Consider the following 123,066-nt stretch of genomic DNA (forward strand, 5'->3'; position numbering starts at 1 on the left):
AAGTTCTGGTTGTGTTAATAAACACTCACCTGGTATTCTCTACAGTAAGATGGTGGTCCACATAAATTAGGTTTAAGGTGCTTGCACAAGCATCCTGTATTAGCTTTCATGCCCAAAGTGAATATTCATACTGATTTTTAAAATCCATTAGTCACCCCAAATAATTTCACATCTAGGAAAAAAAGCTGAGGAACTCAGCAGTGAGGCATCCAATCTGAGTGATGTTAAGTGGACAATTTCTTCCTCTTTGATTCATTAGTTACCTGCTTGCAGAATTCTTATCATGGGTACTTGAACATATAGGAATAGGGGACCAGTGAAAAAAGGAAAAATTATTAGAGGCTTGGGAGGCTTGAAAAGTGAGGCTGTCAGCAAAGAGACGTTGCAATAGAAGTAATCAGGAGATACATGGAACAAATACCAAATAAATAATGGTCAGTACTTAAAGGGTTAGCAGCATGATTGCATGGGTGTTGAATGTAGGTAAGCAAGGTTGGGGAAAGAATTTGGGTCCTGGAGCAGCTTTTTCATGCTATGTTGTTGCTCAGAGGCAGTGCTGGGGGAGTCCCTGTTCCTTCCAAGCTCTGCTAGAGAGCTGACTAATAAAGTGTTTGCTACACAGGCACAAGGGAAACGAAACTAGAACTTGCAAACGATCACATTTGCATTGGAAGCTTTGGTAATAATAATAATAATAATAATTTTAATAAAGTGAACAATATTTCCCAGCTGTAACATGTATTCTTAAGGAGGTTCTAGAAAAACATGTTGGTATGAAATGATTCAACACTGGATTCCCAACCTGTGAGGGTGTTCCTATCAGTTGTTGATAACTAGCATCAGAAATATGTTTTTATCAGCTAGCCACTAAATCCCATCTTCTCTTTCTCCTCTTTTGGGTGTGTGTTCATGAGGTTTGACTAACCTTGGTAAATAATGCAAGGTAAAATTTTAGTGTTTGGTTTCATGACAAGCAGAGGGGAGAAGCTGTGGTTGGAGTTAGTCTGAAGTAAATTCCTACCACAGCTGAAAGAGTTTTCAAATGAGGTAAGCAGCCAAGCACAGACTGATTAAGCTCCTTATTTGAAACACAGGTCTTTCATCTCTGATCAGTCTACTTCTGCTAGTCTTGTACAGCAATAATCATCTCTTCTTTTGTTACTTTGATGGCCCTGAACTTGTTTTGAGCATTTCCATGATATCTTTTGCCTGTAGAGTTACTTCTTGCCTTCAAGATTTCAAACACCTAATTTCTTATGTTGCTTGGGTACTTCCTTCATTTCTTAGACATCTCTGTTTACTTAAAGAGAAGAGAGGTTCCAGCTTTCATGTGTTACCCAGATGAATGAGGACCTGACTATGGAGTAAAATACTTCAGCTGGATTCTGTTAGTGGCCTTGTATAGGTATATACAGATGCTGAAATGAGAGTACATTTCTGCTAACTTCACAGGGCAGGTGTTCAGAGCTTCTTCTCTAATGCAAGTGACTATATTAATGGCAGGGGACTGAAGACCTGGCCATTGTCTAGCTGAAAAATTCTTCTGCTGATAGTGACCTAAGGCATAAGACAGATTAAAAGACTAGATCCATTGCTGGCCAGGGATGAAATTGCATTATTTTCAGGTGTATATCAGGTATGGAAAACTTAGTAAATTTAGCACTTTCTTAATTTTCTTTTTTAAAAATAAATATATGCCAGATAGCAGAAATGGAACTGATGTTGTCCTATGGCGTCTTGTGATGGGCAATTGGTGGTCATGCATAATTTCACATGTGGATTTCTAAGAACAAGATGTATGGCTGTATCTTAGAGAGCAGGGCCTGAGCAGGTTATTTAAACCAGCATAATGGGGAAAGAAGGAACATTTAGATGAAGGAGATAAGGCAGTGGCAATCTGAAGACTTATGTCCTTGACAGGGCTAGCTGGAAGATTACGATACCTTTCTGGAAATAATTCCTTTAGGAAAATTGTTTAATTTTTTTTTTTTTTTCAGTCTTGTAGTTGTTTTGAAATTTTCAGGATGAGAAAAAGCAGTTTGTAACATTCCAAAATTTTAATTTTTTTTTTAAACAGGGGATTTCTGGGTTCTCCCTTTACTCCTTAGCACTTGACAATGGTTTAAAGGTGCGAAATGCTAGCATCCCTTAATTTTGTTCAAAGTTAAAAAGAGAAATGAAGAATGTCTGCACCTTTATTCTAAATGGAAAAAGTGGGAGGACAGCAAGACAGAATTGGAAGTTAATTTTTGTTTTTATCTTTTTGCTAAGTTCTTAAAATTTACTGATGGAAGAATCCAAAGACTAGCGAACTCCTCGCTAAGAAGAGACCAAAGTCTAGTCCTTGAGTACAATCCTTTGGACGTTGGAGTAATTTGAATTTTCCATTACTTCTGACTGGGCTGAGGCTTAAACTGGCACAAAGGGGCAGGAGTGGTAAGCTGGCCTGGCCTTGATTTGTCCATTTGTTTAATAAAATGCTAAAGAGGCATTGGGAACATACAGCAGATTCAGGACTTGCTGATTCCTATTTCCCACTGGGAGAGTCCTTCTTACTTTGGAGGCTCTCCTTATGGAGCTGCCAGCCCAGAATTGTCCTGTATCTAATGGAGGAGGAATGAGAAGAGCTAAAATGGAGTCAAACAATTGAATAGCTGACTACAGCAAAGACATGTAGAAATGAGTTTGATCCTGCAGACTAAGTATTAATATTTTTTGTCCAACCCAAGAATATGATTAAAATGGTGAGATCTCTATGAAGTCCTCTGGAAAATTTGATGAACAAGTTGTGAGGCTAATCAGCCATGTTGTGAGAAGGAAATTATGCAATTTACTAAAACCTCAGGAGACTTGGGTAAATTTACTGATAGCTCCTTGCCCCTACAAGACCAAATAAAGCCACAGCATGTTGTCAAATCCTTGAAATCTGTCTTTTCCACTGAAAATGGAAATCAGCCCTAAGTACAAGCGTAGTGATTAGTCAGGGACGTAAAATCTGTTTTCTCAGAGTGGCTGGGTCAAGCAGGTTCTGTATTTCATCACAGAGGCAGGACGGGATCTAACCTGGATCTGACCCATAACAGTTACTAAAAGTTTGCTCTAGACGTACTGCAAGCAAGACTGAATAACAGTAGTAAATGAACATATGTCATAAGTGAAGCTAAGCTGTATTTATATTTTCCACTCTAAAAAGTGAAAAAGAAAAAAAAAAGGTGGTGGCAGTGGAAAGCAATTCAGTATTTATAGAATTCATCCATGTGAACAACAGATGCAGCTAGTATTTCAGTTGGTGCTATAATAATTGATGACTTTATGTGGGGGTACATTATTATATACCTCATTTCCAAATTACCTAGCTTATTCAAACAAATCTTTCCAAAATGTATCAATTAGATTAGCTCAGTGCATCAATCAGCAGCATTCAAGATTGTGCTGACTTCAGTTTTTGTGGTGTCTTCTTTGCAGTATTGTTGCTCTTATAAAAATTGTTTCTGTGGTCCTTTCAGATTTCCAAAGTCGGCTGCATCCAAATTCTTCTAGCAGTGGACATTTTGGGTAGCTAGGGATAACTATTTCCAAAACCACATTTAATTTATTTATTACCTCATCCCAGAACTTATTTTACCCTAGGGCACAACCAAAACATATGTAACTAATTATCCTGAGAATGTCCACAGCTCCAGTAGATTTTTTTTTTTTAATCCTGCTATTTTTCATTCTTTCTGGTGTCCGTTAAGTCCTACAGAGACATTTCTGCTGGATAAATTCAGCTTTGAGTTCCATGTGCAAATTCATTTATGTTTCAGAATATTCTGTTTCATCTTTTGCCGTTCAAGTAATAATCTAGATCTTGGTCCACGAACTCTTAAGCCTCTGTCAAACATTTCAGGGATATCAAAAAAGAAAGTCACAAAATGAAGGCACCAAGGCCCAGATTTAGTCAGTTTAAGTTCCACTAACGTCCCCATGCCTGGTGATTCCTCTTGGCTACACATGGCTGAAGATGCAGGGCCAGCCAGAAGGAAACATTAGGCAAGAGGAATAAATTGGAATTTAGCCAATACAAATCAGATCTCGTGTCTCTGATTTTGATTAAAAAAACAAACCACAAAACCTCTGAATTCTTCAGAATAGAAAGCTGTCTTATGAGCCTGAAGTTTGCTTAAATGCAGCTATTTTCACTGTCTTCCTTCCAAAAGAGGGGAAGAATAAATACAAAATACTGCAGTGGAGTCATAGGAGGAATAAAGTCAGGCCATTCTGACTAGAAATCTTTTTGTTTGAATTTCTCTGATGTTTGATGTTCTGTGATGTCCTGAGTGAGTCCTGATTCTAGGACTGTGATAAGTAGTGTTTTAAAAAAAAAACAACAAAAACCAAAACCAAAAATACCCCAACAACAAAAACCTATAGTAGAGTTTGGAGAAACTTTCAGGCAGATGGGTGCTAAATCTCTCTCAGATATACAGATTTTCTGTTCTTCGTTGCCACAGAATAGACTCTTCAAACTTGCTCATGGGAGTCAGGAGAGTTGCACATTAAAAGTATGCTGGCCCCAGTTCAATGCAGTGTAAAGAACCAAACCTGTTCAGTCTAAATATTAGAAGCAGCTTAATTCTCACGGAAAGGAGTTCTACCTATGCTAATTTATCAGGAAGCCTGGTAAATTAGCCTGAAGCAGCCATCACCAGACTGTCTAAAAATCGGATGTGCATAATGTAGAGAAGGTACTAAGCACTTTCAAGTCTCATTTACTTTGCTGAAGACGTGGGAGCTCAATGCATTTCATATTCAGGCTCTTGACTAAAGGTAAAATTCTAGCATCAGTGAAAGCAATGGCAAAGCTCCCCTGAATTCAGTGAGGCAAGATTAGCCTGACTGGGCTGATAAAGGACAGGTACTTCTTCAACACAAGAGCAGTTTCACTGCAGCATTCAGTGTACCTGACAACAGAAGATGACTCTACAGCTGAAACGTATGTAGTTCCTGGTCGCATTGCCATGTAGGAGCGAGTTCTCATTGGCACCGTTTGTTTTTATCCTGTAAACAAGGGGATTTAATATCTGCCACTTTATATTTGTAAACTCCCCTCATAATTTTTGCATAACTATAAAAAGGAATAATTTAGATGCCTGCTTTTTTTAATTAGTCAAATGGCAACAGTATGCTAGGTTCCATAAAAGACTTACAAGTCAGCGTGCCTCCAGAAATATTACTCTCCCAGACAAACATAGCAAAAGCAGGTTTAATGGAAGACATAGAAAAAAAGAGCTGCTCCAGATTTCTTAACTAATTTTGATGCTGAGTTTCCACTTACTGTGTTTGCTGGACTTTGGGGGGACAATTGTCTTTGGGAATGTGAACTACATTTGAGAGATTTTATACAGAAACGTATCCTGCATGGTCTTTCTCTGTGTGTGCGTGTCATTTATTTTACTTGTTGTCCATTGAAGCTAATGAGCCTATCCACAAGAGTAAACATAAGATGATAAAAATTCCCCCGTTCAGACCCTAACTCACATCTCAAGATGTGTGACCAAATGTCGGACATTCCACTCAGAAGTCCAGATGAGCTCATCTCAGATAACTCACTGTGTTTCCATCTGGTTCAGATTTGAAGAAAACTATTTAGCTGGAAGAAGAAAAATACATTTTGTATCATTTTAATGCTGAACAGATTTAGTGACATACTTGCTTATTTAATCTACAGCATTGGAGAGTCTAATGAACTGAGTAAGATACATATCTTGGCTCCAGTTCTGTTCTAAGATGCACCAGAGAAGCCCCAATTGACTTAAATGGAACAGCATCTTTGTTAATGAGTGCAAAATGTATTCTGATGGAAAAAAGTGTACAAGCATGATATGAGTGTAAGTATTTCAAACTATTGGAAATTACTTAACAGTTCATCTGCATTTATGTCTTGTGTGTGTTTTTTTAGAGAAACAATACTGTTTAGTCAATAAAATAGTCTGGGTTTTTTCAGCTGAGGAATTTAAGCATGTAACTCCCACTCCCAATAGCTGGAGAAATAATAGGTATGTGAATCTTCCAAATTCTGATGGGAGAGTGAAATCCAGTGTTATGCTGCACATCACATGCTGCCGTTGTGTGTGCCAGACAGTTTACCTTTGATATAATACAGCCCGGGCCTGGGGGATGCCAAGCACCTATTAAAGAGCTCATGGCCATCTGCTACGTTTCAGGAAAATGGGTTTTCTCAGGATGGTCCAAATATGCTTCCTTTCAGTTGTACTGAAAACACAGAGGGACAATTGACATAAAAAATAGGTCTCCCCATAACCCAACTTTTATAGGGAAATTTGCAGCTTCTGGTGACCTTATCTGGAGAAACTACCAGATAGCAGCAAATGCCATAATCCTGCTTAAACTGGCATTGCCATTGGAATAAAAAATCTTGTTCTGTCCGTCTCCAGCTGCTCATTCATTCCCAGTTCTGCTCCATCCTTTTTTCCTGTTGCACATGCTTGGGAGTCCTCATGGTGAACAAGATCAAGGGAGAAGCTCAGCTAAAGCTATCCTGTTGTTTGTGTGGGAAGGAACCATATAGACAAGAGATAAAGGTGGGAAAAGGAAGTATGAACTGGATCAAGGGTGAGATCCATATTTTTAGTGGCAGTTCCGTTTTATGCTGGTTAAACTATGTCACAGTACACTTGAGGGTAGGTTTTCAGTTCTCAGAGGTGAACGGGCTACTTTGCCAGTTCAGCTACAGTAAGAACTCATTTTATTGTCTCTGGCCCAAGCTTCACCTATAGCTCAGTTGTTTGCAATTTTTTTTTTATTTTCCATGCTAAGTAATGCATATGAAACCCTGCAAGTAAAACTGCAGAGGAATACAAGGCTTCAGAAAAAAGCGAGTCTAATTTTTGTTTATGAGTTGGGTTGGTTGTACAGTTCAGTTTTCTTAAATGTTTTGCTGTCAATTTATTTTTGTACAGTTGTGTTGTTGTCAAGGTTGTGGGATAAAAGACTTGATTCTTAAGCGTTGAGACTGGAGTGCTGTTTTCAGCGCAACTGATGAAAGAAAAAATTAGAGGGCTGCTTCTTTTCAAAAAAGATTATACAATAATGAATTGTACAGAGAACATTATTTGGGCATTCAACTATAAAACATTAGGAGTCTTTTGAAAAATCTTTTTTTGACAGAAAATGTCATTTTGTTGCAACATTCAAACACTGAAATGTCAGCTCACCAAAATTTGGCAAAATAGCTTCTCCAGATGATATATGGAGGGAAGGAGAGATCAAGCTAAGAGAAAGGCCTTGGCTTTCTCCCAGGTGTGGAAAACCAATTCTCCAACCCCAGTTGGGATAGTGAAAGCTCTCCAGAGGGCTCTCACCCTTTCCTGGGGAGTGCAGCCACTATGAACCTTCTCTGAGGGCTTTGTCACAGAGTTGTTCTTTGTTTTCACAGGAAAGGTCACGGATTGCATTCGCATGCTGTCCTGGTTTCGGCTGGGATAGAGTTAATTTTCTTCTTAGTAGCTGGTACAGTGCTGTGTTTTGGATTTAGTGTGAGAATAATGTTGATAACACACTGATGTTTTAGTTGTTGCTAAGTAGCGCTTATCCTAAGTTAAGGATTTTTAAGTTTCCCATGCTCTGCCAGCAAGCAGGTGTGCAAGAAGCTGGGAGGGAGCATAGCCAGGGCAGCTGACCCGAACTAGCCAAAGGGGTATTCCATACCATGGAACGTCATGCCCAGTATATAAACAGGGGGGAGTTGGCCCGGGGGGGTGGATCGCTGCTCGGGCATCGGTCAGCGGGTGGTGAGCAACTGCATTGTGCATCACTTGTCTTTTCTTGGGTGTTATTTCTCTCTTTTTTTGTTATATTCCTTTTCATTACAATTATTATTATATTTTTATTATTATTAGTTAGTATTATATTTTATTTCACTTTAGTTATTAAACTGCTCTTATCTCAACCCACGAGTTTTACTTTTTTTTCCCGATTCTCCTCCCCATCCCACTGGGAGGGAGGAGGGGTGACTGGCTGCGTGGTGCTTAGTTGCTGGCTGGGGTTAAACCACGACACATGCATACAGAAACAAATTTTGAAACTAGACGTAGTTTAATGAAACAGAATTCCAATTTTCCAGTCAGCCTTCCTTGCTATGCTTTGTCATCAGCTGAACTCAATGAAAAAGGAAGTAAAAAGTAGCATTCTGTAAAAAGAAACAGACTCAAGGGAACATATTTGAAACAGGTATAAATGCCAAATTTCCATTGCCATAAAATGATTAAGGAGAAGAACTTAGTGGCTGAGAAGTTCTGTCCCCTTCATCATGGACAATCTGAAGGTAGGAAATTTTCTTATAAAGATGCCAGAGCATTTAACTGCCTCTCTGAATACCATATTAAGGCTGAAGCGTGCATTGTGCCATGTGCACTGATTATAGCAATGGCACAAACAGGCAGCCAATAAAGAAGGCAGAAGCAGAGGAGGAACATCTGCTCTGAGTTCTTTTCAATGAAACTATTGGGCATAGAGATTCCCAGATGTTAACTTGATCTTCTCTTTTACGGCATGCTGACAGTTAGTCACCATTAATAATCGCTTGGACATTTTTGGAGACCTGGGCAAAGTAGGGAAGGGAGTTAACCCTCCTTCTTTTTCCCTTTCCATTTAGCTGCAGCAAGTTCTTGTGAAGATTCCTTCACTCCCTTGTTCTGAATCTTTTACGGTGTTAACTGTCCATTTGGTAGAACAGAAAAAAGGTGATTTTGTTATTCTTACTTAAAACTGACTCCTAGATTCTTGAGGACAACACAAGACAAAAAAACTTAAGAGGAGAAGGAGAACAGGACAGCAAAACAGCAGCAGACTTCTTTTCTCATTCTATTTCTTCCAAGCTTGCTGCTAGAGAAAGAAAAAAAGTAGCAGAAAGCCTTATCAGCCACTCTGAGACCTGGCAAATTTACACTAGGGTTGGGCTGTCAAAGGCAGCGCTCTCGGTTATCTTGCTGGTTGCAGGATGGCAGCAGTGTTGCAAAAGAAACAGTTAAGGACAGACTGGCTAAACAGATGGCAAGAATAGAGAAAGATTAACTGAACTGGAGAAGGAAAAGGAGATAGCAGGGAGAGGCTGGGAACAGGAACCTGAGCCCCACATGCTGGATATCATTCAGAAGTTAACAGAAGCTAGTAGAAATGGGGTTATCTTTTGGATCCTTCCCAGCAACTCTTGTCTGCCCATGTCATCTCTTAGCATTAGGAGAATTAAGGTCCAACAATGCCATAAAGAACCCTCAAGTCCCAGCAGACGGTGGGCATTTTGTGCCATGAAGGTAAATCTCACTCCTTTCAGCCCTCTTGGCATCACATTATGGACGCAAAAGGGCAATAAGCAAAAAAAGATTATCCTTTTGTTGTTTGCCAAGTAAGCCAAATTTCCTGCTCATCAGTTTTGGGCCATTCCTCTCATTTCTCAGATGTAATCTCACCCAGCACTTCATTCAGCAAGCATTTTTCTCTGAACTTCTTAAGCCTTTTTGTCTATAATCTTTCCTGACTTTATAAACTCTTCTATATAATAGGCAGAGGGAGACTTTTGTTATTTGGACATTGACATGTCCGTGCAACATATCTGGTTAGTTTTGGATTAGTGGTTTTGGTCCAGTGACTTAGACACTATTAGTTTCCTTTAAAAATAAATAAACTATTATTTTATACGGATTTTTTCATTGTCTTCTAAAAAATCTGGTATTGTCTGCTATCAGAAAGGGTCACTGAACGCTGATACTCTAGCAGTCCTAGGACTTCTGGGATAGTGGACTGCCAGTTTCTAAAGGTGTATTCCTCTTACACATTTGCCTTGCGAAATATCTTGAGACCATCTGATGGAAATCACTGTGGAAGTGTCATTGTGCTATGTGCCTGTCTCCTTAAAGATTCGTAATAAACAGAACTAACTTAAGGATACATTCAGACAGTAGTCTCAACAGAATCAGTTATAAGATGCTAGCTATGCCCTAGGCAGTGCATCCAGTATTCACAGAAGTGATCGTGCAGTAGCACAGGGTTCAGCCTTGGCACCAGGAACCGCCTGGGACCCTGGCTAAAAGCCATGCAGTTGGGTCCTTGGCCTTCACATTGGCCTTACTCTCTGAAGGAAAGCTAGCATGGGCACACCAAGTCTTGCAGCAACCATTTCTTCCTACTGTCACGTACAAAGGGAGTAAGAAATGAGAACATTATGCAAAGAACACTGCAGGGAACACTAAGCAAAAAGTGTTCTACAGTTGGAAAAATGTCATCATCGGATTTCCTCTTTTTGCTTCTGTAAATTGCAGCAGTAGGAGAAGGGGGGAAGAGAGACAGAGGGAAGCGGGCTTATGGCCAAATTTTTATTAGTCATTTAAATGGTAGTCCAAACGTAGACTAGAAAGTCTTCTGTTAAGAAATGTTTTTTTTCAAAGTTGTCTCAAGTTCTTCAAAGTTTAATGCTGGGTTTTATTACACTGTTTGCCTCAGTAACACAATCAACTCTGAAATGGAAATAGTCACCATCTCGTGCATATTACCACTTCATGGTGCAAAGTACTACCCTGTTACAAACGACATTTCATTCCGACAGTCAGAAAACTAGTATTTTGCAAGCCGCACATTTTTTAGTTCACCTAGTGTTCCATGTAGCTGATGGAGAAGCTACCATAAAAAATGGCCCAAAGAAAGACAGATAAGGAGATGGAAGGAAAAGCCAGTAGTCCTTTCATATTTAGTTTTACATGCTAGAACTTCAAGCATTCAGGGTCCTGTGACTCTGAGTCATGCCTGTGTTCTCCGAGATATGTTGGCATCCCTCCGCTTCTCTGCATCATTCTCCAGTTCAGTTACTCATATTAAATCACATTTCAAAAACCCACTTTCTTCCTCCACTGAGTACTACCATGTGTACCGCTAATAAAACCTAATTAGTATGGCTGCAATGCCAGGAGGTGGGTCTCATGACCGGAACATGAGCATCTGTGGCAGCAGCTTGGTCTGGGCAGGTGGAGTGGGGTGAGGAGGTGCTGCACATTGTGGTGAGCACAGCCCGGTCTGCTAGCGCTGAAGAGGTCTTGTGAGCACCAAGCCTTACCTACACACACGGCTCACATCTGCGAAATTCTGAAAGAGGAACCAGTGACTACCTTTTACCGACCACCTGGTCATTTTATGCAACTGCCTGAGACATCTATTTGGTAGTATTAAGAAGAAGAAAAAAAATCTTGTGTGACTTCGATTTGGATTTGCTAGGTATCTAATGCTGAACTCTAAAAGAGACTCTAAAAATAAGAACCAACTTTTAAATACAGAAAGCCTTGCATCCGGGGGGGATGACTTAAAACAGGAACTCAGCCTAACAGAGGAAGAGGAATGCTTTATGATTTTGTTACCTTATGCAATAGGAATACAGCATGAAACGATTGAAGGAAAAGAGCAAGCCAGTTCTCTAAAGCCTAAAGCAGTTCTAGGCATAGTTACTTAGGAACAGAAACTTAACATGAGAACTGTTAATGAAAATTGGGAACTGTTCAAGGATCTGCTGCTGCTTTGTCCATGCACAGCATAAGGGAGAAGTAAATGGAAACAAGACTAAGTTACAAGTCAACATATACAGGTGATAAATGGCAGTCAAAAGAATAAATGGACTGTTTAGAGACAGTTGTGTCTTGTGTTCGCAATGGAGCAGGAATACATGTTCTCTCAGCTGGACAGCAAATAGTGTCACACTGTGCCATTAGCTACCTCGTGCACGACTGCGTAAATGCCTTCAGCACAGCATGCTGCTCCCTGGAACTGAAGCACAAGTCTGACACATGCTGAGCATATGGGAGGAAATCTTTGAAAACTAGATTTCAGTTCAACAGGCCTGATTACCTCAAGGCATATTTACTGCCCTGTCACTGCAAGATACCTATGTATCTAACTAGCTAGATCACTTACCACCTTTCTGCTCTCTTTTCTTTCACCAGTAAAGGTGAAATGGAAGGAGAGCAAGGGAAAAAAACACAAACCAGAAAAAAACCGAGAACCCAAAAACTGTTGCAGAAGGGAGATTATTTTGAAATGTTTTCTATGAAAATATTAACAGTTTTCCCTGGCTCTAGTGAGTGCATGCTACAGACCTGCTACGTTCTGGTGCTTCCTACACCATTCAGGTTGCAGCCAAGGGGAAGTACGGGAGGCTTTTTTCACTTGCGGGTTTTTTGACAGGATCGTTTAGTCTTCATCTTTTTATTTCCATTAGAACTTCACACGGAGCAAACCTTAATATTTCCAAGCACCTCCTTAGTAACTAACACTTACTTAAAATAGAAAAATCTCAACATTGACCTCATTGCTTGTTCTCTGCCCTCCAAATCTCCCAATGATATAGAGGATTCTAAGAAAAGGAAGCGGGATGTGCAGGCACGGTCCAAGAGAGGGATCAGCTCTATGAAGACCTGAATCCAGGAAGGAGGCTGAGCAAATGAAGGTCCAGCAGAGGAGCTGTCTCTCAGCTGCTGCTGTATCCATGCTGTTGTGAACACCACTTTTTCTCTCGTTGCAACAAAGCTCTAATAACAGTACTATCTGACTTCCACTTTTTGTGTTTTCTTTGGAGAGAAAAACTGCCAAAAGGAAATTCTTTTGCCTATGGCCAAGTAATGTTATTCAAAATTCCTGTGTTACACGGGGGTTTCTAAAATCCCTTTGGAATCTCCCTTGTGCAGTGTTTCTGTACAAACACAGCATGGCACTATGTTAAATCACCACGGTTGAATGATCTCTGCAATCCATGACATAAGGAAAATAGATTGATCATATGGATTGAATCACAATAGATAGGAAAGAATAATACAGAATATATCTTCTTTAATTAGGAAATCTTTCTGTCTCAGGTACTCAAAAAGTGAAGTTAATTCATGTAAACATTTTACATCTGGGCAGACTTAAAAATGCATCAGCACAGAATATTTTAAAGTTGCAGCTTCCTAGGGGAAATTCAATAATTTTTCAGGGCCAAACACTGAAGCCAACAGGATTTTCCTCTGTAGAATCAGAATAAAACAAAACAGCCCCCATCTCTCCCCTTGACTATTGACGACAGGCACCAGAGCTCCACAAAGGAAAACAGAAAATGAGAGCTAATGAATTTTGAAGTGAACTTGCCAAGTTACAATACTGTCTTCATTTAAGTCTCTTCTAAGGATTTTTCCAAGGTATTCACAGGAAATAAATAGCTTATGAAAACAGCAGTATAATTTCAGTGGAACCATTGACATACCCAGGAGCCCAAGTCAAAGCTTTTTCATGTGAGTGAGAGTCTCCATAGCCATTGACAGAACAGCACACATTTCATCAGTTTGGGGATTAGTTTGGCAAACAGATGTGGGTACAGTTGCTTGCTCTGCTCTGACTTCCTCTGAAAGTCTTCAGGACTTTTAGGATGATCCATTCAGTTCCTTTGGGTACCTTTCCGTGCATGGATGACCACGCCTACTCTGAACCTTTTAATACCAAGATAATTTCTAAAGCCAAGTTTCAGATACTAAAAGATAGTCCCTGAATGAGCAATCCTGATTTCTGGAAGCAGGATAATCTCATTAGCAAGGCACAGGTTGCTTTCCAGCAGGGCTGACTGGCCAAGCAACCACGGCTGTTGTTTTCCCAGTGTCTGCTTTGCCGCTGCATGATTAGGTTGGGTAGATTTATGTTGTGTAAAATGAAAGCAGTAATAGCCTCCTCCTGCCTTGCACACATGTAAAGGGGAAAATGTTAGAAGACAGAAAAGCATGTGGGTGTTTCTTGTAAAGGGTACTAGACCTGTCTACTATCTCAGATCTCTCTTTCTGACAACTTTGTGAATTTTGAACCTGATCAATGCCAACTGGCCATGTGATTTCTTAATTTTATCCACAGTCCTGCTTTTACCCTGTTTCCCTCCTATTAGTCACATCCATGTTTGGAGGGTGCAACAGCCCAGAGGGATGGTGAGAAACAGGAGAGACAGAGTTATCACAGAGGTGATGCTGGGGCTCTGTGAGTTACAGAAGGCCTCAAATGCAGTGGAAAGCCGGCTGGGTCAGCAGCTTCCCAGCCACTTCCTTTTTCTGCTGCTACCGCAGCAGGATATGAGGTGGGAGGCACCCGATGTTAAGACCTATCCTGAAACTCACATGACTCTCCCTTGACCACTTAATATGTTTCTGTTGGTAGATCGTACTGGCAATGCCACTCGAAGTAGTCATGCTAGACGGAAGGATGTCATTGAGTAGCCTGCTCAGTTAGAAGATTGGATACACGTAATGATTGGTTTTGTGTATGAACAAAGAAATATGCTGTCCTGCAAGGTAAGGAGAAAGAAGCTTTCTGAGGCTGTTAAAAGTGCAGGCAAAACTCCTCTCTGTATCCCCTCTCCCCTTGCGTGGGTACGATGTCTCACACATAATATATGTTCCACATGTTACTGACTCATTTTCCTTCTCTTACTAAGATCACTTTTAAAGAAAAATTTCAGTCTTTAAAAGCACGTCCCTGCCCTTTTATATTTAACAAAAGTAAACAACTTCTCTAAAATCTGTCTAAATTTCTCTGCAGTGGGTTTGTGGAGGTTATATCACAGATCTAACAGTCATAGCGAAAGAGGAATATGACCTGCTCCATATATGAACCAGGAAGTCTACTCTTTTATGTAGAGTTAGTGAATTTCAGATGAAAGATCTGAATAACTTCCTTTTTCCACTTCAAGCTAAAAATAACAGAGCCCAGCCCAAAAGCCAAAGGGATGCAGAGGGATGGGGATAAAGTAGGAGACTGTCAATCCTGTGGCTCAGGAGGTCAAAGCGCTGCAAGAACATCACATACCAATACTGTAAATCAGACCCAACGAAAGTCTCCCAAGTGCTTATCATACTATTCAAACATACTCTTAAACCTTTCTGCAGTATTACTCTGCCTCTGTCCCACTTCGTATTAGCTCTTTTAGCAACACATTTTCCAGAAAAGAGGACTTGCTGTAAGAATTGTTAATTAAATGATCTCTTCCTGGTGCTATAAAGAAGCAGAACTATGTCATTTTTATTGAAGTCAGTTTCATTTTGCCTGCCCTTCATGCCTAGTTTTGAGAGACCTCATATTGGAAGGTGAAGAGTCTGTGTTTTTAATCCGTATTTCTAGCTATTTTCTCTCTGTGAGCCGTATGGCTACAGTTTTGGGCCTCTAAACAGAGTCTGCATGTCTCTCTGGATATGTTTAAATTGTACACCAGGTATATGCTGTGAAGCACCTCAAGGTAGCTGTTTTCTAGTTGTTCGCTTCAAGTATGTGGCTGAAGTGTGACTTGGCTCCCACCTCCCCATGAGTCCCTCGCAGGAGCTGCTGGGGAGACAGCATCCAAATCTCACTGAACTGCGACCTGCGTGTGTGGCTGTGTGGGTCGACATGCCTTTTGCATGGCTGGGGAATCTATGTCTCATATTTGTGGGCCTTTGATGAGGATCTCAAAGATGACTGATAATCTCATTGATTATTCTCTGCCTTTTAGCAGGAGGGTGGAGCTAAGTGGTGGAATTCAGTATGTAAAACACCAACCTGAGAAGACAAGCAATTGAGTTGGCTAAGAGTTTCTGTAGCTGGCATTGCTTCAACAGCTTCTAGAATAGTGCAGTTCTTGTTTTTACCATTCAAGAACGATCCAAAAAAATTGGAGAGAACTCAGAGGATCCACAGCAATGGTTAAGAACTGGAGGACCTACAAAGACTCAGGAGCTCAACCTATGTATTAGGTAGGTGATAAAGTTAGGGGAGAGTCTGCAAGTCATGCTCATTGAGGAAGAAACAATTTGATGATAAAGGGCTTTCCGATCCAATAAACAAAAGTGGAAGACCTAGAAGCTGTGATCTGAGGCCTCCCCTAAAAGCCTAACAGAAAAGAAAGTCTTTCCCAACAGCTCCACTCCAGTCCAACTGAGATGGTCGTGGAGGGTGCTGTTCCTTCTGCTGAATCCAGTGCAGGCACTGCCTCCAGCAAGACAAGCTGTGGCCATGGCCCTGATTTGGCCTCAGTGGCGATGACACACTATTGCATCAAATGCACTGTGCATTAGAGAAGAAGCCAGGCAGGATAATGGCTATATAGCTGCCAGGTCACCTGTGAATTGCTAGGGATCCTTAACAAGTCTGGATTGATTTTAGTATCATGGACTGGGCCTGGTAAAGCAGTCTTTTTAACATGTATTAGGGTTGAGCAAACAAGGGCAAAAGAAGTAAGGACTAAAAAGGAAAACAAATTTAATTTTGGCCCTTGGAGAAAGTTTTTTTGTTTGTTTGTTTTGTTTTCATTTTTGGGTGCTCTGATCATTGAATTTGGCAACCTAGGGTCAGAGGCAGAGCCATGGAAATACCATGATACAGCTTGCTCCCACAGATGTCTGACAAATTCTGGAGCAATAAGGAAATTATTTCTGCTCTCATCATAATTCAGAAGCACCATTTCAGGTAAAAGAGGGTTAGAGAATTTCAGATCTCTAGCCAAACCTAGAGCAAAATGCTAAAGAATTTTCTATGACATACCACTTCAAACTGATAACAGATCCTGCCATCAAAACTAGCATTGATCAAAACTCAGGCAGCAGACTCCCAATGACTGCAGGAGGTGCTGGACTTATAAAACTAGCTGAAATTTTTCTTGTAAAGAAAAAGGGCCACTAACTTGTAGAACATTTTCTCTCCTTTTCTTGAAATTATTAGACTTGGTGATGAAAAACTTACATTTAACTGAGTGTACACTGGACAGGATTTCTGGAATAATGAAAGAACTTTTAGAGAATGGAAAAAGATATCACAAAATCTTTAAAGGAACTCTGTAACAGCAGCTCTAGTGATGCATCACTTCACTCTGGTTGTCCTAATGTAGGGTAAAGCAGGCTTCCAAAATTATATTCTCTATATCAAGGGAAAACTAAGCAAAACCAGGTGCAGAATATTTATTGCCATTGAATTTTCTCCATTGGTTTATGGAAGAGTAACATTTAACTCTTGGAATCCAATTCCAACACGTAATTAAATCCCACCTGAAATCCACCTCTTGCCTAAACTGACTGACATGTTCATACCTCCGTGCTACCTGCATTCCTCTATTGAATAAAATAATACTGATGTGCAGCTGGAATGTTTGTTTGTTTGTCAAACACTTTTGAATTCTTTAAGGAAAAAGTTGCTCAATGAAAATTATAAAGGCAGCTAGACATACAGTGCACAAATTCCTCAGATTTAGTTTGACACAAACCTAGCTTATTAATAAAATAGTCACACAGAACTATTGTATCATCATGATAGTGGGGAAAAAGATAAAATCTATGGAATGAATATGTCACTTCATAGGTTATTATAAGTGCAATAGTTTACTGTAAGTGCAAGACCCTTAAATTATTATGGATTAATATCTTTAACATAAACTTAATTTTTATAATGTGATTCATAACCCATTTTCATTAGCAATAATTTACAACAGTAAAAAACTTGAAACAGCACATTTTTCCCTAAAAATAAACTTGATGCTAAAGTGAAAGTGAAGATATTTAATATAGGACAGCTAATATATAGAAAAGTTTTCTATATATATCTTCAAAAAGTATATATTACTTTGTACATCCTTAGTAGTAGGGGCGGTTTTGTCTCCTTTGTATTGCCTTAAGAAAGAATTAATTTGGATGTTAAAAATCAAGAAAATATCCTTGGTTCTGAGTAGAAGAGGGTAAGGGACGATTCCCAGACATCATAAATACATTAATTATAATTTTTTATATATCTATATATAAAATCAAGGGCAAAAAGTAATGACCAGAGAGGACCACAAACAACGTATTTAGCCATTATTAGAGGAAAATCAGAAATAATGCAGAAAATCTAGAAATGTTCAGTAAGCAGTTTTGTTCTTTTCTAGGGGAGGGGGAATGCAATACTGTATTGACACAATCTGTTCACGAAATGCTTTCCACTACAGCAGTTTTCAAGGCATCTCTATTCAACATACAGAAATGGGAGCTTTTTGCTGCTCGTTTATCCCACCTGTCTTGGACTCCTCTCTCAGGACAGACTAAATCACTTTCTGAAAGCGCCTAAAGACAGAGGAGATGAATTCCATCCTCTGGGTCAAAGAACATGAATTTCTGTTGTAAAGTGCTGTTCCTCATCAGGGCACAATAAAAAAAAAACTTGAAAAGGCTAGTCAGCCACAGGATGCAGTCAGAGGAACAAAGTGACCTGAATGCAAAAAGGGACAAGTAATCTTAGGATGAATCAGGTGAGGGAAGTTCTTTTTTAAAATGGGAAAATATTAATGCTATTTGCCAAGACTATTGGTAAGATGTTATCTGGAAACTCTGTTCACTCATGTTTGAGGATTCAAACGTGCATGGATAGAGCAGGCACCTGGGTGAAATGGGGAAAATTGCTCTTGTAGAGCAGGCATGAAGGAGCTTGTCTTGTTTATCACAGAAAAAGAAAGGCTGGGATGCGATATGATTGCTTTCTGGAAATACATCAGAGGGCTGAGCACCACGAGAGGAGAAAGATATGTGAACTAACAGCATATACAGGAAATGGAAGATCGGTACGTAGATAGATAGATGTATAGATAGATAGATAGTCACATTCAAAGTGACTCTTTCCTGTAGCAGTCGTATCAGAGGCTCAAACAGTTGGAAGCTGAAACGAGAAAAATTCAAATCAAGACAAGATGAAAATTTTAATTGTGATGGTAATTATAGCAATTTATCAGTTTGCAGTAGATTCTGTCTCAGTGGAAACTTTGAAATGAGAATGGCACATTTGCTCTAAAAGATATATTTTTGTTCATTCATAGTGCTGCTCTTGAATCAGGAACTGATTCATGGAAATCATACGGCTCTTATTTTGCTGCGTGTCAACTAGATAATTCCCATAGTGCCTAAAACCTTGTTGCTATCACTCTACTCATTTACTTTACAGCTCTTTTTAAATTGCAAGAACAATGTAAATCAGACTCAATGGAAAGAAAAATTGCGTCCTATGCTTTAGCACTTCTGTGAAACAAAAATCCATCGTTTTATCTGTCTTTAATCAGTCTTTTTGAATGATTTTATTTCATACATGGTGATAGCTCAGCAGAAGGCTGTTGTTAGCTCACAATAATAGATTATATTCCAGTATTTTTTGTGCAGCTTCCTTTGCTGAGGAGGCCAGCCTCTAGGTTAACTTCTGGAAGTAACTTTGGAAACTAATTTTCAGGCAATGCTCCAAGAAAAAGAGGCACATGTTGAGGAACTGACATAACTTTTTAACACCACAACCAGCATACTTCTTCAGGCAAACACAGCCAAAATAAGTTGCCAAAATCAATATTGATCTAGTCCTTCATCCAATCAACAAATGCCATTGTTTATAAGATATAACTTTTCTTGGTTAAAGTTCAAAGCTAAACGCCAAGGATTTTCAAAACTATTAAAAGGAGAGGATTTAGGTTTCCAGAAACTCTGGCTTGCTCTCAGCCTCAGTGGGTATTCTGAGCCATCAGAAATTATCCGAAGAACCTCCGCAGTTTTTATATAGAACCTAATGGTGAAATGACAGCAAAGAAAATGTGAGTGTGTGCACACGTGCATGTGTGTGTGTGATACGTGTACACAAAAATGTACTTTACAAATCTTATATCAAAAAATGGTACTTCAGATTTTTCTGGATCACTGAAATTTAGTTTGAGACTAAGAAAAGAGAATTATGCAGCATGATTAAATGAAATTTGCAGGATCTCCTGTGTGTTGATGAAATGTCTGCTCTTCCAATCCAGCAAAATAAAAATTGTGTTGGGTTCAAAATTCCATCAGCTTGGGTTTTATATTCGTAAATCCATTGAATCATTGCATAGGCATGAGATTTATTTAACCTTGTCCTTAAAATGTTTCTTTAACAGAACCTGTCAAATATTCCTGAATTTTCCATGGTAATAATATGTCCAGAACTACACAAACCCAGAAGACGAAATGCAAATGTTTATCTCTCTTAGCAAGAGATTTTCACAATTCCAGTCAAGGATTATATTCCAGAATCTGGGCTTCATTTTGTGAGACACCCTATAGGAGCTTTAGATAACATGTAGACAGGTAGGCATATGGCAAAAAGCCAAGTTTTCAACTAATTTTCAGCAGCCTCAATAAGTGGGAGCTGCACTTTTGAAAGTTTTGAGTAATAACCTGTGTTCTAAATAGCACTGTCAAGGTGTTCTTTAAATATTACTGCATACTGCTATCTAGCTTTGGCAGGCCATTTAGGTGATGATGAAGCCTCTTGCTTAGATATTGAATAGCAAAATTGGGTTTATTTTCATAGCCTTTAAATTCCTGGAGCCATAGTGTAGGCTGATTTTTAACAGGTTTATATGGTACACTGAGGCTGCTGCTTTGCTTTTTCCTTAGATTTAGGATTTTTGGTTTCCTAGCTTGAGGGTGAAGTGGTTGGAACTGATTATAATTTCCAGTATTAACTCCTAAAAAACCCCGTATGTGCCTATTTGCTAAGAATTCTGGTTATTCATTGTGCTGAGTAAAGATAGTGCTGCCTTCTCACTTTTACCGTTTCAGTGGCCCAGGACAGTCTCTAAAGCATCGTAGCAGTTCCTCTTTGTCCCTCCACATACTTAAAGTTTCTGTCTTGTGACACAACAGACAGCAGTGGCTTAAATTCCCCCTTACTGAGTGTGTTATATGGTAATCCTGGATGCGACAGAGGACTGTGCCATTTTCTTACTGTCTTCTTAAAACTCAGAGGTATGTTTTTGTAAACAGGAATGCCTCTGATTATGACAAAATGAATGCAAATTGCATTAGTTTCACTTAGCTTTTTTGACGTATTCTCCCTAAAAAATAATGTGGTGGATTATATAGTCTGGTATCTGGTAATCAGGCTGTAAGATGAAAAACCTAGCATATTACAGAGTGGGAATTTGGTACAAAAATACAAAAAGAGTATTATCTTTTTAGGTATTCTGTGAGTCCTTCAAGTCTTCTTCTATGCAGAAAAAATAAGAATTTGTGCTGTTTACTGATGAACACTCATAGAGGATAGGTCTAATTCTTCCAGAAATTGTGCATTATTGCGGTCTTAAGCTACGCCATGCTTTAACGTTTGGGTTTCATAGTTCTAGCATAGACTCTGTGGTAGGACACACATTTCATGCAGCTAGTGTCACAATTTACAAAAAAAACCCAAACCCAAAGCCCAAAACATTTTCTCAAAGAAACCCCCTTGTCTGTAGGTGCTGGGTTATTATCAAACTAACGTTTAAGTGTAGCTTCAAAATGAGCATCCCACTTGGATGTTAGCAGGCAGAGAAATACCTACTTCCCCCTAGTCTTTACCTGCAGGTCAATCATCTTTTCTTTATTAGGAGTAACTTGTTCTGGGTTTAGGGCAAGCAAAGATAAGGACCTCTTCCTCCACCTCACCAGCTGAGCCAGCCCTCCATCCAACAACACAGGCACTTTCTATCAACCTCAGCCCAGAACTCTGCCTGATCCCACAAAATCAGGAGTAGGGTGTAGTACCATGAAAAGCTCCCAGCAGCACCTTGGGTACACCACCACCAGGCATTCAATGGGGAAGGGACAGATGGGAGTGCAAGCTCCTACTCTGAACTGGTCAGAAGGGGCGTTTCACAGCAGGAGAGAGCTCTTACGGCCAGCTTGGTTGATAGCCGGCAGTCCAGTCTGCTGCTGCGGTTACATATACTGCCTTGCAGATTGAATGGTTTGCATTGTGGTGACCTCATCCAGAAGTTTCACATGCTTGAAAGCGATGAGGAGATGCTGCTGTCATTTTTCAGCCCTTACGGTTGTAAGGTGCTATAAGCCAGTTGGACCTGTGGGACCTGGGAAGCCGTGGTGGACTGGGTACATACCAGAGCATGGCTACACTTACCAGGGGAGGAGTTTCACATTTATCTGCTAATAACCTATTATGAGTTTTGTCTACCTGTTCTTATTTGATTCAGGGTTTTTTAAAGGGCTTCTACCTGAATGCTTCACTGTGATGAATGTCACTGTGATTTATAAGACTGCATTGGGTTCATTTGTTCAGCATTTTAGGATCAACTGTGTCTGTACAGCAAAACCAGAAAACCCTACCCTCCTCAGCCTCTGCTTTTCTGAAAATCTTTCTGGGTCTTGCTTAAAAGTAGGTGCACTGTTTACATTTTTTCTCCTTTCAGATACAGAAGGCCATTCTGGAGTGGACATCCAATGATATATGTTGTTTTCAGGGAGATGTTTAAAAATATTTGAAATCTATTGCCAGTAAATATTCATAATATTCCCTGCAGAAAAGCTTGTTCGCAGAAGTTGCCATAGGTGACATGGAAGTTCAGGAATGATAAATGTTGCTTTTTGCTGACGATTTCACATTTTCTTCTTGCTGCTGACATTTAGACAAAGTTTTCTGCTGACATTAGAAAAAAAATTATTTTCCCTGTCCAGACGTTCCTGGCCAAAACATCACTTTTCTGCTTGCTTTTACATTCTTAAGTTCCCAGTTGTCCTAAACGAATTCTTTTTTATTGATCTAATGATTACTAGGTTCAAATTCTCCCTGATTTTTCTTTCACTTTATGCCTTATATCTGTAGCTGTAGTAGGAAAGCTCAGCTGTTTCATTTTAATACTTTTAGTAATCTTCCTTTCTGTCTGCCTAGCCACACAATAACTTTCACTTGACTTTAGGGTAGTTAATGGCAGGTGGCTGCACAAATTCATATGGGTTTTTTCCCGTCTCTTCCGCAATCTGAATTAGCGATACTTTCCTTCACACACAATTCTTGAAAGTGCATCTACCCCATCTGTTTGGTGCCTTTGTTTATGTGTTGTTTTACAGCAATATGGTTGCAATTTCTTCGCCACTCTTACATTATCAGGCGTCTCTATTTCCCTGATCACATCTAGCATTGTCCATCCTCTTGAGTTCTGGGCTTGGCTTCTCTTTTAACATCATACATAATGTTCCTCAGTTCTGTACAAAGCCAACTCGGACCAAAACTTAAGTTTGCAATGGCCACAAATGAATATATTTTGAAATGGCCTTACTTTCTAGAACTAACATTCAGTACAAGCCTTATTGGTTCCAGATTTGCACAGATTTTTAAACACTGCTAATTCAAAACTTTTGAATTTACTTTTGTAACACTCAGACAATTAAAAGCAGGCTCGACAACAATGAACAAATCTGGGACTTGTTATGACACCATTGTTGTTGTAACAGTTCTGGCTGTTTGTATTTTGAAGTGAGAAAATTGAAAGTTATTCTGAACAAAACCAATGCTTGTGAATGCTAAACTTTTAAACTCAATTTCACTGCCTTTGGTTTTTCTACCATGGAAAAACACATTCCTAAAAAAACACCATGACAAAAAAAATCAGTTCTTGAGTGTCATTATCTGGCTGCCAATCAATAAGTAAGCAAGAAGGGCACAAGTCTGCAATAACACAGGAAAAGGAAAACAAAACATGCAGGCCAAATCCTAGCAGATCTGAAAAATTAAACCAGTCTTACCTCAAAAGCCAAAACAGTTGGGGAGAGGCAATGAAAACATTCTGCAGAAAAGCCTACTGCACCTTTGTAAGTTGGAAAGATTTGTTCCATCTCTTGCTGCCAAGGGAGAGGGAAGAGAGGACACGGAGAGTTTTGCAGGAAACACAGGCTTGTGCAGGGCTTTTGATACTCTTCTTGTTTATCACTTAAAAGGACAGGAACCTGTGCACAGCTGTTCCTGACGAGCAAATCTCTTACGGTGGTAATACAGACCAAGAAAAATATCTTGGTTTGGGTTTGTACCTTCATTCCCTGAAGAAAAGCCACAGCACGGACACCTGCTGGTTGCTGTTTTCTGGGGTTCTGGATTCCTTGGATCTGCACCACTAAAATAACACTTTGCCTGTGGAGCCAGATTGCCCATTTCCATGCTTGTACCTTTGCAAATTCAGATGCAGCCGGTACCAGTAGAATTGCTTTGCAGTAAGAGGACCCACACTACACTTTCTGTCCTGCTATTCCAAACACTCTGTACTGATGATACAGCGATGGGAGGCGTCATATATAATGAAGATACACTTGCCAAGAAAATTAAAATATTAAAGAGGAAGAGAAAATAACACAGTCTCCTAATTTTTAGCCCCATCGTCTCACAGTGCCAAATACCATTCTGCCATACCATACTGTTCTCTTCTAGCTTAACACACAAAAGAAATAATATTCTACCATGTCTTGTTTACAGCCTTGAAGATTTAAATATCTGCAGGGTTAAAGGCCCTATTCCTGAAGGCTTGATTGGAGGCAAAATAGAGAGCTGAAAGCACACACAGCGTGTTGAAGGTATATTACATAAGAGACTCTTTTCCCTCCCTCACAAAATTCCTTTTAATATAAAAAGAATGACAGTTTCTAGCAGAAAGCAGCCATCCAAAAACTTCCTCGTTTTGCTTTTCTGTTCATGCCACTCCTAGTACCCACAAGAACGAAGCAATGGAAATGAGAATTGGTTCAGCTTCATGGAGGTATAATACTTGATACACTACCTTCCAGTTAAAAACTTGACACCTTGCATTAGGTGACAGAGAGGACTATATAAATAACAGGAAGTTTCCTGCTAAAGCAGCAAGCTATTTTAAATTTTTTTCAGAAGCCCTGCAGAGAGATATGGTAGTTACAAAGCAGTGATGCTTTGCTCTGTTTTTCCTACTCATCTGACCCAGCACAATGGCTGCAGGGGCTTCCTGGTTTGGAAACCGTAGCATCCCAGAATCATCTAAAAATATACATTGTTAACTGCAGAAGGTAGATAAAACCAGTACTAAAACTAAGGCAATGCTAGATGTTCAGGCAAATGTCAGCTTTGGAGCCCTCTAAAACTCCATTTAGGTGTATCCTTAAATGACGGTGTAATCCCAAGCTCAGGCAGGTACCACTGGGAACGTGCTTTCCTTCTCAACACAATTCTATATTGTTCAGCTGCAGGAGCACAGGAAGTTTAAGAATTAGGAAGCTATAAACTTTTCCTAATGCGTCGACATTAACCTTTTTTTTTTTTCATGAGCGATTAGGTGCTTGTTCATCAGCCTTAAAGGGGATATTTTACAAAACAACCCACAAAGGAGAGCATTAAAAATTCCCGGGCACAGACTTTAGCAGAGTTGAAGAGGGAGCAAAATTTACTTTTCTCAATTTCCCGTTCTTGTTCAGCTTTATTCAGCATCTTTGTTCAGTGTAAAGAATATGGAAAACCAAAGAACTTGGCTATGATCCCTTCATGGGATGAACTTTCTCAAATTTTAAACATAAAGAAGATGGACCTTGTCAGCAGAGCTCTACCTTTCCCTCTGTTAGGGTAACTGCTACATTTTGAGGGAGTCTCACCATTGAATCTATTAAATCTTTCTTGGGCTTTAAATAGCAACATTTACACTGGAGGTGGCCAAATCCCAGAGTATCTGAAGGGATGAAATTTTGGCATTTTGAAATTTGTTTATGTGCAGACTAGAGGGGAAAAAAGCCTGCGAAATTTCCCATTGAGCAGGCAAAGTGAAAAAAAAATTCTGGAAATCCCAACACACATAATTTCCAGAATGAAAGGTGCTCTTTAGGGATCACAGCAGCAGTTTTGAGAAAGCGGCTGCTAGTCAGGGTAAGCAGTAGTGAAATCAACAGGAATCATGTCAGCATCTGCCATGGCTTTGAGACTCCAGGTGGACTTGGGGAGCCTAGAAAGCCAGCTGGACTGGGAGCCTGGAAACCCTGGGACCCTCGGCCCAGGTCAATCTGAATTAGCAATGAACCTCTGCAGCCTCGTCGATGGCAGGACGCCCGGCAGGCAGGCAAATTTTGGCTTGATCCGGGGTTGCAAGCTGACTGCTATAGAGATTGAGGCCAAAATAAAGTTAAAGCTGGAGCTTCCAAGGCTTCCTTGCTCTTAGCTCGAGTAGGATCCCAAAATCTCCCCAGCCCCTGGCCCCAGGACTGCTTGTGCAGAGGGCTGTTCTGGAGCTGTGGAGTCTAGGACCACAGGCTCCTAGACAGAAGCCTCACGGCAATGCCACTGCAGCCCACCACGACCAGGAGAGAGCACTTCAGGTTTGACAGATTTGTAGAAAAATTTTGTAACTTTTTTTTTTCTTAAACCAGCGAGCTGACCTCTGAACCAATGCTTCCATCCTGGACACAGGGATGTGATATGTAAGAGGAAAATACAAATGCCTCAGACTGAACAAAGACTGTATCATAATTTTAGAGTTAGTAACTGTATCCTTAAAATGCCAGAAGAGGCATTTGCTGTCATGCCATCAATCCTATGGCTTTTAACCCTACAAAATAGGATAAAAACTCTTCCTACTCATCTTAATTATGTCTCTGAGGCCAAGACTGGGATTTTCTTTCTAATAACTGGGTCATAACACATTAACAACTATCTATACATCGTGTCAGCTGGAAGTGAACTAGTAGAAGGACAACAGTGTAAGAACTTGCCTGAACCAGAAACCTCAATGGGTCATTTTGCCTTTGACTTTACTACCACTATAATTAATTTTTTTTTTCAATGTCAGTGTTCAAAGGACCCAATTAAAGCAGGTCTGCATTTTGACCTGGGAACTGAGTACAAACTGAAGAGTGATTGTACTCCTGAATCTAAACTGCGAAGTAAGTTGGTGCACAACACATCTAGTTTTTTAAGATGATACAGCTGTATCCTTACAGTGAGACAATGAAAGCTGTATATCAAAAACATTATGAAACATCACACTGAAATACAGCGATTCAATTTAAGACCCAGATTGGCATAAATAGAAAACAGATGCTAAAACTGCATTCTTGTGGCTCTTGGTTGAAGGCTAAGCCAGTACTCTTATCTCTGAAAGTAGCCAATATCAGTTTCTCTGAAGGTATAATACTCTACTGCTTCTAATTTCATACTTCTGTAAATAGGAGAAATTTTGTCTTCACCAAGCTAGTGATCAGCCTGTGAAGCAGGACTGGTGCTTCTAGAGTCTCTGCCCAGCTGGTAGTGTAGCAGTGGAGGCAGATGCAAAGGCATTACAGAACGTTACATCCATCAGTTTATTGACTCATCTTTATTCCTTTGGTACGGTATATGAACAAATACGCAAGAAACATTGCCCCAACAAACAGAACAAATAATTAGTAGGCAAGAGGAAGAGCTGAAGTTCACATGCAATCATAGTTCCTTTTTCCCCCCTTTCCAGATGATACATTTTTTTAAACATGGACCAAGCTCATTATTCACATGCAGCATGAACCCCACACTGTAGTCTCTCTCTCTCCTTCCCCGTATGCCTATAAAGCACAAAGTGGTGGGAAAATACTGTGGCTGCTTCTTACTGATTACTGTACATTTTTGTGATAAAATGTTTTGCGGGACTATCAGGATGAACTCCAGCTGACTGCTTTCAGTCCAGCAATATTCCATATAGCCAGGAACTAACCCTTGAAGCATTTCCTTCTTTCCTTGAGCTCTGCAGTGAGGAACACTGGCTAGTTATCTGTACATCTTGAGTGCTTCTCTGTATTTCTTTAAAGCAAGACAAAGAGGCATTCAATAGGAATTTGTCTGTATTATATAGCTTCTACTTCTGTTTTTGCCATTACCACGTATCAGCTCTGTTTTTGTTCCCTAGCCAAGTTCTTTTCATATTTTCCAGATCATTCAAGTGCCTGCACCCAGTGCCCCAACAAGGTTTAATGAACAAGTCAGTATTACTTTTTAAGAAAGCAATTATTTTTGATTCATCTCTTTTCAGATCTGTAAGGGAAACAGTGAATTAAATAAACTAATGGAATGGAGTTCTTGCTGCCCCTACCATGTGCTGGCTCTGAGCCAGAGCCTGTCTAACATTTGCAGGAGTCCTGAGTGTGAAAGGAAGGTAGACGATGGCTTTTCTGTAAAATGATTAACAGTGTTGGTCCACTTTCACTCTTCTCATGGAAAGAAGTCAGACAGTTCTTGCAAAAGAGCTAAACTCAAAAATATTCCTGGTCAGCCTGCAACAGGGAACCAGGATATCCTCAGCCAGAATTAGCTCATCCAACCTTTCCCCCTACTCCCAAACGTGTAAAAAGTTCATAGACGGGGGTATGTTTGGGAGTCTGGCACCAATGATTGTTGCCATCTGAAGTAGCTCAGATCAGGATTAGCTCTTTTGGATGAAGATCTGGGCACCAAAGTCCATTTATTTCAAGGTTGTTTTCTTTTCCACATCTGTTGGTCTGGAATACCTCCAGATATGAAATTTCTGCATGCCAATGTCCTACCATTGTCAGTCTTCAGGAGAAAACATCTTTGTCCCTCACAAGAAAAACACAGCAGAAGCTGGTGGTTTCCACCAAGTTCTGACTGAATAGCATCATTTTTTTGGTCTCCTTTTCAGCTACGGTTTTCATCATCTCTCTGACATCTCAGCCTACAAGTATAACTTTGTTTTTCCTGTATCATTGACAACGTTTTATGTCTTGTATCGGTGTACTGGAGCATGTGACCTAACAGCCAGAATCTCTGACATAACTGTATCTCTAGTGGCCGTGGAGGGCAGAGGGAAGTAGTGTATGCTGTAACCTGGAGGCAACTTCAGCATCTAACAGGTGCTCTTTGGTCTTCCCTTATCTAGGGATGACACAGTAAAACTAGGATCCCAGCATTAGTCTCCTCAGTGTATCATCTCATTTAGATGTCAAAAGCAGATAGCTCTTGTCACTTTTCTACGTGCTTACAATAACAGAAAATAATCCTTGTGTTTTGGTTTTACATCTGGAATCTGACGCTGGACATGAAGTGAATTTATCACTGCCCTATTTCCACTGCAGCATTGCAACTGCCATCCTTGTGCTCCTGATGACTAAGATGTCAAAAGAAATGCTGATGCTAATAACACTGCATCTTCTCACACAGAATTTGTGCTAGAGCTCTCTATCACTGTGATTTCTTGCACTTGAACTTCCCTTTTTTTTTTTCTCTCTGGATGGTGCTAGTATGAATGTCTAATACTTATGCTGACATTAAAGTGTACATTTTATTCTTGCTTATGTTGTATCTCTTCAGGCAGATTTAATATTAAGGCTGTTATTGGAAAATGAGTCAGCACTTTCAAAAACTGCAGTCTTGAGTCCCTAAATGCATGAGAACCTTATGAGAACAGTTTTGTATTGATAGTCAAGGACTGCCGAAGCTTGGGCCTGGACTAGCTGGGATTGTAGTACTTGACATGCTGATGTAAATTTGCAGCTTTTCTTTCACCCTAATAAAGTTTCCAGTATTGCCTGTACATGTGAATGGGCACAGATCAGATCTGTGTTGTACAGATTTAAACACATTTGAGAGAATTTGAGTTAGACTCTAATTAAACTTGCTTTGGTATCTATTCCCTCTCATATTTTGTTTTCAGAAAAGCCATGAGCTCCTCTGGCTTAGCTGGCCAAGGAAACATTCTCTCTGCTACAGGCAATCCTTAGATGTAGGCAGGTGGAGTCCCAGTCCTCCAGTGCTCATCCTTTTTAGCCCCATCACAGAGCTTGATCTGAAGATGAGAAACATGCCTAGGTCCTAAGCTTTATCTTCCTCTTTTGGCATTGATTTCTATTTGCATCACAAGTACCTGACTTCATTATCATTAAAAGGCCTTTATCACACAGAACCGCGATTGCAGCTCCAAGCAGCATTGGATATTTTGAACTTGTATAAAGCATAGTATCTTACCACACCTTCCACTTTCTGTCTGGAAGCATCTCCCGGCGTTGCCTGCTTTGGTTGTAAGGCCAGGAGCCATTGCAAGTATTCCTCTGGACTGCTTGTAATGGAGATAAAAGAACGATGCAGCAACTTTCTAGGAAGGGGGTTTTTTTAAATGAAAACAAAGCCTATTGACTGGAAATGATCTAAATGTGATTCTAGCCGCTGCCAGGTCTCTTGGCAGCGTGAGCTGCCAGCTTTCCTTTCCTGTTTTTTTTTCCCTCTGATAACATATGTAAACAATCAGTAGTACACATCGGAAGGTTTTTCTTAGGCTTACGTAAGACGTGCAGCATAAAGCACACACACGATATGGGATGGCGAAATCTACTCCATCAGAGGTAGGACTCGTTCTGTCATAGGGCAAATTTGCATTTGCAGGACAGAAAAACAGCATGATGGTAATGGAACTATTTGCAATTCGGGGAAACAGATGCTGAGGACAGGGTCAGATGATTGCAAGCCTCTGCCCAAGGCACAGCGTGACATGAAGATTGCGTGGTGCTGGCTTCTCTCACCGATCCCATGGTTCATTCCCATTTGCCCCTCATAGGCTGACAGAGGCCAAGAGGTCATTACTGCAAAAGGCAAGGTTTTGAAGGGTTTAATAGGGTCTTCACATTTTTCTCCTCCTGGCACATGGAGTCATTCAATAAAGTTGTCAGGGAGCCCTGAAGCTACTGAACACTACTGAACTTCATGATGCAGATCAGCATTGCTCACAGCTATTGTTTCAGACTGCGCATGCAGGCATCAGTATGGGCATCAATATTTCTTCAGAGAGACTTATTTTTAAATGAAAACTGAGACTGTGATACAATCAAATTAATCTCAGGAGGTTTTCGCTCTAAACTATTAAAAGAAATTTAAAATGTATACTGGCAGGTAGGTCTTTCCCACCTTCTCATCTTAAATCCTCCATCAGTTCTACACACACTCTTAACTTGGCTGAAGTCCTTTAAACGTCTTTGTGCTTGCCAGACTAGCTATTTGGAGCAGGGAAGGAACATGATATAAAAAGACAGAAGAGACTGTAGAAATTACTGGTGAAAAACACAAAAGAATAAAGAGTTGTAAAAATATGGGCGAAAGGACACCCCAAATCCTCTCCTTCTGACATGAAATCTCAGGAATCGGGGGACAATGAAACTTGGGTTGGGTAATTAAACCTTCTGCCCTGTAAGCTCTGATTTGGGAGGCTCCAGGGTAGTCCTGGAACTTACCAGGTTTGATCACTGAAAGACTTCACTGGCATCAGAGAGTGCGAACAAAAATACGTTGTGTTGCCTTTTTTGTTTTCTCCACCAATGTGAACAACACAGAATTATGTCTGTCAGAGTGTCCTTAGACACTGACCTGGTGAATATCCTTGATCTTAAAGGAATTGCGAATGATGCTATCAAATGAATCCCTGGTTCAAACAGCTGATCCTTAGTTATCTTGAGCATTATTTAAACAGAAGTGAACAATACCATTTTGACACAGTAGGAAGTTCATTAGTATCCAGATAATTCTCACTCACTGAATTATTAAGCAGAAAAATATGTTGCATTATTAAATGTCATTTGCCAGAATATTTGACACTGTGATGTTGGATAGAGAGCAAGGTGAGTACATGGCAAAGTGATATGCAAGTCGTAAGTCACGGACAACATGTACTGTCCCTATACCAAGGAAGTAGTGTATAAGTCATCCACCGCTTCATCCTCCCAGCACTTCTGTATTGCAGACTGGAAAGCAGAGGTATAAAGAGGCTTGAGCACCCAAAAGAACATGCAACGTGTGTTCTTCTCTCCAAGGAGCTTTGAAAATATTTTCCCCACTAGCTGCAGAGCACACCTACTTTGGAGTTGACTGTAGGCAGCAGTAGATGTGATGTCCACAAGGCCATGCTGCCCCATATTCAAGTCCACTTTTGCTGGTCACTATATCTTTATTGCAAATCGTAAAGCCAGGCTATCCACATGCACACCTTCACTCCTGTCTTACAACCTAGCAAGCAGTCAGATTTCTCCTGCTTGTTCTTGATGGCCTGCTCTACTCCATAAGGTAAGAACAAGCAAAAGTCACTAAAAGCTGGGCTGTTTTTATTTCATTTCTTCAGACTGACTCATACTCTCCAATCCCTTGTCCTTAGGGAAGATACAAGGAAATGATGTAATTCTTTTTTTGTTTTTTTTTCATGCTTTGGACTTTTTCTTTTGGCATCATCTGCACTGGGCCTGTTTTTTAATTAATCTGTACGGACTGTGCTAAAGTAAAAGCCTGCACTGTCCGTCTCTGTGTACTGACTTGTAATAGGGATGTAATGGTTGAGGATAAGAAGTACTGATCTCCGTGACTTACCAGGTGACCCATTAACAATTACTCAGGAGTTCTGCAAGCTTTCTTCAGAGATCAAATTTAAAAAGGCTGACCAAATTTAAACTTTAAAAGCCTGATAAAATTAAAAAAAAAAAAATCTGTTTGAGAGATGCAGTTGTTATGAATCCTGCAGCTCTAAACGTGTTCTAAACCAGGGGTGGAAGGGAAGATACTTTACATTTTTGTGTTCAGTTGAAAGAAGAAAATCAGAAACACCTAGGAGATGTTCAAAATCTGGATGCCGGTTTTATAAACAGCTCCTGGTGTTTTATCAGACTGAACTGAGACCTTATCTCTGAACAGCCCTATGGACCACCTCTAGTCCAGATTAAAAACTAAATCTGAAGCTATCTGTAGTGCCTGACTATGAGGAAAATTTTGGTTTTGCAAAAATTAGGTGGAAAACTTTACAAAAATATCTTCTGATCAGGAAACAAATACACTTGTGTTGTTCTAGGACCAGAACTAGAAAGGGAGATAAGGTGCGCTGAGGCAGAGGATGCCCAGGAGGTGGAAAATGTAGATTTGAGTCCTCTCAGACTCAGAAAGGAGCTGAGCATGGCTGTCTGAAAGTTTCCTAAACTAGAATGACATTTCAAGGCATAAGTGCAAAAGACGTTCTAGAAGCAGGTTTTAATTAGCGTGTGACGGGCCAGAAGTTTGGAGCCACAGCTGACTGACAACGTTGTAGCTCCCCAGGGAGCAGCATCTCCCAGCTCTCTGGGCAAACAGCCTCCCATCTGGGGACAGGAAAATTACAGTCTGGGACACTATCCTCAAAATATTATTGGCGGGAATCTGGATCAAATTGGATACTGCACAAAAGTGGATGGCAGCCTTTTACAAAGAGAAATCTTTCCTGCTCCTGCCGCTCATACCAAACTCAGCCCTTATGAGAGCCCCGCTGTCGTTGCACTGAAGCTGGTGTATTGGTCAGGTCTCGACGGCAATAAGCTGCAAGTTGACAGACACAGCTCTGAATACGTGCAAATGCACAACCGCAGGTGCCAAAGGAGCCTCCAGGTCAGAATAAGGAGGCTCTCAGTGAGCTCGAGCACGTCCATGGCAGCAGAGCGCGTTTGCCTGAATTTCCTGTGGTGCCCACGGTTTTAGGTGCCATCATTCCCTTTGGCAGCTAGCAAAGCAATCTGGAAGGCAGATTGTGGGTCTAATCTGCGGTACAAACATGGGTGCTCTCTATTAAGCTTAAACAGAAGCTGAACTGAAGTTCTAACAGCACATACTATGAACTTTAAGACATAATTGCTATTTTAAGTGACCAAATCCCTTCATGGATCAGACCCCAGTGGAAGAAATTCAAGAGTATTAGAGCAAAGCCAATAGAGTACACTACTGTAGGAATTCTCTTTTTTAGCAGTCAGATGCTTTTTCACTATTCACTTTACATTCCTTTCTATTTGCTTTCTGGAAACATGCATTCACTCAAGATGTGCCTGATCATTTGTTGAGAACAAATGCAAAAATCATATACATAGGAATTAACTGAAACTAGATTTTGTACTCGTACCAGCAGCTGCACTAGAAACTTGCCTGAGCTCTGGCAATCCAGCCAAGGAACTGAAATTACACAAATGAATGTGACTAATCAAAATTAAAACATTCAGTGCAAAAAGTTAGCCAGCAGTAGTAAACGAAATTCAGAGCAGCATTTTAAGAGCAAAGTAATGATTCATTCAAATAAATAAACTAGAAATCAGAAAGGTAAATTGTCAAGTGTTGAACTCTTTCTTCTGCTCTTCAAAGCATTAACAGTCCTTTGCTCAGGTGGGAAACTTCAAATAGTAATGACTTGACAAAAGCTGAAAATCATTGACAAAGTTAGAATTAGCATTCAGGAGTTCTGACTTCTGATCTCATGATCAATACATCGGTGTACTATATGGTATCTGCATTTCTAATGTTACTTGTAATCACCTCTGGTAGAGGGGAGTAAGAACAAATGAAAGCTAAGACTTCAGATCTGATTCTTTGCAGGTTTTGACTGATGCTTTTGGTTAAGTTTTTCCTTGAGAAGTGTAGAAGCAGAAGACAGAGGTTGCTTTTCATGGAGCTTTAGAATGTATCAACTTGCTTTTCAACATTAACTATCAAAATAAGTGAGTTGGAAAGAAAATGTTCTCTTTTGTTCAGATGCTGAAATATATTTATGTGCTGTACTCATTGCTTAAAACATAAGTGAAAAGAGAAGTCTATGATACAAGCTGAGATATGAAAGAGAAAGGTTGATCCTAGCAGCAAACCCAAACTTTTAATGTGGGTGAAGTTTTAAATATCAGCTGCTTAAAGATTCCAACTGTCATCATTTTGAGTTACTACATCTGTGTCCTTTTCCCTGCAGACTGCCCAAAGTTTGTCAGCTAGGGGAAGCTATCAGTATTGTGGGTTTTTCCAACTGAGAAGACAGAAAGGACTTATTCATTTATTTTAATATCCAACATTTAAGTGAATGAATTTTCAAGCACATTGCTTTAAATGAAGCCTACACAATTCCAGACTTTTGTTTTCCTTCACCCTTCATACATTCTCATGAAATCCCATGCAGAGCAGGACCTTCTTCAATCACAATTAGTGTCTTGTCCTGATTTGGCAAACCCATCACTTTCTCTTTTTTTGAGAATTGGAGTAAAACTTCCTCAATTTACATCGCAGTTATTTCATCACGCAGCTTGGAAACCAGTTTTTCATATTGTTTATGTGAGAACCACAATTGTTATCACTTGATAAAATAAAATCTGCTCTTCTGAGTTGCACGTAAAGTACATACGTAAGGATTTCTCTGCTTACATAATGATACGGTGTAGCTGGCTTTGGTCTTTGCATCATTAAAAACAGAGAACTTACCAGAGGTTGCTGGCCAGAAAAGTATACAAGCAGATATATGAGTATTACCATACAAAATTGCCAGGTTTGCATTAGAAAAATATGCAGTGTCTTCCCAAAGCCACAAAAATATATATGGTTGCCTATACATTAGCATTTTGGTTTTGAGCAGTAATGCAGTTTTGAAACAAATCCCATCCCCTGACCATCCCCATTTACTGCACGTTGGTTCGGTTCACAAAGCAGTTTTGGTGCACAGAAGCGCTGAATTCCCTTCGCAGGGAACTAACCCAGAAGCTCTGCCCAGTGCACATGAAATGCACTCCAGCCTCCAACGGGGACATAAGAGTCCAAACCAACCAGTGGGCCTTTGGGCAGCTGTAAACCACTTGCATGGTGAGAAGAGCCAATCCAAGGGATCAAGTTAAAGGTAGCCTGACGTTCAAATCCTTGAAGTGCTTGTTATGAACATGCTGATTCTCAGCACTAACTACTTCAATATGGTGATCTATTTCTGTTATGATGAATTACTCATTAATGTAGTCATAGCCAGCCCATGAGACATACCCAAAAAAGAAAAAAAAAATCCCTAAAAGTATCAAATAGGTTTTCGCAAAATATTTTGAGAGGTATCTCTATATGTTTGTTTATCGTGCTGGTAGTTCCTCTACAGCCCTTGCTATAACCTCCTCCTATGACATAAAAAGCACAGCTAAGATTTTACAGATGAAGCAAGATACCTTTGCTTTAAGTTAACTTATGGATGCTTTAAGTTAACAGATGGAAAAATCCTGAAATGGTAAAATTGAAAATATGGTATCAATTTTGGTCTACTATACGTGAACCGAACAGATGAAATAATAAACACCATCTCATTCTTAAACTACTATACAATGGGGGATTTCTGATGAGATAGACGTGATGGTGGTCTCATTTTACAACTGCTAAAGCATCTGTAGGCTCTTTCAAAATTATAACACACAGCAACTCACTAGCAAAAATATCACAAGAAAATCAGTTCCATTCTACACTGCCTACTATTCCTACAGAGAAAGACAAAATGACCACTGATCTAAAAACTGGGGATTGTGTAGATGCCATGGGTCATGCTCAAATTAAGATTGCTTTGGAGAAACAGATTATTTTTTTGACCTAAGCAGTAACTACTTTACAGGAGTAATTTCTCAAGCCTGAAAGTACCTGCCAACTTAACAGAGCAAATGGAAGCATTTTATTTTAAACCTGAATCATAACTAAGAATTTTTTTAGAAGGCTTTATTAACTTCAAAACTCCTGTCATCAGGACAGGAGCATTCCTTTGGCTAAAAAGAAAAACTCTTTTAAGATGATGACAGCAGGATGCTCAAAAGCAAATGCAGGTAAATTGAGCTTACTCACTTCCAACCTGGGCAATACAGAATTTACCCCCTTCTCGGTTCCTGGCTGATATTGCCTCTTGAAACTAACAACAGCATTTCTATTCTTCCATCTCAATTTTTATGGTGCACTTCTCTGACCTTTCAGAAAGTACCAAGAATTCCCAGAAAATCTGTAGACGTTAGTGCTCTCTCCCAAGCAATATTCTCTTTTGCATGTCTACTTTACCGAGTTATTCCCAATAAGAGCAGCTATCTGGAGTGAAACTGTTGGTGCTGAAGACCCTGTGTTCACCCTGTATATGTTTCAGTGGATTTTAATTTGAAGTAGCTCAAGCTGGACCCGTGACTGAAAGGCCATGAGCCATGTGCGGACATTTGGGGAGCTCCTTCCAGTTTAGTTGCTTCATAACAAAATTGAGCTCTTGCACCCCCAGACCGCCCTTCACCCTGAACAAACACCGCAAGCGGGGACAGCTGCCAGATTACGAAAACGTACCGCAGGCACATCCCCTGAGCTCTTGGATGCCCCTCTTAGATGTGCCACCACACGGCCAAGCAGACAGTGGTAAAAAAAAAATAAAACCTAGCCATGCTGCTTCCGTCTGAGCTATTGGTTATACCCTGGCTTCCACTCTGCAATGCGTTCTCTTAGCCGATGCAATGAAGTACAAGGGAAAGGAGAAAATGAGCCAGCTCCATGGCTGTGTTTCGGACAGCATTTGTTTTCTCTCCCGGTTGATGTGAGCAACAGTAAGACACACCGTCCTCCTGGCTTCCAGGGCTCTGTAACTCTTTCTGCTTCTCTCTGAAACGGAGGGTGAGGATATGAACTGTCCTGTTCGCAGCGCCACATGGTCCCCAGTGTGGGACCTGGTGTCGTCCAGTTGCTCTGTACTTCATAATGGTCTTTGTGAAAATGGGGGACTAAAGTAAGTGTGCCTGTATCTCAGAGAGGCGGTGAGAGAGAACATCAGTAAAGTCTTACTTTGTTTTCTTGAGTCTTGTTATCGCAACTATATTCTTTGATAAAGCAGTGCAGAGGTGTCCAATATGACAACGATTCATTTTTATCACCCCTTTTGCAGTGATTAGCATGTTTTTCTTTTGATTTTTGTCCTCCTGCCTTCGGCTTGCTCCCTCATTCCCATTTAATTCTCCCCCGCCCCTCTTTTCTCCCCCTTCCTTGTTTTGTCTCCCTCAGGTTCTTTCATTGTCACATTGTGCTCCTTCAAATGCCGCACACATTTTGTCAATGGAGCCTCTGTAGTGGCTGGAAACCGAGAAGACCCTGTACTGCTGCTTGCCAGGCAGCAGGGGACCAGGGTTTTCTCAGTTTCCAGCTGCTTTTGAAGCAGCACTGATTGGTTTCTCTCGCTGCTGCAGAAAAGGCTGGCACACGGGAGCAACAAATTCAGCATGTCCTTCTGGCCTGTTTTCAATAGATCCACAAGTGCCAGAACGGAGATGGGGAGCAATTTGATGCTGTCTGCTCAGCCATCCCTCTCTCTATTTACTGAAGCAACAGTCTCTCCCTTTGCCTTTCTACCCCTTTTTCCTTCACTTCTTCTGTGATTTCTCTCTCTGCCACATCTCTTTCCAGTCTACTACTCCAGCTGAGCCAGAGTTTCTGTAGGACCTTAAAGACAACATTTTTCTCTTGTGCTACTTTTGCAGCAGTATTTAAGCTGAGCAAGCACAGTTCTGTCGCTCAGTGAGGTGCTACTCAGCCATTAACATGGTGTAATGGCTTAAAAGGTGCAAGTAAAACAGAGTAATGATGTCAGCTGCTTTTGTAATCAACATAAAGGACAAAACAAAAGTTTACTAAAAGTTGATTAAAGCAAGACAACCCTTTCAATAATCCTTTCAGAAAACTTCTATAACAACGAAAAGTAACACCATAAACAATGGGAACAAATATATTTAAATATTAAAAGCTTTGAATATCTTTTTCTCCCTCCTGAAGTTTTAAGCATCTCCAATACACTTGGGGACCCTCCTTTATTATATGCTTAGGAAACACCACTGCAAAGACTTATTCAATCAGGCAAATTCAAGCGGCTAAAATACAATGCTATAAGTGGGTAGAGCAAGCAGTGAGAAGGGATGGAGGACAAAAGCAACAGAAGTCCACAATAACTGTATGCGTGCCCTAGGCCAGCTGCAAATCACTAAAATATTGCTTTCATAAAGCTACATAATTGTATTTTATGAATCCATTATTTCCTAATGGTCATTTATCTGGCCATTAGACATTAGAAACTGGCAGACATTACTGCAGAAGCAATTCAGAGAAAAGATTTGGAAGAAGATAGTGGATTTGTAAATGAGTTCAAGGCAGATAGGTTAAGAAACAGCATATAAGTGGTTTGGGGGTAAAAATCAGGCCAAGGCTCCACCAGGCAGTAAATCCAAAGTCACAGCAGCTAATCCCAGATCAAAAATTTCACTGCCTCTTGATGCAATGTACTCAACTGGTACAGCTTAAGGTAATAGATTAAATTTGTTCAAAAAGGCAAAACCTTGCCTCTGTGCAATTTGGGTTTGATCAGATACCACTTTTTCTCCCATAGCTGTCATTGAGGCAGCATAAAGAATAAAGCTGGCATAAACAGCCATTATGTGTATGTATTATGTGCTCTGGCTGATTCAACATACATTTCACTGTGCCTGATCTGGACTGAATTTGTACTGCCCAGAGATTTGGTAACTTGCAGAACTGGTCTTTATAAAAACGTATCTACAGCCTCAGAGATAAAGGGTGATGTTGATGAAGTAGAGAGGCAATATAAAAAGTAAAACTGTTATTCTGGCCTAGATTTTCCCAACAGTTCATCTCCCGCTTAAGTACCTAAACAAAAAGTTTCCAGTGCAGACCTTGGATGCTGTGTGGTTTCAACATTAGACTCCTAAGCTGTATGTCTAACTGGATACCCACTGGGCCGGACGCTATATAAATTCATTTCATCTAGGCAATTAAGAAAAATAAACTGAACTCTTTTGTTCACACAATGACAGATATACAAGATAGAAGTTAAGAATATGGTTTATCCAGGGCACCATTTCTTTTATGTATGCCACAATATGGTTGAGGAGGGGGGAGTATTCCACCAACAAGAGCATGGTTTAGCAGGAACATGCCATAGAATGAGAGTACCAACATGGTTGTTCAATTGCTCATTCAGTAAAAGCTTTATTTTTATCAGAAAAGTTATGTTATTAGGCAGAATGTATCTGTTCTCATGTTCTACATTTGTTAGTAAACACAGGACTTGTAAAATATCTCCTGAATACTGAAGTCCCTTATTTATCTGCAGAACACATGAAACCAGTCCTAAATTTCCCCAGCATTATGTGAAGAATATGTCTGAACTCTGTCTAAAAGGATGACTGAGAAACCCAGTCTATTCCCCATGCTAATCTAGTCACTGGCTGCTAGAATAAAGCCTCCAACACAGGTGCAAGCAAGCACCAAAAGGGATGATTTCCACGATGTAGCACCTGTCTATTGTGGACTAGACACACAGGACAACACACCACTTCTCTTGGACTACTGATGGGAATGACTTTCAGTCCCTACACATTTGGGCCAGATTTACATCAATTACCTACAGGTTAAAGGCTCTTTATCCTTTCATTTTATTACTAGCGTCCTGACAGAGCCACTCTGCCAGCTTTCCATCCCCTGCCTTCCCCTCTCCAAAATTAGAGACATCAAGTTATTTACACTTCGCATACATTTTAATATGTATCTAAACTGTACATTGACTACTCTTCTGCAACTTTTTCCTTCAAACTCAGTTCCACAGTACTAGATTGCTAAAAAAAAAAATCCTTCTTTTAGTTCTGATCTGACACTGAAAGGCTGCCTAATTGCAGTACGAACCTGTTCAGTTCAGCTCCGTGCCGAATGGCTCAGGGCAAGTGCCCTCCAAGTACAAATATGTAACTGAGCCGGGTGATGTTTTCCAAAGGAACACGCAAAGGCTGCTCCGCATGCCCCCGCAGGCTCCAGAACCAGCTCTGCGGCTCTGGCAGCTGGGGTGTCCTGGTGCCAGAAAGGCCGGGGAGGTGGAGTCGAAGGCATGTGGATGCAGCTACCTGGAGGTCTCCTCTTCCATATTATGTTTCAGGCAAAGCATCCGAGAAGGCTGTCAAACATTACACGGACTGGAGAGGCTTTATGCAAAAATGCCCAGAGTGGAGCTTAGTAAAAAGCAACTGAGGATAGGACCTAACAAGATTGGGTTTGCTTGTGCCAAAACCACTAATTATCAGATGAAATGTTAAAGATTATGTATGTGGTAGTGCTGTGACAGGCACTGCAGCTATGTGAGGCAGGGAGTACAGCAGTCCTTCATGTGTTTTTGCTAGTACCGCATGGTTTCTAGTTATTTGGCAATGAGCCTCACTTAAAAAATGTTCTGGGTCCAGCTCCACCTGCCCTTTTCATAGCTTTCCAGGGCTGCTGCCCATTCCTCTCACCCCATGCTGGCACTGCTGGCTGTTTTAACAGTGCTGATGCTCAGACCAAACTAATAAACTCAGTTGAATACTGCTGAGTTTGTCCCGAGCAATGCAGATGTCTCTGCACTGAGCTCCATTGCTCCCCTGCTTCCATTTTGATGCAGCACTGAAACACTGGACTTTTAGCCCTGCAGCAAGATAGCCCAGATCAAAAAGAAAAGTTGTGCTTTACCTCTGTGCCTTAATGTACAGCAAGGAGACCCACCTCCAGTTCTAGGCACCAAAGGTGTCACGTCTGCGTGTGTATGTTCAGCCAAGGGTGCAGGACAGCACTAAGTGAAAGGTTTGCAATACCCTGCAGTAACGCCTGATGTGTCACACTGGTGTTGTTGAAGCAGCCGTTTTTAGCAGAAGAAATGAATTACTCACTAGTTGTTTTTTGGGCCGAAGAGATGCTAAAACTGCTCAATCGGTTTCAACATCACAGTGACACACTTGTACTCGTCCTGTTTCCAGGAACTGTTCAGTTTACGTCAGTCAGGGCTCTCTGCACCTCGCTCCAGCACATGGCATAAGCCCTGTAAAAAGAGATACGCACACACAAGCTGGGGTAAGTGGTAGAGATCATCTTGCTGCTGTTACAGAATAATATATCCAAGTGTTTAACATTTATCGTCAAAGCTTTTCCCATTTAACTATTTTCTACAGAGGACTTTGTAAATAGGAAAAGGGGAAACATAGAGACACAGGCACCCTTTTAGCGATGCTACGTCAATTACAAATACAATGATCACTAGGTTTGGGCTTATTGGTGACAGTTTTTCTTCCCTTCAATTTGTGTTACGGCCTAAAATCACAAAGCTGTGATCCCCAAGAACCTCCTTTGTAATGCATATAAAGTTTCGTTGTGCCCCTTTGTTCCCAATGTGACGGAGCATTGTGGTGCCTGTGTCCAGGGAGCAGGTTTGCTTTATTGTTCTTGTAAATATGTACTGCTGGGCGCAGCTCGGTGGAAGGCATTGAGTTTGTGCATGACTGACGCCGACCCGGACAACTGCTCTGACCCCCAGCAGATGGTGGTGCAGGGACTGCAATGATCTGGAAGTAATAGCATGTGCCATTTCTTTTTGTTTGGAACAGACAGCCAGACCCTGCGTTTCCCTCCCCTGCGCAGCAACAGCTGTATATACAGTACAAACTGGCGAAACCCTAACTGTCACTCCAGTCTTGCTCCTCTGCCATTAATCAGAAAACCTTGGGCGCTGAGATTTCATCAAGATTAAACACTGTATGAACACCACATGGCTCTTTCCAGCGTTAATAAAATTGTGTGCATTGGGGCATAGATCAGTTGCTTTCCTAGAAAAAAGTGAGTAAGAGTTAAAGATATCCACCACCCCCAATAGTAGAGCGGTAGTGGTGGATTTGCTGGGTTTTTTAACCTCTACCCAGAAAAACCCAGGGTATGGGAGTCAGTATTAACTGAGTATTTTAACTTTTAGACTACAAATAGCCTCTACTATAGCTTTAATAAGTTTTCATTGTCATTTGTATTTGTTTTTATCAGGGACCAAAATAAGTGTTTGTTTTGAAAGGAAGGTATAAAATGGGTGAAAGTCCACAAGTGATGTTTTTTTCCAAGGCCATGGGAGATTTATTGCTTCAGAATGATAGCGGAACAGTTGGTATTTGTTTTTGTAAGTGAGAGGCCAGATTTTTTATAATTCATTGTATATGGGGCATCTCATCAGAGGTCAAAAGTGACAAATAATAGCACGTTGGAGTTAATAATCATCCACTGTATGTTTGGCCTGTGTTGCCAACGGCCATAAAATTGTCCTGACGGTCCAGAAGGGAACTTCCTTGGGATGGATGGAATAACTGCACCCTGCCCCTCCTCTCCCAGCCCCAGCCGAGATGGCTATCAAAGAAAGGGGCTGAAAACCAGCTGCGCTCTAAACATTGTATTTCTGGCTGCAATAATGCTTCTGCAAGGCTTTCAGCAGGCAGGTCAAAGAAAGGCAGACTTGCAATGCTTGAAATGAGGAACAAAGGTAGGGCAGGAGTACTGGCAAGGAAATGCATTTCATTTTCCACAGAACTGCTTTAGACTTTCTCCCCACTCTATACTGGCATAAACGCCTCTTGAGGATTTCGCACAAAAGACCCTCAACCTATAAGCCCACGTCCAAATTGCCAGGCCATTTCTCTGAGACAGCCGGCACCTTTACGTGGTTTAATTCAGAGCAGTCTCCCTCTGTCTGTGCAGAGGAAACCTGTCCTAGGTTTGCCCCTCTCAAACTCCCCACGTTAATGAAATATTCCTGGGGGTACCCAAAGTCTCCCAGGTTGCAGCATCGCGACGTTGCTATCAGGTTACAGTCAGTCTCTGCCGCTGGGCCGTTGGCTGAGATGCATATTTCTCATTATCTTTCACTTAGAAATTTCATCCTAGACTTGAGAAATGACCTCGTAAAGTTTGCTGAGACCAGCTTCAGTTTTGACAAGCCCCCATGTTCTGAAGAAAAAACAATGTTAGAAAATCCCCATTCGCCTCCAGTGTAAAACCACCTTGTATTCATCACCCATCAGGGTTGGGTCAAGGGAAAAATGTTTGAATTTCTCTTTATATGACTTCTAATGGAAATTATTGTTCAGTCTGAATTCCTTCCAGACTTTCCTGATCTTGTTTCTAGTCGCACTACCTCAAACGACAAACGCTTAAACAGAAGTAGCTTTACTTTCTTGACTAATCCCATTAGCTTTAATGAGTCTAATCGCATGAGTAAAATTATGCATGTGCTTAGCTCTTGGCAAGGTCAGTGCCAGTAATGAGCAGAAAAACAAACTGATAATGAAGCCATGAGTAATAAGAATGGCTGGATATCTGGATTTCTAGAAAAAAGATACAGCTGTCTGGAACATTAAAAATGAAACACCACTTGTTAAGATTAAAGAAGAGAGAGTGAATTCTGAACCGAGACTGACAATAAATAAAATTATACAGAAATTCTTAAATTAATTAGCATCCATGACATGTTGTAAGTTACCTCCAAAACAGCTATAAGCTTATGACCTTAGTTATGACTCATCTGTTCATCCATTCATTTATACAAAGCTCATCAATATGATATCCAAGCACTAATGAACTTTAGCATTAAAAGGTCACATGTAATCCCCTAAAAGGAAAAAATTCAAAAGATTATTTTATTCACCAGTATCAGCCACCCTGGATCTGAGCAATGAAATATTCTCAGGCAATTTGTATGGAATTTATTTTCATTAATTACTGTCAGAAATAGTCTTTCTTTTTTCAGGATGAGGATTATGGAAAATGGGCTACACAACAGCAGAGGTTCAAAATGAGAGCGGTATGAAAGTTAGACTAAGTCCACAACAACTAGAATTTGTGCAACTGTTCTTGACAAAAGAAATAATTCAAATAGATATTAACATGGCAGTATTACAAGATAATTAATTTTTAGGATTACATGTTCTTTGACCATGCCTTTGGACTACTTTAAAAAAATCTTCTGTTTCAGGAGTGCATAACTTCCTCAATGTTTTAAATAAACGAACAGCCCCAAACCAAGTATTATCTTCATAGCCTGAGGCCATGGACAGTCTCTGTAAGCCACTAAACGCACAAAATTAGTTTAACTTCTTCATACAGGACCAGCACGAGGCTTAACCGTCACTAAATTCTCCAAACAGTGTTTACGTGGTACCTAGCTTTATACTCGTTGTGAAGCAATTAATTTCCTAACTTCTCTCTCTAGCCATAACTGGGAAAATTCCTGTGTGCACGTATTTGTATGTAGAATTACAGGTTAAGGATTTCTGTCTACGTTTCCTCCCATTCGACATCACAGCATGTGGTTATGACTGGGACCTAGACTTTCCTACTACATAGTAAAATGGGCTGGTTTATAAGGTCAAATAGGTTTTTAGTGGTAGTTTTATCAAGGGGTTATGTGCAGTTTGTGGTTTTCTTTTAGAGTAGGCTGCTGAGCTCTTTTTTTGTACCTTGTTATAGTTAGTATGAAATTCCCTTAAGCACTATATCCAGCAGAAAAATGTGTATAATCAAGAGTGTGGGTTTCTGTCGTGTTTTGTTGAACCAAATGAGTTTTCATTCTTTGGGGGCTTTTCCAAAAACACATTTTACTTGCAGGTAAAGGTGAAGGATGTCAGCATACATTTTATCAAAGAGCCTCATGAATGGGAGAGTGGACTAGCAGAAAAAATCAGCTCTAACTCAGTCACCGAATTACAGGCTTGGGTGTGAGCACGTCTCTGGCAGTGTAGATGGTAAACTAATATACATTATGAAAACAACAGAACTGTGACAGCACCTCTGGTTAAATAGTTTTTCTGCACAAAGACAGCTGTTTTCACATTGGTTCAGAACTGCAGCTTTGCAAATTCAATTTGTATTTATATATGAATAAAATCGATGAAACATCTGGAGCCATATAATAATCTTTAAATCTTCCTTTCGCTTTGTTAATTATTTGTGATAATTCACAGTCTAACTGACTAGTTCAATCTCTCCTGTCCTCTTGATTTCTAGTGGGATGCAACTAATTTCCTTTGGTGTACTCTGCTCAAAGTCAGTTTTACAGGGAGCAGACAGACTGAAAAGGAGCTGTATCTTCTCTAGCATGTTTTGGAAGCAGGGAGATTTTTACAGTGTTTATCCTGCTGTACTCCTTGTCAATAATGACTTTGTAATCCTGCGTACTGCAGTTTAATCTTAGAACTGGTTTGGTGGGTACACACACTAACCATGGCATGAGGTCAGGGCAGCGTGGGAGCCATGCTCCCGGCAGCACCAAGGTGGGGCCCGGTGAACATCCACTCCGCTGGTGTCTGTGGTTGTGACCGCTGGGGTGCAGGAGCTGGAGGTACCTGGTGGGTGGTGGGCAGGCTCGCCAGCCTCCAGGACATTTTACTCTCCAGCTGATTCACAGGTTCACTGCAGTCTCGTGGTACCTGCAGGGGCACCCTGAGGATGGGGAGGCTGATGGCACCAGCCACCGCTGCAGGCAGCACCGCTGCAGAAGAGGGCTGTGTGTGGAGAGCAGGGCTAAGGGAATAACCCGGTGCCGCACGTAACTGCTGGACAGGCACCATGTGCATGAGTGGAGAGGAGTGCTGTGTAAGAGAGGTTCAGAGATGGACAGCCGTTTCTTTGAAGAGCTCAGTAAAACTAAGGGGAAGAGAGATGCAGGATACTTTACACGCAAACAGAAAGAAAACTTCACCTAATGGAAAATAACTGAAGATACTTTTCTGGGGTAGGGTAAGGAGCAAAATTTAATACAATGCAATGTGTCTCAACTGTGTTCTAGAAAAGTATTTAAAAATAAAAAGTTACAGAAGTCAGTCATCAAGCTGTTCACACTGTTAACCTACATAACCACATGATGTTATTACTGTTAACCTCATCTTCCCTCCCACTCTTCCTTCCTATTGTTTGCTATACTCACTTCTTGCATCTTGCCTTTACATTATAAAAACACTCTGTGAAGGGACTGTACTTGTGTGCAAGGCACACCAGAGTGAGGCCCAAGCCCGACTGTAGCTTTTGGCAACTACCACACTAAGGCACACTTACACCTTAACTGGCATAAAGATGCAGATTCAGATTTTTCTTTGCGCTACCGTCCTCTCTGAGATTACGACACAGAAGTGAAAACTATTTAACAACGCTTCTGCTGCAGATTGCTAACTAGCCTATCCTTTATCCCTATCATCCTCAAGACAATGTTGCAAATCCTCTGAGCTGTGAACAATAGCTTCCATTTCAAACAGCAGAGGCACTTCTGACATCAAGCTGTCCAGCCACCAGCTGAGGCGATAACTTTTGTTGGCATATACACCGAAGTTCAGATGTGAGATAAGTTCTGTGGGCAACTGCCTGTTTCTTTCCTAGACACGCGGTTAAACCACATTGTACATCCTGTGCTTATAAAATTCCAGCAGGGTTGTATCACAGTACCTACTACTAGAATGTGTGATTTACACCATCAGATACAAACTGCAACACCTTGAGATAAACCTGCTGCTTATAATGAAGATTCAGATAACTGTGTGGTTCTAGTACCTACCATGCTTTTTAAGGTCACTGGATTTTATAAATAGCTAGCATGTTACAAGACACACTACGAGTTATTTTTTTATAAAAAGACACTCAGCTGGGAAGCGGACTCTTGTCCCCTTGTGTGTCTCTTTCTTACATGCTTGTGCTAAGCACATAAAAGACATGGGGTGCTTCTACACAAATGGGTGCAGGTCTGTTGTCTTCTCATCTTTCTCCAAGCCAGCAAGGTGGTAGGCAGTTGCCAAACGAGAAGCCAGCCAGCATGTTAGCTAGTGCTGTGCCCAAAGGAATGAGCTTAGGGGAAGCCCAGAGCCAAGCCTGAGCTGGAGAAAGTTTGGTCTGGACTGGTCAAACAAGCTGTTCAGATCTTCAGCCTGGTTATCACAGCTTGCATCCAGTGCTCCCTGCTCCCATCTGCCCTTCTGCTCCAGAGCTGGGCTGCTCGAGCGCCGCTGGCCAGCAGCTCCTTCAGTACCACCGGTGAGACAAAACTCCAGGCCAAAGGCCTCCTCCTCGTCCACATAGAGGGCCTGATCCCAAATGACTCTGTGGGGTCTTGCTAGGCTCCCTGTCTTTTCTTCTCTTTCCACCTGAAGTAAGATCCTGAGAGGACAGAGGAACGTTATGAATTCCCAGATGAAGCTGCTGGCATCCACTCAGCACAAACATGCAGACCTGGCTCTGTCTGCATCTGCACGTGTCGGTGAATCCAAAGAAGCAGGAGGTGGTCCTGTCCCCCAGTTTACAAGAGAAAGTAAACTGGATTTCCTTCTTTAACAGCCTTCCATTTTCGAAGGCGGCTAATGATTCTGAGCACCCAGCTGGAGTCACCCAGCAGAGCATCTGCTTGGAAGAAGAGTGAAGCCCAACACTCGTTGAAATCACGTCCTTCAAAGGCACCTCCAAGCCGTGCTTCTCCAAATCCTCTCTGAAGCAACAGGCCTGATTCAGAACCCTTCCACCAACCTCAGCAGGGCTTAAATCAAAAAGTCAAACTACCAATTTGCATAGCAAACACAAAATTTTAAATGGTGCAAACCTTGTATTTAAATTTGGTTTTCTACCTCAGCTCTGGAAGCGTTTACATTCATTACAGACCAGAAAGCGGGGCCTAGTTCCCCGAGGTACTAGATGCTTTCAGTTTCCAATAAAGTCAACAGGAATTGCTCACACTCTACTATGTGAAATACAAACTTTTAGCAGCAAGAAGAAAATTCAATGCATGAACAATATTAAAAAACCCTCTGTGGTTTTATTATCTTTCCTTCCAACGGCTACTCACACAATTTCAGGCTATTGTTTTTGATTTGAATAGTATTCCTGTCCTTTTGAACTACAGATTGTTTATAATCAAAAAGAAAAAAAAAAAATTCAATGGATATTTGTTTTATAATGTACCTCTGTCAGTGATGGAAAGGACTACAATCATTTCTGTAATTATTAATTCTTTGAAATTATATACCTGCTCCAGTATCCAATTAATCTGGTTATTAATCAAAATGCCTTCTTTGTAAAATATTAAAAGAGTCTAGACACTGCAGATTATTGTGTGCTATATTTTTAGATTTTCCAGTTTGATTCAAAACACACTAAAAGAGGGGCCCCAGAAAATGACCATCTAGAGACAGTCCATGGCAAATATCCAGGAACCGTTCTTAATGGAACGGAGCTAGCACGAGCTGAGATCATTCTTTAGCCTTGGGGGGGAAAGGAAAAAAAAAAAAGAGAGAGAAGATGTTTTTAGGAAGAGATTTCCAAAGGGATTATGAGTTGCTCTTTGCAAACAATACAGAGGATTTCCAGTATGCATTGTGCTTTTGCCGAGAACTGTGCCTATGAGGGAGCCAATCAAAGTCCTTTCATACCTAATGAGGAGGGGGAAATCATGATGGGGAAAGTCCCTTAATGATAGCAAACAATAGCTGTTTGTACAGTGAGTAGAATTACAGCAAACTTTGTTGCCAAGCGATCTCTTAAAACATGATTTTACTCATCTGACACATTATTCATTGAACTAGTATTAGCAGCGGAGAGCGTGTGTGGGAGAGAAACCCAAAATCACATTCACGGGATTACTGAAATGTTATCTTTTTCCCTAATTTGGGAGACAGCAGAGGTACGGAGGTGAAGTACTAAAAATGATGTGGTTTTTGGAATCTCAGCGGATCCTTAAATCAATGTTGCATTTCTGCTTGAAGTTAGATTGACATGTTATACTGAAGACACAGAAGAAGTTGAATGGACAGGACAGAATCCTTGATGTTAAAAGGATTAATTTTCAAACATGGTCTTCTAATGGATGATCAGACCCTCACCTTGAAACAGTAATGTTGTTAAATGAACCCAAAATTGGGGTCTTCTTTTTTTGTTATGTCAAAACGTTGGAGGACATCCAGGTATTTCGTTTTGCAGATACCTTCTGTTCCCACGCCTATATTCAGCAGTCTATCTGAGAGGTCACCACAACGTTCGCTCTACTGCTTGGAGTCTTAGCAGACTCCACAATTTTTGTTTGCTCAACAAACGTATCTTACACATTTTGTTTACAGATGACAACAAAATTATGAAAACAGGCTTTTCATTTAAAACTGATTTTTCAAAAAAGTGATGTAACATTTCTGTGTAAGAAATCTAATAGATCTTTCTAATAGCTGCACCTCTAGATCCCAACCTCCTACTGTTAGTTTTTATTCACTATTTGGAAAAGAATTTCTTTTCCACATCCCACTGGTTTCCAAGCCCTGTATGAATTAATTGTTAAACTCAGTAAATAGGAATGAAAAAGCGTTTAGTCTGTACCACCTGACAGAGCCACCAAAAGCGATGATACAGGTCACCTCCAGTCAGTGGGTTCTGACTTCCTTTACAGCTCTGGTAGGAAACCCAAGCTGCTCAACAGTTATCAACTTGGGTTTGTTTTTGAATGATTTAAATGATTCGGACAGAGCAGGCATGTCACTTATCGACGAAACTTCCACAAAAGCTCCGGTCTGAACTCCCGAGAGCACATCCATTGTATACCGGGGAAAAAAATTCCGTCTTCCTAGCACACCCCAATGCCTACCCCGCTCCCCCTGCCGCTGGCTGAAGGCCCCGTGTCCCTGCTGACAGGGCCGCGGCGGGTCGGAGACCCCGCGGGGCCCAGCCGGCGCGGGCAGGGAAAGCCACGACGCCGCGGCCCACGCCAGGCCCCCACAACGCGGCGGGACGCGACGCGCCGGGGCGGCGGCGGGGCAGCCCGGGGCCCGCCAGGCCGCGCATGTGCCGGGCCCACCGACAGCACGAGGCGGGCGGCCCCACGCGCGCTTCCCGCGGCGGGGGGAGGAGGAAGCGGCGGCCGCCGCGAGTTGCCCTCGCCGGCCCTCCCGGCCGATCCCGCGAGCGCCCCGTCCCCGCGCGCTGGCAGCCACCTCTCCCCTCCCTCCTCGCCCCGAATGGTTTCTCCCCCGCCACCGCCCCCCGCGCTGGTCAGTCCCTCCCCGCCGGCGGGGGAACGCGCAGGAGTGAGACGCGCGAGCGGGCAGAGGGAATCCCTCGGTTTCCCCCCCCCCCCGCCTCCCCGCCGCGCGCTCTGCTCTCGCGAGAGCTGCCCCGCTCTCCGCTCTCCCGCCGGCCGGCGGGGCCCCGCTCTCGCGAGAGCGGCGCGGTTCCCACGCCTCGGCTGTTGTGTCTGAGGGGAGAGCCCAGGCGCTGAGTGGGCGGTGCGCGCCGCCCCGCGCGTGTCTCACGGGCCCGCGCACGCGCGCTCCGGGCCCGGGGAGGGGGGCGCTCTCGCGAGAGTAGGAGTTTTGGCGAGAGTTTGTGGAAGATGGCGCCTGTTGTGACAGGGTAAGTGCGGGGGGTTCGCGGCGCCGCGCCGGGAGTCGGCTGTTTCTGGGGGTGCCGGGGCGCCGCCTGCTCGGCTCCCGCCCGTCGGCGCCTCTGCCGCCGCTCTGGGGAAGGGAGGGCTGCCTGTCGGACGGCCCGGGGGCAGGCCCCGAGACGCAAACCCCGGGGGGCTGGGATCCCCCCCGGGTGGGCACACGGGAGGAGGCCCCCCGCGCCCCGGGTGACGGGCCGCGAGCGGCCGGGCTCTCCGGCGGCCTCCCGGCGCGGAGGTCCCGGCAGGGCTGGGCGCTTCCTTTGCTTCGCGTCTCTCCGGCACGGGCACACCGGTCGGGACTCCGTGCAGGGTCAGTGCTCATCCCGGCTGCTCCGGAGGGGGTCCCTCTCTGAGGGCTTCCTAGAGAGCAGCGGAGCCCAGCGGGGAGGGGACCCAGGGCTGGCACAGGCCGTTCCCCCTTCTCTGTCGCCCCGGCTCGTCCTGCCACAGGAGGGGGACTCCCGGGCCCCCTCGGCCACAGACCGGGAGCCCTCGGACAAAGGCTTTTGCTCCTGTGGTTAGGAGAAGTTGAGCGCAGCGTTCCTGCTCTGCCTCAGCCCCCCTCGCACGGCGGGGGCCGGCTAGAGGCCCCCGGCCCGGCCCGGGGAGCGGAGCGGAGCGGCTCTGTCACTGTCGCGCGCTGCGGCGGAGCGCTCTCGGTCGCGCCGAGTGCGGTCAGGCTTTCCACCCCTGCTGGCAGGACACCCGTTCGCTCAGGCGGGGGGGACTGAGGTTCCCTTTCTCTCCTCCCTGCACACCGTTCCCAGGGCTTTGTTGAGTTGTAGCTGCCTTCCTGCTAATATTGCATTGCAGCGAAGGGTAGCAGCCTCCCCGCCCCACTAAGCCACGCTGGATCATAATGAATGATAGTTGCCATCCCTTTCAACCACACTGGGTAGTACTTAATCATGGCTAGCCAGCTGCAGCGTGTGTCACTGTAATAAGTGACACCCTCTTAGCCACCTACAGCTGATGAATAATAACAAATCCACTGCTGGTGTACAGTACGCAATCTCACCTGCAGTGTTACATTGCATATTGCCATCCTCACCACATCTTGAATTCTGCTGCTTATTGTAAGTGCCGTGTCCTTAATTTTGGACTACGCTGAGCACGTGTGACCTCCCTCTCTGTGTTGAGGGAAGGGGCAGTCAAGAGAAGAACAGGCCGTTTCTGTGCTCCACCTGTTTGTTCCAAATGAAGTCTTGACTGGTGAAAGTACTGCTGTGTCTTTCTAAAACGTGGCCCTTATTTTATGATTTCACAGTGTGTCTGTGACCTTCTGTCTTCCCTGTGGGATTACATTGTCTACAGCATTGGCTCTGTGGTTAGAGAGCAACAGCCTGCTTGGGGGTGGGGTGGAGTTGGTGGTTGATGCTTTTGTTCTCATGGAGAAGGTAGCATTATGGTATTTTGTTGTTTTGTTTGGCTGCAGTAGTGTTTCCAATTCCTCACTCTTGTTTGTTGAAAACTAAATCGAAGCTTTTGCTTGATTTCTCTCCTGATAAAGGCATCTTGCGGCTCATACACATTTTCCCAATTAAATGTTCTTTAGGGAAGCTGGTCTTGTTTGTTATGGTTCCTGGAGTGTACTATTTTAGAGGTTAGAGTTGAAAGAAGGGAACAAATGCTTTTAAACTTTGCTATAAGTATTAGTCTGTGCTCTAGTTAGCGATTAAGTTTTTCCACGTTTCTGTTAGTTTACTCATCTGAATATTTGGGCTCTGTTTCCTTTTCTTTAGTGATTATTACAGGTTTGTCAGAAGTGTTCTCATGTTTGTGACGTTACTTTTATCCTTCTCCGAGATCTGTTAAAATGTTGACAATAACAACTGTAGATTTTTTTTTTTAAATAAATGATCAAATAATTTGAACATTAGGAAAAATAGCATTTTAGCAAGAGTGAAAAAAATTGTGTGTAGTTTAGGATTTTAATGCTAAATTTATTGTTCAAAACCTGTAAGTCGAATAATGCTCTGAAAAAGTAGTCTTGTTTTCTTATTGTTAAATATTTTTAGTGTTGGTAAAATGAGGTCTGTTAACTTTGGTTAATGTTATAGTTAGATTACATTAAGGAGCCTGATTTTTTTTATTATATGACCTGGTTTTGGAGTGCGGCTCTGATGCTGAGTTGCCTGTGTTTATTAGGATTAAAAATTGGTGATACTCCAGTAGCTGATTTTTTTTTTTTCAAAATAGTCAGTAAAGGCAGTTTTCTTTCTAGACTGTTCTGTAAAAGCTGACTTGCACAGGAAAAAAGTGCTTGAAATTAAAAAGCTATAACTGAAGAATGTAGTACCCAAATACCACATTGTATTTTAATGGGCAGCTTGCAGTTCTTATGGGTGCGCAAACTTTGAGATAAAGCATATGGCTTTTCTGCAGTCAGTATAAGCTGAACGTAAAAACACAGATTTTTTTCCTGTGAAAACTGTATACCTAAGCCTAAATGATGGTACATAGGTTTATGCTGTGTTGGAATGGAATAGTAGGAATTTACTGCAGTAATTCCGGGGGGCAGTCAGAGTACATTACCAGTTTCTTGTTTGCAGCATGTCTGCTACTTGCATCACAAGGAACACTTTGATCAAAATTGCTCGTATGTACAGTATGACTGCACCTAAATTGCACAGTGGCAGAACTAGATATAATGAGAAAGTACACAGAAACATGAAACAAGTAACTGAAAATATATTACTATTTGAACTATTATTTAAAATGAAGTGGATAATTTATGGCTGGGATAATAGGATAGTATTTTGGGGCTTTGTGGAGTATTTTTGGTTTTGCTTGTGAATGATTTAGGGAAACTCATAATTTTAAGTTGACAAAATTAAAGAAAATGTTATTTAATTAGAGAAGCACATTTTGAGTGCAAAACACTTTGTTTTAAATAATTACTGATATTACAGAAATACCTGTAGGCCTCAATTAGTTTGAAAATTGCTGTGCTAGGCCTAATATAACCGTATGACAGAGAGAATTTCTAATCTTAAGAACTTAATTTTGTGTCATTTTAAAATGATGTAAAATATGGAATGGTGTCTTCTCTGTAGCCTGGGACAACCTGATCTTTAAAATACTAGAAAATAATGCAAGAAGCCATTGCAAAAAAACCCTTGCAAAGATTCCTATACCAGCAAACAAGTGAACAAAGTTGAGAAAGGGTAGATAAAAATGATAAATGCTAGGCATTGGTTTGAGTACTTGATTACCAGTGAAAACCTGTGTAATAGCAGTATACAAGATAGTATTTGGATTATTTTTCAAACAGATTGAGAAGCCTTGAAAAAGACAAAATTAACTGAGTGGGCTTATCACTGGTATGATGTTTTCCATAGGCACTGTAAAGTAGAAAATTGTTTTAGTAACACTTTTCTAAGTATCAGACTATTTAAGTTATGTGTCTGAATTAGTCATCCCAAAGTTCTGTGGTTAAGAGGTGTTTCCTGACCCAGGATACTTAATGATTTAAGGGTAAGGGAAGACACATCAGATCTGTGATGACACAGGAGAATGTTTGGCATCAGTGTAGTGAATTTTAGTGTAGTGGTCTAGGTGTGCCAGCCATCTGGTCGTTTTGTTTGTTTGTTTGTTTTTAATGAGAACTATGGAAAAACTTGTAGGAGGTTTTTGAAAGAAGAAGGTACTGCTTTGTGGAGCTCTCCCAACCATGAGGGCAACAGAAGAGAAGTTCAGAGATGAAAACAGTAACAGTTATCGAAACTTTAACCTCATCTACATCCTGATTAGTAATTTTAGGATGAGGACATTGACCAGTATGGGTCTCGAAGTAGAGAGTGAAGTGGATGCTGCTCAAGAGATGGAGGGAGGGGAGACTTGTGTGATCTGACCTTAGGCTAAAAAAGCTATCTAGAGAGGAATGTTCAGAATAAATAGAACAGGGTCAACTCTGGATTTTGAAAGATGAAGAAGGATGCTTCAGATGTGAACTGCTGTGGTCACAGGATAAAACTTAAGCTACTAAAGGCATATCTTAGCGATGTGGTGGGCATTGCCAGGATCTCAAAACCAGGTTATTTTTAGGACCTATAGAGAACCATGGTTTGAGGGCTGATGCTTAGTTAAGAGCCCTGAAAGTTAATGACTTGCAGTAGTGGAAAGAAGAGTGAAGCAATGATGGGAGTAAGACCTGTGTTTTGTCTATGCTGAGACTGAGCTGATAGTGAGGCATCTGTACAGAGGGAGATGCAAGCTGAGGTGTTAGCTTGGACAAACACAGGAGGTACGAAGCAGAAAGTATGTTTCTGATTAATGGCAGGGAGTAAATAGTTGAATTTGAATCCTGGCCTTGGATAAACTGAAGGAGAATGGAAAGGGATGCAAGACAGAAACCTATTAAATGATTCATAAAATAGTACAGGTGAATGAGGAGGCTCCTTCAGGAGGATACACTGAAAGAACAATTAGAATGATAAGGGATGAATCAGGAGGGCAACCATGCCAAGAAAGCCAGGGAGAATATTTCCGGGAAAGAAGCATTGCTAGTAGTCTTGTGTGATTGACAGGTCTAGAAACATAAGAATTACATATTGATTGTGAGCCTCATCATAGGGTTAGGCTGGAAGAGAGGTTAGTGAGAATGGTTTCAGTGAAGCTCAAGGAGTAGAAACAGGATTATATAGACTACGGGAGCAGAATTCAAGGATGGGATCTTCAGGCTACAGTTTTTACTGTCACTGGAGGTTTAAACATAGTGCTTATTAAGATTTGAGTAACAGCATAACTACGGCTATTGTTTTGTGTATATGCACATGATGAGTGTTAAAGGTTGGGAAAAACTAGTTTACAATCAAATGAGTAGATGGTTTTGTGTGACTAACGTTTAAATCATTATCAAGGAGCATGTCAGTGTCTTAAGTCTGGCTATTGGGAAATCTTTGTGAGCACTGTGTTCTTGAAGGAGTCTTCTGAGATGCTTGCAAATATTCTTTTAGCCTCTTGTAGTTTCAGTAGGAGTAATTTTATGAACTCAAGCTTTTGGTTTGGATTTTATTTGCTTTCTTTGTTTATTCATTGTATTAAGTAGCTCTTTGTCGTTTCTGACTTATTCTGGTTGATATACAGCACAGAGAAACTTTGAAAATAATCTTTTTATAGCTTGATTTCTCCAGAAATAATCTGTAGACTGTTTTATTAGGCATAATATGTGTGTGTTTTTTACTGCTAGTTAAAAGGCAATATCCTTTGCCAATATCTCTTTGCAGAGATAACTCTCTTTTAAGTATGCTGTTCCGTACTATGAATTGCATAAATGATCATGGGTTTGTGAATGAGAGAGAGAGTTTCTTTCCTCTGACTTGCTAATTTCTACTTTTCAGTAATAATTCATTCTAGGGTTGTTTTTCATTATTTTGAATTTAAGCAATCTCTATATTTAAAAAGAATGCTAAAGTAGCCTATAGCTACTTATAAAGTCTTCCTGAAAGACCTGTGGTGCCTTCATGGGCAAAGATTTTGAAAAAAGGTTTTATAGTTAGTAACTCATTTTTGGTGAAGAGTACAGTTAAGGTTCAGTACATACCTGTTCTACACTATGTTTGTTTTTTGATAAAATTGAAGAGAGAAATTGTAATTTTAGATTTGTAAAATACGTATTTAATACAAACAAGTATTCTATCTTATGCAATATACTTGAATCTCTATTGGGAATGAAGAATGTACTTTATGCAAAATATTAGTTTCACATTTGGAGAGCAAATCATGTCAACAGAATTTTAAAGTTTCAGGACATCTTTTCTGTGTTTGTGATACTTGCCACCCTAAATTCTTTGGATGTTAATTGCAAGCACATTATTAACTGACCTATATGGCACTGTAACGTGCTGAATCACTGCCTCCCAAGAGCATTTCACAGGCAAGGTGTACTTCTAAGTGGATTTTTTAATTTATTTACATTGTTGCAGTATTTTAAAAAATTGAGCAATTGTAGTGTCTGGCTGCTTTTAAAGAGTTGCTTATTTTTTCCTGTATATTTAGGTGAAGAAGGGAAAAAGGTAAACGTAACTAGCTGTATTGTCAGATGAAATCTTAATTCTGTTGACAAAACTGGATATGCCTTTTAAATCTGTAGTATCTCAAGGCATGTTTATAATTATAGGTGTAAAATTATATTCTTGATCTTACTGAACTTTCATTATTTTTATGTGGGAATGCTTATAATGTTCTAATGTTGTACACTTTTCATACTTGAACGTAATTGCAATAATTAATAATTAAGATTATATGAGGCAAGGAAATAATATGGAATTGTGGTTATCTCTTTCCAATGTAAAAACTCAGAAAAGGAAACAGCCGATAAATTTCTTTGAAGAGAAAATTATTAATAGAAAGTAGCAATTTCCATATCATTATATTCTTACCAAGTCGTGGAAAAGTAAGCGCTAAACTTAGAGTTTGACATTATCTCATTTCCTGGGGTTCTACTTATGTTGTGGTGCTCTTTACTCATAATTCGCATGTGCGTGTGTGTATTGTGGTTGCTACCTTTTTTTAAAAAAAAATGTTAAGTACCCTTTACAACCTAAAGAAACTTTCTTTCATTGCTTGTTTCTATGTGACATTATAGGCCACTTTTCAGAGCCTATGTATACTATTTAAAATAATTTTTTTTCCTGAAAAATACTTCATACTCTTTGACTGGAGTTTAGTTAGCCAGATAGTGATGTATGGCCATGTATCTTCATGCTCTTTTGCTTGTAAATGCATAAATTACATATTTGCAGTGGTAAACTTTTTTACCAAGAAAGGAAAGAAGGTAGAGATTTCAGTATGTACAGTGTGAGAAATGTCTTGATTAAGGTCACAGTTTTACATCCTTACAATAGACAGAGGCTATAACTTTACAAGGATAAACACTATTTTTGCGTTCTATTTAATATTTTTTGTAATTTTTGAAAAGCTTGACTGATCTATAAAATTTTACCATAAGATATAATCATTATAATGTTTTACTATTTTGATTAATCAGATTATTTGATGAATGGTGTGCTGCTGGGGCATGATTTGTTCTTTCTAAAGCAATCTGAACCTTCAGTCAACAGCATGTTTCTTCAGTAAGTTTGTGAGGCTCTTTTTTGAACATATCTTTTTATGTAGATAAGTCTTGAAAACATTCTTGTTGAAATCAAGTATGTATTTATGTAATTATTTAAATAAAGTTGTTTTCATTGCTTCACTTGGAAAACATGAAGACATTAAGGTGGTTGTGTTAAGGTATAACTTCTCCTCATTTGTTTCTTATTCAGGAGCAAGAACTATCTCTTTTTCATTGTAATTGCATGACTAAGTTGTGTGTAGTGCCATTTAATCAGTATATTCAAAATCCAGAACACTTGTTGTAATAGGCAACAAGCTGTGTTGGCAAGTGGTCGTTTTCGACTGCTCTGTGCGAGATTACACCTGTTGCTTCATTTAATTTTTCTACTTCTGGTAGGTGAGATTCAAGGGTACATCTTGCAATGGGTCCTAGTCAGTCTTTTGATTGTTGATCTAATTATTTGTAGTTATTTGAGTAGCAGAATGAACATTTCTAATTTTCCTTTTATGAATATGGACAACTGTAGACATTTTTCTGTATGTGCCAGAAAAAAGTCTTTCTACTGGTATTCTTGATAACATTGCTTGGTCTGTAGAACATTTCCTCTGCACTTCATTTTTTTCAAAGCTATACTTATGGCATATTTCCAGTGTGTGGTGCTTTGGGAGATTACCAGGCAACTTGGTATCAAAATGCAACTTGATCAGGCAGCCATGAAATTCAGAATTTTCTAAGCCTGAGAGAGGGAATTGAATTGTGTAAAATACTGGTCCCTAATTTTTGCCGGACCATAGAAACGGCACAGAGTAAAAAATACTCTCTAGGCAGTATCCTGCTTTCCTTTTCCTGGCAGCTCTTATTTTAACTCTATAATTTAATTTTGTCTGGGAGCAGAGGCAGAGGATCTTGCAGGCAGTGTTTCTTTTGCAAGCTGTGGGTTAGGAACTGCCAGTGTAGGAAGCAGGTTAAACTTGTACGCTCAGCAGAAGAATTTGTGAAACTAAGCTTTTATCAGTTTTTGATAGTGTGTGGGGGTCTCTGGGTTACTGCTTTCACCAGTGCTCTTACATACAGGGAACTTCAAAATGAAGGTCTAGAGAATCAGAGGTGCTTGCGCTCATTCTGAATTTATGCCATTGCAGAAGAGTTCTAAGGCCTGGCAGAATAAATAATAATTAAGCTTACTCAGTTATTTTGTTGTTGTTGTTCCAGCCCTCTGCGTAAAAGCCCTTCATGTCCTGAATGTGAAAAAACAAGCACAAAAAACCAATGACTTGCCAAGGTCAAATGCAGAGTCCATGGAGAGGTGGAAATAGAATTACTGTCTCCTGATTCGGTTCTTGTTGGTCTGTGTAGTTATGGGCCGTTTGCTGTTCAGAGTTTGCTGGGTTTTGACAGGTGGCATCATGTCTTCTCTCCCTACTGCGACTGTGAAAGATGGTTAGAAGATATCAGACTTTCTTAGGTTTTCTGTGTAACAGAAGGGTATGGTAAGGAAGACTAAGAGTGACTGTATTCATAATTAATGTGTTTTGGTAATAGTGGGGGATATTAGAATAGACACTAGAGAGATGCTGCTCTTACATAATTGAGACATAAGGGCAATGGATAGGGCATGACCAGTGGATGAATGTGGCATGAAGAAAAAAGAAGTGGCGCTGCAGTGTGCTGTAGCCATGTCTTTATACTACTGAAGAAATTATTCTGTATAGGTATTTATTTTTAAAATTCAAAATATTTTACCACTTTCCAAATCAGCCAGCCAGCTCTGGCTTCAGTAGTGAGTTTAAGAATTCAGAAAAGAAAAAGCTTTATTGAAAGACTGGTGTTATTCTGCATGTGTGTGTTTCTTTTCACGCTCTCTTAGTTTTGTATTAGATATACAGTGATGACTAGTAAAATCCTTAATAATGTAATATCTTCCAGAAGTGAGGGGGATATAGCAAAACTATTTTGGACATGTCTTTTCTGTCCAAGTATTTTTCTGGCCAAATTTTTTTCTTCTGCTGTTCAGCACTTCTTTGCCAGCACTGAGTCCTGGCGTGTTGTTTTTGGTTTGTTTTTTTTCTTTTCCTTTTGAATTACAATTTTTTTTTAATTATTATTGCATGGTTGGTGTTGTTTTTGGTTTGTTTTGTTTACATGTACATTACAAATCTCTCATTAATTAGCTATGCAGAGCAGTTAATCAAAAGTATTTGGGTTCAGGCTTCCTCTTTTGGAAGAGGCTTACAGCACGCTTGATGCGTTGTGACAAACTCAGTCAGCACAGATAATACTAACTTTGAATCGTAATCATGATGTAAAAGTTTGAGAGATCTTTGTACAAGTACTGAATTTACAAGAGTGGCTTCCGATATTAATTGTTTTGCTGCTGATTATGGAGGTGAATGTGCCTCTTAGTTTGCATGACTGATAGAAGAATATATTATGTAGAGATAGAAAATAGGGAGTTCTCTAGATCTGAAGTAATTTTTTGCCATGCAGGTCATCAGAAACAAGAAAGTTAAAGCATAAAAACTTATTCTAATATCTATTTTAATTAATAATACAGATGCTGGCCAGGTTCATGTTCAGTTTTGATAATACAGTAAATAAGATTTGTGTTTGCAGTGCTTACATTTAGATAGCAGGACTCTCAAAATACGAAGAACTATTAAAACAAACATGAGAACTACGCTAAAACAAACATCAGAACTTTTTGCATTTTTATTTGCAATGGGCAAAATACCTGTATTTCACAGTAGTTAACAGGCAAAACAAAGGAGTTGTTATGAAACAATGTTTAAAAAAGGTCTTATTGAGAAGTTTTACTCAATTAGTTTGTTGAAGTAATAAATCATATTTCAAATGGTAGCAAAGGAAAAGTGGACCAGGCTTTTACAGTCATTTGCAAGTGTTAAAGGCTACTACAAAGTATAGGACAACTGTTTTTATTGGATCCCTTGAGCTGTGAGGATAATTGTTCTTTTTGACTAGCTGCCACATCTACATGTAGCTTTTGAGACTGCAGTAAATATAAGGTGACCTCAGAAGATATGTTGAAGGTACCTGTCAAGACAGAGTTTGAAGCCAGTCCTTGTGTGAGTGTTCCCTGAATCTAGGCTGAATTTCCATATGGAAATAAAATATATAAGAAAGAACTCTTTGGACATATCCAGTGGTTTTTCACTGTTTCATCTAGATAGTTTTTCTGGACCAAATCTTAATTTTTTTTTTTTGTATTGTTCAATACTTAGCAAGCGATCAGAAAAACTGAACTGACTCTTAGCTGTTTCACCTTATTGCTGTATGGCACTTAAAGTTAGCAATAGACTGGTTAGACTTGTCGGTTTGCATAGTCATGAAAGTCATATTGCATTAGTTCAAATCTGAAAGTTTATCTTTTTCGGTTAGAACAGTTCTTAAAAAAACCCAAAAAGCAACAGACCTATGTTTGCCAGAAGTTATTAGGCAGTGATGAATATTACATCTGTAGAGATAACAGACTTCTCCACTTAGTGGAAGTTTTCCTCTGTGCTTCTGGTGCATAGGATTCAAATTGTGGATATTGTTGTTTAAGGTACTTTCTTAACATAGATTTTACTGGTGGCACTTTTGATACTTTCTCTGTTGTATTCAGTATTCTCCTACTTAATGTCCTGATTTTAGGCAATTTCCTTCAGTAATGATATTACTTTTTTTTTAAGATGGAAGATAGTATTCTACCAGCGTCCAAATTGCTTTCCTAACTAATATTTTCTCCTTTTTGTTTTGACATTACTTGAAAAATGTGTATAGCCACTGCTTGACATTCCTTTCCTCTGATTCCAATTTAGATCTGGTCAATTCTGCTTCCTCTTGTTATATATACAGCATACTGAAATAATGTTGGGGTTTTTTTTATTTTACTTGGTTGCTTTCAGTCTTGTTCTCTCCTGAATTTTGTGACCAGCCCTCAATTAGTTTTGGTTCTACATTTCTTTTTTTTACGGAGTAGTACACCAGAATACTTTCTCTCCCCTTTTTTTCTGTGAAGTTTCTGTATAAGCCCTATTCTCTTTGTTCCTGGGCAATCTGTGTTCACTTACCTTTGTCCAGAACAGTACTTCCAGAGTACTTTCCAACAGTGTTGCTCCTTACTCTGAATCTGTCGTGTTCCTTTTTTCCCCCAATTTTTGCTGCTACTAGCCCTGTAAGGCTTGTGGTGTGCGTAGAGCATCACCACCATTATCTACAGAATGGGGAAGTCACTGTTACTACTCAACCAATGTGATAAACTAACAACTGTATGTTTTAAGTCGGGTCCAAACCCTGTTCCTTGCTTTTTGGAACTTGGAGCTTGGCCATATCCGTGTCTTTGATCGTGAGAGGGGACGTCTAATGAGCATTGGTATGCTGCTTGTCTCCCAGCTAAAGAACTGGTGAGGGTTGGAGAGAAAATAGAATCTAAAGAATTCAAGAACCGTAGATATCTTGTGTAATAAAAGACAAAACATTGGTACAGAGAGATGAGGAAAATTAAGTTATGTGGGGGAAGCCAAAGAAAGATCCTAAGTGTTAATATTGTGAAGGCAGGAAATTATTTTGGGAGGGGTAGGAAGAAGACATCGTGGAGGATCACTTTATTTTGGAGGAGTTTCATTATTTCCTTTCACTACCCTTCTCTCTTTTGGCATGTTTTAGTCCTCTTCATCGTCTTAGAAGTGTATAGGAAGCTTACTATTTTGTTATCCTTTTGCTACTCCAAGAGGGATGGATAAAATAGAACTTCGAATGAATTCAGAGACTGCAATCTGTTGCTAGTGGCTTTGTAGCGAGTATATTGAAAGCTGTGAAGAAACAGGACACTTTGTTCTTACTAACATGGTGTATTTCTAAAGCAACAGAACTGGGAGAAAGGATTGTTTTTGAAGTGATGAAAGCAAACAAAGTAAAGCTGAGACCAGGTTTTGAAAGCTAAATTCTGTGAATAAGCATTGCCCAAAAAGGAGTTTTGTGTGTGTATACAGATAAACTTCATGTTGTTTGTTATACAGCTTTGTTATACAACTTGAATTAATATTTATTATACAGAACGTTTCTCCTAACATAAGATGGGTTAAAAGAGCATGTGTAATTTTCTGCATAAATTTGTAACTTTTCTTTTTGCCTGGTTCAGTGGTTGAATACAAATATTAGATTTGCTTTTCTTAATACCTTTTCAGAACCTTAGAGAAATAGTGTTCATACTGGTGTAATATAGGTTAAAATTTACCAGTTTGATTGAAATAGTTCTCTCCTCCCTTTGTTGTTCTCATCAGAGAAGGCATCTTTAGTAGTTTGCAGATTTTGTGATACACTTGTCATGAACTTGTCCCGCTATTGTTGCGTCACAAAAAAATACATATTTGAAAGGTTAACATAAAGATATTCCTAAAGTAGATGTGTAACACTGGTGCACTTTTTCTTTCAACAGTGAGCCTCAGCTTACTCTCCGTGATGAAGAAGCTCATGTAGCCCTTTGGCTAAAGCACTCCTCCCCACTTCATTTTGCAACAAAATTTAAAAAGTCAAATAGGCATGTCCTTTGGATATCAGAATTGAATAATAGTTCCAGCCAGCGAGGCTCAATGTGTGCAACCTTTCTCGTTTGGTAAAAGGAACCTTCGTACATTCAGTCTTGCAACACCGGACTGTAGTTGGAGAAACAGGAAGCAAACACTTAAGCTTTGTCCCAGATCTTCATTGCTCCTTCTGTCCGTGGCCTCTTCCTTTTTTCAGCTGCTTTCTTAATTTCTGTCTTGGAAGCCAAAAGTAACTTCATGCTGTTCTCCTAAGAGTTGAGTCATTTATCAGCTTCTCCTTTGCCAAATAATCTGTAATGGAATCCACTACATTTTCCTCTGCCTGAGGCCGTTTATTGCATTGTCCACTTGCTTTTGCCTTTCTGTCTCAGTCCTCTTGATTCCTTATTCTGTCCATTTTCTGCAGTGTCTACAGTTAATTGTAGCTGTTAGAAACATCTTCTTGAGGACGCTGAGTTCAAAGTGCCCTAGGTCTTGGCACAATATCGTTCCTGTAAGTAGCCTGTATTCACCTATAATTCATACTGCTTGCAAACTTTTTCTCTTGGGTGGCATGCAGGTTCAGGGAGGCCTTTTAACAGGCGCTCTAGTATACCTGAACGGATAGACTGTGTTGGTTTTCATTACAAAACCAGTCAGAATAACTGGAGCTCTCAGGACCTCTCTGTACTCTGTGATCAGTGGTGCCCTGGTGGTGAGTGTACTTTAGGTTTGTCCCAAGGTGTGCTGGCATTGTTGACCAGATCTTCTAACCATGAAAAGTAGCATAGTTGAGCAGCTGTTGAGTGCTTGTCACGGCATTGTTTGTGTAGCTAATGAAGATGTATTTCCTAAAGGACGTTGTGCTTTGTAGTTGCCAATCTCTGGGGAAAACTCGAAAATCCTTTCCTTGGCAAAAAAACCTTAAATAAACCAAACAAAACCAAAAAAACCCTGTAACCCCCCCAAAAAACCTCTACTGGATCTGCAGCTTCTTTTTTCCTAAAAAAAAAAAAAGGTCTTATTTTGTTCTCAAAAGTTAGAAACATCTGGTAGCAGGGCTGTATTGCATGGTACCAAAGCAAAACTGCTTGGGTCCCTCAAATATAGAAGTGCTGTTTTCTTATTTATTTAAATTAGCTTTCTGAAAAGCAAATACTTGACTAGTAGACATTTGTTATGCTTTTCCTTACTGTTTGTAGTTAATTTTATTAATAAGCATTTGTGTTATCATACCACACTTGACAGCTGGCTTTCTGTGCATACCTTCAGACAGCTGTGGCATTTTGTCGCAGCGCTCAGGTCAGCGGTGAGCGTCTGCGACTTCTGAGCCATGTGATTTGCGGGCTTTTCAAGTGTCACTCCAATATGAAACTGGCTTTGCTGACGTCTTAAAACTGAATTTTAGTTCTGGGGTGGGGTGACCCTTCAAGGCTGATTGTACTGATGATGCCAAGTTGCCTTGGGATTCCCTTGCACTTCTAGTGTTCTATAGCAGAACTCTCCCTTGGTTTCTTCTCTGCCCCACTGGTCTCCAAAGCACATAGTATGTGTCCTTTACTATCTACAGTATGCTTGGACCATGTGAGGTCCAGTTATTAATAAAAGCCGTGTTCATTCCTGGCATCAACATTGGGCTCAGAAATCCCCTGAACTGAAAATAGACATAGACAGGAGAATGTTCAGGGGTAGTACCATTTACGCTTGTGTGGTTCTTACTCTTCTTCAGCTGTCCATTGATCCTGCTGTTGGAGATGGACAAATGGATTGCTGGAGCCTTGGCCTGAATAAGAGTAACCCCTCTGTTCACTAGCAGTGGGAGCAGAAGGCCCTGCACCTCTGGGTGGACTGTCTTAACTTTGCCCTTCTTCCTCGTCATTGCCTCACTAGCTTTGCAGCAGTAAAAGGGAGTGGAGGGGAATGGATGGACAGTAGTGTGGGGTTAGGGAAGAGAATGAACTCTCTAAATACTAAGGTAGATGATGGTGTGTATATGTGTGTGTGGAGGCATCTTAATCTTTTGTCTCTTGATTTTCTTGAATTTTCTACTACTGCAAAGACTTTGTTGTCTGAAGAGATTTTGGAGGTGGGAAAATTAGATTTCGCTATCTCAGTGTTGAAGTTTTTGTCTGATTCTTTAAATTTTTTTTTTCGTTAAGATATGGAAACATTGAATGGCTTTTTTGTTTTACACATGTTCTTGTATTTAGCTGTAGGGAAGTTGGTCTTTCTCCCTCCAAGGGAGTTTCCTGTGTACATGGAAAAAATACAAAACAGAAGTGAAAAATACCTCAGGCTTCCAAACCTGCCACTCACATTTCACTTCTCCCACTACCCTCTCGTCATAGAAACAGTCCAGCAGTTCTTTCTCTGTCCCCATAGCAATACCATCTATTTAAAGAGCTAGACACCATCATAGCTAGTATGGTAGGTAACTTGGCACACAAAATTATTACAACAGCCTATGAACCAATGGGGAAATAAAAAAAAAAAAATTAAGTTACACAGTGATACACTTTTCTGGTGTTTATCTTTAAATTGCCAGAATGCTTTATTAGGCTTTCTTCAGGCTAGTAAACATAAAATAATTTGATACCTGTTCCAAGAGGTTTTGTAGTCATAAATAAATTTAGTTTGCAACTCATGGGATTTTTTTTTTTTGTTTAAAAAGCCACTTAAGGCAGGGGCCCTAAAATTTTGTGTAACGCAACAATTAAGTTGCATTTCATAGTTTATTATTGTCAGGAGAAATTCTGGAGACCCTCTGCTTAGAATCTGACTGTAGAACAAACAGTTGGTTTCTATATTTCTTATGCCTGGGTGAACAGCATGTAGGTAACAAATTGAAAAGACTTGATGAAATGCTGGTATTGTGTTCTATACGCATGAATGCTGTTTTGACAGTATTTAAACTTTTCCATAACCATATAAGATAATTTAAGCACTTTAAAGTTGGCATTCTGAATTTTCTTCATTTGTTTAGACTGCATTTTGCATATGCTATTGTCAAGTAACAGGGTTTTTTTTGGTCTCCAAGTTGTGCTATAAACAGCAGGACTAAAGAACTTGTGTTTGCTATACATTTGTGCCCTGTATGGTGAAGAAAGTTTACGGGACAATACCATGAACTCCCTCATCCCTAATGGGCAAAGTGTAGCTGTAGTATAGCTAAGACATATGCTTACTATCTATCCAAATGGCATATACAAAGTGACCAGCTGTGAAACAGTATGTAATTTCCAAGTTCTGCTTGTCTTTTTCAATGACATCAGTATTTTGGAAATGGCTATGCAGCCTCCAGTTTTCATAAAACTCACAGCAACTTCATTGTCTTTAAAAACTCTTTTCTTTTTAAACTTACTTAGAACTGATTTATGGGTTCCAAAGTTATTGCAAGGATGGCTGATCAGTTTTATAGCATAAGCTTCATTTTTTAGTAAACTGGCAAACTGAAGCAATGAAGGAGTATTAGCTGTTAGCAGAATACTAAGCCTGCTCTGTGGACACATTAGTGTGTCCATATTTTCCAGAATGCATTAATGCCTTGGAAGAAAAGATACCATCTCTCTAAAATGCTGAATTCTAAGCTGTAACTTCTAATATAGGTCATCCCCTGATTTTCTTTAGGTTGAGACTTTTTTTGTTCATTTATCTTGCCTACACAGGCATCTGCATGTTTTAATTCAGGAGTTCAGCTTATCTGTCTGATTGCTGCACCTTAATGATCGCATTTGTCCATGATTTTCCCATTTTTCTTGGAGAGCTCAGTCTGCCCTGTTTGAAGCATCAGTAGGCAGGAATTGCGGGAAGGAAATCTCCCTGTTGATTAGCGTGTTCCACGTACTACACACTTGGCAGTCCTGTGTTGGCAGTCATTTCTAAACTGGTCAAGATATGATTGAGATGGCAGTAGCTGCTAAATGAAATGACTTCTTAAATTTGGTTGTTTAGTACTTCAAAACAGTTTTGACAATTTACTTTCCCTTCTGGCCTGAATGTACTTGAAAGGATGAGACAATGTTTTGAAAAGAGGTTGGGTTCAGAGCTCAGCAGTTGGGAGTCTTCGCAACACTGCTTAGGCACGCTTATCATGCAGTAAAATCCTTACATAAAAATTTGTGCCAGCACGGGCTTTATTCTGGGAAACTAGTGTTGTAGCAGTCACAGGTTCAAGATCATGTGGAAATTAAGTGCTGTTGGGTAAAACTTTCTTTTAAAATACTAGTTCCTTAAACACTTAGAATACCTAGGTCAAGTAAAGTTTGTCTCAGAAACATTCTTGTTTTCAAGTTGGCTTCATAGTTTATAGTGTACCTCATTAAGATGCAGGGAGAAGTTTTGCCAGTAATTTGCATCTGTGTGGAGTTTAAACTTGACAAACCTGAAAAGCAAGCCTACTTGAATTAAGAATGATTCACACAATTTCCATTTTAAAAAATGGACAATAATAACTGCTTTGCATTTGTGCTCTGCAGATTTTTTTTTCTTATGAAAAATGCCCCATAAAAGCTATTTGGGCACAATAGGAGCATGTGTAACTACATAAGAGAACTGTAATATTATAATACCAGAAGAAAGGATGATAAGGTGTTAGCCTGCTGACATCCCAGACACACCAGGACAGTAATCTAATCTTTTCATATGGTTGTTGTAAATGTAGTGTGATAAGGAGGAGTAAAAGTGTATTTTTGGAGTGTCCGTTAAATTATCTTGTTCAGAGATCATTGACCCATTTACCACAACAGTTATTAAAAGTATTATCGTATTTGATGATAGGTGGAGATTGTGGAGATTATATTTCTCTAGCAATTTGTTTCTAAATATTTGAGTTTTGCAGTTAAAAATAGCAGTAATTGAAAGGAACTTCTAGCTTATATCATTTAAACAGTAATATGCTTGTTATACATACCCTGTTTTCCTCTTTCTCTTTCAATAGTGAAGTACTTGTTAAATGGGAATCTGAATTTCTGTGTCTTCACTATGTGGGAATGCTCTATTAATTATTGCAGGCACTGTAGCTGAAGTATAGCTTAATCTCTTAGAAACTTAAAAATAATTTACCTATGAATCAATTCAACAACAACAACAAAAAATCCAAAGCTTTTTAATCATTTAAAACATTTATTTTTTTTTATTAAAACGTAGGTTTGTAAACTGCAGAGGGAATATCACCTAATTTTGCTGTCTAGTTATGTGACTTCAAAAATTTAAGAATAATTTGCTTATATAAAATGCTCCCCAGTTGGAGACCTTTAGCACAACCACAGTGAAAAAGATTGACGATGAAGAATGGCCTCCAAATGATTTAGCTGTCCTAGAAAGTTGAAAAAGAGCCTTCTAATTCTCCCTCTTTTCTGGGATGTGTGTTTATTGCTGCTGTTTTTATATTCATGGGATGATGTATTCATAAGCTTAATTACGAAACAATATACTTGAGATTGATTAATTCTAGGGTACTGACAGCTCATTTTGCAACTGCACCCAGTTGATGATATTGTAACCACATAATTCCTGGGTGATGCAATAAGAAAACATCTGAAATCTAGGAAAGCCTGTAATTTTGTAGAACAGGTTGATGCCAAATACGGCTTTGTTAAAAAGTGTATGTATTCACAGGTTTTGTGTCGTCATTTTAATCTACTGATTTTTTGCCAATTTGGAAATTACTGTTTGCATGGAAACCTGCTTATGAGCTGATAACCTATTCTCTGCTTACATACTGATATCATTTGTGAATTATTTTACAAGTCTAGAATCAGTGGATGAGACAGTTGCATAGAAGTAAGCTTATGTAACTCTAGCAGTTTCCTTTTAACGAATATAAGGAGCTGCTTCCATTTTGTATTTTGAAGGATTACAGCAGTATGGAAGTTGGAGGAAGAAAGGGAATGAAAGGAGAGAATACAGACTGTAATGATACTGTGTTTTAAAAATATATAGATATTCTACAATACAAAAAGTTGACTAAATTGACTGAGATGATAGGGAATTGTCCCCATTTCCTAAAGGTATTTTTTTACAAATATAAAAATATAGTAAAGATGTTTAAAAATGGCTCTTGAAACTTTTGCTTTGGTGGGCTAGGCACTGTATATACTATTGCTGTCAGAGCTTACAGTTCCTAAAACAAGATCAGTAAAGGGGATGTATGAATTGGGTTTTTTTATTACATTATTTAAAATACAATGAAGCGGGTCTGAACTGAAGCTATGGATGCACCAGATTTCTGATAGCACACTGCTACCGAAGTGGGAGGTCACATTCTCCTCTGAGTGTTCCTGGTGATTCCATTGTGGTGGCACTGGCACTCACTGGGTTCGTGACTGAATCAATAAAATTCACTTTCCTTCCTTCCCTTCATCCTCCTCCTCCCCCAAAAGATAGTTTTTGTTCTGGGTTACTGATTTGAATCTATCTCTGGAAAGGTCTGACAAGTGCTGAAGTCTGGTGTGTAAGGGTAGGTAGTGTAGCCAGGGGGAAGCTGGCAGGCAAGAACTGTGTTTGGTGGTGACAAATCAGATCAGTTGGCTGTGAAGCCACAGTCCAACTGTGAACTGGAGCGGCTGGGACACAGACACGTTTGCTTACCCTGACCTAGCAGAGAGGTGGGAAAGGCATTTGAGACAGTGGTGACTTAAACTGTCACAGCAAGACTTGTCAGAGTTGGTCAGCTTAAACCTGTCATTTTGCATTAAGTTCTGACTGCATTTGGGGGGAGTCTTACAACTATCCTAAGCTAAACTTTGACTAAGGATGTTAGTCTGCTGGTAAGATCTCTTAATTATGCTTAAGACTTGTTTTTTGCAAGTCATTTTCCTTACAGAATTCTTCTGTGTTTTATTTTGTTACATACAGTTCTTTCCCATTAGAGTTACAGGCTTGCTAGAATGTAAGAGAAAACAAGCTTAGCTGCTCCTTCTGTGTAATCCCTTTTGGCTTCTGTTAAAGTTGAATTTACTGAGGTGACCGAACAGCTTTCTGCAACCAAAACCACTGATTTCCCTCTGTCTCCTGCTTCCCAGTGTATTAGTGGTGCGACAGATTGATGGGCTGAGTTGGCTCCCTCTGAAGGTCTGAGCTCTGCAGGTGGTGCAGGGGAAGCTGGTTGAGGAGCTTGGAGCAGGACAGTAAGCCCCTTAGAAGCAGATTAGTATGTTCTCCTTGTTTTCCTGTTGATAGGAAGCAGTCGCTGTAGTAATGAAGCTCCTTTGTTTATGTGGGTATAGAGTAAGGAAAAGTACATGGAAGAGTGATTAACCTATTATTTTAATAGACCAGTGGTTAGAAATTTTGAGCTGACCAATGACTATCCCTGTCAAGAATCTATTATCTCTTCAAGAGGTGTTCAAAAGAAATATGTATTTGCCTTTATGGTTAGTGAGGTTAGGCTGGCTTTTTGAGAATCTTCCTCCTTTGCAAGTTCAGTATGGTTCTTTACCACTTCCTTGCAAAATCATTCACAATTTCTGCTTCTATTATGTATTTTTGGCATTACAGTGAACGGTGGCAATTCAAAAAAACCCATGAACCTTAAGTTTTTGTGCTTCTTTTTTATTCACTTTTTTGTTTTTTAAGTTGCCTTCTGCACAGAAGATGAATGCTTATCTTCCAGTTAAGGATGGAAGGTATATTTAAAGAGGGGAAACTGTTGTCTGAACACTGCAGACATTCAATCATTGAAAGCAAAGTTGAGCAAATCCTCAGGTACTATAATATAGTGGAGTGTTCCTATATAGGCAGGAAAGTGGTCTAAAAAGTCTCATCTTATGTCTGATTTGTGACTTTTGTCAAGTAATCAAGCAATAGAGGTAACAATCAGTAGGTTTATTAAAGTTGATTCCTCAAGCATTTAAAAAAATCCTTCTTCAGACTAAATCTTACTTGCAGTTATGGGCAGATGGTAACTGTAAAAAGCACTGCTTTATTACTCAGTAGCTCTGTTCTTACCATATTTAGAAATTTAATTTCTTAAAAGAAAAGGTAGCTGCTTGTTTTTTAAAGGGTCGCTGGTACTTAAATTATGGTTTAGTAGGGGACATAGAATCACCTTCATAGGAAATAGAAGGCAAGTTCACTTGTGAAGTATCTATTCACGGATGATGTGCAAGGTGAGATCCAAGGGAAAATTTACTGTGCTAGATGGACAAGAAGAATCCTAATAACCGTACATTGAGTAAAGTAGTTGTCACTGAAAGCTGTTAATGTGGGATGTTACACATGGAAGCATGCTTCAGACTATTTTTATGTATTAGCAGCTTACCATTATTTTAGTAGCCAATTTTGTGAACTACATGCAGTTGTTTTCCTTTTTCCTAACAGTCACTCTTTTTTGGTTTGAGTGGATGAAGATAAAACTCATGAGCCTTATATTGCACATTCCCTATGTAGTTAAAATAGCTGAGCCAAATTATATTGTGTTTTAGGGACTGAGATTCTGTTGGCATGCTGATTTTTCACGCTGATAACTCTTTCAGTTGCTAAGGTAAGTGTGTGCAAATCTGCAGTTTCCACTGAACATTTGAGCCAACGTTATTAGGGAGTCAATCAAAAAGAAATAATAGCATGTGAATATAAAGGAATCTTAATAAATGTAGTAAATTTTTATGATGTTTCTCACATTCTACACCATTCCAACGTTTTAATGGCATCCTTTAAGTTGATAATATCTTTAGTATACTTGAGATCTTTGGGCTACTGTAGCCTCTTGCAGCAGGTACCTACAGCAAAAAGCAAAAGCAGGGAAAACACATCTCCAGATATATGTTTAGGTACTTTCTTGTTCTTAAATAAGCTGTCATTACTGACTTTCTTGCCTTACTTAGTGTGGCAGAGTTGTGTGAGTTCTGTCTGGATTAAAACTATGTCCTCTTTGGACTAGACCTTTGATTTTTAGAATCATGTACAAGTATAGTGATTTACTGGATGAAGTTTTTTTCCGAATTTAAGTAGACTACTATAACAAAGTGAATTTGTTTGCTTTCTGTAAGTTGTTTAAAAGTGAGCCTATTTACTGATACGGTGCAAGCTGTATTTAAATTGCAGTTGTGGTTCTGTGATTTTCTTTTCATGGGGATTGGAAAAGAGAGAGGACAATAATGAAAGCAACGTGGGAGGATGAAAGCAGGTCAGAAAAGGGAGAGGGAGTTTCTAATTGAACCAGTGACTTCCAGTGAGAGGGCGTGACTAAATGAAGCAGAGCTTTTGCTATTGTATTTATGTCAGTATTATTTGATATAGTGCCAAAAGTGTATATAGTGCTGTACAGTAGAAGACTTGTTTCAAACACGTAACATGTTCCCTGTGCTGGAGGACTTAAATTCTTTAAGTATAGGCTGGAGCAGTACAGGATCATGCAGTACAAAGATGTGATAGTGCATGGTTGGTGGCATTCACCCTGGAGCAGGTGGGTCTTTTTTTTTTTTTTTTTTTTTTTTTTCTCCTTGAAGAGAGGGAATGTTTTTTGTATCGATCAAAAACTTTCTGGTTTTGTGATTTCAGGGGCTGCTGTGCCCCCTACTTCCAAAGAGCCACAGTGCAGTTGGACCACCCATCACTTGCTCTTTGCAGAGGAGAAAAGGACTTTAGGAGTAGGAGAAATGCTAGCATTGTTCATGTCCCTTAGACATTCTCGATTGGTGAGGTTTTAATTAATTTTTATCTCCTTTTGTAGGATGGATAAGAAAGAGGATACATTGGGTCGGTAGTATTTCAAAGCAGATCGGATGAAGTTGGCTCTTTGTACATTGTATGTGGATATGAAAACTGTATTTATTTTTAAAAATGCGTTAGCTTTTAGTTCAACTCCTAATCTTCAGGGCAAAGTCTTTATAGCAATATTTATTACAGTAGGCACCCTAATGAGAATCAGGGCCGAAGTGCTGCTGGCAGGCGAAAGTGAGAGTGAGTTGATGACTGCATGTGACTCTGTTAGTGCATGTGTTCATCCTGAATGATGAACCAGCATGTGGCATGATGGGTGATCTGGAAACTGTCATTTTGCTGACTTCATCAGCTCTAGACGATTGCACTTACGAACACAGTTGCACCTGGAGGGAGCAACAGGGGAGATAGGTGTCATTTCTTCAGCAGTTTCTGTACCTCAGGTATGTGATATTATAGAAAGAATAAGAGACTCTGAAATGCATCATTTATCTGTGTATTTAGTTACATATGTCATATTACAGAAATATAAGTAGGTTCGTAGCAAAAAAAAGAACACTTCTAAGATACATATATCACTGCAAAGTAATGGATCTGCATAATCTTCAGTGTCTTCTGCACCTTTCCTAGAACTGAATAATGGCCACAGGAGTATTTTTATTGAGGAAGTAGCACAGCAACAACTTCTGTGGTTCTGCTAAGTGAAAGGAAATAGTAGAAGACCATAAAATGTTTAGGGTATGAGTAGTCTTAAGGATTTAAAAACTCCCTTCTCTAAGATGCTGCGCAGATAAAGCCACAGTAGTTAGGGACACTCACAGTGTAGGTTGGGTCATATTAGGCTGTATGGCATTAAGTTACAACAAACTATAAAGATCAGTGGAGGGCAAAGAAAAAATACGTATGGGACATGGAGGGGGGTAGCCTGAGAAAAGTCAATATGCTCAAAACTTTGTGAAGAATGAAGGTTGTGTGGAATCGTAGGCTGTGGAGTATAGAGTGGCTGAGAGAAGAATTACTTCATCACCTGTCCTTTCTTTTGACAATATAAGCTTGTTTATTTTAGTTCTTTCCTTTTAGTTTGTGTTTCCAGTGTGTTGTTTGTTTAGCACTGGATGTTACTGGTAGTACAACTGTCTCTGTTTCCCTTAATGATCAGACCTGTGGATATTGAACCCGTTTTCGTTTTGGAGAAGATAAAATTTTCCTTCTGAAGGTCTTTTAGCCATTTGTATGGTTCATTTATTCAATGTTCTCATCCATGGAAAACATAAATGTGAAATGTTCTATTTGAGCATAAGTAATATTAATTGCTTGTGTTTACTTCCATCATAACTGACTTTATATATCCAATTATATGTCTTTTGCATTAATCTCTTAGAAATTGTGTCCTTTAGGTGTTTTGGTTCTTTAATCATGTGTTAAACCTATAGAACATCACTTTTTTGAGCTGTGCATTTTTACCATTGGCAAATCATAACAGTGCCCTATTTTCAGCTTCATTTAAAAAATAAAGGATATCAGTGTGGAATAAGGTGCACTTATAGAAATCAAATGCATCAATTATCTCCAACAGCAAACAAATACTAAAAGTGATGTGAATCAACAGCTACATTTAATGTGTATTTCATAGACCAATCATAGCAGAAATAACTATATGAAATTTTGTGATCTTTTTTATATGCCAGCTCGTGCCAGATCATAAATGGCCATTTTTTTAATATGTAGGAATTCTCTTTGTGTCTGTGAAACCACCAGATGGGATAATGTTTCCTAGTGATAGATGGTCTTTTCCCTTGGGAGTTGTGTTCTAAAATGTTTGTAAGAGAATATAGTTGTGTAGGTGAATGCACAGAAATATTTTCAATATTTGCCTCTTGTCTTCACAGAAATCTGTGTGCTGAAAAATATACTTACATTAACAGAAAATTCCTGTGTTTTAAAACGTACATCTGCTGCTTTGCTTTTACTGTTGATGTAACATGTCCTAAATGTAGAAATCTGCAAAAACAAAACAAGGCCGATATGGAGTAGCTAAGTCTTACCATGTAGGTTGCAGTATACTGCTTAACCTGTATGAAACATTTTTAACAAATGGAAGATTAAGGGATAGCTCCTGAGAACTATTCAGTGTGTTCTGTACATGGACACTGTTGTATATATGTTGGCTTTGATAATTTTAAGCATGTTTAACGTCCATGAGTATGAACTTTCCTCAGTGCTTCTTCGGTTCCTCACTAATTTGTCTGTGGTAAGCAAATGGAAGCTGGAAATGGGCAGAGGATAGAGGATTAAAAGAAAGAGAGAAAATAGAGTCCCAGCATGCTACGTGAATCCATCTCTTTCAGCTTTTCTCAGATGATGTCTCTGTTAACAATTGAAAAGGAATACTTTTGTATTAATCCTCAAACTTTAAATGAAAAACTGGAAAACCTAGTATTTCACTTTCCTAGATCTTAGATAACCTCAGTAGGCCAAGTAAACCTAGTGAGCTCACATACTGGTGAGCTTGTAGTACACCACGTTTAATAGGTTTGTGATGACTGATCACATAGCAACTTGAAATTAATTCTTTGAAAAGTATTTTTGTTTCCTATGGTAGAAGCAGTAGGCCCTATTGTGACGAGGATCGTCTTGTGCTAAAGGCTGAATATACATTTGAAGGACTTCCTAGCTTTCCAGATATGTAGCAGTTGTTTTAAAGTTGAAGGAGAATGATAAAAAATACCTGTAAATGACTTGTCTTATTTTAATTTCTTTCTTTAAAAGGCTTTTGTCTCACTGTCCAACCCCAAACTCTTCACATTCTTTCACAAGTTTCATGGCTATATAAGAAGTCTAGGAGAAGGTTGCATCTGACAGTTGACTGTGTTTTTAGAACTGAGATTAAGCGAAGCACAGAGGTTTCTTTTGCTGCACTCCTAACTACAATATACCTATAGTAGTTGAAATGGCAGTATTTCTTTCTCCCCAATCCTGTCACACTTAATGGCTTTTGGGATACCAGCTATTTGGTAGATATTAGAAATGTTGGAACTTAACTTCAACCTCTCACCCAACTTCATTGTCACTTCATATTGTTGGAGAGCAGAGGTTGGAATTTCTTATGTTCGTTCTTTCTGAATTGCATAGTATATTCTGAAACTTCTCTAGAGATTATATAAAAATCTGAAATTCTTTTCATTAGACTCCTCCCATTTCAAGCATTGTTTCCCTCAGACCTCCTCTGAGGAAGTAAAAACTTTCTTTAGTCACTCTCTTCTGTATTTAATTTAATTTAGTATTCTTAATCATCTCTATCCCCTAGTAAGCCTATGCGAAGCACACTGTATTTGTCTTGAAACCCATTTATTTGACAGCTTTGTTTAAGGCAAGTGGGACTTGCCACTCAGTCTGTCTCCAGGTCTTATACTGCTCTGAATTAGTGATTGCCATATCTTATTTCTGACAACGTTGAGCGGTTTGTGCTTCAGGAGAAGGAGCTGGAATGATTGCACTAAACAGTTATGGGATAACTTCCTTCCAGGGGAGTTCCTTCTGAGCACTTGTCTGGGAATTGTTTCCAGAATCCATACTGAGGTATTAGAGTCATCTCTTGTAGCTTATTAAAGAGTTCCTCTAACGTGTTCTGCAGCAAATACTGTGATATGTGCTATCATATAACTGGACTAATAAAAAATTGGTTTCGCTGTTCAGGAGAAATATTAGGCCCTTGCTAGATCAGTCGAAAGCACCAACAAGTGTGTAGGTCCAGTTGGAAATGATTTGACAGTCGGATGTTTGGGAGTGAAACTTTTCCGATGAACAGGCACTCTGCACCTTTTCAAAATCCAGCACTTGTTTCCCATGTAGAAAGCATCCGTCTTTCTTTAGTTTTCTCATTGTACTGGGTCTGGCTGGGATGGAGTTAATTTTGTTCATAGCAGCTGATATGGCGCTGTGTTCTTTGTGACCAAAACAGTGTTGATAACACACTGATGTTTTAGCTCTTGCTGAGCAGTGTTTGCACAGTGTCAAGGCCTTCTCTGTTTCTCACTCTGTCCCATGTCCATCCCCCTGCAGTGACTGGGGGGTGCAGAAGATGTTGGGAGGGGAGGCAACCAGGCAGATGACCCGAACTAACCAAAGAGAGATTCCGTGCCATGTAATGTCATGCTCAGCAATAAAATGGAGAGGAGGGGGGTTCAGAGAGGTTACCTAGCTTTTTCTTGGGAGCTGGCTGAGCATCGGTCTACCCGTGGGAGGTGCTGAGTGACTGGCTTGTTTTGTTTTGTTTCTCTCTTCTTCCACTTCTCCTTTGTTTGTTAAACAATTTTTATCTTGACCTACAAGTTTTCTTGCTTTTTACTCATGCTTTTCTCTTCACCTGTCCGATGGCAGGGGGGAGTAAGTGGCTGTGTGGTGCTTAGCTGCCTACCGGCTTAGCCCCCAACACCCATGATGATCTTTTCATGCTTGTGTAAGGCAAAAAGAAAATAAAGAGATCTCAACTCAGATCTCAGCACATGGATACCTGCTATAATATGGTTTTGGATTCTTCAGGTAAGGCAAGTATTTTGCTTTTATTTTCAATGCTGAAATTTTTAAGACACCATGAAAACTTCTGTCACAAAAAAAGGTCAACAGAGAAAACAGCGACTGTAGTGTATTTTTACTAGTCTTTGTATATTCTGGAGTTAAATCTGAACATTTTGCCTTGCCACAGGCTTTTCTGGTACCTCAACTCACGTAATGTTCTCAGGCCCATTCTTCTCACCTAGCAAGTCTTAGTTTCCCACTCATGTCTTCCCATTCTCAGTCTTCACCCTTCCTGCTATTCCTCCCATGTTGGCCTCTCCAACATGCTTGCTTTCTGCTCAGCTGTTATTCCTACTGTATTCAAATCTGACAACTCCCTTTTGCTCTTTGCCTCTCTTGAGAGCATTATTTACAGAGAGATCCATGCTATTCCTACTAGATGCCAAAAATTGTGTTGGTCTATAGGCCAAGTGAAGATAGAATTCTTAAGGCAAATTGCTGAAGTTTTGCCTCTATTTGAATGTTGTGGAAATATTTTCTTAAGGCTTCTGTGCTCGGTAAATAAAGGTGAATGGACTTTCTCAGGGACTGTGAAAAGGAAGTTCTTGGCTGAAGGCCAATACTGGAAAAGTTTGAAGTTCATATTCCAGGCAGGAGGATGCTAGAGCAGTTTAGTGACCACGGATTTTCAGTCAAAGTTGAGGATGGGACAGCATGTGATTTTTTTATATATATATTTTTTTTTTAATAATTTTGTTCTTGCAAATGGCAAAACTGTCTTGGTTAATTTTTATTTATTTATTTATTTTTCCTTCCAAAGTTGACTTGACACACAGAACCATTGGGGAAAAAAAATCAGCCAAAACAGTTTATCTCCAGAAAGTTAAACTGTATAACAGAAAAAAAGTTGGTACTTTTAGTAGAGGCATATAATAACTGATAGATTTTCTTTGTCTTTGTGCTCCTTTATACATGCTGAAAACAGTGGAAATTCATACTCCTGCAGCCATAGAAAACTATAGCATAGTATGTATTGTATCTGAGCTAGGAATTCCAAATAGGATTTGGCATTCTGATACTTTCTGAAAACATTTGAAACTTACCCTGTATGTTGTATCCTGTCTTTACCTAACCTGAGAATATTAAAACTTTGAACAAAGCTAGTTAGTGTACTTGTAAGATTAATGTTAGTGCACTTGTTCATTTCCATAGTTACTTGAGGGGCAGTAAAGAGGTAAAAAGAAAAAGAGTAAGTTCACTTCCCATTCTGTGAATGGGGAAAAGAAGTTTGAATAAAAGTTTGAATGGCAAACTGGGACTTGCTAAATGAAAAGGATGGACTTGAAAAGAAGAATGATTTGGGACATGATGTGGGAGAAAAGTTATGCCTACAGTGCAAAATGTGGAAGTGAAATTAATTTATGCAAAGCATCAGAAGAGAAATAAAATACATGAAATAATAGAATACAAACGAGTGGTTGGAGAAGATACAGACTGGGAAAAGAATTATTAGAACAAGTATAACTTGCTGCAACAGCAAGTGATTATGGTGTGACTAATGCTCACACTCATCTTTGCAGTGCAGTGTGTTAAGGAAATACTAATAAAATACAGTTTGCACTGAATTAGTTTTGTGAATTGAAATGGCAACTTGACTGTATGTCCAGAATTCCAATACAGTACATCTTGAAACAGCACTTAGTCTTGGATAGTAAAATTAAAAAACCAGGAAAGGAATTTGGTGAGCATTCAGATATAATTATATATAACTTATAATCAGGATTTCAAATTATATATATTTAGCTTGTTTAATAACCACTATAGGAATAGAACTATGATACATTTTTAGTTTCCTCTCCTGTATATTTTTGTTATCCGTCAATCTGCATATTTTCATGATGTAAACAAAGAGGAGAAATAGAAATACTGAATATAAAAAGAAATTCCAGAACAGTGAAATCCAGGGAAAACCTACGCAAGAAAAATGTTGCAGTCTCTGTCATCTCTGACAGGTAACCTTGAAATGTCTGAACTGGCTCATTTTTCAACATGCCAGTCGAATACGAAAGTTTGAAATAACAGCAATCATAGTTTGTACAATGTCTGTCATTTAGCAGGTTGCCCTGTCAATACAGGTATCTACATCAAGTTGCAAACTTATGGAAAGAGTAAACCAGATGAACCATTAAATGAAATACATGTGATACTTTTTTTTTTTTTTTAATTTTTATGTCTTGTTTGTGTATCTTGAGTTTTGCGATGTGACTGAAAATCTGGCATCCTGGATGCAATTGCTGCTGTGGAACATATCTGGTTCATAAGAGTATACATACTGGACCGTGCCTGCTAGTCATCAGTGATGGATGATTAAGGAAAGAATAAGAAAGACAGGGTAAATGTAGACTGTTTTTTTCCCTCCTGGTAACTTCTTTGCTGCTGGTAGAACATGGTTTAGGTTTTCCTGAGAACAAGGTTGTAAAAGATAGGTCATTATGCTTGATAGAAGCTACTGGAGCTCTGTACCAGACTTTGTTTAATCCTCTGAGTCCATTTGTCCTTTCAGCCTCCACAATATCCTCTAGCAATATATTTCACAACTCAGTTATAACAGTGTTGGTAGAGGAAGGAAAAATTCTTTTATTCTAAAACAAAATGTTCAGATATTAGATATATTTCCTAATTCCTGTGTTTGTGAGAGAGAGAGAGAATAACCATCTCCTTTTCACATGTTGCATATCTTTTATTAGTCTCTTAGGTCTTTGCATCCATTTGTCACTTTTCTCTCGTGCTCTCACTCTCACTAAAGGCTAGAGAGTTTTAGCCAATTGCATGTGAAAACTATTGATCATCCATATTGACTTTTGTGGTATCTTTTGTTACTCTGAGATAACTTTTTTCCACTATGTTTTCAGTGAACTTCAGGCAGTTTTCAGAATTGTGGGTGTGTGGCAGAATAATGCGATGACATGATAATGTTTGTGTTTCCTATTCTATTCTTAATCATTCTTGAATTCTAAGTTCTTTGACTATTGCTATTGGACTAGGGAGGGATGTGTAAGAATGAAATGTCAATCAACCTTATTCATGTACATATTGGTCACTTATTTAAATAATTTGATTTATAGTATTCCTGTACAAGTCACATTAATTTTTCCTAAAATATAGTTATCCCTGTGAAAATGTCTACTAATCTAAGTGGTTTGTAGGTCAAGTCTTAGAGTTCTTAATTCTGAAGAACGTTTATGGGACCTTTGAAGTGATTTTGAGGTGGTGCAGGAAAGTGCTGTTCACTGACACCAAGGCTAGGGTGCATAACCATCAGTCATCCGTCCAGATGACATTATTAAGGAAAAAGTAGCTGAATTTAATTTAGAGACAGTAAAAAATTGGACTTAAAATAAGTAAATATGAATATGTAGTTTCTTCCTATTCCACTTCTCCCTCTAACATATATTGAAAGAATAATAAAAGATACCAAATTTAGTTTGCATCATCTCTTTAGAAGGTTTATGTTGCTAAGGGTAGCATTTATATGTGTTCACAGGTTGATTACAGTGACATCATTAACTAGATGGAGGAGGCTAGGGAAAGCTGGCATGTGGTTTATAAAGGTACTGCACTGAGCATCAGATGATCAGGGTTTACCCTGTGCATCTCCAGAATGACTCAGTGCTTTGGCTCTGCCTCTGAAGAATGGGGATTTTTTTGTACTTTTTCCTGTGCTGTATATTCAGAATTTGCCTAAAGAAAAAGATAGGGTTTATTTCTTTAAGTAATTGCAACTGTTTTGTGTAGATGCCTTGTTAATAAAGCCCTTTTTAGGCAGCAATAAGTGTACATGCAAGGGGAATGTTTCTGCTGCACTCAAGAGTTCTGCATGGGTAGTTGTTGCCTTAGGGGAGTGTAAGATTTTGTCTGGGAGGTTTTTTGTGTTAATGTACTTTCTGAGGTACTAGTGTTCTCATCTTGGATTGGATCTGTTGGCCACAGTACAAGCGTGGTGTGCGTAATGCCTCCTTTGCTCCAAAATAGGCACCTCTTAATTCTTTTCATGGTGAATTAAAACGTGCAGAGGGATTGAAACAAAGACTGTAGTTCTACTCAAAATCAGGCAGCTAATCTATAGGGATGTTGTTTGTCTGTAGACTATTGCTTAAAGGTAATCTGTTGTCTAGTCAGTGAGTCACAGACAGGTGAATCCTCTGCCAGATGTAATGATCCTAAGTCGTCAGGGGAGAACAGTAACTACATAGATAGTACCCGGGAGGTGGGATACGCACACCTACTCACACTGTTATCCAGGGAAAATGAGAGGCACAGGGCATGCTCGGGAGATGAAGCTAGGCAGATCCTGAAAAGATAAGTGGTAGAAGCAGAAAGGCTTTGGGATGTAACTTTCCTGCTGCCAAACTCCAAAGCTGTTTGGGTTTTACCTTTCTGCATTACAATATGACAATGCAGTGATACGTACCACAGAGAAAAATATAAATTGAAGTACATGTCCAACAGACTTCAAAATTCAAAATATAAAACCAAATCCTGCAGCAGGAATTTTAGTTTCATTGTTTCATTTAAAGTTAAAATAAAGCCAAACAAGTGAACAATATACTAACAACAACAAAGTAAAACATGAAATTAACTTCTGTCTGGTCAGAAAAATACATTTTAATTTCATTGTTTAAACTGAAAAAAATAATTTGGCTTCATCTTGTTTATTCAGCTCCTCTATGTAAAGTGGACTACCAGTACTTTAGAAGACTAATTTCTCAAGTCTTGAAAAATAACTTCAAAATTTGCTTAATGTTCTTGTCACTGTCTTTTCAGGAGTGTGCTATTCTGCTTAACTATATAAATGGCAATAGCTATGTATTTTTACTTTGTACATTTCTAGAATTACTCAAATAAAATTGGAATGTATCAAATCATTCCACCATCAGTTGCTGTAGAGTTCAGGACAGATCCACTGCACAAACAGGGGAATTTCTTGTCACATCATTTAATGATCAAGTTCTTGTTGTCCTAGGGAGCCTCTGACACTGATGTAGGGCAATATCAGGAGAGGGTTTTTTTCACTATCCAGGAAGCATAAAGGGAAAGATATGCCCACTTATCAAAGAGTTTGGCAAGTCAGAGAGATATTTATGAACACTGGCAGCAGAAGCACAGTCTCTTATGCCTCAGTTTAGATAGAAAGGTGTTAAGCTAAGCCTGCTTCCCCCCCTCCCCCTTCCCTCTTTGTCCTCATTTTAGCTTGTGGGTATACTTCCTTACTAGGTTGAGCAGATGTACGTTGCTGAGTACAGCCTTCCTTTTTTCAGGTCTTGTACCTGACCATTTTGGTTTAATCCGAGGATGGTTTTGTTAATGAAAATGTTTGTCCTGTGTAAATTCAGTGTCTTAAGTAAATAAAGACTTTTGTGGAAAGTCTTAACCTAGTGTAAAGAGTGTACTCTCTCTCTCAAGAACAGTGTTAAAGCACTGAAAGAAATACAGCTGTCTCAAAACACTTTATGGCTAAAAAATGTTAAGTGTATAACAGGATATTTCTGGATCATGCTTGGCTACATTCCATGAGAGAGATTTTTCTTATAATTCTGTACCGACACGTATGAAATACGTTGTCATCCTTTTTGTAAGAAGTCATTAAGGAAAAACAGATTTCTGAGAAATTGCCCTGGTGGGAAGCATTCACTGTGATTTGTCAATTCAGAGATAAGTCTGTTAATTTCTGTATGTTGATGATAACTGCTTTTTGTTGGCACTTCTGGTCAATGCTATGGCAAAGATCTCCTGGTTATTTACATACTTGTGATATCTGAACTTTTCAAAAGCGATTCAGAGAGAACATAAATGTGACTATAGCAAAGAAAGTTATCTAGTGTTCCAAATAAAAAAAGCCTCTGCTATTGTGGGAAAAGCTGTTGCAAGGAGGTGGTTGATATTTTAATAGTAATCTATCTAGGAAATCATAAAGAAAAGACATCAAATTCCAATACATTTTCAAAAATTGTAAAATTGGGATAGTATTTCACTGTAAAATTATGACTAAACACTTATGTTTTAAATTAGCAACTTCTTCTTTTTTCAGGAAATTTGGAGAGCGACCTCAACCGAAACGGCTCACCAGGTAAGCATTAAAGAAATTCTGTTTTTAACAGTTTTCTGAAGTTACCCTTTTCATTCTCAGAAGAATTTCTAAGTTAAAAAATTGTGGCTTGCTAATCCTAGAATTTTAAATATCAAAGCTTTTCAATTATTGTATGCAATCAGCAGCCAGAAGTAAAATTTTGAACAGTGAGTGGGTTGTTTTTAGTATGATACTCAAAATGCCTTTTTAGAAATGATATTGACTTCACATATCAGTTACTGTAGATTATTCAGTAGGATGTGAATCTGCTTAGTTTTAAATCACCAAGAATGAGCCGAATTTCTTTTCTTGGGTAAAAGTGTCTTGTGAGGTCATGTAAAATAACACTTTTTACTGCCAAAATTCAGCTATTACGTTACTGCTGTCATGTAGCAGGTAAGAGCAAAATGAACACAGTGTTGTCAAGGAGTGATCTTAACCAATTTTTGGTGAAACCTAAACAGTCAGAGATAGCATCAAATAGTACCATCAAGTCAATCCATTCTGAAAAGTGTTTGGAGTGACTGGAGTACCTGATTTGCTCCTGCTCTGCCTGGGAAGTATTTATACTAGAAGCTGTTAAGTAGCCACCATTTTTTCAAACTGTTGTAACACAGTCTATGTACACATTTATTATTCTGTGCCACAAACTGTGCTGATTATAAGTAGCTACTGAGTTTAAAATCCACTGTTTGCTTGAAGTACAAAAGATGTTGTCGTGGTTTAACCCCAGTCAGAAGCCAAGCACCACACAGACGCTCCCTCGCTCCCTGTCCCCCTCCCCCTGCTCCCGGTGGGATGGGGAGGAGAATCGGGAAAGAAGGCAGAACTCGTGGGTTGAGATAAGAACAGTTTAATAACTAAAGTAAAATATAAAATTAACAATAATAATAATGAAATATAATAATACTAATGCTACTACTAATAGTAATGAAAAGGAATGTAACAAAAAAAGGAGGGAGGGGGGAAGGAAAAAAACCCAGGGATGCACAATGCAATTGCTCACCACCCGCTGACCGATGCCAGAGCCGTGATCCGCGCCTCCCAGCCAAATCCCCCCTGTTTATATACTGGGCATGACGTTCCATGGTATGGAACACCCCAAACCCACGACCTTCTGCATGTAAAGCAGATGTGATCACCTTTGGCTAGTTCGGGTCAGCTGCCCTGGCTGTGCTCCCTCCCAGCTTCTTGCACACCTGCTTGCTGGCAGAGCATGGGGAACTGAAAAGTCCTTGGCTTAAGATAAGCGCTACTGAGCAACAACTAAAACATCAGCGTGTTATCAACATCATTCTCACACTAAATCCAAAACCCAGCACTGTACCAGCTACTATGAAGAAAATTAACTCTATCCTAGCTGAAACCAGGACAGATGTGCAATTTTTTAATAGTTTTGTGTGGTAATAGTGCTGTATAAAGACATGGAAACACATTGTCACTCTGGCCTACTTCTGTTTTGAATGAAATTATGATGCCTTATGTAAAGCATGGGGTAGTGGGGAGCATTTACATTTTGTGTTGGGGATATTTGTCTCATTGCATTTCTGGATAAGCTTCAGGTTAGCTTGTGTCATTGTTAAACTTCATTTCAATGCAAAATTGATCTATACTGCCTTGTAAGTAATTGAACAAACATTGCTGTTTCCTGTTGGCCTACCTATTTTCAGGGATATTTAAAGATACTAAGTTTTAAGTAATGAACTGTTTTCCATCTTGAGCAGTAACACCTGTTAGTATCACCCTGGAGTTACTGATAGAATTTATCTTCTATGATTTAAAAAGAACAACAAAAATAATGACTATTCAGTATAAGGTCTTTTAACTAAGTTTTCTATTAACTATAGTGACTCTAAATTTCATCTGCAGGATTTTAGCTACTAGATGTGTTAGGCACTCTTTCCTGTGAATACAGGGTAAGCATCTGGGAACTGCTAGCCATCCTTCAAAGCAGTAGCTTGTAAACCTTTTCTATACTGATAGAGGCTGGAAACAAGCAACCTAACTTTTTTCCTCTGAAGAGAAGAATGCTGAAATGGAAAAACTGTCACATAAATTTTTAAGAGTATGATTTTTCATGTAATGTTAAAAAATGGATGTGTGAACCCTTAAAGGCATTTAGTTCAATTATTGGAAAATTATTCTGCTTTTTTGTGTAAAGGCAGTCCTGTTTGTCTAATAATCTATTCATCGTCGTGCAAGCTCCAGTGGAACACTACTACTTTGTTCATGCTGTGCTAGTTGTTTTTAGATGTAAACTATAATAGTACTACCTTCATGGAGAGTTTTAAGATTTAATAATGAAAAATGTCATGTAAGAATTGCAATGATTATGTGTTTTCGTTATCAGTGGAGGGGTTGGAGGGGAACATTCCCAGTTCTCCTAGGAGCTTGGATTGTACAAGTCCACTGTAGCAACAGACCAGTAGAAAAGGCAGAATTTCTTCCTCATACAATGCTAAACAAACATGAGATAGCACCTAGCATTTTTGTGTGGGGGTTGCTGGTTTTGAGTGTTTATTTTAATGGTAGTCAAGTCAAAAGTTTTTAGTATGACAGATGTTCTTAATTTAGTATGACAGTACTCTTAATAGAGTATTTCAAATTGTCAGATAAAAAGCTTTTAAACCACTTAAATGCAGCAAATATATATCATAATGAAATGTATAATAATAATTTCACAGTGAATTATGTTTTGTGGTTTAAAATATATTTTTAAACAATGCTTGTAAATAAAGTAAGTCTGTGCGCTTTGAGGCAGTTCTTCCATCTGTGCTTTCATGGATAAACATCAGTTTTACCAATGTCAAATGTAAACAGATCCAAGTTAGTCCAAAATTAAAACAGTAATTCAAATCTTTCCTTTGCTCTTATATCCTGCTATTTACACAGAAGACCTAGCACACTGATCACTGCCTTATGCAGGCATGACAAATGCAAGAATTTATAAAAGATCATTGGCAAAGCTGGATTCTTGTTGTTGTCCAACCCGCCCACCCCTCAATCTGCTTGCTTTCCTCTGTGAAACTATATGTGGGGATTTCTTTTGGAAAAGGTCTTGTCAGCAAAATATTGCTTTTTATCTTCCATCTTTTTTCACTGGAAATGTTTCATTTTCTAGATCTGTCCAAAGGGAATTCAACAGTTGGGTGCAGTTCACAAAAAAACCCCAACAACCCCAAAAAATCCCTCTTCTGTAGGGTTTCATCTCTTCATATAAATTCCTGTTAAATTCATAATTTGTTTCTCTGGTTGATGACTTTGAAGATGAGTGCATTGGTGGGCATTCAACCTGCAAAAGCTCCTCCAGGGACTTAAAAGTGTTCCTGTCATCACTCCGACACAGCTAAACCCTAGGGTGTTGAATTTGGCGTGCTGCTTAATGAACAGTTAGATTATTATACAGAAGAATGATAGGGTGTATTGTTCTCTTACTTCTCTCAAGGAATTGCTGTTGGTGTGTTTGAGGTAATTACAGCTTTTATATGATGTCTGTCATTACAGTGATGATGAACGATAGAAAATCTAATTTTTTTTTTTTTTACCTGATAGTATGCAGGAAGTAGAGGCTTTCTCTAGAAAACTAGATGAAACAATAAGCTGAAGAATCTAACTTTTTCTTGGTATCTTCACAACCAAAAGAAAACTTTTATATAAACATTGCATGCATTTAGTTAATAGCTTAAACAAAATTTCAGAACAATTTGTCATTATCGTGAGAGACTAAATTGGTTAAGGAGACAATATTGAATTAATAAAATGTGTTCTAATCAAATATTTGTGGCATGGTACTTGAACAAGGTGTAGTGATTGGCATTGATACTTTTTCACATCACAAGCATCTTTTTTTCTGGAAAATGTAGTAATTGTAAATGACCACAGACCCCTACTGCTAGCTTCATGCAAGATAGTTGCTTCTTTTTGCTGTTCAATTGTCTTAAAAACCAAAACAAACTCATCTTGACCCTATTAATGGTTGCCTTTTTTTTAATTTCAGGTGTTTGGGGTTTTTTGTCCTAAAGCTGTCTTTGGATTATTATAATTATAAACAAAACCAAAAGAACTTTCAAAGCTTATTTTGTCTTTTAATTTTTAGGGAAGCGATGCGAAATTACCTAAAGGAGCGAGGTGATCAAACAGTGCTAATACTCCATGCGAAAGTTGCGCAGAAATCGTATGGAAATGAAAAAAGGTAAGTCTGTTCTTTCCTGGCTTCCCTCTACAGCTCCCAGCTAGGGAAACTATAGTGTGTAGTCTGGTGTGTAATACATGGCAGAATTCCTCAGATTGTACTATAGTCTGAAGAAACGTACAACAAAATGCGTTCTCATAAATCATTTAATTATGTAACAAATGCTGCAAACCTGTAGCATTCAATGTAGTGATGCCTGTTTCTACCAACAGGTTCTCTCTCTGTGAGTGAAGTTTTTCTTCCATTGAACTAAAACAGCTCTAATTTTAAACCTTCCATTGTAAGTCTGGAGTAAACAAGGTGATTAATGGTGACTATTTGTAGAGGAGTTTGTCCCTGAGTAATTTCAAATTAATATGAAAGGGAAATTGCTAGCCTCAGTAAGATACTTTTCTAAATCAGATCTGTAATAGCTTTAAAAAGAATGACAGGTCAATCATAACCATATTTATGATAAACATTCTCTCATAAAAATCAATACAGTGCAAGTTACAATAATAGGTAGTTTTCTAAGGGACAAAATCTGCAGGAAGACGTGAGGATGAATGCTTTTTAGGCAAAGGTGAATTTCCTGCGGTCTTCTCTGTGATGTTTTTATTGCATGACTAGTAGAAGCAAATAGGATGGTCCTTCATATGCAGATACCTAGTCCTCTCATGATGAAATGGAATTTTCTTTAAGTATAAATGATGCTTTTCTACCTTTAATTTTACTAAAATAAATAGCGCAGTATTTGGTTAGTTTTCGGATACTTTGTATTATTAATATTTGTCTGCCACAAAAGACCACATATTCAGCACATTAATGGTTTTGAAGTTTTAGCCTTCCTTTCGCCACTGTTGTGTAAGTCCTGTTACATTATTATGTTTTTTACAGTTTTCCGAGATTTAAGATTTTAACATATTTATGTATGAAAGTGTTAGAAGACAGGAATGTTACAGTTAAGCCTGCAAAGTTGTCAGTTTGTTGCTACCAATCTAAATCACACTTCCTGATGTCTGTGAATCACAGAGATGCAGACTGTATTTTCAACTGTTCTTCAATATTCTGTGCCTGACTACTTGTCTTTCAATATGTGTTGTCTTTTCTGTTAGCCAGTGTCTCAAGTCCTTGGTTTTGGGCACTGTCCAGGTTCTGCAGCTCCCTGGAATTGTTTACTCAAAGTGCTTTTAGATCTTTCTGAAATTCTTGATGAGAATCAAATGGGAAGTCAGTGAAAGAGGAAGGAGGAAGGGCATGGAAGCAGACAAGTATGCTGTGTATCTGCTATATAACTATACAGCCCTCTTGCTCACTGCCACGCTTAAAGGGTTGCAATGCAAGGCCTTACTAGCAGTAAATGATAACTTTAACCCTTTGCAGCAAACTTAACAGCCAAAAAGATTTATCATGACAATATAGGGACCTCTGTTATCTTCTCAGATTGTACAGTCATTCAAGAGTTGCATAGTTAACTCATCACTGCAGATGAGTTAAGCATATTACTCCCAAAAAATGAGGGGTGTGCCTGCAGATAAGAAAGTGACTTTCTAAACAATATATCTGCAACTTCAGTCAGTTTGTTCTCCTGGGGCCAGAGCGGTTCATGAGGGCAGGAACATTTTGCAAAGCTGTTCTGTGTATCATTATTTTGGAGAACAAATTGGATCAAAAGAAGGGAGAAAATAAAAAGATAAAGTATGTAATTTTGATTGTTAAAAGTTCCATTACTGTTTGGAAAACTTACATAAGTGTTCTGAAGAATACAGGGCAAAGCTTCATTTATGATTTGCTAACAGTTTCTGAAAGCTTCTATGTGCATTTCATAGCATTGCCATAAATTCCTGTTGCCTTGAATATACGTGTATACTTCACTTGATGGTGTTTAAGTCACTGTGGCACATACGTTACCTAAGTACTGGTAATGTTCAGTAAACTAGTCATTGGTTTCTCACTGTTTGAAACAATTGCTGACTGGAATTAGGCATTCTTTTACCACTTAAGATTTTGTGAGGTGCAATTCAGTTGCCTATCTCAGCACAACTGCATTTGTTCATGAAAGGTATTTCAGATTCACCTCTTTAAAAATGGAAGCATGTCGAATGAGTGTAGAGAATTTCAGAGCTTTGCAATAGGAATGAAAATGGTTGGATGTTTGTTATAAAATAATATGATGGTGAAATGATTGCCATTCTGGTATGGGTATGAAATGAAAGTTTGGAATACATACTAAGATTTCATTTTTCAATTAAAATATTTTAGTTTTTCTTACGTTTTAATGCACTATGTAGACTGTCTCTGGTACTGTTCTGCTAGTTCCCAGACTGTTAGCATCAGTAATGATGTCCTGTTGTTAACTGGCATTTTTGTTTACGCTGATATTAAATCCTTGGATCCATGTGTGCCCTAAGGTACTTAGTGAAACTGAATGATGAATTAGCTTCTTTCTTTTTTTTTTCTTTTTTTTTTTTTTTTGAGTCTTTTTAATTGCTTCTGTTTTATTCATAGCAGAACGTGCCCTTTGGTTCTTCATATTGCTGGACTGAGTGAGCAAAATTAGTAAAGTTTAAGGCTGCTTTATGCAACTGGTCAGTCAAGTTTTCACCATTTTTACATTAAATACCATTTCTGAAGTGAGTTGTTTTGCATATGTCTGCTTTATAGACAGAAATGTATTTCATACCTGTTTTTATGGAGAAATTTCATGTTTTCCACAGGACTTCATTATGGCATGGATATAATCTGGTTAATTTTTGATCCATAAAGAATAAGTTAAATTGCACTGTCTTTTTAACTAAGAATTCAAGTTACAAAAGGAATTATTTCTTAAATTTTACATGTCTTTCAAGTAATTAAAGAACCTAAAAAACCCCTAAACCAAACTTCCACCTTTTGCTCCAGTCTTTAAACCTTGTTTGTTGTGAGGTCATGGAAAATGTTTATCATTAATAAACTTTGCATGGCATAATTAAAAGTGTACCTTTTAATAACTTTCAGTGTTTTGATGAGGCTTAGTAGATGGTGAAATGCTCTGTTGAAGACTCACTGTAGATGGCGCAGATCTCACGTAGCGTGGTCTGGTTTAAATAGGCCTCTCAAACACAATTCCAGGTTGTTGCCACGTGGATGGAGACTTTCTGGGTTAATTTGAGAGTGTTCTTGATACTTGTCCCTAAATAGCAGTAATGAAAGGAGGCTTCTTTCTTTTTTGAGTGGACTCTTCTTATTAGCCTTGCTCTTCCCAAAGTTAATATTGTTTAGTTTAATGAAGAAGCCAGGAGGTAAGAAGCTCAGGGATGGACTTGAGTTGAATTTAAGACTTTTTGCCTGATGTTTCCTGTTGGATGACTGTCATCTTTCAAAGGCATTCAGCTGATAGAGACTCAGGTGATGTTTAGTCCTGATGAGTGTGGGTGTTTGGCTTGTGCTTCTTGTATTTTCCCCATATTTACCATTCACTGAGACTGAACAGTGTGAACGTTCAGCAGTTTAAAGGACTGAAGTGTTTTGGATTCCAAGACATAGTTCATCAAAGACTGTGAGCCAGATTGGTATTTGTGGATTACATGCTGTTCTGAGTTTAAACATTATCACTACTGATTAGCCTGAGAATGGTCTAGCTGCGTCTTGTTTTACGGCTGTTAGTGAAGGAGCTCCTGTAATTTCTGCTCAGATACTTCCCTTCACCAAACTGAGTATGCCTGCCCTCTGGTTAATGCTCTTGTTGTTGATAATATAGCTTTTTCCAGGGCTTACCCCATGGCTCCACTACTTCATCTTTAACACTCTAGCACCTAATGGTTTTTCATTTGTTTGTTGTTGTATCGAATTCTTTAGTGGATGTTGTTAGTTCTTTCAGCTCCTAAGAAGGAAAGAAGACTGCTGAGTAGTTTCATGCTCAGAACAATGTGGGTAATTGACAAACGCACCTCCTGCCTCTTGACCTACTCGGAATTGACCAACAGGTACAAAGGAAAAACTTCCCTGCTAATTCACCCTGAACATTAAGAAAACTAGCTGGTAGACACCTCTAAATCCTCCTGAAGGCAGAGACTTCTGTACGATGAACACAGGGATGATTTGAAAAAGCAAACCTTTGTGAACAGAAGCCTGTGGTTTGAAAAGAGCCTTGAGTGCGTCAGAACTAGGTAGCAATGACATGAGCTGATTTTATTTTACTTTCTACCCCTTGCTTCCTGGCAAGTTCAGTTAGGGTAGCTTCTCTACTTGAAGTACCATATTTTCTCTTTATTGATTGGCCTGAATTGACTGAAGGGACCGAAGGAGTATTGTTCTCTCCTTCAGTGATTGTCTGATTTAAAACAATATTCCAGGTGGTGCCAAAGACTCAACCTATTCCACTTTCTGTTGTTGCAGTCAAGACTCAGAAACCACTAGAAATTATCTTGTTCTTCCCTTCAAGTCATTTGGAATAAAGGGGAGCATCCTTAGACAAATCTCAGCTTGGTTTTCTTGCCATGGAAAAATGTTGAGTTTCCAGTTGGTCTGATGGAACGGATCTGTCAGAACAGATGAGTAACAGCTTGCTTCTGTTTGCTGTACTGAGTTACTGAGCCTGGAGTCTTAACATGAGATTGGTAATACTATACTGGTCTGTCCTCACTTGAGCGGCCCATGAAATTATAGTGTAAGAAGGCACTATGGGGATGCCCTTTACTTTTTGGAGATTGATCATCTGACCTTTCCTGGCTAGTATCAGTCCCAATGTTAGCTCCATTTAAAAGTGGCCATCATTTTAATTACATTGATCACAAATTCTTGGAAGATGCATAGGAGGAGCATTGCAGAGAGCCTCTTCTGAGAAACTAGGAGTCCACTACAAAATGTTGTAGAGATATGTTAAATACATGAAGTATTTGCAGAGACCTGGTATCCCAAAATGTTATCCTGGTTCAGTCACTGTGCTTTATATCAGCAAATAGGAAGCACTGAATCTGCATCTCATTATACAGCTCTAACAAGTGTGGAATAGGTTTTGTCCAGGAAAGACATTCCTGGTTGTTATACTTCCAGTAATGAAAGAGCTCACAGAGTTGATCCCTAACAGATTTCATGTGTTTTTTAGATCAAGTTGTTAGGTGTTTACCTCACGGGAAGAATGTCCTGTGTTGTTTTACTGCTCATTCAGCAAGGAATTGCCAGTCTGCTCATGGCATAGAGAAGAGGTATTAGGAGAATATGTTATAAATCCAGTGAGGAAATTACATCCTACATGATTTTCCACCATTACTTCTTGTACTGAAAATTCTGAACAAGTTCAGAGGAACCAGACACAGCTGCCTTTCCCTCCAACATAATTTGCTTTTTACTATAGGTCAGATTAATACTTCAGAAGAATTTTTACCTCCTACTCAGTCTTACTTTAGTTTTGTGGTTAAAGAAAAAAGAGACGTAGGCCCTGTAAATCAAAGGTCGAAGGAAGAGTATTTTCATTTGTTCCACCAAACATTGTCCTACCTTATTTCCCATCAGTAATACTGGAAATTACTTTACCTAAATTACTTCACTTATTTTAGGGAGGTGAGTTTTTTTAATTTTCCTCTTTACAGTTATCTGAAAGCCAGCCTCTCGCATAAACATTTACATTCCTATTTACCTCGGAGAATGTTTTATTAATGAGAGAACCTGTTCCCAGCAGTTATTTTATGTATATCAAAGATACTTTCTTTAATCCTCTGTGAAAATTAGAAATATGAGGATACTCGTGGTTTACTCACACTGTATTGGATAGAAAATTTATAGTTAATCTCTTTTATACATGAGTTCCTGGGATTGTAAATAGGAAGTAAAAAGCCCTGAGACTGGACTTGTCTATATCTGAAGGGCGAGTAAGAGGCTGACACATAAGAAAACCCATTCAAATTGTGAATGTTCAGACCCTTCTTGTTTGGTAGTTTTAACCAAACTTAAAATTGTCTCAGCTTCAGAAGTGTCTTTCTTTGTTCAGTAAGTCATAGTTTTCCAAGGTTTTTCTCTCTGTTCTAGTTTAAAAAGAGAGCTTTAATTGTGGTGGCTTGTTTTCTCTTCATCAATGGATTAAAACTTGTTTCTTGTGAGTCTTCATTGCCATCTAGTGGCCATAGTTATTCAAAGGACTTAGTTTAGAATAAAGCTGAAATGAAAAAGGATGTGAAAAAAGTTTGGGATTTTTTCCTTGTGTTCTAACCAGTAAGATAAATACAAAAGAGTACATGAGGAAGAAAGGTAAATGTGTGATGTTTGCTTTATGGTGTTATACCTACTTGGAATACAAGGAGTTTGGTTTCTCTTTTGCAAAACATTGCTCCATTAATAAAGGTTGATATTAATTTTTAGTCTGTGTATAATTTCTTTATTGGAAATAGCTTATAATTGTTGAGAAGAAAATTAGTGGGATACATCCATTAACACTGAAAGGATCTTGTATGATCATTTGAGTTTGAGAGTTCAGAAGCTGACTAGGTATGTGGTGCACTTTTTCTGGTAATCTGAGTTTGTTTCCAAAAGATCAACTCTTGAATAAATGCATCTGTTACTTGAAGTTTCTTCCCCAAAGAATTGCATTTCCTAACCTTGGAGTTTGTTCATAACCTCCATTTGAAAAGTATTGTTCATAGAGGACCACCATCATGTTTCCCTTATCTGGGGTGGCAAAGTAGAAGTTGTGTACAGTAGACATTTTCTCAGTGTAATGCTAAAGTTGTTATTTCTTGCTTTGTTTTGGTTTTCTTTTTTCCTAAAACATGCCAAAAGTTGCAGCAACCAGTAGATGAGCCTCAGAATAGATTTTTAACAACAATTATGGTATTTACATCTCGATGTGGGGTGATATAGGGCATATAAATTAGATTGGTCATGTAGAAAGTAAATATACACCTTGTACTTTAATATGAATTTTATGATCTTGATCATTGTCATTGCACTGTCTCCCTCACAAACATAAGTGCTCTTAAGATCATTTTTTCTTTAGGGTAGAGAAGCATTTGAGGGAAATTAGGTCATGTCATCGGTGCAGTTTGAAATAAATGCAATTGAAAAGTAGGAAATGCATTCCTGGTTTTGAGATCCAAACTTTGTAGTAGGAAGGGGAGGATTGAATTGGCATGTAACAGAAACTCATGGTGTTCTTAAATATACCCCTACTGCATCATTCAGCATCTTCATGAAGGAAGCTGGAACAGAGGTCAGGTGGCAGAAGATAAGAAGAAAAAGGCATAATAGCAAGCAAAAAGGGGATACACAGTTTGTGCTGTTTGATAACATTTATTACTGCTTACTCTTTCTATTCATGGTGATTTTCAAATTTCAGAACTCCTATTCTTACAGCAATAAAGTTACAATAACCCTTTCTAATGTCAGATAACTATAAATTTCAGCTTTACCATTCATGGCTGGGCTAGTGGAAGTGTGCTCTTGTTCTGTTACTGCGAAAGTGTTAAATTTTATTTTTGAGGTAGTTTATTGTGTAGTTTCTCAAGTTGACAGTTCCATCAGGAAACATCTGCTTTGCAAATTGGCAAGTTTCTACCTGTTGCCTTGGTTCTCTGTGTTCTGCATTTTCAATTGGAAGAAAAAAAATTACAGAGCCTTCATATGACCTATAATTACCCCAAAGAATAAAATACAAATAGTTAAAACTGATGCAGTAAGCACATGAAAAAATGTTAGTTGTTAAACTTTGAATAGTTTGCTTCTACAAGTAGCTTTCTGTTAATTCATAATTCCATATTTATCAAAATTTCTATGCTTCAGAACAGTGTGAAGGCAATAAAAAGAGCAAATAATTGTTATGATAAGTCTTTGCTGAAATGGATTATCATAATGGAGGAAATACAGCATTTGTTTCTATTTGTTTAGAATTATTAAGTTTAAAAAGCAATCTGTAGGAGCAGTTTCACAAATTAATTTAATGGGCTTCTCAAACATGCAGATCTCTTGATGTCACGTAGCAAGCTACTTCCTACAAATTCTCTTTTGTAGGTGGTCTTTTTTCAAACCAGAGCACGATACTTTTGAAAGATGTTCACAGATACTTAAGCTGTATGCATATTGGTGTATCATCAGGTTTTTTGTGTTTTAAAAAAAGCGAAATTAAGTAAAAAATTTTCACTGTGGATTTATTGGCAAGATAGAAAGCTTGATTTATTTCCCCCACCACCACCACCCCTGCAGGGGGTAATTTTTGCTCATTATCATAACCACTGAGACATTTTGAATTGCAGTAAAACTTAAAATTTGGTTGTTTGTTTCTCTAACAAAGAATATACATTAATTGTGTGCATTAACTGAAATAATTACAAATCTTTGCATTTATTTATATGGATTCTTAATATTTACATTTTATTATTATGTGATTATTAACTCAGGACTTTGCTTTCATCTATTAAGAATTCTTTTACTAAGAAAAGCATTTTATATCTGTTAAATAAAGGTAATTTTGCTGAACAGGTGAGATAAAGAAGTGTATTAGACTTGATTTTCATACTAAAGCTGACTTCCACTAATTGAGGTTTATATGGTGTTTAATAGAAATAATCCATGAATTCAGTTGTCCCAAGCCAAATTAAAAAAAAAAATCCTACCTACTTACCTGTATAAGGTAGGAGTCGTCTTTGGATTTCAGAAGTGCCAAGTTAAGCACTACTCGCCGATTTGAAATAAATAGAATAATTAAAAACTTCTTCAGTTATCCTGTCCCTTTATGCCTCTTTAGCTACCTCACAACTGGATGTACTCATTCTGCTCTTTTAACTTTGATTTTAACTAAATGATGATAAAAACACTGCAACTGTTGGCTAAATTAAAACCAAAAGTGATTAGGATTTGCGTTTTAACAATTTGCAGAAACTTCAAGACCAATACATTGTATTATAATGCTGCATTTAATTTTGAACATGTTGCTGTAAGTAGCATCTAGACTGATTTCAGTCAGTGCTGCTAAAGACTAGATCATATCTTTTACAGTTACGATGAAGATGTAAAATAATCTATTCCATTTAAAAACTGAAAAGAGATTTATGCTTGGATGGAATAGACTCCCTCCTTGCTAATGATGAAACACTAAATGTTTAGGAATTGTAGTCAGCAGTTGTCCATTAAATAGTTTGTTCTGTGTGTATTAATCGCTGCATCATGCTAAGCACCTTCAAAAGCAAAACACTGTCATCACTTTCAAGGCCTTTCTACTTTCTTTGAGAATTTCTTCTTTGTAAGGGTAGAAAGCATTTTTGTTTTATGGAGGTGCAGACTGTTACCTATCATATATTGAACTGGAAAGACACTCAGTGACAGTGCATCTAATGCTGATTTTTCCTTGCTTTTTCTGTTTTTTTGATTTTCATTTTAGAAAATCTTCAAGGCAAATGAAGGACGTGCATGTATAAACTCAAATGCAAAGCGTGAATGGGCTGAGAAAGCTTTGGGTACACAACAGCTCCTGTCTCAAGAATTTTCTTGAAAGCTGTGTGTAACCTTATAATCCGTTTTTCGTTTTTCAGGTTCTTCTGTCCTCCTCCATGTGTGTATCTTATGGGCAGTGGATGGAAGAAAAAAAAAGAGCAAATGGAACGGGATGGTTGCACTGAGCAAGAGTCACAGCCTTGCGCCTTCATTGGAATAGGAAACAGCGACCAAGAAATGCAGCAGCTGAACTTGGAAGGAAAGGTAGAAGAATTGTAATAAACCACTCAGATTTCTGCAAAGGATATTATAGCTACATGGTGCATATTTCAAGGAATACCCTTGCTTATTTTTTATAACTTCTGTTACACTGTAGCAGATGCTACATAAGTGGTTTAAAAAAATCCCTCAAAAATATGTAGGACAATTGAATAGGTGGATTTCGTTCATGGGATCATAGCAGGGTACTAACCTTTCATTTGTAGGTTGTTGATTCAGAGTCAGTAAACTGTTAGGTTATTTGGTTGGCATCAATGGTTAACTGAAGTAAGGTTTCTGGCCCAAACTCCGTGTCCCTCTCCTGGGCTTGCATGAATGGATAATATCATCAGGGAGGTATCTGAACAACATCTGCTGCAAGAAGCGGTCTTTAAGTCCTTTTGCGTAAAAATACAATTAAAATAGCGTCTTAATAAATTCAGTAGATTATTTTTTTACAGTAATATGAGTTGCTACAAGATTTTTTTTAAAGATATTTGTGATGACTTAAACAGTTGGAATAGAACTGGCAGCACGTGAGTGCTCATTTTAGCTGGTTGTTTTATTAAGCAGTATTTTATAGCTACCTAGTATTTCCAGTACAGACTGCTTAGAAATGCTTCCCATGTTGCTGAATAGGAAAAGAATAATAAAAGTTCTTTTTGAGAGTTTTTTTTTTTAAGCTCCTGTTGTCACCTACTGTAAACACTTAGCCGAAAGTAACTTTCTAGTGTTTCAAAACCCAAACACCTCCCATCCTTTCAAGAAAAGCTTGGGTCAACGCATTTTCTGCACAGACAGCCTCTTGTGCATGCTCAGTGTACTGCCTGTATAGCTCTACTCGAATATAATTTTTAGTAGTGCTCTTAACCACTCAGAGATGGCTTTGACACAGCTATAGTCTCTAATCATCTGTTTTCCAGTCCTGGTAAGGGTCTTTAGAAAGACGCTAAAGTACTGAAGTCGGGTGCTAAACTTCACAAAGCTGAACAGGGGTCATAAAAGATATCCATATGGAAAAGATGGAAAAAGCAGTTTCTGATCTGTTTTAGAAACTATTGCATCGGTTTTCCTGTTTTGTTCATAATTAAATATACATAGTTTCTTGAACTGGGTTGACTTGAAAGAAGAAACAACGGTATGTTTTCACCTACAGAATTATTGCACTGCCAAAACATTATACATATCAGACTCAGACAAGCGAAAGCACTTCATGTTATCGGTAAAAATGTTCTATGGCAATAGTGACGACATCGGTGTGTTCCTCAGTAAACGGATCAAAGTCATCTCCAAACCTTCTAAAAAGAAACAGTCACTGAAAAATGCAGACTGTAAGTATTTTACAGTTCTTTTCTTTATGTAGCAATTCATTTTGCCGCCTACTAATTTTTCTTATGTATTCTGAGGTCTGACTACAAAGTAAATAATGAAATTTTCAATTTCTGCTTTTTCTAATGTATTTCAGAACTGTACACGTCAGTGTATTTTGAAGTATTCCAATGTAGATAAGTTACACTGTTGAGTTTTACGCAGTCATAGTTAATTATTTAGTAAATATAAAAGATCCACCAAAAAAACTTCATTCTGAGGAGTGAATCTTTGTAGGCAAATGCATAAAGAATGCTCTACCTCACCTTTCTGAGCTGTTGGATCTTTTCAGCTGCCATGATCTGGTGCTTAAGATGTTTTGATCAGTATCAGAGAGCTTTCGGATTGTGATAAATGAGTAGCATCATGTTATCCAAACTGCACTTTGTCACATCACAGCCACCTTCTTACTGTCTCATGCCATTTTCTTGTTGTTTTTATTTTTAATATGTTTTGCGTGGTTCCTTTTAAGTAATTGGTTAAGAAATCTGTATGGTGATATTTCACCCAGATTTATTTGCTTATCATGTTTTTCAACTAAAGATATCTCTGGTGCTAATGTATAATTGGGAGCATTTTTGCTTTTCCTCCAGAGTTTTTGCCTGCGTACCACTGGAGCACCTCAAGAGATACCCTTTTTTTTGTTTGTTTGTTTTTCTCTCTCTCTTCACTAGTGCTTTAAAAGGCTCTTCCATCTGTGTTGGGCTGGAACCCATTCACCTATGGAATGTGGATCTCGGGGCCGCTAGCTTGCCACATGACTAAAGGCAATCTGTTGCTGTGCAGTTCACGCTCATGGGCTCAGAGTATGCACTGTTGACTTTGTATTCAGACAGATAGTTTTGATGGACAGTGAATATGAACCAAGCATTCTTCGATAGTAAATATGAACTAAGTAGAAGAAACATGCCCATTTTGATGGCAAAATGCTAGTTGCTCATTTTTTTTAGGGGAGCAGACTTAGCATTTCTCTCTCTTGAATGATAAGTAAGTTCAGATCTGAGAAAATTTCAAGATGCATGGTTACAATTTTACATAGTTATGTCTGTCTTCCTTTCAATTGATTGTGATTTGTAAGAATAATTTTTCTTTATACTTCAAATATACTTCAAATGATCACTGAATGCTGTCTAAGTACTTCACAAGGGCAAGCTAAAGCTTCTGCTCAAATAATCAGTTGTTGGAGAGCTATGAACAGAAGGAGTTTTCAGCTGGCACGCACTGGCCCATTTGGCTAAGTGGCAAAATTCTGTGAACTAGCATGCCTTTGGAGAACAGCCACTATCTATGGTATCCCACTTGTAATTTTGTGATTATTTTTGGTCTGTCGCAAATATAAATATTTTCTAAATTAACCAATAGTTGAGAATTATTTCTTGATTTCCAGTATTCATCAGTTTATTTTACTGTATTTGTGACTTTTGGTACTTTTTTATGTAATAATGAAGTAATTTTATAATCTCAAGTCTGTATGTGTTCCTTGCAGTATGTATTGCGTCAGGGACAAAAGTGGCACTATTTAATAGACTTCGATCCCAAACAGTTAGCACCAGATATTTGCACGTAGAAGGTGGTAATTTCCATGCCAGTTCACAACAGTGGGGAGCATTTTACATTCACCTCTGTAAGTAAAAATGAAGCAATATGTTTTTTCACCTCCCTCCCTCCATCCCCACAAAAAATGTCCTGCATTTTTTCCTCCATATTAATTGCCCATATGCAGATTTGTTTTGTTACTGACTGTATATTTGATGGAATAGTGTGATGTTAAATGTTCCTCATATCGAGGACAGTAGTGATTAAAAAACATGTGAAAATTCCTGTTTCATGCAGTGGATGATGATGAATCGGAAGGAGAAGAATTCACAGTGAGAGATGGCTACATTCATTATGGGCAGACTGTCAAACTTGTATGCTCAGTTACTGGCATGGCACTCCCAAGACTGGTACAGTTTAATTTCCTCAATGCTGTAATTAATTTGTAGATGGCTACTTAGTGTAATTGCATAGTTGGGTTTGCATTGTTTACAGTTTTTGGCTTTGCATGTTTCCTTTTGGTAATACATATTTTGCATGGAAAATGGTGTTCATTTTAATAAAAGCGTATTTTTATATCAGCAGATTAATTCTGTAAGCAAAGAACAGCTTGTAAAATAAGCATAGGGAATTTTTCAGAATTCAAACCTGCCAAAGTAGGTTAACCTGCAAGCTGTCCTTAAGAAAATGTCTATTTTAAAAGCGGTAATGTAGGTCCCAGTGTAGCAAAATACTTTAAATATTGATATTGAATCAATGAGTAAAGTCTTTGCAGTCAGTAGGACTACTCCATTGGTTGAGTTCAGCACAGCTTCAAAAATGCTCTACTGATTTGAATCTAAAAGCACTTCTGTGTACTTCTAAGGATGCATAATTATACCAATATCAGCTTGCAAAAGCATTTTGGACATTTATTAATACTGTCTGTTTTAAATATGGAACATTGGAAATGCCTTTGGAATAACTTTTTTTTAGAAAGAGACAATTTCAGCCGTTGTGTTTGTCACAGATACAAAATTGATTATAACCAGTTAATGTTTGTGAACCAAAAAAATTATTTTATTGCTGGATACACAGTAATGGTTTTTATAAATAAATTTAAGTATAATTACAGGGTTTTTTTCTCCTGTTCTGTGCACTTAATGCCAGCCTAAGTGGAATTTTATGTGACTGATAATAAACAATGCTTCATATGAGATCTTCTGTGAAACTGTGGTTTGCCAGCCCATTATGAATTTCATAGAAGGCTTTGCTAATTCCACTTTTAACTAGAAACAACGTTTAGAATGCGCCAATGTAAAACCAGCCTTCCCTGCAGGCAGGTTTTTGTTCCTCTTCCCAGACTTATTTTACTAGGACTGTAATGAGAAATTCTCTCCCAATATCAAACTTAGCTAAAAAAGAAGATAGCCTTCTCAGAGTAAATGGTATAAAATGATCATTTAAATAGATTTTTTTTTTTTTTTTTTTTTTTTTTTAAATCACATTATTTGGCAGAAAAATCCAGACCTGGTTACTACTGATCTGGTTCAGTGCACTTGAAATTCAGTAAGAGAATCTCACTTTATTTGTGGGCTTCATGTTAATTTTTTCTTATTGCCGAAAGGAGATGCCCTCATTTACGATTCCAGAAACCTTATTTGTAGGTAGAAGTAGATTAAAACAAATTAGGCTAAAGGTTCCTGTTTTGTTTGCTATTGGGAACATTTGTCATGCTGCCGTACAAGATTGATTGAAGGTGATGTGATTAAAAGGTAACTTGCAGACATTTTACAGGTTAATGTAAAGAACTTTGAAGAAACAAGTTAACCTTGAAACTTATATTGCTAATAATGCCATTTATTATCATTAGAAATCCCAGAGGACATGGTTGGCTTTCTGATTGTCGGCTTAGAAATCTTCAAGCACTTTGGCGGCTGCTACTGCTGATGTTGCATAAAATGAAGTATTAAACTTTTTTCTAGAAGTTGAGTTAAAATTCCAAGCTACAGATTTCCACTGTCTGTAAGGGAATAACTTTTTTAATTTTTAAAAATAAATTAGTAGAACAGCTCTGAATTAAGTCAGCAGATATTTTTTCACTGAACTGCCAGATGTAAGGAACAATTGTTCTTTGCAGTTATCTTTAATATTTAATGACCAACTATTGTTAAGATACGATGTGATTGTTGTTTGCAAAACTGTACTTAAGGACATCTCAATACCTCTAAAGTAAATCCTTATTTTCAACTGTTCTCGTTCAGCAACCAGTCTGCCACAGAATGTTGTTGATGCTATCAACGGTGGAAGCTTCTGTAGAAGTCTATTAATACTTGACCTACTGCTCTTTTGTACCAGGAAGTGGAACAAAAGTAGATTTTGCGGAAGCGTCAAGTTTTTTCCCTACTCAGATGGGGGAAGCTTCAAGTTTTTTCCTCCCCACAGATAAAATATATATGCATGCAGCACATTGAAGCTGTAGTACTGTGTGTCACTTCAATGTTGTGTTCTTGTTTCAAAATCATTGAGAATTATGAATCTATTGTTGGTATTAAAACAGGAGGCATGGAAATTAAAGAAAAAAAAAAAAGGACCTTTGACTTCCTTTACTAACAGTACCTATGTAATCTCCAATGTAGTGAAGTACAGAAATTGTCCTAAATATGTATGTACAATTTTCATTCACAGATAATTCGAAAAGTAGATAAACAAACAGCGTTATTGGATGCAGATGATCCAGTATCGCAGCTCCATAAATGTGCATTTTACCTTAAAGACACTGAGAGAATGTATTTGTGCCTTTCCCAGGAGAGAATAATCCAATTTCAAGTGAGTCGTTTAAAACTATTTCAATAGATGAGAAGCGTGGTTGCGAAGTTTTCCCAAATATTCCCAAAATATGTATGAATGCCAGTTTTGTAGTTGGTTTTGAATGCAAGTCTAGTATTTTGTTTTGAAAAGACAGAGGATGGAAAGCAACAAACTTTACCTGTCCCTTTCCAAATCTGTTTTTCTTTCCTCATAACCTTCTTCCATGTCTGTCTAGATGATGAATTCTATTTTCTCCAGTGGAAGAAATGGAAACACACCAGGAATTTGTGCATGCAGTCATGATACTGTGGCTTAACATGTTGACATATGCCAGTGGAGTTGCACCATTTACTTGTGTGTCCATTTCTAGATGACAGCAAATAGGAAGCGATGCAGTTTGTGATAGTCTTATTTCATGATGAATTTAGCAGAGTTGCACTGTCTTGCTCTTGGCTAAGAGCATAAACACAGACAGCTATGGCAATTGACCACAATAATTTGTAAAGCCACAAAAATTTGGTTTGTCTGTAAAGAATGTAGCTGTCTCAGTCTTCAAGTATTTGTTTCTCCAGCAGGTGGAGAAAAATATCCTTAGTAAGTTACTGTAACAGGAATGAAACCCTAGGGAGAGCTGTAAAAAAAATACCATAGTGTACAATTGTTCTGACAGCTTATACAGTATGCTAACAAATTGTGGTTTTAGTCTCGTGTATGTTAGCATGCTTTTAGCAGACTTTCAGCATGGTAATTCCCATCAGAGTAACAAGACTGTGACCAAGTTCAGGCCTACCTCAGGATTGCAATTTTCTTTAAACATCCAGGTCAGCTCAAATAGCAAAGGGTGTTGAGAGATAATGCTGTGCTCCAGGAAGATGGCCACACTCGGGAAAGTCTCAGGACTTCCTTAGGAGAACAGCTATAGCTTCTTGGGTAAGAAAGGTAGAGGTAGGAAAGGGGGAAGCTAACTTTTTAAAGATTGCCCTTAATTTAAGGGAAGGGACAAGAAGGATTGGTAAAGGCTCAGTTGACTTCTGTCCTGAATTGGGACAATGGAAAGAGAATATGAGAAGCTTTGTTCATATTTCAGGAAACTTATTCATGACTTGTGGCTCAGAAGGGACCAGATCTATTGGTTCTACCCACAGCACATAGCAGAGAGATATATATACTTTCTTGTAAAGGAGAATGGACCTTCGTCAAGAAGAAGAGAAAGCTATGAAACGGGAATTGGAATAACTCAGGATCAACCTTGCTATTTGATCTTTCTCAAAGTACTTTATGGGAAGGGCTGAATGAAGAAGCAACTCCTGCTTCTCTGACAGCTGCCTTACTTCAACGTGCTGGAATTGCCTGTGGGACTACCAGGACATCCTACCACTCTTCAGTTTCTGCAGCACTCATGGAGCCCAGTCTGATAAGAGCTCTGAACTTTCCACGTGGGTAGGGCTTAGATAAAAGGACAACCCACTATTCTGAATTCTTTTGGTGGAGTAGGTACCTGCTGCTTTACTTATTGAATAAAATCTGTTAAGTTGCACATTGGGCTGTTATCACTCTTTGGTAAGTGAAATCACTATGGAAGATAAACTCTTTCTACCAGTGGCAGGAGAGAAATCCCATTTTATCTGTTTTTTCCTTTGGACCAGAAGACCAAGACCAGAGAAACAGGCATGTGTAGCATCTTTCACCTGCCCGCTCTTAAGCATTTACTGTTGAATACAGTTCCTATAGTAGGGGTCTAGACAGACTGTGGTCGCTGTAGAAGAAGAAAAAACAAAAACCACAGAAACCCCCAAACTTTACTTTAGGGTGACAGGTCTCTTGTGGGTGAGTGGAAATAGCCCAATATAGAGACCTTAGAGGCTTAAAGCAGAGAGGCTATAAAAAGTCAGCAGGTCAGTGTGAACCTACAAAAACCTTGAAATTCAGTTGCTGAAGTACCAGCCAGATCTCTCTTTAAAGATGTCCATGTATTCTGGAGAATACAGAAAAAATGTAAATAATGCCTTACTGGATCAGAGCATAGTCCATATCTATGTCTAACAGCAGCTGTTAGACAGGAAATGGTGCTTACAGGAAGCAGGCAGACCTGGTCGCTTTGTGCAGTCCAAGGCAGTTGTACTTTGCCAGCATCCACACTTCTTGTATTAAGGGTTGTTAAAGGCTGCATCTCTGACTCTATCTTTTAGTATCATTTTGTAGATGTATAGTCCATCAGTTTGATTCCTTTTGAATGTGCTGATGCTCTCTTTTTCTGCAGTATTCTGTGGCAGAAAGTTCAAGAGGTTTCCTGTCCTCTGTATAGTAAACTTTTGCTGTATTTGTTTTGAATGATCTAATAGTTTCTGTGAGTGATTCCTAGTTCCAGTTTTGCAGGATTTAGTGAGCAACAGTTCTACATTCACCTTACCCATCAACATCTTAATTTCTTCTCTCCAAATTGGAGAGTCACAGTCCTTTCAATTTCTTCTCATAAGGTCAGCAGCTCCTTGGTGATTTTAGTTGCCCCTTCTGTACCTTCTCTTTTTTCACCGTGGCTTTCTTAGACAGGGAGACCAGAACTGCACACAATATTCCAGAATTAGGTGAACAAAGGATTTACACTGGCAAAATAATATCTGATACCTTGTTCTCAGTATTTTTTTCTGATGGTGTCCACTATTGTGTTGCCACTTGCAGCTGCCACTGCACAATGAGCTGGTGATTTCAGAAAACTGTCAGTGGTGACTCCAGGATCCTGAGTTGTAACTACCAGTTCCAAGTTCAGTATTTTATGGGCATCATTTACAGATTTTTTTTCTTTAGAAACCTCACTTTTATCTAAGTTGAAGCTCATTACCACTTTTTTGCCATCTGTGTTCATTTTGATGTCCTTCTGGACACAAATTCCTTGCAATTGTAACAGCATTTAACTACCTGAAAAACTTAGGATCATGCAGAAGTTTAAAGATTTGACTTTACTGGCGCACTGGTGAGGACATTGAATAAAACTGATTGCAACACCAGTCTCGGGGAGGGGCCTGCACTGTTGGCTTTTGTGCATTTTGAAAGGAGAATGACTGTTAAGTTCTACCTGTTGCTTTTTGGTTTCCTTTAATTAGCTTTCTATTTAAAAAACCCCAAACTTTTTCTAATCCATTATCATTTCACTTCTTTAATATCCTTTGATAGAGAGCTTTCTTGAGGTTTTTTTGGGGGCGGAGGGGTTAGTGTTGTTTGGTGGTTTGGGTTTTTTTAAATCCATATATACTATATTCCTTGGTTTCCTTTTGTCTGTGTCTTTGTTGTGCTTACCAGTTCTTGGGGAATTCTGTCCTTTATCCATTAATGTTATGTAATTCTTTGTTTCCCATCCTGTCTCCATGTGAAGCCAGTCAATACTCGAGGTATTAAGCATGGTGTTAAGGCATTTCAGTCTTCCAGTGCCACCTGTTGAGACAGTTTAGTTATAAAAGGAAAGGAAAGAGAGGGGGAAAAAGTGCCTGGAGATAAACTGCTGTATTTGGAAGTGACAAGGAGGAATGCTTCTCTAGAAGGGGAATCATCATCCTTCAAGGATTTCTGTGGCAGGAGTAATGTGTTCCTGAAATGATTCTTGACATAGCAGGATGTCCTGGTTTCGGCTGGGATAGAGTTAATTTTCTTCCTAGTAGCTGGTATAGTGTTATGTTTTGGATTTAGTATGAGAAGAATGTTGATAACACACTGATGTTTTTAGTATAAACACTACTTAGCAACAACTAAGTCAAGGATTTTTCAGTTTCTCATGCCCAGCCAGCAAGAAGGCTGGAGGGGCACAAGAAGTTGGGAGGGGACACAGCCAGGACAGCTGACCCAAACCAGCCAAAGGAATACTCCATACCATATGACATCATGCCCAGTATATAAACTGAGGGGAGTTGGCCGGGAGGGGCGGATCGCTGCTTGGGCACTAACTGGGCATCAGTCGGCGAGTGGTGAGCAATTGCATTGTGCATCACTTGTTTTGTACAGTGTAATTCTTTTAGTATTATTATTGTCATTTTATTATTATCATTATTATTATTTTCTTCCTTTCTGTCCTACTAAACTGTCTTTATCTCAACCCATGAGTTTTACTTTTTTTCTGATTCTCTCCCCCATCCCAGGGGTGTGGGGGGTGTGAGCGAGCGGCTGTGTGGTGCTTAGCTGCTGGCTGGGGTTAAACCACAACACAGGACTTTCAGAAAAAATTCTGTGGCATTTGCTTTCCACTTTGTAGCAGGGGTTTAGCAGATACGAAGAAGCCAGTCAAGGATCTTGTATAGGGTCATTCATTTTTTTCTATCCATGGTTTTATTTGCCGTGAGTTGAAGTACGTCAGTCCATGCCAACAGGAATTGTAGTCAACCTGTAGGAAAAATGTCATGCATCAAAATAGTATACAGCAGTTCCTCTTTTGAAGTTGGGCTAGTAATTTAGAAGGTCCATATGTTTCTAATAAAAATATCAGTTGGGTCTTGAGCTTGGAAAGATCTGTAGTTACTATCCTTGTTGCACACTTCCCTCAAGGTGTTTTCAGTGCTTTTTTACATGATCGTGTCAGAGTGAAGAGTCCACATGACAGTGCAGCTTTGATCTTAACTTCCTTTCATCTGAACTGGTAAATTCGTGCTAATTGAAGTTTATCTAACAGTTTTGAAGAGTGAAGATTATGGTTACATATCTAGATCTCCTTAAAGCTTAATGGAAGAAACCAGAATTTAGGTACTAAAATTAGAATTTTTGAGTCCCATTTTTTTCTGTGCCTGTGTTTAACCTATACACAATTTCCTTATTGGTTGCTAGATGATGGAATTGTTCAGACAAGCTTTTGTTGCCATAAAAAAGAGTTGTCAGTGTATTTTCTGTCTATGTATATATGTATGTATACTAATTTAGTAATGTTTAGTAATATTTAGAAGGAGGCAGTGAAGGTTTCTGACTAATTTGCAAGGTTATCATTTCAGCTTCTCTCCCATGTCTTTGCACAAACACTGAAATATAAGCTTGTGTTTTCCATCATTTTGTGGATGGTGAAGAACTCTCTAAAAAGAAAAAAAAAATCTTGGCCAGACGTAAATCATAACTAATGAAAAGTATTCCACTTCAGTCTGTAGCTGTTTCAGTCACTTTGCATTAATAAAACAAGATCTATTTTAAAGTAGCTACTTCTAGTTGCTGTAGTTTGTTGGTTAATGGCTGTTGAATAACGTTAAAACTTTGAAAGCTGAACTAAAATAAAACCCAATAATAAACAGAAGGTTGGAGAGGTGCCAGTATCATAGGTGAGAGTTACAGTGTTCTCACAAGTTTTAGTTTTCTACTAGTTTTACTGAAATGTATGTGACTGTTTCTCTAGGTCATTTTGTTAGAGGAAAAACATAAGGAAACATGTTTTTGAAATAATAGACATTACTGGATGAGTTGGTTTCTAGCTCTGTGACTTGGCAAACGAGTCTACAGGTCAGATTGAAAGCCTTTCTTTCTTTCTAAGGCCACTCCATGCCCAAAAGAACCAAATAAAGAAATGATTAATGATGGAGCTTCTTGGACAATCATTAGCACAGATAAAGCAGAATACACATTTTATGAGGGGATGGGACCGGTCCATGCTCCAGTGACACCTGTGCCTGTTGTAGAAAGTCTTCAAGTAAGTTTATGTTTTTTTAATAAACTCTTTTATGTGAGATTATTTTTGTCATACTGGTTTAACATTTATGGTACCTTTGTGGAATACTGTAGGAAAACATTCTTACTAGCTTTATAAATAGGAAAATTACTTTATGTTGCAATAATTTTTCTTACCTACATTTCAGAATACATAAGCCTATCCATCACAGGAATAATATTAATATTGTTCTATACATTAAGAATTTTATTTCTTAAAATACTATGGTAGTGATATCCTTAGGACTTCTACTTCTGTTTGATTATTTAGAAATTGATTTTGGCTCTTAAAACAGCCAGTTATAGATCAAAGAGAGCCAGACTGAAACCTTATTAAGAAAATCAGCATTCTGCTGTGGAAAAACTTGAAGCTCTCCTAACAGGTTCTCTGAAAGATTCTTTGTTCCTTATTTTCAAAGCCTTGTTGACGTGCATTCTAAGTGGCCGCTATAAAAACTTAGAAGTTCCTTCAGGATATCAAATTAATTGGCAGTATCTTTTAGATCTTTACGGTTCAGTTGTGTAGGTGTGTTCCTTTCAGTTTTATCCAGCTGATAGAAGCAGCACTGTTTACAGTTCTTGTATGCATGTGAAGAATTTTTTTCTGTTTTTTTCTGAGAGGAGGGTGTTTGTTTTTATTAATACATGGTTTTTTGTGGATTTTCTTCTTTTTTCTATTGGCTCCCTTTCCAGTTGAATGGTGGCGGGGATGTAGCAATGTTGGAACTTACAGGACAGAACTTCACTCCAAATTTACGTGTCTGGTTTGGGGATGTGGAAGCTGAAACCATGTACAGGTACAGTATTTCCTACTACTTCTGTGGTGATTACATTTTACTGGATGCTTTGAAGAGTATATACTCATGTGTATACACTCAAGTGTATACTTTCTGCTCTGCAGAAAGGGATCTGGGAGTGCTGGTTGACAGTAGGCTCAATATGAGTCAGCAGTGTGTCCTGGCAGCCAAGAGGGCAAACCACATCCAGCTGGTCAAAAGAGGTGATTATCCCACTGTATTTAGCATTGGTGCAGCCTCACCTTGAGTATTGTGTGCAGTTCTGGGCCCCACAACTTAAGAAGGATGTTAAGGTCCTTGAATGTGTCCAGAGGAGGGCAACAAAGCTGGTGAAAGGGCTGGAAGGCATGTCCTCTGAGGAGCGGCTAAGGACTCTGGGTTTGGCTAGTTTGGAGAAAAGGAGGCTGAGGGGCGACCTCCTTGCTCTCCACAGCTTCCTGAGGAGGGGAAGTGGAGAGGGAGGTGCTGAGCTCTTCTCCCTGGGATCCAGTGACAGGACACATGGGAATGGTTCAAAGCTGCACCAGAGAAGGTTTAGGCTGGACATTAGGAAGCATTTCTTTACCGAGAGGGTGGTCAAACACTGGAACAGGTTTCCTAGAGAGGTGGTTGATGCCCCAAGCCTGTCAGTGTTAGAGGCATTTGGACAATGCCCTTATAACATGCTTTAACTTTTGGTCAGCCCTGAAGTGGTCAGGCAGTTGAACTAGATGATCGTTGTAGGTCCCTTCCAACTGAACTATTCTGTTCTATTCTGTTCTTTAAGCTTAAGTTTTATTACACTCAGTTGACTCTCCTGTTTTTCAGATGCGCAGAGAGCATGCTATGTGTTGTTCCAGACATTTCTGCATTTCGAGAGGGTTGGAGGTGGGTCCGTCAGCCAGTCCAGGTTCCAGTAACTTTGGTCCGTAATGATGGCATAATTTACTCCACCAGCCTTACCTTTACATACACACCGGAACCAGGGCCACGACCACACTGCAGTGCTGCTGGAGCAATCCTTAGAGCCAACTCAAGCCTCATGGCTTCCAGTGAAACAAATACAAACAGCGAGGGAAGTTACACAAACGTCAGCACAAATCCAACCAATGTCACATCATCTACAGCAACAGTAGTTTCCTAACTACTGTTGTTTGCCTGGACTTTAACTGACTTTTAAGTGCTACATTCAAGAGAACTGAACAATTTTTGTGGTTTCATGGGAAAACACCTTTCCATTTTAGGTGATATTATTTGAACCTTGTTACCTGCAAGTGCTGATCTTAAATACAGAAGCCACAATAAAAAAACAAAAAAACAAAAAAACAAAAAAAACCCAACAAAAAAAAAAACAAACACCCAAAACATAAGAACTTTATTGAAAATCTATTTTTCAGCTGGTTTTTTTAATGGGCAAGAAACAAAAAATGTGGCTGGGATACATGTTGAGCAAACTAGAAAACATGAACACAACATAGTTTTTATGGACCAAGGAACTTGTATAAGCTTTAGTATAAAAGGTACATTTTCACCATACCTTTTTTGTATCACAACATATAGTACACTTTTGTTACCAAATAGTTTATATTTTTTTTTCCTCTGAGCTTTTGCTCTGAAGTATATTCAGGTTCCAAGCCTGACCATGCTTGTATAATCTAATTACCATACTCTTCCAGTTTTAAAAAAATATATATATTTTTGGTCTGTGGCTGGAACTGTTCCTTTTTTTAAACTGAAGTCTTGTGACTTTTTATGAACTGAAATTGTTTTTATTTCAGCAAGTAGAACCTTGTAAAGGCCAGCATATTTTTTTTAAGATTATATGAAGTCTGTGCAAAAGCTTTAAAAAATGCCTCTGCCTTGCCTGCAATACATGCAATGTATGTTAACTTTAGTGCTCTGTTTTCAGTCATTGTTAATAGTTATTTTTGTTTTCCTTTTTTAAATATGTATTTATAGTGATAATTCATGAGGTTCTAACATTACATGAGTTTTCTTAAAGTGGCATCTCAAGCAGTCATATTAATGATTGTTCATGTCACAGGCATACGTTGGTGTTTTTGAAGGGTTGTTACTGGGTTACTCCCCCTCTTCCTTGCTCAGTCATATTGCATCTGAAAATGTTTCAGGATCTGTTCAGGTTTTTCTAATCTTGTACATAATTTGTATTAAGTGTAAGTTAAATGTTTTATTTCGAAAGTGGAATGTTCCCAATAACTTCATTTGGCAGCATGTCTTCTGTCTTGTTGGCATGTAACTAAATACCATAAGAAGTATATGCTACAAATGGGATTGGTAGGTGATGCCCTTCATCACTTGAGAATCACAAGCAGCATGTTTTTCTTCATACTGTTCAGTAAATTAGGCCAGACTTTGGTGTAACACTTGTATTGAGAACGTGCTTTTCATTGTGAAGTGATCATACCATAATAACTAGAAGTAAATTTTATTACTTAGACATGGGCAAATAGAAAATCGTAAAAGCACTATGAAGATGTCAACTCCTCCCATCCTTATTTCCTGTGGGTTTCTCTTTCTCTGCCAACAGCTTGTGCAACATTCAGGTCTTCTCTCCATCATAAATTCAAGGCTCATTTGCACTTTGACTTTGTTGGTTGTTGCATTTGTTTTTCATTTTGACTCTGCCGTGTTTTGTTCCTCCTTGTAGACCTGCCTGCTTCATTTGTATTTGAAAGTATACCCCAGTAGTTCATTTGTAGTCACAGAACTAGGCATAGACTCATAGGACAAGTTCTGATAGTGTGATCTTCCTCTTTAAAAGCCAAAATACAAATTTTATGGTGTGTTCAGCCTTTTCTATACCCTGAAGCAAGTGTCACAACTGCTGTGTAAATCTGAACCTGTGGCTTCCTACAGTGCATTGCTTACAAGCTTATCTGTTGACCATTTTCGTAGGGTTTTTATTTCTGACTACTTATTCCAGTTTCAACTCCCATCACCATTTTAAAGGATTGTCTCTGCACCATGTTTGTGTACTCTGACGCTCCATTCTGCTTGTTTGCTTTAGTGCTCCGTTGCGTGTGTGAAAACAATGTGGTTAAAGGAAGAAATCGGTTATAAAGCATATTTAGCTAATAGTAAAATCAGTGCCACTGTCCTTCTACAATGTGCTTGTATTCTACCACCGGCCTTCATATCTGCTATTCTGTATTACAAAACTTATTCCCATGACAGTCGCAATGCTGGTTCTTAGCACTAGTGAATACTGCCTCACCTCATCTCCGTTTCAGTGACCAAGGGCAGAATTCATTGTGGCCTTATCTCTGTTTTAAACTGTTTACTGGCGTTTACTTGCGAATCTGTTTACCTTTGTATGGGCTATAAAATTTCGTTTTAATTGTGTTGTGGCAGGAATCATTTCACAGTGTTTTTGTTAGAAGCACATAAGTATCTTACAGTACGGCTTAATTCAAGAGCCACAGATTTTCGTCACTAATTAGACTGAGAATTAAAATAAGTGATATATATATATATATCAGATTTAGAGGGTATTCAAGAACAAACCACGATATACACAGAGTAGGCAAACCATAACAAGCCTTTTAAGCTTCAAAGACTATTTAAAGAACTTGACACGTGCTTTTATACTCATTATTTTAAAATTTTTACATATAAATGCAATACTTTTTATATTCAATTTCTTTACTTGCAGTAATTTTGCCCAATAGATATAATATTCCTTGACTTGTAAAGAACCTAATGACTTAGCCTAATTTCTGCTGTTCTACACACTACAGCCAAGTGGGTGAAAAAAAAGAGACTATTAAGTTCTGCTTACAAGACCATTTTAAACCTCATTTTTCCCTTGGGCTTGTGGCTCCATTGTTGCCAGTAGTTATTCTGTAGTCCAGAAATGGTCTTCCAGGTCCTTACTGTTGTTAAGATGTCCAGTTGTTCAGATATATTATCTTCCTGAACTTTTTCCTGTGGGGTGATATTGTTACATTTATTGGCCTTGTGAGCTGTTAATCAATTTTCAGGATATTAACAATATCTCAAGATTTTGATAAAACTACTTTTAGAATGTTTCAGTATGAAACTATTATAACTGTTCAAGTCTAGCTGTTAAGTCTGCTGTTAATTCTATATACATAGAAATTGAGTCTGTGTTCAGAATGTTGTTATAGTTCCAACTATAGAAAGAAAAAGCAAATTAAGTGCTCAAATTTAGCTATGCCTTTTCTTGTTTTCTTTTGTTTGGAACTGCATTTCAGAATTCAACACTAGCGTAGTCTTTAATAATCTGCTGCTCATGTTTTTCCTAATTATGTGCCCTGAGGGCATCCCACAACTGTGTTAATGTTGGTATTCTGTACTTCTTTTCATTGCACAGACTTGTAAGATCAGAATGGTTACCTGAAAAGACATGAACTCAAGACATAAATCAGTGAATTCCCCATATACAAAATATTAACGCCAAGTGAAACAGATTATCTATTGGAAGTAAGCTACCCACTTGTAGATTAAATGACTCCATAGAGGTGTCCATCTGGAAACTAAGATGCTCTTCAATTATTAACCATATTATTTACTTTCTTTCAAAAGCAGCTGTGTTTGAGTACTGAACAAATGTGTATACTTTCCTGTGCCAGACTTTTGACTTTGTTTTCAAGCACTGTACTGTGGGATTGAGTGGCAGCTTTGTTAGAAAAAGAAGTATATTAGGGTTTCTACTTAACCCTTTTAGGACTGAACAATTTCTTCCCTTTAGAAGCTGTAAAATAAATGAGCAGTTCTAACTTTGTAAACATTCTGTCTGCGTTCAGCACTGCATTTGCCCCATCTGGAGGTGCTATGCTAATGTCATGTTTTTTTAAATCCTGTAGCATGTGTATACATTCAGTCTTAAAAGGGTTATTTTTACAAACTGTGCACCTGTAAAGTTTCTTAGCAATAAGGTAGAAAAATGAGCAAGTTTTTACCATAATTTTGTAGAATTAATTGCTCAGTTCCATATTTCATCAAGAAAAACCCTGCAATATGGGCAGTTTTGAGGATTAAATAAAAGTGAAATGTAAACCACATAAAAGTGTTTTTGTCAAGTGTACTCTGTGTGTGTATGTGCATATACTATCGGGTTTCATTTTTTTTCTACAAGGCTAAAGATAAAATGCCATGTTACTGTTGATGTGACAAACATAATTGAACAACTGTGTGATGATATAAAAGTAGTTATGATTTGATCAGGTGTTGAAACTTGCCACGTTTTTGTGGATTTTTTCTGATGTTAACTAAGGAATGATTTTTTTTTTTTTTTTTTTTTTTTTTTTTGCGAATGAACAGTGAGGTCATCTATGGAACCAGAACAACACAAAAGAAGACCAACCCCAGGAGTGGAAAAGTCATCAGTAGTTGTGAGGCTATGCACACTGGACTCCACTTAAATGGGATATGGAATGTCCACCCAAAAATCTAAATCGGTTTCATTATTGCTTGTATTATTGCTGGAGTTAGATAAGAAACTGTTTTTTCCAATAATGTAAAAACAAAAACAAACCGGTTCACTTTTTTGTATTATTTATTAAATAAGAAAAACTGAACTGTGTTTAATTGTTTAACTTTAGCAACTTTATTATTGCAGCTAGTATACCTGACTTATGTTCATCCTTTTCTTAGTTGCAGACTGTCTGATATTTCTTTCAGTTGGTTAATAATTAGAACTAGAAATCTAGCAAGCTAGCTTATTTCTTGCTTTGACAAAATACTGTAGTAGGGCCATAAGGAACAAGTAGAAATTATGCGCTCTTTTAGTTTGCAAGCACAAGTGACACAGTCACTTGAAAAAAGTTTCCAAGATGGGAAGTGGACACAGCAGAGAGAGAATTTGGAATGGCAGAAACCTACCAGTACTAGTTTTGTATTAAACTAATACAAGAACTACTGGTTTATCCATAAGACTCTAAAGGGGCCAGAAGTGGTTGTTAAGAAGGTATGGCAAGAGCAAGAGAGAGAGATTTCATTGGAAAAAACAGATCATTTGACTATAAGGAAGCATTACAGATTTTTATTGAAACATCTGCAAAGGTGAATGCCATTGTTACTAAGACACATAAAATAGCCAGAAACTCTGGTAGAGCTTCTGCTGTTTGAAACAGGGACAGTATGGGCGGATTACATTTCAAAATTATTTTAAAGACTCCTGCAGTCTGTTTCTGGAATGATAAATTGATTCTTCTGGAACAGAAAAGAAATTAGATGTGAGGTTTTGGCAGAGAGAACGGTCACTTGGTAAACTTTAGTGTTGGTATAGTTGGAAGAAACTGCGTGGGGTGGTGTTGGTCTTAGATGAACAACTACAGCTATAAAAAAATCTCTTCATCTAAACTTTGGCAATTAGCTATCTAGATAGTCTCAATAATAAATCCTGTTAAAATCCAGAGTAGAGGATTAAAAGGCAAATGGTGTGAAATTATTTGGCTAGAGAGAAGGATTCATTTGGAGGATTACGTGCAATATATGCCATTTCAGAACATTCAGAATTACAGAACTGGGACAGGTAGTTTACCTTTCACAGTGCCCTATTTAGATTGGAGCTGCATGTTTCTGAGAAGGATAGAAAAAAAACTGTATGCGTTCAATTAATGTGTCTGTAAAGGATATCTATTTCTGATATCCAGTAGCACATGCTTAGTGTGAGGCCGAAAGCATGAAGAGTTACAGCCCATATTATTTATGTGGAAATACTTTTGTATTGAATATGGACATTAATTATGTATGCTAAAGAGAAATAAGTTGAGGAAGTCTTGATTCTCTGTGGAAGCAAACTTGCAAGCTAACTGCTGTCTGAAAAAGATCTGATAAAGCCTTTGAATTTGACATCTTTCAGGTTCTGCATCTCCTTCAAGTATGGAAAAGGATGGTTAAAAGTTTGCTGCGCCTATTGCCTTTGTATTCTAGCTCAGTTCCCTTACTTTTCATGCGTACTTTTCCAGATCCTTAATTAGTTTGCAGTTTTTCTCAGAATGTGTAAATTTTGCTGCATAATTTAGGAGAGAGGAGTCAATGTTAAGTAAGTTGAACTATAACTTTTGAGACTAACGTGCTGTCATCTCTCTGCGCTGTTTCTACTGTTGTGCTGTGGGGTGGGGGAGAAAGAAATGAAAGTCGGTTGGTTTTTAAGCTGTTTGTAGGTACGTTGAATGGAAGTTTCTACAGACCTGGCCTTAATGGTCTGTAGGTCTTTATCTGAAGATGACACATGTAATTTGGAACCATATAAAGATGCCTGTGAATCTTTATCTGAATTTAGAAAGTCTTTGCTCATTATTCATCTTTTAATTATATTTGCTGTCATGTTGCCCCCTCATCTATGTTCATGAAAACCTTAAATCTTCTCTGCTTTTAACTAAAATACCTTTATTCTATTTGCTGATTTCTTCACTGTCCGTTTCCACCTCTGTGAATCCCCACAGATGTGCTTCACAGGCAAGATGGGACCTTGTGCCACTCGAGCTACTTCTGTGCCCTACCTCCATCTCTTGCTTTCTACTTTAGCTTCTCCTGAGTGACTTGACTTTGAGGCCTTTGACATACAAATAAATAATAGCAACTGCATTCATTTGTTCGTTGCTATACCAGTACATTAAGACATTTATAATACATTGCTATCCATTGGCCATCCTTTACAGAAGGAAGGATTTCGTTACAGAAACCACAGCCTTGCAGACCATATCATCAGAATCTTTTTAAGAACTACATAGTTCTGCTTGAAGAATAACTTTGACAATTGTATAAAAGATAGAAGCACAGATCTATACATACTATGTTTTCTGTCTTGAAATTGTCTGTTCTAGTAGCCAACTAGTCACAAACGTACAATTAGTTCTTAAAATCTCTGAGTGAGTTTAATTCTGGTTTGAGCCCAGTGACTTTCTTTTTTTGAGTGAGACAGTTTGTTCTAGTGTTTCTTCTTCATTTTGATAATTCTGATAGCTCTAAACAGATTATGTACAATTCTAATCCAGCCATGGTATCTGTGCTGCAAAATGGGATGTGATCCTGAGATCCCCACTGGTGTGTTCATTACACATGGCAAACGTGACAGCAGTGACTTCAAACTTGGGGTTTTGGTCTCTTTCCAAGACAGCTTTGCATAATACTTCTGTATGTGCATGTGATTGCAGAGTTTAGTTCAGTGTGAAATCTAAATATTTCTTTACCTGCATAAACATGTCTCATGCATCACCATATAGATCTACACACACACACAAGAAAAACCCCAAAGACACAAGTGGTTGGTTTGTATCTTGTTAGCTTCTATTGTTCCCTTTCATCCCCAGTAATCTATTACTATAATGTCTTAAATTATGTCTTTTTCCTATTCTTGTACTTTTTTCTGTTTGTTCTCAATTAGGTGTGCTTCAAATTCCATTTCAGTTCTCTCACTGCCAACAATCTTACTTTGTGGAAACTGGGAAAGGGCAGATAGAGGATTCATGGTGATTGAATTTACTGCCTTAAAAATCATAATTGGGAATTCCCCAGAAACGTGAGAGAGGGATTCAGCAACGTTATTAGATTTTAACATGAAAGAAATCATTAGGTTAGGAAATGGTATATCTGATTTTTTTAATGTACTCATATCTTGGTCTTAACAAAAGGTGTTTCTATGCTTTGCCTTTGAAAGCAAGAATTTTAATTCTGCGGAATTCTTTGTTTGCAAGATTGAGAAAACAAGCACCTCAACATACAGACAAGGCAACTGCAGATTTGCCTCTTGATGTCAATGCAGTTTCTAACACAGCATCTACTTTCTTCTTTTGAGGGAAGAAAGTAAGCGGTCCCATTGTTCCTTTATCCTACTCAGATTTTATAGGTGTTGCAGCCTTATTTGTATAGCAGTCATTTCGAGCATTGTGATTAAGTATAGTTGCTAAGGTGGCACAGTCTGGCAATCTGCAGTAATACAAAGCGGAATGCCATATGAAACCATTAAAAAAAAAAAAGTTAAATCTTGTATTGACAAAGTAGGCAACTAACACAAAATTCTTGATGAAGTAGGAGTTTGGTTTATTTTTTTTCCAAATGAAGTGTCTTGTGGCAGTGCTGTGCAGATTACTGATCAGTTATTACAAATTTCAGGATAGAGTTCCAAGCAAATTAAATTCTTTCTGAAGGGCCTGATGTGGATTAACCTTTGTGTGGGCATGTGTATCTGTTCTGACAGTCCTTCTGCCGCTCCATACTGCTTTTTACAGCATGGGAGGGTTTAAGGAGCCATCTGGGTTTTGCACTCCACTTGATGTGATGACCTAAGTTGTGAGACTGATGTTTATGTCATCTTCCCAGTTTTACACATTCAGAAAGTTTTGGACTTCTGAATCAATTTTTGGTAAACAGTTTTACCTTGGAGATTTAATAGACATACAAATCAAACAATGGTGGGAAAAAATGGTTTATTTAATTCACAAGTAATGTTGATAAGAAAAATTCTTTTCCTTATTTTGGGAGGATAAATGCAATCGGTGAGTGTTTAAGCTTTCAAATACATCTGCACTTTCTACCAAGTGGTTCATTTTTCAAGTTAATAATTTTATGCTATTCATTCAAAGAAAAAATGTAATGGGATTTTTATTGTTTTGTATTTCTACCTTCACATACCTTGACTCTTGAGCTGTCATGAGCGAAGTGTGTTTCATCCTAAAACTGATGATCTAGGTGTCTTTATATCCTGGACTTCTTCGAAATTCAGAGCTTGAAATGATAAATTTTGATAAAATTCTACTTTTGCACAACTTTTTACTGTCAGCTTACAGGTAAACTTATAGAAAATAGGTATCAGCTACCAATATGAATGTGGTAAATTAGAAAACAAAAAAATCCATCTCCTCTCACTGGACATTAGGATGGTGAAACAATAAACTAGGCTTACTACCTGCAGGGGATTATCTTCACAGCAAGAAGAAAATTTAAATATGTCATGCAGTCATAGCTTTTAAAAATTATATGTGAATCTCTGTTTGCAGCTTGTTCCTCCAGCTCCCTTGAGGAATACAGTTATGAAATATGGGTAGAGTTTTGCCATTCATCTGCAGGGATCTGAGAAAAGTTTATTAACCAGTTTCACATTATGTTACAATCTAACTTCTCTTTCTCGCACCTGTACTTTCATCCTGTTGTAACAAGTAAATTCTTTGCAGCTGGTCATAGTAGAGTGAACCCTAACAATATTGATGTTTATCTTGTTTTTCAGTTAATTCAGTATTTATGTGCCTATGAAAATGTTCCTTTCTTTTAAAAATGATGTTTAAATGCTAGTCAGCTTGTGAAGTGTTCTCTGCAAAAGCACTATGGCGTGTTCAATGCAAATGGAACTGTTTTCGTTATTCTGATGCAGGAAAGTCACAGTCCCAATACAGTAATATCCTGATGCAAAGGACATTTGTCCAGGCCCCAGGTGGGGGTGGAAAAAATGAGTTTAGACCTTAAGTTAAACGTAAGTACTGCCAAATTATTACGTAAGAGGGAAGGAGAGAGGTAACAGCAAAGGTGAATGCTAGTTTTTAAGCCAGACTGCTGGAAATTTCAGGGCTGATGGGAGTTAGGAATCATGTAATGGATGCAGTCATTCAAGTTGGAGTGTTATTTGCCATATAGGCCAAGAGGATATGCTGTTGGTTAGGGCTTTTTTCCACTGGCTAACAGTGATGTTGGCTCAGAAGGAGGAATGATCACACAACTGTCGAGTACCAGTTAAGGTGTCGCCTTGATGGCCAGAACTTACGAATCATTTTATTCTAAAACCTAACAATGTAAAATGGGAAAAATCAAATAACAGATAGATGATAATAACAATTCAATAAGCTGCTGGACTGTAGCAGAACTGAGTTACAATCTGTTGTTCTCTAGCAATTCATTCATTGTCATTGGTAAACAGTCAAGAGCTCAGGTATAAAATACCAAATCATATACAAGGTATCTACTAGGAAAACTCAGGCATGTGTGCTATCCAAGTTGAAATCATCTTGAATTTACCTAATCTTAACCAATTCGATGTATTTTACAGGGCCACATAAAGCAAATTTAAAAGAAAAAGTCATCTGGTCAAGATACTTGCTTTGGATGCAAAATTGGGACATGAGTAGCTCTCTTGCATCCCACTGAGGTACAGTAATCGTTTCTCTAGGGATTTATAATCTGTTTTCCCTGTTTTTCCAATTAAGAATAGTTTATAGGCATTGATAAAACCCCAGACCAGAGAGGCTGTAAAATCTGTCTTCCAGGTAACTGTTTAGTGGGTCTATTTCACCTGGAATGGAGCAAACTGAGGTTTAAATCCTTTTTCTGAAGCAGGAACAGGAAGAACTAAAATCTGATTCTCTCTCATCTTAAATCAGAAATTCTGTCTTGGACTAGAGAAGCTTTCTCCCTGCCAAAAAGGGTTCACTCTGACTGGCTCATCTCCATCAAAAAGTTGTGGATTAGATAGTTTAATAGGAAAGCTCCTGACAAGCTCTCACTTCACCTAACTTCCCAGTTGAAGTTGAACAGTAAAGTTCTTCAAGGAGTGAATTATATCCCTGAGATGGAGAAATACAAATGATTTGATGTGCACAAATGAAAAGCGAAGTCATGTTAACTGAGGATGCGAAAGAACCATCGCCTTCGGTACTTTCAGGTCCTTCATAAGGATCTGGGCACAGCAGACCATACACAAAAATGCAAGGGATAAGAATGGATTTGTGTATAAGGGAAACTGGGGGCTACTGGACTTCAAATTGTAGCTGCTGCCCAGAAGGCCCCCACTGGCTGTTGTTTGATGAGGAACATGCCAATAATGTGCTGGGTTTCTACTTGCTAAACCATCTAAATAAGTCAGCCTAGTAATCAGCTGAGGTTTCGAATGGAGAGATGCAGGAGTCTCAGCTTAGAAGCAGAGCTAAAATTTCAATTCATTAGGAAGGTGAAAGAAGAATTGTTTTCTTGTAAATGATACAAACCCTCCAGCACCTTACTACAACACTAAAACTATCTGCTTCTATCTGCTCTAAATAACCTGGGGAAAAAAAAAAAAGCCTGCACTTCAACTGGCCCGATGGAGGCTCTCGGCTTCAGTGGCCTCCCAAGCCCCAGCCCCACACCACCCTCCATAAATGGGTGTTTGGGGTCAGAATTAAAAGTCCCACTGGACACACCTGAGTAGGATTCTGGGCTGATGTATTTAAGACCAGTGGGAACAAACACTTGAAAATAAATATACAATCTCCCCTCGGATACCCAGAGAAAAGGCAAGTTGTGCTTTATTCTGACATCCTTACCCAGACAAACTCTCCTTGATGACAACAGAATCTGCAAACGTAAGCCCAAAATTGTTTGCAGCAGCTGCTGTTTGGGAACAAACAGGATTAGATGGGACTGACCCCAGACTGGGTTTGAAGCAGAACTAGCTAATGAAGTATATGAGGTTTCCAAGTCATCAGCAGCACCTCAGGTATTCTGTGCCTTTATTTACACCATTTCTTGCAAGATTTATCCCTTTCTGAAGATTTCTGTTGCAGGTGTAAACTACCTCATCCACTCACCCAGGCCAAAAGACATTTAAATGTCTACGATTTTAAACTAATTTCCTATTATTTCCATACAGACACAATCTACGTACTCATTCAGTGGCCTGAAAATACTGCTCCTACTTCACCAGGTGCCAAAAATTTTAATCCACTCTTGCCTTGCTGCCCAAACCTCCACCTCCCTTAACAATACATATATATGTGCTGTCAGTCCCTAAAATGTATTGCAAAGAGTGAAATCTAGAAAATACACCTGTGTCTCCTCTTACTTTCAGTGCCATTGGTGGGCCACTCCATAAAAGGTAAATTAGTCGTCACATCTCACTTCACGCCGTGGAAAGAGCTGAGGGGCCCAAATGCAAGAAACCAAAATATGCAAGATGTTCCAACATTTTTGAAAGGTAACTTGTCAGAGAGGACATGGAAATCCTGAAATATTAATAAAATTAACCTTAGAGTTTGATGAAGCCAACCAAAATGCATCACGAGGAGCAATCAAAAATTGCTTTAATTTTCTGGATACAGAACAAAAATAGTTTTATTGGTGACCTGTGTGTGAGAGCGTTAGATCCGACATACTCCACATGGAAAAGGGGAATTGCCAGAATTAGAGATCAGTCACAGGAGGTGAAAGAGAAAGGTTCGTATTAAAGCTATGAAACAAAGTAAAGGGAACTCAAGCCAGATATGAAATTTTGCAGTATTAAAAAAAAAAAAAAGTGGATGTAAAGTTACTTGCTCATGTAACTAAAAAGCAGCTGTTTCCAAGTGTCCCTTCTTCAAAAGGCCTCCCGACTGCTATCTATGATAACTGGTCACACAGGTGGAGAGAGTCTCACAGACACAGGAAAGTACTC

At 38.9% G+C, this 123,066-nt stretch overlaps 1 protein-coding gene across 2 annotated transcripts; it reads left to right on the top strand.

Annotated features, from left to right (window-relative positions):
• The first annotated feature begins 50,772 nt into the window (after window positions 1-50,772).
• RBPJ (recombination signal binding protein for immunoglobulin kappa J region) lies at window positions 50,773-115,369 on the top strand. 2 transcript variants are annotated; one of them, XM_050895503.1, is made up of 12 exons: window positions 50,773-50,793; window positions 83,679-83,717; window positions 87,814-87,909; window positions 97,386-97,551; window positions 98,702-98,876; window positions 100,400-100,537; window positions 100,747-100,859; window positions 103,117-103,257; window positions 108,734-108,889; window positions 109,600-109,703; window positions 110,511-110,570; window positions 114,987-115,369. In XM_050895503.1, the coding sequence occupies exons 1-12, from the start codon at window positions 50,774-50,776 to the stop codon at window positions 115,117-115,119; spliced, it is 1,341 nt and encodes a 446-aa protein (XP_050751460.1). In that variant the 5' UTR covers window position 50,773; the 3' UTR covers window positions 115,120-115,369. The 2 variants fall into 2 exon arrangements, with proteins under 2 accessions (XP_050751460.1, XP_050751459.1); XM_050895502.1 differs by lacking the exon at window positions 114,987-115,369 and having other exon boundaries at window positions 110,511-114,935.
• The last annotated feature ends 7,697 nt before the right edge of the window (window positions 115,370-123,066 follow it).

The sequence above is a fragment of the Gymnogyps californianus genome, chromosome 4 (assembly GCF_018139145.2).
Source record: "Gymnogyps californianus isolate 813 chromosome 4, ASM1813914v2, whole genome shotgun sequence".
Taxonomy (NCBI): Eukaryota; Metazoa; Chordata; class Aves; order Accipitriformes; family Cathartidae; genus Gymnogyps; species Gymnogyps californianus.

Coding starts and splice junctions, on each gene's coding strand:
- RBPJ (XM_050895502.1), top strand. CDS start 50,774: ATGGCGCCTGTTGTGACAGG. Junction 97,552..98,701: donor AGCTGAACTTGGAAGGAAAG/GTAGAAGAATTG, acceptor TTTCACCTACAG/AATTATTGCACTGCCAAAAC. Junction 109,704..110,510: donor GAAGCTGAAACCATGTACAG/GTACAGTATTTC, acceptor CCTGTTTTTCAG/ATGCGCAGAGAGCATGCTAT.